The sequence below is a fragment of the Haematobia irritans genome, chromosome 2 (assembly GCF_050003625.1).
Source record: "Haematobia irritans isolate KBUSLIRL chromosome 2, ASM5000362v1, whole genome shotgun sequence".
In the NCBI taxonomy this organism is placed as follows: Eukaryota; Metazoa; Arthropoda; class Insecta; order Diptera; family Muscidae; genus Haematobia; species Haematobia irritans.
The window spans coordinates 4,730,433-4,856,397 of record NC_134398.1 but is presented as its reverse complement, the minus strand read 5'-3'; the positions used below and the strand labels follow the sequence as shown (position 1 = coordinate 4,856,397).

Here is a 125,965-nt window from a genome sequence, read left to right as displayed (position 1 = left end):
CGTGATGACAAAAAAAAAACTTAAAAAGCAAACGTTTCATTGGAATCATCGTTACAGTTGAACATTTCTAAAAAGTGTTTACTTCAAAGAGATGACACAATCGTGGCAAACTTTTTCATAAAAAATATATTAAATAAATTTATATATACCGTATTTTTATTAAATTTAATTATCCCAAAATTCATTTTGTCGAAAGTTACCACTTTAGTTAGAAAATTCTCCGGTGTGTTTTATCTCTTATTGACAATATACGTTGCATACTTTTAGGCGCAACATGTGTTAATTTGATCACTTGGCGAAGGGAAAAATGATCACATATATACATAGAATGGTAGCATAAAAATGCGATTTTTTAGTATATATCAAATACACTTTACTCCAAAGAAGTTAAATGTTTAAAAATATCAATCGCCAAAAAACCAAGTCTATGATATGTCCAAGAAAGTAGAATTGCCATTTTCGAATTTCGAAAATTTGAAAGTTGTGCTGGATTGTGCTAGGTTTGTGCCGATTTGTGCTGCAATTTGTTTTTTTAAATTTTATCAAATAGCCGAGATATTTCGAAAAAACTTTTTTCAACAAAATTTTTGCCAGAATCGCCATTTTCGAAATTCGACATTTTGACAGTTGTGCTGAGTTGTGCTAGCCGAGTACATTATTGTGCCGTTTAAATAAAAATTCTATCTCTTATAGTTTTCGAGAAATTCTAAAATTTCGAAAAATTTCCAGAATCGCCATTTTCGAATTTCGAAAATTTTAATATTGTATTAAACCGTTATCGACTTGTGCTAAGTTGTGCCGTTGAGATCACCTTTCTATCTCAAGCCGTTTCCGAGAAACAGCCAAATTAAATTTTTAAAAAAGTTCAAAAATATGTGTTTGAAAAACGCCAAAATTTAAATTATCGAATTTCAAAAAACTGAATGTTGTGCCAATTTGTGCTAGTTCAGTACTCATTTGTGCCGTTCGAATCAACTTTCTATCTCAAACCGTTTTGGAGATATTCGCAAAAACTTTTTTTAAAAAATGCCAATTTATGATTGAAAATAGTCAAAATTTAAAATTTTCGAATTTCAAAAAACTGAATGTTGTGCCAATTTGTGCTAGGTTAGTACTCATTTGTGCCGTTTGAATCAACTTTCTATCTCAAACCGTTTTGGAGATATTCGCAAAAACTTTTTTTAAGAAATGCCAATTTATGATTGAAAATAGTCAAAATTTAAAATTTTCGAATTTCAAAAAACTGAATGTTGTGCCAATTTGTGCTAGGTTAGTACTCATTTGTGCCGTTTGAATCAACTTTCTATCTCAAACCGTTTTGGAGATATTCGCAAAAACTTTTTTTAAAAAATGCCAATTTATGATTGAAAATAGTCAAAATTTAAAATTGTCGAAATTCAAAAAACTGAATGTTGTGCCAATTTGTGCTAGGTTAGTACTCATTTGTGCCGTTTGAATCAACTTTCTATCTCAAACCGTTTTGGAGATATTCGCAAAAACTTTTTTTAAAAAATGCCAATTTATGATTGAAAATAGTCAAAATTTAAAATTTTCGAATTTCAAAAAACTGAATGTTGTGCCAATTTGTGCTAGGTTAGTACTCATTTGTGCCGTTTGAATCAACTTTCTATCTCAAACCGTTTTGGAGATATTCGCAAAAACTTTTTTTAAAAAATGCCAATTTATGATTGAAAATAGTCAAAATTTAAAATTGTCGAAATTCAAAAAACTGAATGTTGTGCCAATTTGTGCTAGGTTAGTACTCATTTGTGCCGTTTGAATCAACTTTCTATCTCAAACCGTTTTGGAGATATTCGCAAAAACTTTTTTTAAAAAATGCCAATTTATGATTGAAAATAGTCAAAATTTAAAATTTTCGAATTTCAAAAAACTGAATGTTGTGCCAATTTGTGCTAGGTTAGTACTCATTTGTGCCGTTTGAATCAACTTTCTATCTCAAACCGTTTTGGAGATATTCGCAAAAACTTTTTTTAAAAAATGCCAATTTATGATTGAAAATAGTCAAAATTTAAAATTTTCGAATTTCAAAAAACTGAATGTTGTGCCAATTTGTGCTAGGTTAGTACTCATTTGTGCCGTTTGAATCAACTTTCTATCTCAAACCGTTTTGGAGATATTCGCAAAAACTTTTTTTAAAAAATGCCAATTTATGATTGAAAATAGTCAAAATTTAAAATTTTCGAATTTCAAAAAACTGATTGTTGTGCCAATTTGTGCTAGGTTAGTACTCATTTGTGCCGTTTGAATCAACTTTCTATCTCAAACCGTTTTGGAGATATTCGCAAAAACTTTTTTTAAAAAATGCCAATTTATGATTGAAAATAGTCAAAATTTAAAATTTTCGAAATTCAAAAAACTGAATGTTGTGCCAATTTGTGCTAGGTTAGTACTCATTTGTGCCGTTTGAATCAACTTTCTATCTCAAACCGTTTTGGAGATATTCGCAAAAACTTTTTTTAAAAAATGCCAATTTATGCCAAAATAGTCAAAATTTAAAATTTTCGAATTTCAAAAAACTGAACGTTGTGCCAATTTGTGCTAGGTTAGTACTCATTTGTGCCGTTTGAATCAACTTTCTATCTCAAACCGTTTTGGAGATATTCGCAAAAACTTTTTTTTAAAAAATGCCAATTTATGATTGAAAATAGTCAAAATTTAAAATTTTCGAATTTCAAAAAACTGAACGTTGTGCCAATTTGTGCTAGGTTAGTACTCATTTGTGCCGTATGAATCAACTTTCTATCTCAAACCGTTTTGGAGATATTCGCAAAAACTTTTTTTAAAAAATGCCAATTTATGCCAAAATAGTCAAAATTTAAAATTTTCGAATTTCAAAAAACTGATTGTTGTGCCAATTTGTGCTAGGTTAGTACTCATTTGTGCCGTTTGAATCAACTTTCTATCTCAAACCGTTTTGGAGATATTCGCAAAAACTTTTTTTAAAAAATGCCAATTTATGATTGAAAATAGTCAAAATTTAAAATTTTCGAATTTCAAAAAACTGATTGTTGTGCCAATTTGTGCTAGGTTAGTACTCATTTGTGCCGTTTGAATCAACTTTCTATCTCAAACCGTTTTGGAGATATTCGCAAAAACTTTTTTTAAAAAATGCCAATTTATGATTGAAAATAGTCAAAATTTAAAATTGTCGAAATTCAAAAAACTGAATGTTGTGCCAATTTGTGCTAGGTTAGTACTCATTTGTGCCGTTTGAATCAACTTTCTATCTCAAACCGTTTTGGAGATATTCGCAAAAACTTTTTTTAAAAAATGCCAATTTATGCCAAAATAGTCAAAATTTTCGAATTTCAAAAAACTGAACGTTGTGCCAATTTGTGCTAGGTTAGTACTCATTTGTGCCGTTTGAATCAACTTTCTATCTCAACCCGTTTTGGAGATATTCGCAAAAACTTTTTTTTAAAAAATGCCAATTTATGATTGAAAATAGTCAAAATTTAAAATTTTCGAATTTCAAAAAACTGAACGTTGTGCCAATTTGTGCTAGGTTAGTACTCATTTGTGCCGTTTGAATCAACTTTCTATCTCAAACCGTTTTGGAGATATTCGCAAAAACTTTTTTTAAAAAATGCCAATTTATGATTGAAAATAGTCAAAATTTAAAATTTTCGAATTTCAAAAAACTGAACGTTGTGCCAATTTGTGCTAGGTTAGTACTCATTTGTGCCGTTTGAATCAACTTTCTATCTCAAACCGTTTTGGAGATATTCGCAAAAACTTTTTTTAAAAAATGCCAATTTATGCCAAAATAGTCAAAATTTAAAATTTTCGAATTTCAAAAAACTGAACGTTGTGCCAATTTGTGCTAGGTTAGTACTCATTTGTGCCGTTTGAATCAACTTTCTATCTCAAACCGTTTTGGAGATATTCGCAAAAACTTTTTTTAAAAAATGCCAATTTATGATTGAAAATAGTCAAAATTTAAAATTTTCGAATTTCAAAAAACTGAATGTTGTGCCAATTTGTGCTAGGTTAGTACTCATTTGTGCCGTTTGAATCAACTTTCTATCTCAAACCGTTTTGGAGATATTCGCAAAAACTTTTTTTAAAAAATGCCAATTTATGATTGAAAATAGTCAAAATTTAAAATTTTCGAATTTCAAAAAAACTGAATGTTGTGCCAATGGAAAGGAAATGGCAAACATATTGTTTAAAATGGTCCTATAATAGTATTATCATATATCGTCTTCTATTTTTGTATGATCACAGGTTTCCATGACTTAATTCGTTGGTGATAACAGGCAATTTCAGACGTGGTCATATTCAGGCAAAATGTAGGTCGGGGTCCATATACAGGTAAATTTGGGAAATCCGTGCTCCGTACAACTGCAATACAGGTAACAATCCACCGATTCATTCATAAATTCTGAATAGACTTCCTTATCTGTGAATGAATAAGAGGTAACAAATCGAATTATAGGATTTCCCAATAATGTGAGAGTTGAAAACACATGTGATCTACCACGTATAGAGTGTACCTGTACTCATTTATTTGTAAGAATTTATCCTATTCAATGAAGCGTGGTTTACACTTTCCCAATCAATTAAAACCGTAACCTCAAACTGTAAACACCTACATAGTCATATCAAAAGTGCTTATATTCGAAGTTTCTGTGCCAATTTTTGTATCAATTTTTATAAAAGTGAAATCTAAAATGAGTTCGGGAAAGAGTTCGATCAATAGTGAATCCGTTGATAACAATAAAACTAACGTCGTTCCAGAAATTAGTAAAGTGAAGAAATCGTCTGCAAATCAAGTTCATAATAAAATCGAAAATTTAAGAGAACTTATTCGTGAACCCAGATTTTCCAACGTGATTGATTCAAAAGGAAATGTAGCCCCTCCATCCGCAAACGTGTATAAAAATTTAAGTGATTCGTTACAAAATTGTAATAAAATGAAACCGAAGTATATTTATACTCCTTTCAAAGCGAACCGTTATAGTTTGTATACGTATTTGGTATCGATCCTTAACATTGACTGTCCGTGCAACGAATCAAACGAGGTTAACAGTTCATCCGATACATCATCTAACATCGTTGAATTCAATATAGACATTACGGAGATTTGGTCTAGTTTAAAACCAGAAAGTAGTTTACATATTTTCAAAAATCGTGATCGTACCATAAAAACGTTGAAAAAAAATACATGGACGTATGTTCTTTACGAAGAGATTCATAATGTAACAAATATTCCATGCCCATTCATTTTTAAAAAATCTCAAGTGTCCGAATCGGGAATATATATATCGGTATCTGGTCAATGCCCTGAATGTCCCTGCAAATTTCTGGGCAGAATTCCTCAAGAGCCTAATGAAGGTGAAATTGTCAAAATGTATTGTAGTATTAGCGATTTTGACGGTAGTGTAAATCACGTAAAAAAGAGACCGCTTCGAGGCAATTTACGAAAAGCCATCGGTAATAATTTGGTAGAGAAAAATTTATTGCCGTGTCAATATAGAAGAAACGAAGCTCACCGGTTAATTGAAACGCTTGGAGATACCAGTCCGCCGAATTTGACTAAAGTTGAAAACCTAGGGAAAGCGAAACAGGAAGCTATGAATAGAATGTTAGGAATAACGGGTACAAATGCAATAGACGGAATTTACAATTTAAAATACACAACCAAATACTCTGCGTCAATTCACAATATCGGTCTTGATCCATTTTTTTGTTCACTATTGGTCGAGAGATCAAATGTACCTATTTTCGAAATTTAACGAATCTTTAATAGTGGACGCAACGGGCAGTGTAGTAAAATCAATTGTTTTACCAAACAAAGAAAAATCTTCGCACATATTTCTGTTCCAGGCGGTCATTCAAATTAACAACAAAACGGTACCGGTATGTCAAATGCTAACCACGGTTAAAACAACTGTTGCGATTATAAGTTGGTTCTTAGAATTTCTAAGAAAATGCCAAAATGAAACGAGAAACATAACGGTACCGAAAGAATTTATTTGCGACTTCGATAAAGCATTACTAGGTGCGGCATCGCGCGTCTTCTCGAATGCAAATAGTTTGCACCACTATCTAGATTGGTGCTTCGATATTATTTGCGGTAATAATAAAACATTTCCCCCTTGTATTTTACGTTTAGACGTGTGTCATTTTACGAACATAATTGCTCGGTGGAAGTGCTATTCCAAACACCAGACTGGAGTAAGAGCAATGTACATGCGTTCTTTATGTATTTTGAGGACCCAAAGTGATTTTTCAGAGATGCATAAAATGTTCATTTCAATTTTGAAATTGGCATTGCACAAAAGTGGCGAAAAAGGAAGTCCGGCATTTGAAGCCAAAGAGTACTTGAGGTCCAAAATAGAGGGAAGTCCAGAACTTAATTTTGATGACCAATTATATTCTTCTGAACTGGAGGACTCAGATTCAAGTATTCATATTCAAGTATTCAGACCTATGTGAATAACACATACAACGAAGTTGCTGAAAACGCCAAAAGGGAGTATATGGATATCGACGATGACCTTACTGGATATATGCTTCCCGACTTCGCTGTGAAGTTAAAAAAATTAATGATGTATTTTCCAATATTTACCGAAATTATGCGTGGTCTTCGTGGAGAAGGAAGAGTAAATGCAACGTCTGCACCCGTGGAATCCTATTTTAACGATCTGAAGCACAGGCAGTTTCGGGCGGTAGGTCTTCCGCTTCGTGTGGATAAATTCGCCGCAATACACATACGTGAAATTCAAAAAAACGATGTATGAGTCTACAACCGGGTGCTTCAAATTAAACAAAGATGGAGACGTCGATTATATAGCAAAATCTACCGACATCGAAGGGAAAATAATATTGGAGAATACATCAAAAACATGCCCATCACAACCTAAGCGAATTCAACAAAATGTAAATATTGAGAATGAACTTTCTTTGGAGTTAGATTGGCGGAAGAAAAACAACAAAAGAAATACAAATGAAGCAGAATTTGCAGTTTTGCCGGAAGATTCTCCTGATTCTGAGAGTGAAATAGAAGTAGTATCCGACTTCAAACGATTCCAATCAGAGAAATCCAAAAAGGTTAAAATAAAGCGGGTACGGTATGGTGAAAAATATCCAGAATTTGAACCATCTACGAAAGATAAAGGAACCTACCTCCATGTTATTCCAAACGGATCCCGTTGTCCAAATGTGAAGCTAAAGGGATGTTCTGTGTCTTTGTCTAACACATGTGCATTCGATAGCTTTTTTGAAATTGTGTGTATTGCACTGGCGAACGAGTCTTCGTATGCTGAACAATTACAAAACGTGGACATTCCTTTGTTTAGCTGTGCCAGGATGTTCTTGAAGGAAAGGCTTTGTGCAAAACTATTTCGTGAGCGAGCATCTATACTCCGATCAATGCGGACTGCTCAAAGAAGAATTTCGAAATTCACTAACAATTACAAATCAACGTGCACCATGGAAAACATTAGTTGCGAGTGTAACATCACCGATTTGCAAAGGAACTACTTTCCGGAACACCTAGCTATGTCGTCATGTATCAATGTCAAATATGCAACTCTTCGAAGACAGATGTGTTTGTAGATACTCGGATTCATCTCGACATCATAAAACAGAGAGGAATAAAACATCTTGCGGAGGCATTGGACTTCACAAATAGAGTCAAAAGATGTTGCAGCCAGGACATGCTATGCAACTGCTACTACAGTCCCCATCTTCTAGTTAGTGTCGATATTGGTTTGGATAACCGGCTAAAAGTTTGTGATATACCCACCGAAATACAAATTTGTGGGGGCCCTAAGTACAAGATTGCGGGATTCGTCGGCTACAGAGGCAATTACAGCACTACATCGATAGGACACTACACTGGCTATGTGCGAATAAATCACCACTGGTTGGAATACGATGACTTATCATCAGAAAAATCTCCAACTGGTGTTAATATTAACACACTAGTTGATCCTCAAATTATATTTTATACAAAGCTTGAAGACTTGTGATGTTGACCATCGTAATATAGAGGTTTAAGCTTATTATTAAAATAAATACATTCAAATTAATGAAAAGTCTTTTTATGGGACCCATTGGGATATCACTACATTCAAGCCTTATAAAACTTGGAAACTGAATACAAAGCCAAGTTGCTATTTTTTAGAAAAAATTTGCTAATATCTCCAAAACGATTTGAGATAGAAAGTTGATTCAAACGGCACAAATGAGTACTAACCTAGCACAAATTGGCACAACATTCAGTTTTTTGAAATTCGAAAATTTTAAATTTTGACTATTTAGGCATAAATTGGCATTTTTTAAAAAAAAGTTTTTGCGAATATCTCCAAAACGGTTTGAGATAGAAAGTTGATTCAAACGGCACAAATGAGTACTAACCTAGCACAAATTGGCACAACATTCAGTTTTTTGAATTTCGACAATTTTAAATTTTGACTATTTTCAATCATAAATTGGCATTTTTTAAAAAAAGTTTTTGCGAATATCTCCAAAACGGTTTGAGATAGAAAGTTGATTCAAACGGCACAAATGAGTACTAACCTAGCACAAATTGGCACAACAATCAGTTTTTTGAAATTCGAAAATTTTAAATTTTGACTATTTTCAATCATAAATTGGCATTTTTTAAAAAAAGTTTTTGCGAATATCTCCAAAACGGTTTGAGATAGAAAGTTGATTCAAACGGCACAAATGAGTACTAACCTAGCACAAATTGGCACAACATTCAGTTTTTTGAAATTCGAAAATTTTAAATTTTGACTATTTTGGCATAAATTGGCATTTTTTAAAAAAAGTTTTTGCGAATATCTCCAAAACGGTTTGAGATAGAAAGTTGATTCAAACGGCACAAATGAGTACTAACCTAGCACAAATTGGCACAACGTTCAGTTTTTTGAAATTCGAAAATTTTAAATTTTGACTATTTTCAATCATAAATTGGCATTTTTTAAAAAAAAGTTTTTGCGAATATCTCCAAAACGGTTTGAGATAGAAAGTTGATTCAAACGGCACAAATGAGTACTAACCTAGCACAAATTGGCACAACGTTCAGTTTTTTGAAATTCGAAAATTTTAAATTTTGACTATTTTGGCATAAATTGGCATTTTTTAAAAAAAGTTTTTGCGAATATCTCCAAAACGGTTTGAGATAGAAAGTTGATTCAAACGGCACAAATGAGTACTAACCTAGCACAAATTGGCACAACATTCAGTTTTTTGAATTTCGAAAATTTTAAATTTTGACTATTTTCAATCATAAATTGGCATTTTTTAAAAAAAGTTTTTGCGAATATCTCCAAAACGGTTTGAGATAGAAAGTTGATTCAAACGGCACAAATGAGTACTAACCTAGCACAAATTGGCACAACAATCAGTTTTTTGAAATTCGAAAATTTTAAATTTTGACTATTTTCAATCATAAATTGGCATTTTTTAAAAAAAGTTTTTGCGAATATCTCCAAAACGGTTTGAGATAGAAAGTTGATTCAAACGGCACAAATGAGTACTAACCTAGCACAAATTGGCACAACATTCAGTTTTTTGAAATTCGAAAATTTTAAATTTTGACTATTTTCAATCATAAATTGGCATTTTTTAAAAAAAGTTTTTGCGAATATCTCCAAAACGGTTTGAGATAGAAAGTTGATTCAAACGGCACAAATGAGTACTAACCTAGCACAAATTGGCACAACATTCAGTTTTTTGAAATTCGAAAATTTTAAATTTTGACTATTTTCAATCATAAATTGGCATTTTTTAAAAAAAGTTTTTGCGAATATCTCCAAAACGGTTTGAGATAGAAAGTTGATTCAAACGGCACAAATGAGTACTAACCTAGCACAAATTGGCACAACATTCAGTTTTTTGAAATTCGAAAATTTTAAATTTTGACTATTTTCAATCATAAATTGGCATTTTTTAAAAAAAGTTTTTGCGAATATCTCCAAAACGGTTTGAGATAGAAAGTTGATTCAAACGGCACAAATGAGTACTAACCTAGCACAAATTGGCACAACATTCAGTTTTTTGAAATTCGAAAATTTTAAATTTTGACTATTTTCAATCATAAATTGGCATTTTTTAAAAAAAGTTTTTGCGAATATCTCCAAAACGGTTTGAGATAGAAAGTTGATTCAAACGGCACAAATGAGTACTAACCTAGCACAAATTGGCACAACGTTCAGATTTTTGAAATTCGAAAATTTTAAATTTTGACTATTTTCAATCATAAATTGGCATTTTTTAAAAAAAAGTTTTTGCGAATATCTCCAAAACGGTTTGAGATAGAAAGTTGATTCAAACGGCACAAATGAGTACTAACCTAGCACAAATTGGCACAACGTTCAGTTTTTTGAAATTCGAAAATTTTAAATTTTGACTATTTTGGCATAAATTGGCATTTTTTAAAAAAAGTTTTTGCGAATATCTCCAAAACGGTTTGAGATAGAAAGTTGATTCAAACGGCACAAATGAGTACTAACCTAGCACAAATTGGCACAACGTTCAGTTTTTTGAAATTCGAAAATTTTAAATTTTGACTATTTTCAATCATAAATTGGCATTTTTTAAAAAAAGTTTTTGCGAATATCTCCAAAACGGTTTGAGATAGAAAGTTGATTCAAACGGCACAAATGAGTACTAACCTAGCACAAATTGGCACAACGTTCAGTTTTTTGAAATTCGAAAATTTTAAATTTTGACTATTTTCAATCATAAATTGGCATTTTTTAAAAAAAAGTTTTTGCGAATATCTCCAAAACGGTTTGAGATAGAAAGTTGATTCAAACGGCACAAATGAGTACTAACCTAGCACAAATTGGCACAACGTTCAGTTTTTTGAAATTCGAAAATTTTAAATTTTGACTATTTTGGCATAAATTGGCATTTTTTAAAAAAAGTTTTTGCGAATATCTCCAAAACGGTTTGAGATAGAAAGTTGATTCAAACGGCACAAATGAGTACTAACCTAGCACAAATTGGCACAACGTTCAGTTTTTTGAAATTCGAAAATTTTAAATTTTGACTATTTTGGCATAAATTGGCATTTTTTAAAAAAAGTTTTTGCGAATATCTCCAAAACGGTTTGAGATAGAAAGTTGATTCAAACGGCACAAATGAGTACTAACCTAGCACAAATTGGCACAACATTCAGTTTTTTGAATTTCGACAATTTTAAATTTTGACTATTTTCAATCATAAATTGGCATTTTTTAAAAAAAGTTTTTGCGAATATCTCCAAAACGGTTTGAGATAGAAAGTTGATTCGAACGGCACAAATGAGTACTGAACTAGCACAAATTGGCACAACATTCAGTTTTTTGAAATTCGATAATTTAAATTTTGGCGTTTTTCAAACACATATTTTTGAACTTTTTTAAAAATTTAATTTGGCTGTTTCTCGGAAACGGCTTGAGATAGAAAGGTGATCTCAACGGCACAACTTAGCACAAGTCGATAACGGTTTAATACAATATTAAAATTTTCGAAATTCGAAAATGGCGATTCTGGAAATTTTTCGAAATTTTAGAATTTCTCGAAAACTATAAGAGATAGAATTTTTATTTAAACGGCACAATAATGTACTCGGCTAGCACAACTCAGCACAACTGTCAAAATGTCGAATTTCGAAAATGGCGATTCTGGCAAAAATTTTGTTGAAAAAAGTTTTTTCGAAATATCTCGGCTATTTGATAAAATTTAAAAAAAAACAAATTGCAGCACAAATCGGCACAAACCTAGCACAATCCAGCACAACTTTCAAATTTTCGAAATTCGAAAATGGCAATTCTACTTTCTTGGACATGTCTATGATAATAGAAATCCCAGAATTAACACGCGTATGAATTTGTTGGGGTTAACATAAGGATACGACATCTTTTGGCAGTTTTCTTCTTAGTTGATATTTGCTAAAAATAGATCATAATTTGGGACAAGCTACCACTTTGCATTTTGGGACACATTATTTGTAGGTTTGTGTATTGGATAGTTAGACACAGTTAGCATTGCCAAAGGCCATAATTAATGTGTTTATAACATCCCATAGATGGCGCCTGTGAACATTTGATTATTTTCTATTATAAAGGACCTAATTTTATCAGCACGACGTATAACGCTGATTTGTCAAATCAGGGTTTCCAAACGCTTTTTGTAAAATCTACGAAAATGTTGTACAAATAATACAAATCATTCAAATCTGCTGAACATAAAATGAGCTGATACTTTTTCGGGTTCTCTTTTGCATTTTTTCTCACACTTTGAGAGATATATAGGCCAAATATTTTCGTAAGGCCATTTGATCACAATTCAAGAATCAAGTTTTCAGAACATGCTCCTATAACAGGTTGGCTGATAAGTCCCCGGTCTGACACATAGATGGCGTCGCTATATTAAATGCATGTTATTTTTATATACCATTATTATTATTATTATTTTTAGTACCAACCTTCAAATGATTCGTGTCAAAATTTGACGTCTGTAAGTCAATTAGTTTGTGAGATAGAGCGTCTTTTGTGCAGCAACTTTTGTTATTGTGAAAAAAATGGAAAAAAAGGAATTTCGTGTTTTGAAAAATACTGTTTTCTGAAGGGAAAAAATAGGGTGGAAGCAAAACCTTGGCTTGATAATGAGTTTCCGGACTCTACCCCAGGGAAATCAACAATAATTGATTGGTATGCTAAATTCAAGCGTGGTGAAATGAGCACGGAGAACGTTGAACGCAGTGGACGCCCGAAAGAGGTGGTTACCGACGAAAACATCAAAAAAATCCACAAAATGATTTTGAATGACCGTAAAATGATATCAAAGGAACGTGTTGGTTATATCATTCATCAATATTTGGATATGCGGAAGCTCTGTGCAAAATGGGTGCCGCGCGAGCTCACATTTGACCAAAAACAACAAGGTGTTGATGATTCTGAGCGGTGTTTGCAGCTGTTAACTCGTAATACACCCGAGTTTTTCCGTCGATATGTTACAATGGATGAAACATGGCTCCATCACTACACTCCTGAGTCCAACCGACAGTCGGCTGAGTGGACAGCGACCGGTAAACCGTCTCCGAAGCGTGGAAAGACTCAAAAGTCCGCTGGCAAAGTAATGGCCTCTGTTTTTGGGATGCGCATGGAATAATTTTTATCGATTATCTTGAGAAGGGAAAAACCATCAACAGTGACTATTATATGTCGTTATTGGAGCGTTTGAAGGTCGAAATCGCGAAGAAGAAAAAAGTGTTGTTCCACCAACACAACGCACCGTGCCACAAGTTATTGAGAACGATGGCAAAAATTCATTAATTGGGCTTCGAATTGCTTCCGAACCCACCGGAAGAGAATACCTCAAAAGGATGCTCACAGGGAAAAAATTTGGCTGCAATGAAGAGGTGATCGCCGAAACTGAGACCTATTTTGAGGCAAAACCGAAGGAGTACTACCAAAATGGTATCAAAAAATTGGAAGGTCGTTATAATCGTTGTATCGCTCTTGAAGGGAACTATGTTGAATAATAAAAACGATTTTTTTTTGTCAAAATGTGTTTTTCTTTGTTAGACCGGGGACTTATCAGCCAACCTGTTAGCTCTTGAAGTAATTGAGGTAGGTTTGCAAAATGACAATTTTTGTTAGGTTTATTTCGGTAGTGAAAGGGTTAATTTACTTTCTAAAATTTGAGTTGAGATGAGTGGACATATTCGGCGGCGGGAAACTATTATAGCAACGTCGAATTGAATTTTTGGCAGAAACTGGAACAATTATAGAAACTTTTAACCTTATTTTTTTTAATTAATTGCGGCTAGGATTGAGTCGATATTAGCAAACTAATTAAATTATAGTTAATTTATTTACTTAATTTTATTTCGGTCAATTTTATTGAATTCGTTTCGTTAGATTCGTTGTTGTATTTTTCTCACATACTTATAACAAACTAGTATGGCATTAATAATTAATAATCTTACATCAACTAGGATTTATTTTAAATAACAGTGAAAAGGACTTGAAGCACCACACACTAAGTAATAATCTCAAATTTATTAATATAATCTAAGAAAAAGTAATAATTGCCTCTGTTAGTTAGGGCTTATCAGTCAAATTGCTTTTAATAAATAAAGTTAAAATTTCGCATTATTATGTGGCTCACATGACTCTTTTATCAGGCAATTATTACATGAAAGGACGGAAAAATTTATCTATCAATTTCCACTTTTTGCTTCAAATGTGATGGCAAGTCATTGTAAACTAAGGCAGGAAGACGATCTGTAAATAGAAACCATAGATAAACATTTAAAAGTTTAAGAAAACAGATTCTAAACTTACTGTTACACTTATAGATAAGATCAGACCATATGATCATTTGCTGTGAAAAACAGAAGGCTCCCAAACGTCCACCCTTCAGAGTGGAATCATAAACATTTTGAGAGTCCAACACTAGTTTCTCACCCTCGAACATTCTAAGACGTATTAGACCAATGGCAGGACGATGAATCAGAGACCACCGATAAGATGTCTTCTCTTTCCAACCCATATTTTTGGGATCCTTCCACAGAAGACGGACTTGATCCTTGGTATCACCACTATGCCATAAACTATTACGCAGCATGGAACCGGGTCCTGTAATACTATCAACCAATTTGATTTGTATACCCGGTTCGCCAGAGGCTCGGAATGGTGTGGAATGCCAATAAGTTTGAGTATTCTTCTTCCACATGACGATGTAGAATTTACGATTACTTTGATAACTGAATATGAAGCCAACATAATCATCATCTGTATCATCGTTGACATAGAAAGTGCCTTCAAAGTCCACACCACCAAAAGCATCATGCCCTACAACCAATCCAGGATCACTGTTTAATGTTTGAATAATTTCAGAACCATTAGCATGGACTTCCCAATTGGGATCCAATTGGGCTTCTCCCTCAGGATCCAAAATCACCGAGCGAATAGCACGGAAATCAGTGGAATATATCATGGAGTTATTGGGACAATTATCTATAATATTTGGAGTTCCGTCATCATCTTCGTCATATTCGCACAAATCACCTTTTCCATTATCTAAAAAGAAGACCAAATATATTGGTATTCAATAATTCTTTCATAGATGACTACTTACTATTCAAATCTAATTGATTAGGATTCTTGGCTAACGGACAATTATCTCGATAATTTGGAATGCCATCTCCATCCATATCATCATCACAAGCATCACCCCTATGAAGGAAAAACATAAATCCTCGTTTTTTATTTAATCATATCCCCCCAAAAACTTACTTTCCATCACCGTCGGTATCCAATTGATCAGCATTACTGACCATAGGACAATTATCCTCTGAATCCTGTATACCATCATTGTCACCATCAATTTCGCTATCACATGCATCACCCAAAAGATCATTATCACGATCCTCTTGTGAAGGGTTCGATATCGAGGGACAGTTGTCACAAACATCGCCTATACCATCGCCATCAAAGTCCAATTGACTGAGATTGGGTACCAATATGCAATTGTCATAGGCATTGACCACTGTATCATTGTCGATGTCATCATCACAGTCATTACCCATGCCATCATTATCCGTATCCAATTGTTTGCGATTGGGTAAAAATGGACAGTTGTCACAGGCATCACCCACTCCATCATGATCCGAATCCAATTGATCGGAATTATAAACGAAGGGGCAATTATCTTTGTCATTGGTAATCAAATCACCATCGGCATCATCATCGCAACCATCTCCTATGCCATCATGATCGCTATCTTCTTGTCCGGAATTTGGTAAATGAGGACAGTTGTCTTGATTACAATGCGGTTCAGCACAGGGTAGTTGTTGATCGGGCCAACTATCGAGATCTTGATCACGGCCACATATGTATCCATTACCAGCCCAACCAACATTACACTTGCAACGATATTTGAAATTATCCGAAAGGATACACATGGCATTACTGTCGCAGATTGTTCCATCGGGGCACAGTCCAGCCACTGGGGTACAACTAGTACCATTCATTTTATAGCCTTCGCGGCAATGACATTGATAGGAACCCTATTTCGAAAGATAAAAGTAATTAAACTTCATATTGTATAATATCTCCCCTCCCGATTCACTTACAATGGTATTCACACATACTGCATTGGCCATACATCTAGCTATTCCCGTTTGGCATTCATCGATATCATTGCAGGTCTGGCGTTGATATGTATTGGTCCAGTATTCCCCATAGTAACCTGCAACAACCAGAGGAACTTTTATTATATGTATCTTTTTAAAATATTCCACATTTCATACCATAAGAATGCATTCCTTCATAGCCCAATGGACATGGCTCACAGCGGAAACCAGGACTTTGATTAACGCAAGTCGAAAGTATATCACAGGGTTTGTATTGTTCACACTCATCTATGTCAACACATAAAGTTCCATTTAATTGCTCTCCTCGACCACATGAAACACATCGGTAGTATGGTGAAATTAAAGATTCAGTGCATTTCGTTCCTGAAATAAAATCAAATAAATATCAGACAAGTAAATAAATATTCTGCCATTACTTTATAGAAAGTGATCAGACCACTTAGGCCATCCAACTTAATGAAAATTAAATTCCTTTGAAAATGTAGCCATTTATTTTTCAACAAAAAGAAGTAGTAGTAGAAGTTAGGGGAATACGATAGATGGGACGCAGTTCCTATCCCAATTTTACCATGGCGATTTTGGAGGTATGGGTCGTTTATCCTTCAATTCGGCATAGATCAGGCCCAATAATTCGGTATTGGTTTACTATTCTCCAGGCAGTCGGTGCGAATCCCATATAACCAGGGTCATCATCTATCTAGTTAATGGCATACTCTTCGCAGCTCGTACGTCGGGTTCTATACACCGTTTAGTCTCTCGTGTATATCAGTGGATCCATATTTCGTCGACTGTTACAAAACGACTCCCTTGACGTTCAATTTAACATCATCAAACTCCGCTCTGAAATGACTAATGTTGCTGTCGACTAGGAAGCTACCATGGTGCAATGGTTAGCATGTCCGCCTTGCATACACATGGTCGTGGGTTCGATTCCTGCTTCGACCGAAGACATAAAAGTTTTTCAGCGGTGGATTATCCCACCTCAGTAATGCTGCTGACATTTCTGAGTGTCTCAAAGCTTCTCTAAGTGGTTTCACTGCAATGTGGAACGCCGTTCGGCTATAACAAGGAGGTTCCTTGTCATTGATCTTAACATGGAATCTGGCAGCACTTAGTGATAAGAGAGAAGTTCACCACAGTGGTATCACAATGGACTGAATAGTCTAAGTGAGCCTGATACATCGGGCTGCCACCTAACCTAACCTTCTCGTCTCTTAGTATAGTTTATATAAGCTTCTTCACAAGTAATGTTCCTACAATGCTATAGAAAGGCAGTCCCTCATCATTGAGCCAAACATAGAATCGGGCAGCATGGATCTAATCAGGGGTTCTCACTATATTTTAAAACTGAGAAGCTATATGTTGTTACCAGTATAATGTCATGAAATTTTGTTGGTTCGGCTCTCAAATATTATAATATAACTGGTTGCTCAATCTATAAGAAAGCAATGCACTATCTTTGGGTTAGTAGCGCGATGTTGTTGATTTATATATGTGCCTTATTCGTCTTGGGGATTCGTATTTCATTTCAAACACAATGAGAATGAAGCCGACCCATTTTGGTCGGCGGCTGGTGAAACAAAATTGTTGCCTCTGGCGTCGACGGCTTAAAGGGTGATACGGTCAAAATTTGGTCAAGGAAAAACGCGTGTAAATCGGTGAAATCGTTTATTTAAAAAATCAAATTAAATTTCTTTTTCAAGTTCAATTAGTATAAAATTCAGGAAAAATATTCAGTTAGGCTTTCTCTTTTCCAAATCCGAATTGCCGGGCCTCACGCTTGACACCTGCCATCAGATTTTGTACAGCCACCTTGTCCACCTTCTTCGCCGCAGAAAGCCAATTTGCTTTGAACTGCTGCTCGTCCTTAGCAGTTTTTTTGGTCTTCTTTAGGTTCCGCTTGACAATAGCCCAGTATTTCTCAATTGGGCGGAGCTCCGGCGTCTTGGGAGGGTTCTTGTCCTTGGGAACCACCTGCACGTTGTTGGAGGCGTACCATTCCATGGCCTTTTTACCGTAATGGCAATATGCCAAATCCGGCCAAAACAGTACGGAACAACCGTGTTTCTTCAGGAAAGGCAGCAGACGTTTATTCAAACACTCTTTCACGTTAATTTCTTGGTTGACAGTCCCGGAAGCTATGAAAATGCTGCTTTTCAAGCCACAGGTACAAATGGCTTGCCAAACCAGATATTTCTTTGCGATCTTTGACAGTTTTATGTGCTTGAAAATATCTGCTACCTTTCCCCTTCTTTTTGCCGTATAAAACTCCTGTCCCGGAAGCTGCTTGTAGTCGGCTTTGACGTAGGTTTCGTCGTTCATTACCACGCAGTCAAACTTCGTCAGCATCGTCGTGTACAGCCTCCGGGATCGCGCTTTGGCCGTCGTATTTTGTTTTTCATCGCGATTTGGAGTCACTACCTTCTTGTAAGTCGATAGTCCGGCTCGTTTTTTGGCTCAATGCACGGTTGTAGACGATACACCCAGCTTATTTGCGGCATCTCGGAGAGAGTGGTTAGGGTTTCGCTTGAAACTACCGGCAACTCTGTCGTCTCAGCGGCTTCCCAAACACTTTAATTACATTTGTAACGGTTGATTTGGCAATTTTTAGCGATTTTGCCAGCTTTGCGTGCGAGTAGCTCGGATTTTCGCGATGCGCGAGCAAAATTTTGATACGCTGCTCTTCTTGCTTGGACGGCATTTTGACAACTGAAGAGTGAATTCCAAAATCAAAATAGGAGCAACATTCTACACACGCACAACTTCAAAATGAGGGGTGTTCAGGTTTTTTAAATGCAAAATTGAAAGAAATACGTCAAGTTTATATTGACCAAATTTTGACCGTATCACCCTTTATCTACTAAAACGATATAAATTTGTCTATTTGGCAGTGGACATTTATCCATTATAAAATCAATTTGAAATTGTCAGAATGGTAATGGATTACTCGTAGTTGTACAATCAATCTTACAATCAAATATATATGATGATTGATTGTTGGAGAAGAGTTTAAATTTTTTTAAACAATTATGAATAAATTTTTCTGATGTAAATCGATATGTTTGATTAATTGGATAAAATATTTGGCGAGAACTAAAATTGGCGGTTTCATTCTCTGAACACAACCATTAGAGAAGCTTTCCTAATATTTGTACCCAGTGCCACACTGTGGAACAGGCTATTAAAAGTTAGTGCATATGTTTGCAACACCCAGAAGGATACGAGATAGACATTTGGCAATATTGTTCAGGGCGGGTCCCTGAGTCGATACATATGTCCTTCTCGTCGTCTGTGACCACATTTTTGTGATCAAAGTCTAGGTCGCAGTTTTAGTCCAATTTGGCACAAGTTTCAGTTTTGGGTTCAAATAGAACCCTATTGATTTTGGGAGAAATCGGTTCAGATTGAGATATATATAGATGCCAGGGTTGTAGCCTAATTTGCTTGACATTTTCTACAAGAAGAACCCTTAGTACTATTGTCAAGTCTGCTAAATTTTATTGAAATCGGTTCAGATTTAGATATAGCTCCCATATATATCTTGCGCCCGATATGCGCTTATATGGCCATATTTCCCCTAATTAGCTTTTGTTTCAATGAATTAACTAAGAATTCAATTTCAATTCTCAACAAAAAACACAGACATTACCCCCAAAAGTAGAATTCGATACATTTTCCATAAGTTCTGAAATTGAAATACATTTTAATGTTTCAAACATATTGGAGCATGCGTGAATTTACGTTGGAGATGTAATGAAAATGCTCATCGTTATGTTTATTGGGTAGTAAAGAGTACAGAAATTTTGGCGCCTAAAAGTAGTCTACATTACAATAAATGTTAGCTAACCAGCGCCATCTATTGGTAAAATGTAAATAAAGAAAAAGTAACAAATCAAACCTTTATTCAAGTTATCAATGCAATGGGGTAATAGGGTCATATTTGAAAGTAAAAAAATATTTAAATTAATTACGAGACAGGGGTATATATACCGATCATTAATCATGGGGGAGTAAGACTTCGGTTATGGACTTGACAATATACATCAAATATATCCGATTTGATCTGTCAAATATTATACTAATGACTTAGGATGGTACCACTATACTCACCTCGATTTATGCTAAATTTGTTCTAAATATTAATAAAATGTATACGAAATAGAAGAATAACACATTATTTTCTAAACCCTTATTTATACAACGACAATATTGAAATTCCATAAATATTGAATAAAACAATATTTTATTTAAATTCCATTCGCATTATTTCCTCTAATGCGGAAAATGTATGAATGTGTTATAAATATGAACCTAATTGGAGTTTATTTCCATAATTAACACATCGACTATATCTAAACAACTTGTCGTGGCGTTGTAATGTTAATTTGTACACAAAGTCTTTGGTAACATTCAAAATGCGTGCTATCTACCAACGAGAGTTACAACATTGATATTTACTTAGTTTCATTTTACGCAGCTATTGTCATAGTAGACAAGTAAAAAGTGAACCACAATTATCTAAAGACCGGTCCATACTAGGGGTGATAAGCCACAAATTACCAAAACAAACTATTAGAAATATATTTAAAGAAGTTTTAAAGAGGGTAAGGCGCCAAGACAATAAAGGCAGAGATATAGCTAAGGGCTCCAACCATCCAGAAAAATATATTTTATACAATAATGATTCGGTGAACCCCCCAAAATAAAATATTGACTACATCCCTGACTAAATAGGCATACCTTAGCAATTTGTTTTTGTTTCGTTTTTTTCTGAACTAGTTATATTTACTTCATAATTTACACTATATCTGCTTGTAATTCAATGATTATTAGTCACATATTTACGATGTGTATTTATTTAATATTTTACAAAATTCCAAAAACATAATGCCATGAAGTATGGTACTAATTTGAAAAGCAGTTAACTTAATTGGACTCCTCTGTTTGTCTGTCTGGCCAGCTAGTCTTATGTCGCCGCCCCATTAGAAGGTCATGGAGATAGTTGGGTGGTGTAAACCGGTAACCTAATGACAATTTGATATCTTAATTCTAATGTGCCATAAGTCTTAAATTCGAGATTTTAATCAGGCAAATAAAGTTCACATTTTATTAGTGATAATAAGAGCTTTAGGCTACTGAATATTTGTTAATCTCTCCATATTTGTAAATAAATGAACTGTTGTAGCTTGCATGGTATTTTACGCTATAGCATTCGAGATATTGTTGTAGGGGTTCATTGCGTTATAGGTTAAATAGAGATATTTCTAGTATGTTACCCTTAACAATTATTTGTACTACCGAGGTAATTAAGGCGAAAAGTGCTAAACCTTCACAAAATATTGGGCTTTTTGAATAAACGACTTATTCTTTGGGAGAGGCCCTAAAGATACGAAACTTGAAAATCGACTTTTTGACTGTTCGTGATTTACTTGTTTTTACTAAATTTACTAAATTCAATTATTGGGATCCTAACTACGGTTGCCACAGTTGCTAGAATTCTGCCAAAAATGCTAGATTTTTTATTGTTTGGTAGATTGGTAGAATTCCTGATGATTTGGTAGATTTTGCAAAATATTCCTCTCCAATTAAGAGGTACTTCACAAATTTTTTATATTTTTATTTTCCCATAGAAATAAATTTTGACAAAATTTTCTATGAAATAAAACTTTGACAAAAATTTCTATATAATTTCGACAAATTTGCCATAAAAATAAAATAAAAGCTTGACAAAAATTTCCATAAACATAAAATTTTTACAAAATTTTCTATAGAAATAAAATGTTGACAAATTTTTCTATAGGAATAAAATTTCGACAAAATTTTCTATAGAAATAAAATTTTGACAAATTTTTCTATAGGAATAAAATTTTGACAAAATTTTCTATAGAAATAAAATTTCGACAAAATTTTCTATAGAAATGAAATTTTGACAAATTTTTCTATAGGAATATAATTTTGACAAAATTTTCTATGGAAATAAAATTTTGACAAAATTTTCTATAGAAGTAAACTTTTCACAAAATTTTCTATAGAAATAAAAGCTTGACAAAATTTTCCATAAACATAAAATTTTGTAAAAATATTCTATGGGAATAAAATTTCGACAAAATTTTTTATATAGAAATAAAATTCTGACAAAATTTTCTATAGAAATAAAATTTTGACAACATTTTCTACAGAAATAAAATTTTGACAAATTTTTCTATTGGAATAAAATTTTGGAATAAAATTTTGAAATTTTCTATTGGAACAAAATTTTCTATAGAAGTAAACTTTTCACAAAATTTTCTATAGAAATAAAAGCTTGACAAAATTTTCCATAAAAATAAAATTTTGTAAAAATATTCTATGGGAATAAAATTTCGACAAAATTTTCTATAGAAATAAAATTCTGACAAAATTTTCTATAGAAATAAAATTTTGACAACACTTTCTACAGAAATAAAATTTTGACAAATTTTTCTATTGGAATAAAATTTTGACAAAATTTTCTATGGAAATAAAATTTTGGCAAAATTTTCTACAGATATAAAATGTTGACAAAATTTTCTATGGAATTAAAATTTTGACAACATTTTCTACAGAAATAAAATTTTGACAAATTTTTCTATGGAAATAAAATTTTGGTAAAATTTTCTATGGAAATAAAAATTTGGCAAAATTTTCCATAAAAATAAAATTTTGACAAAATTTTCTACAAAAATAAAATTCCTACAAATGTTCCATAAAATAAAATTCTTACCAAATTTTCTATAGAAATAAAATTCTTACAAAACTTTCTATATAATTGCAACAAAATTTTCCATAAAAATAAAATTTTGACAAAATTTTCTATAGAAATAAAATTCTGATAAAATTTTCTTTAGATATAAAATTATGACAAAGTGTTCTATATAATTTCGACAAAATTTGCCATAAAAATAAAATTTTGACAAAATTTTCTATAGAAAAAAAAATGTTGACAAATTTTCTATGGGAATAAAATTTCGACAACATTTTCTATAGAAATAAAATTCTGACAAAATTTTCTAGAGAAATAAAATTTTGACAAAGGTTTCTAAAGAAAAAAGATGTTCACAAAATTTTCTATAAAAATAAAATATTGACAAAATTTTCTATATATATAAAAGCTTGACAAAATTTTGCATAAAAATAAAATTTTGTTTGTTATTGTTGGTTTCTTTCTTTAATCATTGTTGTTGTTTTTGATTTCAGCTTAAAACAATGCATTGACTAAACTACAAGTTTAGCTTAACCAACAGAGGAAAATAATGTTTGTCAAATTTATTTGGACAAAGCCCTATAGACTGCAAGATGGTTGGATGGACGCAACCAATTATCAGAATAAACCCAAAAGTGATCCACACTTGAACATTCGGAAAAAGGGTTTACACGATAGCCGGCTTATGTCGAAATAAATTCGTACAAACATATCTCTTTTCCTTTGCCACCGTCAAATCATCGATTTGAGTGCAGTTGGCTGGGTTTATTTTGAGCGTGCTTCCTCTTTTTTCATTCGATTTGTTTGTTATTGTTGGTTTCTTTCTTTAATCATTGTTAATTGGTTGATAGTTTTGCTGCAAGTAGAAGATGCTGATGTTCCTCAATTAATTAGTATTAGTGGTAATTACGAAACGTGCGTCCATCTAACCATCTTGCAGTCTATAGGGCTTTGCCCAAATAAATTTGACAAACATTCTTTTCCTCTGTTGGTTAAGGTACACTAGTAGTTTAGTCAATGCATGGTTTTAAGCTGAAATCAAAAAAAACAACAACAATGATAAAAGAAAAAAAACAACAAAACAAAACGAATGAAATAAAATTTCGACAAATTTTCTATATATATAAAATTTTGACAAATGTTTCTAAAGGAATAAAATTTTGACAAAATTTTCTACAGAAATAAAACGTTGACAAATTTTTATATAGGAATAAAATTTTGGCAAAATTTTCTATGGAAATAAAATTTTGACAAATTTTTATATAGGAATAAAATTTTCACAAATTTTTCTATAGGAATAAAATTTCGACAAAATTTTCTATAGAAATAAAATTCTGAAAAAATTTTCTATAGAAATAAATTTTTGGCAAATTTTTCTATACGAATAACATTTTGACAAAATTTTCTATAGAAATAAAAGCTTGACAAAATTTCCCATAAAAATATAATTTTGATAAAATGTTCTATAGAAATAAAATTCTTACAAAATTTTCTACAGAAATAAAACTTTGACAAAATCTTCTACAGAAATAAAATTCTTAAAAATTTTCTACAGAAATAAAATAAAATAAAAATAAATGTTTTTATATAGGAAAAAAATTTTGCAAATTTTTCTATGGAAATAAAATGTTGGCAAAATTTTCTATGGAAATTAATTTTTTGAAAAAATTTTCTATAGAAATAAAATTTTTACAAATTTTTCTATAGGAATAAAATTTCGACAAAATTTTCTATAGAAATAAAATTCTGACAAATGTTTCTATAGGAATAAAATTTTGACAAAATTTTCTATAGGACTAAAATTTCGACAAAATTTTCTATAGAAATAAAATTCTGACAAAATTTTCTATAGAAATAAAAATTTGACAAATGTTTCTATAGGAATAAAATTTTGACAAAATTATCTACAGAAATAAAATGTTGACAAATTTTTATATAGGAATAAAATTTTGCTAAAATTTTCTATGGAAATAAAATTTTGGCAAAATTTTCTATGGAAATAAAATTTTGGCAAAATTTTCTATGGAAATAAAATTTTGACAAAATTTTCTATAGAAATAAAATTTTGACAAATTTTTTCTATAGGAATACAATTTCGACAAAATTTTCTATAGAGATAAAATTCTGACAAAATTTCCTATAGAAATAAAATTTTGACAAATTTTTCTATAGGAATAAAATTTTGACAAAATTTTCTACAGAAATAAAATGTTGAAACATTTTTATGTAGAAATAAAATTTTGGCAAAATTTTCTATGGAAAAAAAATGTTGACAAATTTTTCTATAGGAATAAAATTTCGACAAAATTTTCTATAGAAATAAAATGTTGACAAAATTTTCTATAGTAATTACATTTCGCCAAAATTTTTTATAGAAATAAAATTTTGACAAAAGTTTCTAAAGGAATAAAATTTTGACAAAATTTTCTACGGAAATAAAATGTTGACACATTTTTATATAGGAATAAAATTTTGGCAAATTTTTTTTGGAAATAAAATTTTGGCAAAATTTTCTATGGAAATAAAATTGTGATAAAATTTTCTATAGAAATAAAATTTTCGCTAATTTTTCTATAGGAATAAAATTTGGACAAATTTTTCTATAGAAATAAAATTCTGACAAAATTTTCTATAGAAATAAATTTTTGACAAATTTTTCTGTAGGAATAAAATTTTGACAAAATTTTCTATAGAAATAAAAGCTTGACAACATTTTCTATAGAAATAAAATTTTGACAAAATATTCTATAGAAATCAATTTCTAACAAAATTTTCTATAGAAATAAAATTCTTACAAAATTTTCTACAGAAATAAAATTCTTACAAAATTTTCTATAGAAATAAAACTTTGACAAAATCTTCTACAGAAATAAAATTCTGACAAAATTTTCTATAGAAATAAAATTTTGATAAAATTTTCTATAGAAATAAAAGCTTGACAAAAGTTTCCATAAAAATAAAATTTTGACAAAATTTTCTATGGAAATAAAATTTCAACAAAATTTTCTATAGAAATAAAATTCTGACAAAATTTTTTAAAGAAATAAAATTCTGACAAAATTTTCCATAAAAATCAAATTTTGACAAATTTTTCTACAGGAATAAAATTTTGACAATATTTTCTATAGAAATAAAATGTTGACGAAATTTTCCATAAAAATAAAATTTTGACAAAATTTTCTATAGAAATAAAATGTTGACGAAATTTTCTATAGAAATAAAATTTTTCAAAACAAGACTTGTTATTTGGTAGTTTTTTGGTAATTTTTTTTTTTTTTTTAATTTGGTAGATTGTTTTTGACTCGAGTGGCAACCGTTATCCTAACGCAAATATAGAAAATTCGAATTTGGAAAACAAAATTAGATTTTCTGAATTTATTACAACTTACTTGATAATTTTCCCTTTACAAAATCCCCGCTGTGTGATAACTTTTATTATCCCAGCTATCAAAGAAGCTATACGTTTATAGAGACTACACTGAAAAAAAGCATGTCAGGTATTAATTCCGAGCCAACGAAGCGGAGAATTGAAGTAAGGATACATTTAGGACAATTGAAGTAAGGACCCTTTTAAAGTGAACAAAGGGTCAGCCGGATTATCGGTCTTGCTGACAAATCCATTCTCGGCGCAAGGGGAGAACCGGCGTTTTTAACACTTCAAAACTCGGGCTTCAGTTCTTTTAATTTTGTGTAAAATTCTGAGCTTAGTATCTAAGACGATTTGAATGTCTAAGGGCGATTACGATTTTCGTGTGGAAATATCGTACACATTTATTACATTTTAAAGGGTTCAATAAAATATTTAATTGAATCAATTAATATTTTAATTTACTTTGATATTCCATGAAAATAACAGTTTCAATTAAAATTTAATTTGATCAATTAAATATATTTTTTCTGTATTCTACATAAAATTATTAGAAATTTATTTTATTATTATTTCGGCTTGAGGTCCTTAAAAGGAAATAATAATAAAATAAATTAGAACAACAAAAAAAAAATCAACAAAAAATATGGACATTATTACAAATGTTTTGTTAGTTTACAAAATTACTATGTAACTACAAGTGTTAAATGTAAATATGAGTGAGTTAGTATTTTTAGATGAAATACTAAAACTAAATAAATATTATTAATGTTATTTACCAGAAAATGGAAAAAATATATATGTGAAACTTGAGACTACATAAAACACACAACACCAAAAAGATGATTTTCTAATATCGACTTGAGATGGAATGATGTGTAATTTGAAAAAAAAAGTAAAAAAAAAAATATTTACCATTATTCATTGGTGAAACAATGGAATTGGCCTTCCGAAATGAAAACACTAGACATATGTATATTTTTTGTTATTGTTTTTGTTTTTTTTTTACAAAATGGTAAACCAAAAATTTATTTCTTTTTACAATCAATTGGTTTCAAACTACTCTTACAAAAGATATACAACAAATATTTGTTGTGATTTTAGAATTTTGTGTAATACATTTGTTTTTGTTTGTTTTGAATTTCTATTTTAATTTACAATATATAATCTCCACTTTCTGGTGTGGCTTAATGTTAAAAAAAAAATGTTTTATTAAAATAAAAATAATAAAAGCATTATTTATTACAAGTTTATATTTTTAATTATTGTATGTGTTGCTTTTCTTGTTAAAAAAATCATATCTTGAGTTTTGGATAAAATAATACTTTGTTGTAAATTGATACGTAATTGCTTTAGTGCTAGATATTGCAGTTAAATCAGATGTGAATTATAGGTGATTTGATTTTGCGGGGAAAATTTACATTGTAAAATTAAACAAGTTAAGTAATCGAAAAAATTATAATATTTAAATTAGAAAAAAAAATTATATAAATTAAGCTTAAATGACTACATAGAGATATAGACACGGAGATAAAGACGGACAGAATATATTTAGTTTTTTAATTTTTTTTGCAACTGCTTTTATGAGTCTGGCAGGATTCATTGTAATGGAATAAATCGGACTTTTTGTTTATTTTGGTATGACATTGAAGCCTTATGATGTCACTACGGAATATTTACGTGAAGAGCTATACTGCCTTTGATAATGCTGAACATTATGGGTTGGCACTATAATGCTTCCTATAAATTTTTTATAAAAAATTCCATATATTAATAAAGTGGAGCTATATTGTTTTTGTTTTGTTTTTTGTTTACTTATGAAAATAGATTAAAGAAACTTTGCGATTCATTTTTATGTTGACCTCAATAAGCTATACAATAAATCATCCCTAAGGAAGGTCTTAATATAAATCTTCCAGAGGTTGAAAACAATTTGCAGTAACCTTTTTTCGACACTAATTGCTAGGTTGTGAAAATTAGCTTAATATTTGAAATACTCATTTTAAACTTCCCCAAACAAAGATTAAAGAAACCGCAATGAAAGTTGACCATGAGAAATTAATCACGGAAGCAGAAAATCTTTTGGTGTTTATTTTTTTTCAACATTGTGTCAGTTTATGGAAATTTTGAATATTATTTTCTTGAGAAATCCCAAAAAAAGGATTAAATTTAAGGCTTTTGAAAACACTATTATCCCCACTTATAACACGATACCTTTGGTGGTCTTTAGGACAAACTCGCTCATTTGGTCAGACATACCATACACACAAAAAAATATTGTTTGTCTTCAATCACGAAATTAATTGATCCAATAAATTTTTAATTGAAATGTCTTCAATCACAGAAATGATAGTATCAATTAATGAAATTTATTGAAAGTCAATAAAAAAAATAAATTGATCCAATTAAACAATTAATTGATACTATTACTTTTTGTGATTGATTTTTTTTTTTTTCAATTAAAAAATTGTTGAATCAAATAAATTTTTAATTGAATATTTTTAAAAACTCAATTATGACTTTAATTAGAAAACTTTTTTCTGTGTATGCATATGTAAAATACCTCGAAAGTTTTTATTTCAATTAAAAAACTTGTTGAATCACTTAAATTTTTAATTGATTTTTTTATACCGCCTAGCTAGTGTTTTCTCTTACTGTCAATTGAATTGTAATTCATTATTATGAAATTCTTTCCCTTCTATTTAATTCACTCTGCTTTTGTTGTTGGTGCAAATTTGGTATTGAGTGCAGTTACTAATGTAATGTTAAGAGCATATTCACATCCACAATCATGTACTCTCTCTCTCCCTGTAACATCTAACAGTTTGTTGGGATGCTTCCTTTGTGATATTCGAGAGTATTGAAAGATAGCAGCAACAACTACTACAAGCAGTGCTGCCGCTAGTGAAAAATTGAGTGAAGTAGATTTTGGAAAAAAGTGGAGTAGATTGAATAAAATTGAAGTAGCATACATTTTTGAAAACAAAACAATAGAATTCATTTTATTATACCCTCCACCATAGGATGGGGGTATATTAACTTTGTCATTCCGTTTGTAACACATCGAAATATTGCTCTAAGATCCCATAAAGTATATATATTCTGGGTCGTGATGAAATTCTGAGTCGATCTAAGCATGTCCGTCCGTCCGTCACGCTAACTTCCGAACGAAACAAGCTATCGACTTGAAACTTGGCACAAGTTGTTGTTATTCATGTAGGTCGGATGGTATTGCAAATGGGCTATATCGGTTCACTTTTACGTATAGCCCCCATATAAACGGACCCCCAGATTTGGCTTGCGGAGCCTCTAAGAGAAGCAAATTTCATCCGATCCGGCTGAAATTCGGTACATGGTGTTGGTATATGATCTCTAACAACCATGCAAAAATTGGTCCACATCGGTCCATTATTATATATAGCTCCCATATAAACCGACCCCCAGATTTGGCGTGCGGAGCTTCAAAAAGAAGCAAATTTCATCCGATCCGGTTGAAATTTGGTACATAGTGTTAGTATATGGTCCCTAATAACCATGCAAAAATTGGTCCACATCGGACCATAATTATATATAGCCCCCATATATACCGATCCCCAGATTTGGCTTGCGCAGCCTCAAAGAGAAGCAAATTTCATCCGATCCAGCTGGAATTTGGTACATACTGTTGGTATATGATCTCTAACAACCATGCTAAGATTGGTCCCCATCGGACCATAATTATATACAGCCCCCATATAAACCGATCCCCAGATTTGGCTTGCGCAGCCTCAAAGAGAAGCAAATTCCATCCGATCTGGCTGAAATTTGGTACATGATGTTGGTATATGGTCCCTAATAACCGTGTAAAAATTCTTCCACATCGGTCCATAATTATATATAGCCCCCATATAAACCGATCCCCAGATTTGTCGTGCGTAGCTTCAAAAAGAAGCAAATTTCATCCGATCCGGCTGAAATTTGGTACATAGTGTCGGTATAGGGTCTCTAACAACCATGCGAAAATTGGTCCACATCGGTCCATAATTATATACTGCCCCCATATAAACCGATCCCCAGATTTGGAGTGCGGAGCTTCAAAAAGAAGCGAATTCCATCCGATCCGGTTGAAATTTGGTACATAGTGTTAGTATATGGTCTCTAATAACCATATAAAAATTGGTCCACATCGGTCCATAATTATATATAGCCCCCATATAAACCGATCCCCAGATTTGGCGTGCGGAGCTTCAAAGAGAAGCAAATTTCCTCCGATCCGGCTGAAATTTGGTACATGGTGTTGGTATATGGTCTTTAACAACCATGCAAAAATTGGTCCACATCGGTCCATTATAATATATAGCTCCCATATAAACCGATCCCCAAATTTGGTTCTGGAACCTCTTGGAGGAGCAAATTTCATCCGATTAAGTTGAAATTTGGTACATTGTGCTAGTATATCCGTCTATAGTTATATGTATATAGCCCTCAGATGAACCGAAGACGATGTTAAGAAGTTTTATGATACCTTGCCATCGGAAAGTATTACCACAACCCAAGTTATTCGATTGTGGATGACAGTCTTTCGTAGAAGTTTCTACGCAATCCATGGTGGAGGGTACATAATTTTTTTTCTGTGTACGCATATATAAAATAGCTCAAAAGTCCTGCATGTTAATAATATAATTTCGAAATTTAAAAAACAAAACTGATTCCATATCCTTGTACTGCATATCCTGGAATATTTGTATTTCAATCTTCTACAACTTACCTGAAGGACAAGGACCATCTAAACAGGGACTACGTTGTTTCGTACACGTACGTCCATCACCTTCAAAACCAAGAGGACAAGGATCACATTGGGCTCCACTCACAGTATCGTGACATTGAACGCCGCTGTTGTAATAGAAAAAAAAAAAAACAGAATAGATAAAGACATTAACAATAGGTACCAAAAAATAAATAAATTATTGAAAATACTTCAATTGTGTGTAATATAAAGAAATAAGAACTACGTGCGTTGGATAATTTATAAAAAAATCCTACAAGATTCAAGACTATAAGTCGTATGGATGTGCCGAATAAGAAGTCTTAGACCTAATCCTATTCAATGAACCCTAAAACAGGAAGGAGTTAACGAACTGTTGAAATATTTGACTCAATAAATAAATGACGTTTGAGATTAATGAATGTTAAGCGTAAAACTTTCTGATACCGCCGCACAGTGTTTACACCCCACTATATATTACAGAAATTTGTGCAACAGCAGTAGCAAGGAGCTTCACAAAATAACGTCCCAATGAAATGTAGTCCCAAAACGAAAATGAAATAAGGCCTCAACTTTGGGGTTTCTCTTTTTCAATGAAATAAACACACATTTTAAGATATGAAATAAAGACCGAAAATATGAGAAAAGACCCCAAAAATAAAGCAGGCCAATTGTTCTTCTTATGCTCGAAATTATTTCGACATTCGGTGTTTTTGAACCTTTTAGCATTTTTGTAATAAAATAACAAACAAATTTTGGGATATTATTAATTTTTTCATTTTGCAGTGTTATTTTATTAAGAAATAAAATTTCAATCTTTAATATGAAACTAAGCCCCAAAAATTAAATAATATCCAAAAATTTTTTGTTTTTGCTTCTTATCTAAACATCTGGGGTCTTATTTCAATTCTTCTTTGGGGCGTTATTTCGTTGATCCGAGACTGGTGCTATGAATATGGGACCCAAGAAAATGAGCCTCAAAACCGAAATGAAATAGAAACCTAAACAATTAAATGGGATGTAAATTCATTATATTTTCGTAGCCTGTTAACATTATGTAAATAAACTCCAATATTTCAAATGTAAATAAACCCCAATTTCCGTTTTAGGATTGTGCTTCGATTTTATGTGGGGCCTTTTTTGCTCTGTGAGATTTGACCATGGTGATAACTGCAGACCATTTTTTGTTCCAAAAAGAATTTATTGCTAAAGATTTGTTTATTTTTTGGCTGGCAGGGATTCAGACTTTCTTCTATGGAGTATAAAATGGGCAATGCAATTCCATTTTATTAAGGCTAAGTGAATGCGACACACAATTTAAAAAAAAAAATAATATTATTTCGTATTCAGGAAGACATATTCAATTTTTGATTTTAAAACATGGGGATGTTCCCCATGTTCCGAAATTCGCAATCTCAAATCACAAAATATTTCTTAACCCTGGAACTTTTAAACTTAAATCTTCGTAATAAAGTTCTATTTAATTATAAATTAAAATTGTCGTGTACCCTCGGACCTCTTTTTTCATTACAAGAAAAATAAATTTTTCCGATTTGCGATTCCGAATTTCGGAACATGTGGGGGACAGTCATTTAAATCACATAATGAGCCCTAATTTTGCTTTGGGGTCATTTTCAATGCTTCAATTACATTTTATTGGGGCTCATATTCATTATGAAGCGTCACCCCAACTTTTTGGGACCCTGTTCAATTTGGGTTTAGGGGCTTATTTTCTTGGGCCCATTTTCAATCGAAACAAATTCAATTAAAATAAAAACAAAATTATTTCCTATAATTTCCAATTTCTCACACTGCGTTTTCGACATATTTCAATTACAAACCACTGTTTCTCCAACAAAACAAATGAACCCTTTCCAAATGCCAAACAATGGATTTTGTATGCATTTCGGCTTAACAGCGAGAGAGAGAGTCGAAAAAAAAAACATTGTTTACAATAACACATCACTGTCACCGAAGCTCTCTGTTGTTATTCTGTAATGTTTAACATGATCTCACACCAAACAACAATTACACGAAAATCTTATTAAGAGCCAAATTTCCTTCAAACCAATTCAGGCATTATTCATTTATGTCAGACGTACTAGAGAGGCTCTGTGTGGGCAGATGACAGCCCAGGCAATGCGGCCACACAAATTAAAAGGAAGAAGATAAATGCCTTTGGGCCAAATACAAAAACAACAACCAAGGAAAATAATCAAAAAGCCACAAATTCATAGTGATAGGATAGATAGGCACAATGAATGAAAGCATCTGGCAAAGATTAAAGGCATGAAAACCCGAAACATAAGAGTTTTGAATTTGTCTTATCGGATGAAGACAACTAAATTTGTCAATAATCTTAAATCAAATAGAAAATCTTTAAAAGAAAATCCCCCTCAGTGGAGTATTGGCATTCCCAAATATGAAGAGGAGGAATATTTCCCTTCCTTGAAATCTGTTTAGAGGAAGAAAAACCCCAAAAATATTACGCTTCAATGACCATGCGCCCATGACTACTATGGAATTAAAGCAGTTGTATACATTGCATCACAATGTGTACATACACTTCATGGTTTCCAGGTTTGATACCCTTTACATGTCGGCATTTATTTCGTGTGGTAGTCTTTATTGATGGTGTGTTTTGATGTGGTTATCACATCAAAAATCGTTAACAGTTTTTGCCTTCTTATGTTCTCAACCCAAACTTTCCCACACTTCATTCAAATCGCCACATGGACATCATGGACTCTGTGGCAAATGGCAGGCAACAAATAATCAGAAATACTCAAGATCTTAGGAAGAACTGATCAAAAATGATCTTAGCCTATTCTATCACTATTCACACTGCGACAATGGTTTCTTTTTAATAAAGCCAGAGGTGAGAAACGGGTTGATGACAATTTATTCAAAAGTTAATTTTGAGATTTATAAAATTTTGATTTATTTTTTATTTATTAATTTTATTTTAATATAAGGACAACAACTTCAAGAAAATTCTTTATCAAAATCTTATTTTGTGACGAAATTCAAATTTATTTCGGATGTAGATAATCTCACTTCCGATTTTTTTTTTTTTTGAAGGAAGAAAATTAAATTATAGCGAAGTTAATATACTTCATTCAAATTTCCTTAATGTAAAAATTAATTTTTAATTTAAAGAATTTGTCTCGAAATTAACTGAGATATTAAAGTTTTGCATAAAAGATAGAAAAACTATATAATTTATATAGGCTAATATTTATTTTAAGGATATGGCAGCTTGATTTAAGTTTTGTTTTAATTAGGAAAACTTTTTTTGCATTGAATTATCTCTTTGTGAATCACTTTTCTCATATGATTTAAAAAGAAAACAAAAAATCGCTAAATGCGATATTTATTCTCATATCAATTTTTTAGAACCTAAATTAAAGAAGTAGAGTCTTTGGCTCGAACGTAGGTAGCATTTTTGGCTCATATACCTGAAGTGAATGTCACAATATTGATAGTGGAATTCTTATAATCCTTGTTCCCGTAAAAATATGTTCACACACTGAAAAAAAAACAGTGAACCTACCAGGAAGAAAAATTTTTGTTAATTTTAGAAAATTAAATTATTTTCAGAAAATTTAAACTAAACAGTATTACAAACACTGACATCAAGCCGATATTACAAAAACGTGAATATTTTTTGACAAATTCAAGAAAATTTATTAGACGTAATTATTTTTTTTTCACTTCTTAAAGAAGATTTTGTAGTTTGAAGGAAAAAATTGGAGTTAAAAATTTTAAGAATGTTTTTCGAGATGGGCGCATTCACAAATTTAAAGAAATAATGAACTATTTTGTGAGATGTACGAATTTAGTAAATTTTTATGCTTCATTGTAGTTTTGTAGTTCATTTAACTAACGTAACCAAAAAATTACAAAAGAGGCCTTATATCCCCAAACCTTCCCAATTCCCACCTGATAATTTCGAGTATCCCTGCATACCATACACATGTAAACTGCAAAGGAAAGTAAAATATCCCCACATATGCTCGCAGAGATGCCTGTTTGCAGCGTTATTACATCGGTAACTTTTCTCGCTGATACAAAAAACTAAGAGCAGAAAAACACGCCAACAGCCTATAACCAAACCGCCAGCTTTCATACTACCTGGGTCGACCGTATACCAAAAGGTAACTGTCATGAACGAGTTCGCCTACGCATTTTATGAATACTTCAAAACAAACTCTTCACAGTTTCACTGCTATGTTGGGCGATGCAGTTGGAACTGTTGCAGATGTAGTTTAAAAGTGGTTCCCCTGTGCCGCCACCATCAAGCACACATCAGTGTAGTTTGACTGCTTGAATTTAAATTAATATCTTAGACGACTGCGCGTGCTTATAACGCTAAAATGCCTTGGGCGTATTCCGGCCACCATAACCATCCAAGCAACTAGCAGGCAGTCATATAGCCAGCCTAGCTGTCTCCTCCCTCTTGGTCCATCATATAGTCCTTGCAGCAGCTGCAGTATTGACATCAAAGACTGACTCTATCTAAGCATATTCAAAATGCTAAAGAATACGGGAGAGTAAAAAGTCAACTTAGGCTTATTGTTTTATTGGTACTAGAATCATCTCATACGAGGCTGAAAATTAATGGATGTCTGGGAAAAATGTACTCAAATATTTTCATAATTATATCCCAGAAGACTACGATATGATGTCTCAGTGTCACTCTGTTTCGTTTCATTTCATTTTCATTTATTATTCTCCAAAGTAATATACACAAAGCCAAACCTGGCCTAATTAACAATATATTACAGATTTATGCGGTAATAAACTAACTACAATAACAGGTTTATTAAGAAAAAATATTAAAAAAAAATCTAAAAGAATTGAATAACAATTAAGCTAATAAATAAATATATAATAAAAATATTAGAATTAACATAAAAAAAAAATATATATAAATTAATTTTTTTTTTTTTTAAATTACAAGACCTTGGCTCCCCAGCCTACAACAATAAAGAAATAAAAAAATATGTGAAATTATGGTCCATTATTGATGACTAGAAAAAGAAATGATTTTTATCATTGAATACATTCTTTTAAATGAAGAAAATGTCTTCGAGAAAATTCCTTAGTAGAATAAGAAAACTTTCTTAAATGAAGCGGAAGAAGATTCCAGATTCTAGCGACACGCACTGTAAAAGATCGATCACAAACAGCCGTATTAAAGCGAGGGAAAATTATCTGCGGATTTCTGATTGACCTTGAAAAAATAAAACGGCTTCGGAGCAGAGGTGGAGAACCCGTATTTACTAGCCTATAAAACAACATCAAAACCTTATGCTCAATATACATAGGAAAAGGCACCCCTAGAAACTCTAATACACTGCCCGAAGTGTGATCATTGCGCCTCAAAGAGAAAACAAACCGGACAATCATATTCACTATTCGTTGTAGCCTACTAAAACAAGCCAAATTCGCACCTGATACTACTTCAATACAGTAATTAACAGAAGACATTAGTAATGAAAAACCCAATCTCTTCCTAATATGAACTGGCATAAACAAATTTAGCGAGTAAAGCCTCCGAAGAGTGGACACAACTTTCGAAAAAATAGAGTCAACATGATGTTCAAAACTAAGTCTCCTATCCAACACTACACCAAAAACCATCTCAAAAACCTGGACAATTATTCTTTTTAAAAAATTTCTTACGATTTTTTTCTTCAAAGCAAAAATTTATAAAAATTTTAATTCTAATCGAAAAAAAATTTTCGAACTTAAAATTTTACATGTTTCTTTTAAAATATAAAACAAAAATTTCCTTAATTATCAAACCTACCTCCTTATACCATTGTCTAAATGGAGAAGAATTGTCTAAATGGATTCTGGTTTCATACGCATTTAATTTTTACTTAGGTTTTGTTCACACATTATTTAGCCAAGTTTGAAGTGTAAAACAAAAGAAAATCTACGTTCTAAACGTGGGTTGTTGCAGTTGACTCAAGGAATCATAACAAAAACAAAACATCTTCAGGCCTAAAGCGTAAAGAAGCCAATCTGGAGAGCTTCAACTGAGTCATACACACAAAACTGTCTGCCCGCCTAACTAAAGAGCCCCCTAAAAAGCCCAACCCAGAAAAATGGCAATGGCAAATTGGTATTATGAAATATGAATGCAAAAGGATAATAAAAACAAAAGCTACGATCCATACTATAGCCAGAGCTAAAAGTGGATTCACTTTTTTCCTCCTTAAGTTAGATATTTTTTGAATTTTTGTTTTCGAAGTCTGTTTGGCAAATTGTATGGCCCGATGCAAATGTCTGAACGCCATTTAAGTACCACAAACATTCATGAGAACCTAAAATATTGGCATTTGTCAAGGGTCCAAAAAGAAAATACCCACAAGGGGCATAAAATATGACCACTCAACCGGGGAATAAGTAAACAATTAATAGCATTTTCCCAAGGCAGAAAAAATCCTATTTGGTGGCCTTTGTTAGTTTCTTGTCCTTTGCTGTAACTCAGCAAAAGAGAGATAATTGAATTCCTAAGCGCTATGGGAATATTAACACCTTTGAAGGAAAGCCTAAGTTTATGCATCAAATAAGGTAATGAGTGACCAGTGATAAATTGGATACACCTTGAAAATTTTCTCTTACATGTTATGTTAAAGATCTCTTACTATTACTTTTGTGTAAAATATGCTCAATCACCAAATATCAACTAATATAGAGCACTGATAATTTCATAATTTTCAGCCCAATGTGGTTAGCACTTATGATTGTTGTTAGTGTTTTCTTTTCTGTTCTGCAAATCATTTTCTCTTTCTCTCTCTCTCTGTATTCTCAACACTATTGAGTTAATAGTTATTAAGAGAAGCAAGGCATGGCTTCTTTTAAGCATGTTCTTTTAAGTTAAGCGAAATGCATTTAAGCTTACTAACTAACTGTTAACAAGTGTTTTCTTTTCTTCAACAAAAAATGAAATGAGTGACAAATGATAAATTGCAGAGCGTGCACCTCGACAATTGTTCTCTCTTATGGGAAATTTTTCTGTTACATTGTTCTATGTTAAACGTCTCTTAATTTGGGGTTTCTTTAAAAGTGAACTCAAATACCAACTATAAACTAACACAGAGCACTGATAATTTCATAATTTTCAGTCCAATGTGGCTAGCTCTTGTGGTTGTAGTATGTTACTCTCCTGTTCTGTAAATCATTTTCATTCTCAGCATTCTTAACAATATTAAATTAATAGTTCTTAAGAGAATCCATGTCTTCATGTTATTTTAAGTTAAGCGAAATGCCTTTTTAGCTTGCTAACTGTGAACAAGTCTTTCCTTTTCTTCAAATATGAAAAATGAGTGACCAGTAACAAATTGCAAAGCATACTCCTCCAGAATTTTTCTCTCTCATGGGAATTTTTTCTCTTACTTTCTTCTTTGTTAAAGGCCTCTTTTTTGATTTTTCTTTAAAAGTGTATTAAAATACCAACTATAAACTCATAAAGAGCACTGATAATTTTACAATCATTAGTCCAATGTGGCAAGCTTTTGTGGTTGTTGTTGTAGGTTATGCAGCAAATGTGGTATACCCAGTTGTTTTTCGAAAGCCAAATTTTTTGTTTTTCTTCGACGAGGCTAAGATTTTACCACATTCATTTTACTAGTGTTAGCCATCCACGCAACTATGAGCGAAAAATTAGGAACCCATAATTTCGGATATATTTGAGAATTTATTGAAAACACATTAAGCACGGATTCATAAAATGTGCAGGTAATGTGGTACACCATAATGTAGATTTTTTTGTATAAAAAAAATAAATGCAATATGTGTATCGCAATTGCATACATTTTATGCTTATTTAGTACTCGTCAGTTATTTACATCCGAAAATTAATAAATTTAAAATATATCTTCACACAAAACGAAATGATTAAGAACCAACAAAAAAAAACTTCGAGCACTGGTAAATGTGAATTCTTTCAACTGGCACAAAGAAAGAGTTGCAAAAATCAAATTTATCTTTGATATCTTCATTTTCTGACAGCCACAATCTATTCAGCTTGGTTTAGTTCTTCGTATGTTGTTAGATAGAGAAAAAAGCTACTATACCACATTACCAGCCTATACCACATTTGCTGCACTTACCCTATGTGTGTTACTCACCTATTCTCTAAATCGTTTTCTCTCTCTGTATTTTTAACACTATTGAGTAAATAGTTCTTAACAGAAGCTATGTCTTCATGTTCTTTTAAGTTTGGCGAAATGCTTTTAAGCTTACTCACTGTTAACAAGTGTTTGCTTTGATATATCAATAAACTATTGTTGATCATTGTTTAACACCAACACTAGCATTTAAATACCATCATAGGACTTTTCTTAACAAAATAATAAGCATTAATGGTTCCCATCAATTAATTGCCATTACAATCCAATAACCCATGCATTGCCTTAGCAATGTCCACCCCCATAGAGGCTGTCATACTGTCATTGATGTCAAATTGTTCACATTGAATGGCTTACCGCCTACTGTTGATCACTGTTAAAAGTAAACAAATTTTTCTTTTTTGTTAAATGATAAATCACATATTTAAATGTATTTTTGCCTGTATAGATCAATAGACATTTATTACGTTGTGAAAATGTCTTGGGAAAATATGAGGCAGTTGGAGGAAATGTTGGTCATGTCGTGAAAATTACTTCATTTCATTGGATAATGTAGTCGGACAAATGTCGTATTAAGTAAAAAGGGTAAAAAAGTGTTAACCTAAATATAAAATATGATATATAAATACACATTTCCACGTATATTCTCATCTAAAGGTTTAACTGATATATTGAATCTTTATATTTAAGATAAAAACGCTTCAAATATAGGGTAATACTTATTTTGAGGATTTTGTATTTTTGGTTTAAAGTTTTTTTTTTTTTTTTTTATTTAGAAAACATTTTTTATTTTAAAGTATCTGTTATAATTTTGATTTGAAGCTGACATTTGTACGTGAATAGCTTTATTAATATATCGAAAAAAGAGAATAAAAATTCCATAAATGAAATCCTAATCCTAATTTTAATTTTATTGATCCTAGATTTAAAGCTATATATAATTCCCTAAAAAATTTCTTTATTTTAAAGAAAGCGCATCTTTGGCTCGGAATCAATATCCAAAATCCACAAGGGAAGGTCAAAATCTTTGGATCCAAGTAAACTTTCGCTTGAGTGTAAGGTTCGGCCTTGGGAGCCACCATGGTGCAATGGTTAGCATGCCCGCCTTGCATACACAAGGTCGTGGGTTCGATTCCTGCTTCGACCAAACACCAACAAGTTTTTCAGCGGTGGATTATCCCACCTCACACTGGAAAAAAAGCATGCCCGGTTCCAAAGATTTTGTCTTTACTTAAAAAAATTTGGTATTGATTCCGAGCCAAAGAAGTATTCTCCGCTTCTTTGGCTCGGAATCAATACCAAAGTAAGGATACTTTTAAGACACAATTCTCTTTTAAATTTGGGTTTTGTGTACTTGCTTCTAGGAAGCAAATTTTATTTTTTCGCTTTCTCATCTTTTTTTCTTAATATGCTATCAAAGTCCTTTAAAAACGAGTTAACGACAACTTTATTTTCCAAATTAAGACTCGACTTCCAGTAGAAATTATGCTATGTTTCAAGTAAAAAACGTCTTTAAAATAAAGTGTTGAAAAACATGTCCTATATTTGAACGATTTTTTGCTTTGTAGTCAAGATACAAAAAGACAACTAATTTAAAGACAATTTCATTAAATTTAAAGAATATTTCTGAATTGTTAAAGTCAAGTTGACCTTAGCCCAAAAATTTTTGTTTCATGTTATGATACCCATTTTTAATTCAAATCACTTAATTATAAGGACAATACGACTTCATTGAAAAGTTTATCGACTTTTGGACAAGGAAAAAAACTTTATTTTAGAGAAATGCGTCTTCTATGCTAAGCAAAATTTGCATTCGTATTTTAAAGACATGAAATCTTTGACCTCACGACAATATTTTTTTCAGTGCAGTAATGCTGGTGACATTTCTGAGGGTTTCAAAACTTCTCTAAGTGGTTTCACTACAATGTGAAACGCCGTTCTGACTCGGCTATAAAAAGGAGGTCCCTTGCACGCAGAGAAGGAATATGATCACCTCAAACATGTTTCAAGAGAAAATGTTATTTTTGTATGGTGACCATGTAACATGTTTGTCACTAAAATGTTATTTTCTCGTTAAATATAACCTGCTTGCCGAAATCAGATACATGATTTCCGAGAAAATAACATGGTTGCGAAAACCATGTTACATGGTCATCACCCAAAAATAACATTTTGCTCTTAAAACATGTTTGAGGTGATCATATTCCTTCTCTGGGTGTGTCATTGAGCTTAACATGGAATCGAGCAGCACTCAGTGATAAGAGTGAAGTTCACCAACGTGGTATCACAATGGACTGAATAGTCTAAGTGAGCCTGATACATCGGGCTGCCACCTAACCTAACCTAAGGTTCGGCCTTTTGCATTGTATTAAGGTAGTATCTATTAAATGGCAAGAGTTCCAATGTCCCTACATAAAAAAAAAAACTTTATTTACTTTCCCCGTAAACCTGCATTGATGGTCAATCATTTGCACAGTTGTGCGCATGCGTATCGATATCTTCACCCATCGGTTAGTTAGGTGTCTCTAAGGCAATGAATTAAATTACCAATCATGCATTAAACAACAAAAAAAAATTAATTTTGTAACGGCATCATCTACCCACAGAGGCAATACGGAAGATGGAATATTTCATTGTTTTTTGGTATCTTTCTCACAATGTAAACTAAATGGCTAAAGAAAGAAAGAAATAAGAACTCCCACACTTGTACCGCATTTGCATGGTCGTCTCCTCACATATCAACGTTGGGAGGGCGAAAACAGCTTTCATCCATTTTAGCATAAATTACAATTTGTCATACAACAGCAACAACAACAAAATAAAAACAATAAAAAAATGTAACCAAAAAGTCAAATGGAGATAAGACAAAGAAAGGCCTCTGTTGGATGAAAATATGTTTTTTTTTTTTTTTGTAAAAAACAGCAAATAGGGTGATGTACTGTGGATATAAATTGGAAAATTATAAGACAAAAGGTTAAGCTTATGAAATTGATTAGCTAAATATCTTCGATTAAAAGCACCCTATTTTTTTGTAATGTACCTAAACTTTTAATAGAAAAATTCGAAAATCGATTAAACATTTCCTTAGAAAAATATTAGCAAAATGTTATTGTTTTAAAAATGTTTATATTTTACAGAAATATATTTTTTTAATAATTTTGTAACATTTAATTTTGAAAACATTAAATTTTAGCTTAGAAATATCACCAAAATTTTTTCAATTAAAATTTTTATAGAGTTCTAAAATTTTTCAATTACAAACTTAATTGGTTCAACAAATTTTTTAATTGAAACAAAAGGCAATAACACTCAACAAATAGTATCAATTAAATCTTTAATTGGGTCAATTATTTTTTAATTGACATTTCAATTAATTTAGATCAAAATAATTTTTTCTATTTTTTTCTCCGTATTGTAATAATAACAAAAAAAAATCATTGGAATTACGAAAATGTTTCACTGCCAATTTCATTGGCTAATTTTTTTTTTCTTTTTTAATTTTTTAAAACCTAAACTTATTTGCTCCACTCCACTGTAAAATGACAATAACCCCCAAACCTGTGGGATTTCAATGATGATAAAAGAAATCGTAATTCAGCCCTATGGATTGCAATAAAAAATCCATGAATCTTTTATTGTAGAAAGAATGAAGACAAAAACCAAGCCTGCCAATGGGAATGAATGAATATATCGTATAGTATGGCATAAAGATAATGCAGCCACATAAACTTGGCCATAACAATAAGATGATGGAACATAAATGTCAAAAGATGGGTCACAAAAGATTCCCCTATTTCCATGTTGCGTTTTACCCTCTCCATCATTACCGATTATATTTTATGCCAAAAGCTAAAAGTGAAATAAGAAACCCTACAATGGCCTCAGGCCGCCCATGTCATTTTGAATGGAGAATATAAAGGAATGCGCGTGCGCAGGCGCATAAGCACTCACGCATAAGTTTAGTGGATCAAGTGCATTTCATTTTCTTTTGAAAATAAAGATTTAAATTAACACTATATCATTTCCATTTGTTCAATATGCCAGCAGTGCCGAAAAATGATTCCAAGGCATTTATGCGACGTGCACTGAAAAAAAAAACGAACTGAAGACAAAATTGGTGATAATTTTTAAACGATTTCAAAGCAAAACCAAAATTTTTAACAAAAGGGGATCTTGGAGATAAATATTGCCATGTTTATCCAAAAAAGTGGAATTTTCAAGACAAGTTTAAGTATTAAGTATATCCATCTAATTGCTCGTATTTTATAATCACAATAATGCTCGAAAAAGTAGATCCAGAACCCAGAGAAGGAATATGTTCACCTCAAACATATTTCAAAAGCAAAATGTTATTTTTGGACGGGGAACATGTAACATGTTTGTCACAAAAACGTTATTTTCTGCCTCCCGCAAAAGTGTTCCTTGTTCACCATTCAAAAATAACATTTTGCTCTTGGGGCATGTTTGAGGTGATCACATTCCTCCTCTGCGTGAGCATCCACTAGTTACACCAGGGTTGGGCAATGGACTTGTTCGCATATCTCTAAATTTTGGCTGGCCCTAGAGTGGCTAAGAGTTGGCATTAGATCCTATATCCCATGAAGAAATTTATAATTTAATGATGAAACGATAAGGATATGCAATTCCGATAGTGTGAGGATTTCAAATTTCCACAACATCAAAAAATCACTACACCCTCAAAAAAAATCGCTTCTTTAACATATGTTCCAAACATATTTTGCAGGAAGAACATATATTATTGGATACTTCCGGAACATTAATATGTTTGTTTTATGTGAACATATTATATGTTTGGAAGCATTTTGAGCCCAAAAATATTATATGCTTGGAAGAATTTTTCCCAAAGACGATTGTGCTCATTCCCTAACATTATCGTAATTTTCACTTCCACGAAATTTTTAGTTCTTGGCACCTTTTTCTGTAATACAAATAATGTTGAAGAAATTATTCACTTTTATAAATTTTTTAAATTTTACCTTTCGCCTGCACGGAGAATCGAACCGAGGACCATACTGTTTGTAAACCAACACACTATCCACTGGGCTACGTAGCTGTTATTGTCACCAGCAGATAATTATCGTTATAAGTTACATTTATATAGCATAGTTTGCAGCGCCCACGAGGCCATGCAAACATAACATTATTTAACAGAAACATACATTTGTTTGCCACGTGGAGCAGTGGTTAGCATGTCTGCCTTGCATGCAAAGGGTCGTGGGTTCAATCCCTGGTGCGACCGAACATTTTTTTTTTAATTTACACATTTATATTTATACTATATTAAATTTTTATTATGAAACTTCGAAATGTGGGTTATTAAAGATTTATAGTCAGTAACAGTGCTTGATATAAACGAAATTGGCTGATTTTTGGATAAAATATTATTTTTTATTGCAAAAATAACAATTTTGTAACAAAAAACTGTTTTTGGTACAAAACTTTAAAATTTGGAAGGAATTCAAAAACTCTAACAAAAGAAGAACGTGGAGTCGAGTATAAACATACATAAATAATTTTATAATATAAACATAAATTTATTTAGGCGTGAACAGTTTTTTACTAGCATTTAACACCATCGCTCTAAAATGCCTTTTATTTTTCTTTAATAATTCATTTTAAAGAAAATAAACTTTTTAAATTGTTTTAGCTGCAAAACTCGAACTTAATGCCCGCTTTTATATTTGAAGGTGTCCGTCAACTCCTCGTGGACTACTTATTAATAAAGATGAACTAAACTTTGTTTTTATACATTTTACTGCGTAATTTTTCACTATTTCCTCCTTATTTCATTTTACTGTCCCAACTCTAAAAAGAGTATAGTGCCCTTTTTGTTATTTTTATGAAGACCACTGATTTCTTTTAACGAACCAAGAAAAAAATTGTGCCCATAATGCCAAAATGATAAACAAAACACATGTCCACACATACATAAAATGCTGCTCTCAAGGCGAAAACGTATGCTGTTTGTTTTTCAAATGTCTATTCTCTTGGTTCCGAATGTCCATTCTCTTTATTCAAATTAAATAATATTTAGACTTAAGCATATCAAATTTTTGGCCTTATCATAAAACAGTTTTCCGAAACAACATGCAAGCGGTTTCACAGAAATTGTTCTCTTTTGATTCTTTCGGTGTGTTATGTTGATATCTTTCGTCAACTCTCCCGGTTTCCATCTCTATTTCTTTGTCTATACTCTCTCTCTCTCTCTGTCGCTTTGAATAAAATATCACAACATATGTATGTTTAGTCGAAATTTGTAAATTCATATATGTTTGCATTCACACATATGATTTTTATGAAACATTCATGCCCCAAACATAATATATTCTAACATATTAACATATATGTCCCAAACATTTAGTGTTAGTTTAGGAACATTACATGTTTGCACTTAAATAAATTGTGTTTAAAAATGGTGCCCGAAACACATTTTGTTTATATCGGAACATATGAAAAACATATTTTTCTAAGAGTGTACCTTTGTGAAGTTAATATATAATCTCGCTCGTGCATGTACGAAAGCTTCGTATTTCTGTACAAAATTTTATCGAAACAAAGATTCCATTGATTAAATACTGAATGCAAAATATTTCAATTTTCTGCACCCAGAGAAGGAATATGTTCACCTCAAACATATTTCAAGAGCAAAATGTTATTTTTGGATGGTGACCATTTAACATGTTTATCGCACCCATGTTATTTTCTCCGAAATTATGTATATGATTTCGGCAAGCATGTTATGTTTAGCGAGAAAACAACATTTTTGCGACAAACATGCTACATGGTCAACATCCAAAAATAACATTTTGCTCTTGAAACATGTTTGAGGTGATCATATTCTTTCTCTGCGTGTGTGTAGTGTAAAGGAATCGCCTTCAAATACTTGATTTGATATTTATTGTTATAAATAACCAATATTATATTCCCTTTTTTCTAAGTGTATAAAACATAGATGAGTCAATTGTTGAAGCCCACCTCCAGCCAAACAACCAACCTCTTCAAATATTTACGCATAATAAAATTGAATGAAATTGATACGATATGACTGAAGTCCCATGGATGGATGGATCGCTGCATGGATGGGTGACTAGCTGGTTGGTGGACACTGATGGTTGATGACCGAAGACAGTTGGATGCTTAACTGCATGGCTCCTACTCCATGTGGAGTAAGAGATTCTTTTGGGCCACTTTAAATAAGTGCTTGATGGCGTTGATAGTTGTAGGTGTTTAAGTTAGCACCACCAGCACCATCATCATTTCACGAAAGCTTCATCATCGAAGCAATCAACAAACAATTAGTCTGGATATCACATCACCCTTATAGAAGTTCACGTTTGACAAACGAATCATAGCAGCATAGCCCAGGCAGACAATGGGAACAGAATGTTTCACAAAATGCTCCAACAAGGTGCGCCTTGTTCCCACTTTTGTTTGTTTGTCTTGTCTTCTAGGTCGGACGGAGGCAATGGACACTATTGTCTGTGTCTGGAGTTCTCTTGGCATTAAATTGATTTGCATAAAATCTAAAAAAATATATCGTATATGAGGCATTGTTGGTTGCTCGTCTTTTGTTTTTTCTTCGTTTTTGGGCCAACTCAGGCGGTTGGTTGACTTCTAGGTCTCAAAGTTGTCATCATAATCGCTGGCAACCAAAAGTCTTATATTTGGTTTCCCTCCGCACCATGCAAATGATTGGAGGTCTCTTCGGGATTGCTTGGTTTGCTATGTTTTTATTGTATCACCACCAAAGTCGTTAATGTCATCTTTCATTATCGCATCAAAATGTTTAAAGACCTGACCGCTTGCTTGCCTATCCATTCCCCCCACCCCCTTTAATGTGCCCTATCTAAAAGAGCTGTTGTCAGTTTGTCAGTCATATGCTTACGCATTCCTATGAATGGGAACTAAACCAAAGAAGAATGCATCGGCACACCTTTTCGCTATGCCTCCTACTCTATGATGGAGCTGGATATGAAAGAATTATAATTTATAATCAAAACTAAAAGTTACCCCTAAGAACTTATGTTAATATCAACTGATGCCTCTGTGTCTAAGACACAGTGGGCGTATAAATTGGAAAATTAGGATTTTACTGTGATATGATTGTCGAATTGAAATCCAATGAAACTTCCAACGTTCCGGGAGAAAAAATGGAAACACCGAATATGGCGAATCATAAAAAGGACAATAAGGGAGACTATAGGGGCTCCGCAACAAATTATGATGGTACACGTGAGATAGTCATGACTGCCGAGTGTGTAATACTGAAGCCAGAAACTCGATCCTAGGAAAATGGGATCCAGAACAGATACCAGAGGTAAATAAGTGTTACTCTGAATGATCGAAGAAGATCGTAGATCAGAGGATGTGGATTGGGGCATACGTGACACCGAGATTCTATTCCGATTTCCAAGCCACAACACAGTCCTGCAGTTATAAGTGCGGATGATAACGGGAGCCACCGTGGTGCAACAGTTAGCATGCCCGCCTTGCATACACAAGGTCGTGGGTTCGATTCCTGCTTCGACCGACCACCAAAAAGTTTTTCAGCGGTGGATTATCCCACCTCAGTAATGCTGGTGACATTTCTGAGGGTTTCAAAGCTTCTCTAAGTGGTTTCACTGCAATGTGGAACGCCGTTCGGACTCGGCTATAAAAGGGAGGTCCCTTGTCATTGGTTTAACATGGAATCGGGCAGCACTCAGTGATAAGAGAGAAGTTCACCAATGTGGTATCACAATGGGCTGTATAGTCTAAGTGAGCCTGATACATCGGGCTGCCACCTAACCTAACCATAACGGAATGTGTGGAAGCCTTCCGAAAAACAACACGAAACCAGAGAATATATACAATAATGGATATTCCGGAATTGGAATGTAAAAGCACAATCAAAATAAGAGGAAACGTAAAGGTGAATGAACTGGCAATAAGATATGGCAAACAAAGGGAAGGAAGAGAAAGCAAATCCATAGGAGATTATATTGTTCTAATGTCCTACACTAAGCCTCATTAGCAATTCCCTAAAACTTACTCTTCAATAGGAAGTTAACGTTATTTCACGCACGAACATAGCTACGTCATTTCAGAATATAAATCTCTTCAGGAAGGATGAATCACGTGGAGAAAATAGGTTAACTCATTTTTGGATATCTGGTTGCAGAGGTGGAACAATATAATCTCTATAGCAGATTATATTGTTCTAATGACCTACACTAAGCCTCTTTAGCAATTCCCTTGTACTTACTCTTCTATAGGAAGTTAACGTTATTTCACGCACGTGGTTAGCTACGTCATTTCAGAATATAAATCTCTTCAGGAAGGATGATCACGTGGAGAAAATAGGCAAACTCATTTTTGGATATCTGCTTGCAGTGGTGGAACGATCCCTTACTCGACTCTTGAAAATCCAATCTATGGTCTCCGATTTGCAACTCATTTCAAAATTATCCGGCGAGAAAAAAATCGATTCTGAATTGATATGTGTATCCTATTTTGCTTAGAATTCTCAGAGAAGTTCACCAATGTGGTATCACAATGGACTGAATAGTCTCAGAGAAGTTCCCCAATGTGGTATCACAATGGACTGAATAGTTTAAGTGAGCCTGATACATCGGGCTGCCACCTAACCTAATCTACTTAGAATTCTCATGGAATGTAAAAGATGATCGAGCTATAAAAGTTGTACTCCATTGTTTTCCATGTGTATGGAGAGGAAACTTTGAAAACTTTGAAACATGTGTATGGAGAGGAAACTTTGAAAACTTTGAAAGGGCCATTACTCATTTTTTAGATCAACTGCACTGAACAGATTTATGTCAAATTTTCTGGGTTTACTTGATGTAGAGATATCATCGGAGGTATTATTTGTTCTTGCACGCAGAGAAGGAATATGATCACCTCAAACATGTTTCAAGAGCAAAATGTTATTTTTGTATGGTGACCACACGGATGCAAAAGACTGTTTTTCATATGTTTGGCTATAAACATTATATGTTTGGAACACACATTTTTAAACACAATATTTTTGAGTGCAAGCATATAATGTTCATAAACTAGCATAACATGTTTGGGACATATATGTTAATATGTTAGAACATATTATGTTTGGGGCATAAAATGTTTGTAAATATAATATGCTTGGATGCAAACATATATTAATTTAGAAATAGCCTATAAACATATATGTGTTTAGTAGCTTGGAGCGCTATTTAACAGGGAGCGATATTGAATTAAGTTGGTGGTTGTTGCTTGTTATTACAAAATTAACATTTTATTTTTCCTTGGTCAATTGATCAGCTACTTCTTTGATCCTTACAAACTGTGTGGTCCGCTGTTCGAATCCCCGTCCGGCAAAAGGTAAAATTAAAATAAAAAAAATCATACAATTGAATAATTTCTTCTACAATGTTTGTATTACAGAAAAAGGTGCTAAGAACTAAAAAATCTCGTGGAAGTGAGAAAGATGTGGGGGAATATACAATTAGGCAGAAACAAACTTTTGAGCATTCAGGTCGAAAACCTATGTTGTTAGCATCTATATTACCTGTTTATTTTCATAATTCATTATGATTGTAAATATATAAATAAATAAATAAAATTTTGAGCACAATATTGTTTGGGAGAATTTTTTTAAGCATATAATATTTTTGGGTGCAAAATGCTTCCAAACATATTATATGTTCACATAATAACATATTGTTTTTTGGAAGACAACATTATTGAATTTGGATGCAAAAATACAAAATGTTTGGAACTTAGACTACCCAAACATATATTGTTTAGACCAATATGCTTTCAAACATATTATATATTGGAAGAGATCAAACATATAAATGTTTGGGCAATACCCAAAAATATATATGCTTGAAGCAAAATATGTTTGGGAGTATATGTTACAGAAGCGATTTTTTGTGAGCGTGCATGTAACATGTTTGTCACTAAAATGTTATTCTCTCGGCAAATATAACCTGCTCGCCGAAATCAGATTTCAGAGAAAATATCATGGTTGCGAAAACTATATTACATGCTCACCACCCAAAAATAACATTTTGCTCTTAAAACATGTTTGAGGTGATCATATTCCTTCTCTGGGTGTGGATAGCCTCTGTGGTAATAGGAGACGAATAATGTGCGAAAAGATTAAGGTTTAAGCGTGGTGGAGCTCGACAAATAGTTCGGTTAGGTTAGGTTAGGTATAGTGGCTACCCATTATTTCAGGCGCAATTACACTATTCAATCCATTGTGATACCATAGTAGGGAAATGCTGTCTTATCACTGAATGCTGCCCAATTCCATATATACATCAATGCCAAGAGAACTCCTTTTATATCCGGGTCATTATGGGCATTATGCACAACAGCATTACTGAGAGGGTAAAACCACGGCTGAAAACATTTTGATGTTCAGTGGAAACTGGGACTCTTTATACGAACGGCGGGCATTGCACCAGGATTGATGCCTCAAAAAGTTGTACTGATTCTTTCTGGACAATATTAAACCACATACATCGTAGATGACATGGCAAAAACTGGGGGATCTTAACATGTTTCAAGGGCAAAATTTTATTTTTTGAAAGGTAACATGGTTGTCGCAACGAAAAAATAACATTCTGGTAAAATATATATCTGATTTCGGCAGGCATTTTATGTTTGCCGATAAAATAACATTTTGACGACAAAAATGTTTCATATTCACCATCCCTTGAAATATGTTTGAGGTGATCATATACCTTCACTGCGAGTGGTAAGTTTTACACTGATGGCAAAATAATGTCCGTAGCGAAAGGTGCCAAAGATGTCCGGCCAAAATAACAGGTTGGCCGGTCTGACACATAGATGGCGTCGCTAGTATTAAATGCATATATAGTATGCAACCTTCAAATGATATATAGTACCAACCTTCAAATGATTCGTGTCAAAATTCGACGTCTGTAAGTCAATTAATTTGTGAGATAGAGCGTCTTTTGTGAAGCAGCTTTTGTTATTGTGAAAAAAATGGAAAAAAAGGAATTTCGTGTTTTGATAAAATACTGTTTTCTGAAGGGAAAAAATACGGTGGAAGCAAAAACTTGGCTTGATAATGAGTTTCCGGGCTCTGCCCCAGGGAACTCAACAATAATTGATTGGTATACAAAATTCAAGAGTGGTGAAATGAGCACGGAGGACGGTGAACGCAGTGGACACCCGAAAGAGGTGGTTACCGACGAAAACATCAAAAAAATTCACAAAATGATTTTGAATGACCGTAAAATAAAGTTGATCGAGATAGCAGAGGCCTTAAAGATATCAAAGGAACGTGTTGGTCATATCATTCATCAATATTTGGATATGCGGAAGCTCTGTGCAAAATGGATGCCGCGCGAGCTCACATTTGACCAAAAACAACAACGTGTTGATGATTCTGAGCGGTGTTTGCAGCTGTTAACTCGTAATACACCCGAGTTTTTCCGTCGATATGTGACAATGGATGAAACATGGCTCCATCGCTACACTCCTGAGTCCAATTGGCAGTCGGCTGAGTGGACAGCGACCGGTGAACCGTCTCCGAAGCGTGGAAAGTCCGCTGGCAAAGTAAAGGCTTCTGTTTTTTTGGGATGCGCATGGAATAATTTTTATCGATTATCTTGAGAAGGGAAAAACCATCAACAGTGACTATTATATGGCGTTATTGGAGCGTTTGAAGGTCGAAATCGCCGCAAAACGGCCCCATACGAAGAAGAAAAAAGTGTTGTTCCACCAAGACAACGCACCGTGCCCCAAGTCATTGAGAACGATGGCAAAAATTCATGAATTTGGCTTCGAATTGTTTTCCCACCCACCGTATTCTCCAGATCTGGCCCCAAGCGACATTTTCTTGTTCTCAGACCTCAAAAGGATGCTCGCAGGGAAAAAATTTGGCTGCAATGAAGAGGTGATCGCCGAAACTGAGGCCTATTTTGAGGCAAAACCGAAGGAGTACTACCAAAAAGGTATCAAAAAATTGGAAGGTCGTTATAATCGTTGTATCGCTCGTGAAGGGAACTATGTTGAATAATAAAAACGAATTTTGACAAAAAAAAAATGTGTTTTTCTTTGTTAGACCGGGGACTTATCAGCCAACCTGTTAGTTCATATTTGGTGCAATAAAATTTATTATAAATATAAGAATATGACTAGAACTTCAAAAAAAATTCAATAATATTTCCAAGAAAATCCCCCACTGTATCACGGTGATCATTTTGAAATCACACACGCAGCATGGGAAAGGTTAGGACTCCCCAGGTTCCACAACATTACATTTCTGATGGTGCAATGAAATGTTTTACTGATGGTGCTTATCAAAAATTTAAATTGATTTAATATTTGTAAGGCCACATTTAGAGACATTTTATTAGGCCAAGAGCCATTAATTTATCGAACACTTAAGGAACACGAAAAAAATTAACAAGGGTCCACCATAAAACGAAACAAAGGCTACATACATATAAAAGACACTAAATGCCAGGAACAAACAGAACAAACAATCCCGAAATGAAAAGGCTTTGTGATATAGGAAAGAATGTCACCATCAGCCATCAAAGATCACCTGTTGATCCTTTCTTTATTGTTTTCACATACATACATTGTTTGAACTCTTCAGGAGATTATGGCCACCATTGTTGGTATTTCCATAATATTTTGACTTTTATGGAATTTATGGACCATTTAGATGATACAAACAATGTTTGGTCATTTACTCATGTTTTTGTTTGTTCTGACATCAACCCCCGCCCCTGCATCTTTACTATCATAATGGATACCACAAAAAATCGATCAAGCGAGACAAATGGATTGATCCACTCATTCCTTAGATCTAAGTCCTGGGCGGTTTACTTTGTATCTTTGTACACAATAAGGTTTAAGGTGATTTCCTTTTCATAACTCTAACCATATGCATGGGTTTTGTGATCTGTATTGTCGTCTATTCTGCATTAATTAAATAAACATTATAAAATATGTTATATGATATTTGTTTCAAGAGATTCCTAAATCAAACACTGAGATTTTAAATCGGTAAAGGCATAATAGATTATTTCAGAAAGTCTTATTCTAACATGAAGAGAAATAATTTAGAGCAAAAATACAAAAAAATTTGTTTCCTTAAAATTAATTATTTACAAAATTAACCTTGAAAATAGGGAATTTTTTCTTAGAGTGTACTATGAAATATCACTCTTTTAATAGAACTACAATAATTTTAGCCATTTACTATGTTTTTTTAATGAATCTCTTGATAAAGCTGCTCATTTCTCACTCTGTGACTCTTTGGCAGTCAATAATCATTTTTTTTCTTTTCGTAGCATAAATTGGTGATGATTCCACGAAATGCCATTAATGTGAATACGAGTTACAAGAAATAAATTCAATATTTACTTACATATAACAGGGACGATCGGCACAGGTGATTCCAGGTTTGCATATTTTTCCATCACCTACCATACCCAATGGACAGCGGGCACACCTTGGTCCTGATGCAGAATCGTAGCATTCAACGCCTGATGTGTCATGGTGAGCAGTAACAAACAACAAAGGAACATGGAAAACAAATAAAAATCACGACAAGAAATTAAATAAAGTCAAACCATTTAAATGTCATTCTGAGAGGTATTAAAAATCATTTTCATTATCGTTATGTTTATTCCCATCGTCGGTAAGGATGATAATTTTGCAATGGATACCCTCAGAAAAAAATATGTTTTTGTTTTGATAATAATTTGAGAAATTTAGTAGAGAACAGAGTCTTGAGTCTCGGTTTTAAGAGCTAACTGAAGTTTTGGGGATCAATTTTCATTTCAAAGCTTTTTCTTGGAGGCCAACCATGGTAGTGGTTTTCATGATACAACAAAGTATTTTCTTTAAAATCAAATATATCCGAGTCGACGGCAAACGATTCAAGTTCAATTCAATTCAAGTATCTTTAATAATTTTTATTTGCTATAAATGAAAAATATTTGGCGTCAAACAAACAATTTTCTTGTCTGAATAGTCCAAGTGAGCCTAAAACATAACGGACTGCCACAATACTTAAACTAAGCTAACAATCAGTACTCGCCGTGTGTTTACATATATATTTCAACGGGGTTTACTTTTTTCAACAAAAATATTCCAAATTGTTTTACAACATTTTCTATAAAATAAAATTTTGACAAAATTTTCCATAAAATAAAATTTTGACAACATTTTCCATAAAATAAAATTTTGACAAAATTTTCTATAGAAATAAAATGTTGACAAAATTTTTTATAAAATAAAATTTTGATAAAAAAATTCTATAGAAAACAAACTTTTGACAAATTTTTTTATAAAAAAATTATGACAAAATTTTCTATAAACTAAAATTTTGACAAATTTTGCTATAGAAAGAAAATTTTGACAAAATTTTCTATAGAAAAAAATTTTGAAAAAAAAATCCACAGAAAAGAAAATTCGATAAAATTTTCTATAGAAAAAAATTTTGACAAAATTTTCTATAGAAAAAAAATGACAAAATTTTCTATAGAAAAAAAAATTCGATAAAATTTTTGTAGAAAACAATATTTTGTCAAATTGTTCTATAAAATAAAATTTTGACAAAATTTTCTTTAGAAATTAAATTTTGACAAAATTTTATTTTATAGAAAATTTTGACAAAATTTCCTATAGAAAACAAAAATGTTGACAAAATATTTCATAGAAATAAAATTTTGACAAAATTTTCTATAGAAATAAAATTTTGGCAAAATTTTCTATAGAAATAAAATTTTGACAAAACTTCCTACAGAAATAAAATGTTGACAAAATTTTCTATAGAAAAAAATTTTGACAAAATTTACTATAAATAAAATTTTGAAAATTTTGCTTAGAAATAAAATTTTGACAAAATTTTCTATAGAAATAAAATTTGGAAAAAAAATCTATAAAATAAAATTTTGCAAAATTTTCTATAAAATAAAATTTTGCAAAATTTTCTATAAAATAAAATTTTGAAAATTTTGTTTAGAAATAAAATTTTGACAAAATTTTCTATAGAAATAAAATGTTGACAAAATTTTGTTTAGAAATAGAATTTGGACAAAATTTTCCATAAAAAAAAAATGTTGACAAAATTTTCTATAGAAAAAAAATTTTACAAAATTTTCTATAGAAATAAATGTTGATAAAACTTCTATAGAAATAAATTTTGACAAATTTTCTATAGAAATAAAATTTTGATAAAATGTTCTATAGAAATAAAATTTTGACAAAATTTTCTATAGAAATAAAATTTTGACAAATTTTTCCATAGAAAAAAATTAGAAAAAAAATCGATAAAATTTTCTATAGAAATAGAATTTTGGCAAAAGTTTCTATGGAAATAAAATTTTGACAAAATTTTCTATGGAAATAAAATTTTGACAAAATTTTCTATAGAAATAAAATTTTGACAAAATTTACCATAGAAAAAAAAATAGAAAAAAAAATCGATAAAATTTTCTATAGAAATAAAATTTTGACAAAATTTTCTATAGAAATAAAATTTTGACAAAATTTCCTATAGAAAAAAAATTCGTTAAAATTATCTATAGAAACAAAATTTTGTCAAAATTTTCTATAGAAATAAAATTTTGACAAAATTTTCTATCGAAATAAAATGTTGACAAAATGTTCTATAGAAATAAATTTTGACAAAATTTTCTATAGAAATAAAATGTTGACAAAATTTTCTATAGAAATAAATTTTGACAAAATTTTCTGTACAAATAAAATGTTGACAAAATTTTCTGTAAAAATAAAATGTTGACAAAATTTTCTATAGAAATAAAATTTTGACAAACTTTTCTATAAAATAAAATGTTGAAAAATTTTTCTATATAAAAATAAAATGTTGACAAAATTTTGTTTAGAAATAAAATTTTGTCAAAATTTTATTTTTATATAGAAAATTTTGTCATAAAATTTTGACAAAATCTCCTATAAAAATAAAATTTTGACAAAATTTCCTATAAAAATAAAATTTTGACAACACTTTCTATAAAATAAAAATGTTCAATAGAAAAAAATTGACAAAATTGTCTATAGGAAAAGAATTTGACAAAATTTCTCTAAAAAAATTGACAAAATTTTCTATAAAGTAAAATTTTTAGTAAATTTTCTAAATTGTGATAAATTAGGGGAAAAGTGAATCATATACTAATTGAACTATAACGAATAAGTCGAAAAATAGTGTAGCCACCTCAAAATAATCCCTCCCGGCAGTAATAAGATAATAGAGATACAAAAGTCTTATTTTGGCATTTTGTTTTTTTTTTTTTTTAATTGAGTCAAATCCACTAATCTTTTGACGTTGTTCAAAATTGACTTTTGATAGTTAATAGACCTTTAATGAATCAGTCCAAAAGTATTAATTGAGTTGAAGGGTGATGGGCATAAGCGTAGGAAGGCCTCTGGGGAGGGGGCTTAGATCCCCCCAGAAAAATTTTAGCCCCCCAGAATTTGGAAACCTATTTACGATTTTCCATTTTTATAAAAAAATAAACAAGCCCAGCCAAAAAAGCGTCGCCAAAAAAGTAATGAAAATGATCTTTTTGGATTCGGAAGTGGTGCAAAATTGGCGAAGAAGCGATGAATTTAACATGGGCTTGTCACAGGACGGAAGTCTTCCATTTCCTCAGCTGTTGTGCTGAAGTTGCATCACTTCTTTAGGTGTGATCCGAATTCAATGTTTTGAATGTAAATTAAAAAATTCTGCTATATTTTGTCAAATAATTTATAATTTTTAATGGATTCTAATGCTTGTCGGAAACGTTTGACCTCAAACATTTTCAAAAATTCACAAGTTTTTCAGATTTAGAATTTTTTTCGACAAAATTTAAATTATTTGTACCATTTTATGAATTCTTTCTTCGTTTTTTAAGGTATTTGAAACAAAAAAGTTAAAATTTCCCATTAAAAGTATGAAAAAACCAAGTTATGAAAAATTTAATTAAAAGAACTTCCTGAGTAGTTAAAATAAAGAACATCATTGGGAGTACATCTTCTGGAAGTGCTTTTAAAGTTGCGCCTTTGCAAGAACTTCCAAATTTTTTTGCTGGGATATGTGTGGAACTACTTTTAGTTGCTTTATTATAAATTAATTTTCGAGTTATTTTGATGTCTAATTTTTTTATTCATTTTTATGAAATAAAACATTAATTGAAATATAAATAAATGAAATATAAATTTTTAGCTAGGGGGGCTATAGCCCCCCCCCCCCCCTAGGAAAATTGTCTAGCTACGCTAATGGTGATGGGATTTTACTCTTTTTGAACTGAAAATTTACCAAAAACTCGAGAGTTTTCCAATTTTTAAAAAGTGGTAAAATTTCGCAGATGAAGACGAGATTTTTGAGCTGAGGGATTTGGTGGGGAATTTCCAGAAATTTGGGGATTTTTATGGAAATTTTTCGAAATCGAAATTCTTTTCTTCTAAATCCTTAAAGAAGTACAGCGAATCTTCAAAATAAAAAAAATCCTCCTTTTTATTTCACAAGCATTTATTTGAGGCCAAAGAGCTAATTTACAATTTACTTTGTCAGCCTAAGAATTTTCTTTCGATTGTGAAATTATTTCGTTAGGACTTGGCTCGAAGTGTTAGGAGCCACCGTGGTACAATGGTTAGCATGCCCGCCTTGCATACACAAGGTCGTGGGTTCGGTTCCTGCTTCGACCGAACACCAAAAGTTTTTCAGCGGTGGATTATCCTACCTCAGTAATGCTGGTGACATTTCTGAGGGTTACAAAGCTTCTCTAAGTGGTTTCACTGCAATGTGGAACGCCGGTCGGACTCGGCTATAAAAAGGAGGTCCCTTGTCATTGAGCTTAACATAGAATCGGGCAACACTCAGTGATAAGAGAGAAGTTCACCAATGTGGTATAACAATGGACTGAATAGTCTAAGTGAGCCTGATACATCGGGCTGCCACCTAACCTAACCTAACCTTGGCTCGAAGTGTTGCCCCCTCATAGACGTACGTCACACATTTGGAAAATATATAGAATAGAGTTCATATCGGGGCCAAAAGCACCGTATTAATGGATCACCCAATTTTTTTGTTCTGACTATTTTGAACTAAATTTTGATTCATAAATACCCATGGTGACCGAATTCCCATTTTTATTTCTCGAGCATTCAGAAGACGATTTGCATAAGATAAAAATTCGATAACTCTTTATGTCCATAATCAATTCTGACGAGGACTTGTAACTGATGATATTTTGAATTTCTCTCCTTTTTTTGTGTTTTTTGTGTTATGAAATCTTCACGCAAACAGACATAATAAAAATTGCATATTTTTTAAAATTTTTCAATTATTACGGATTATTTACAGCAGAGCCTATTCCTTTACTTTTTTCAAAAACCTTGTCAACAATTTATTGGCGATTTTTGAGGGGAATTTTAATTTAAATTGGGGATTTTTGGGTACGAAAACGTCCCAATTTTGGGACAAGAGTCAGGAAAATACTGACAACACTGACTGTGATGGAAATTGCTTACTGTCGTTGTTAGGGCAGACCGTTTGTTTATAATGCAACATTGCAGTAAGGGCACCTGTGCCTATCTTACTTAATCTGAAACACACAAATAGATTTCATTCACTGAACATTTTCTACAAAAAGGCTCGATAATGGATTAGAAATCCGCTGTGGATTTATCTCTCATTTTCTTAAAGTTAAGCATAAATTTATGTTTCTAATCCAATATAACTTAAGGTACTATGCGTAATCTAACGTAATCCCTAGAAAAGCGGCTGTTTTTATTCATAAAAAAACTAACACCTATGACATTTTTTACGTCAAATGGCTTATTCTATAATAATTGCTATTCTCCCTAAAATAACCCAAAATTTTCAATTTATTTTACTCCTCTCGCCATGTTTTATTGAGTCATTAATATTATTTTCCACTCCATTAAGGTCATACACATTTTCGTAGGGCCAACTTTTAGTATTTCCTCAATCGTCTTTTAGTTAATAATTAAAATCAATTTTTTTGGTAATCATAAAACGCAATCATTATCATTAATATCTGTCGATTATAGATTCAATATTAAAGCCATTTGAATAGATAAATTGTTTCAAATTCGTTTCTTTTCGTTTTTTTATAGTAGATTCGTGAGTATCTGAAATTTTCTTTATGGGCTTCCCAAAAACACCTCAACTTCTTTTGATCTCTCTCGCTCTCTCGAGGGGGATATGATTCACCTAAAAAACCTCGTTTTTTTATAACTGTTCTTAGAGTGGTTTATCTAATCCATGGAGATTTCTACGCTTGATAATCGATGATAATGAACTATTTGAAAATGCAGATCATAAATCTTCTTTTAATTATAGACTATGATCCCCACACGCGTTTAAACTCTGCATAAATCATCACCATATGCCATTGTTGTCCACAAAGGCAATAAAACCTCATATATTTTCCCCCTGCCTATTCCTCAATATTTTTTAGACGAGGAGGGGGAAAGCATCACATTCCCCAGGCATGCAAATGTATGCCATTGCCGACTAGCGTACCATCTAATAATAATATATCCAATTTTTTAAGTTACCAATAAAAATTTCTTTAGTTGCCACAAACAAGGCAAACGTCAAAGGTGGACAATAGTGAAATAAATTTGAAAAACCCCGAACAGAAACAAAAATTGAGGACAATATTAGGCAATGGACATTGTTGATTCACTGGACACCGTTGGGGAATGGAACACCCCCGCAAAAATGATTGGCTAGTTGTAGTTGGTTGCATGTTACATGTTTACATCATTGAAGCAATAAATTATGACAACAAGAAGCTTTCATAATTATAAGATTATTGCAAAATAAGTCAATTTTATAAAAAAATTAAATAAAAATATTATAACTTTTCGTGTTAGCCTAATATCGAAAAAATCGATTTACGCCTAAATGAATGATTTTTTTTTTATAATTATTATTCGAGCTCTACTCTATGCTTCATAAAGGGCTTAATTTCATAATTCTAATTTTGTTAAATTTTTTTACTCCATTTATACATCTCTACATTTTACAATTAATTTTGAATAAATTATTTCCACTTCCGTTTCTAATATCTCCCCTTTGAACTTAGTTCACTTTTGAGATTAATGCTTTTTGATGGTTGTTGAAAACATCTGTGATGTGGCATATGATTACTCACCTGGATAGCAAGGACTTGAGGTGCGGCATGTGGGGTCAATGTTGTTGTCACCTTTTGGCTCCTTGCAACCGGCACAATTCTCAAGGAGCATGCGCAAATAGGCAATTTCTTGGCGCTGGTGGGCGACATCTTCACGTAGTAGTTTTACCAAAGCCATTAAATCGCTCAGTGATTTTGCGAGGGCGTCTGTAACAAAAAACAAGAAAATAATAAATTATATAAGACATAATACAAATACATACATAGATGAGATGCGAATACAGATGTAGATATTGTTGGTATATGGGACATTCAATGACTAATCATGGAAAAATGTAATGGAAATATGGCTAAAAGTTCGACCTAGAGGCTTCATATGTTTATATTAATAACGTACATAAAAAAAGTTTTTTGGATCTAGAATCGATGTAAGAGAAGCAGAGGGACTTTGAAGAAATCACAACGAAACTGAGATTCTAGGACAGCCAAATACAAAACAAATATAGGCAACACTGGTTTAACAGCTGACGCTCGTTTAGTATATCGTTTCAAACATATTCAATGTGATCTATAATTTAACCATTAATAGACTTACAAACGAACAAGGCTTGCTTATGGAAATGAGTGTTCTGTCCTTGTGCCCTTTCCATATGCGGATTATTATAGCGGATTATGGAAATATTTGTTTTTTTATTATTATCTTCTAAAAACATGCATTTCGTCCCTGTAATGGATAAATTAAAGTTTCAAGAAATATCCAATATCTTAATGCATAAAAAGTACGTTTTAAAATCAAAGTTGGGTCAAATTGACAAGGGTTAAGAAAGTTTATCGCGCGCTTCTTCCATTTTACGGTCAGTTTAATCGAGATACTGGAGCCGAAGCCAAATTTACATTGTTGGACATTAAACCACCAAGACGCTTATGCGCCGTCCAGACTATAGGTTCTTCCGGACGGAATGTCTGGGTTTGTAAAGAATCTTATAGTGTGGCCAATCGCTATGAATTGTCGGCGATGGCTAAATAATCGATAAATTTGTTATCGATCCCATTAACAAGCTGCGGTACTTATAGTCCCAATATCTGGGATATGGTCGACACCAGCATTGTCGTCCGGATAAACTTACAGTCTTAACGGCGCATTACGTAGAATGCGAACTGAAAAAAATATCGCAGCCGTATCGGCCAGTATTAGGCACCGTCCAGACTCTAAATTTTTCCGGACGGAATGTCTGTGTTTGTAAAGAATCTTATAGTGTGGCCGAACGCTAAGAATTGTCGGAGATAAGTAAAATAGCGAACGATACATGTGTTATCGATCCCATTAGCAAGTAGATGTATCAATTATGTCTTCCAACATATCTTATAGTGTGCCCAATATCTGGGATATGGTCGACACAAGCACTGTCGTCCTGTTACTCAATTACGTGGAAAAATATGGCGAAAGGATTTAGGTGTAAAGGTTTTCTAACTACCGCTTGTGCAAGAATTGAATCCAAACGACCTACCGCAACGCAGAATTTTTGGTAAATGGGATCTTGGAAATTTGACCGAAGATCCTCTAAGAATTCTGCTTATTACCTCTCAATTGGTACGTAAATAAGCAAAATTACGAAGTTAAGCCAATGCGTCTCAGAAAAAGTCACAGTTCAGTGCAGATTATGGGTTAGTGGCATAATTGATCCGTACTTCTTCAAAGATGATGCGAATCGTAACGTAAATGTGAATAGTGAGCGCTACCGTGAGTTAACATCCAACTTTTTGCCCAAAACGAAGGAGCTTGACTTTCATGACATATGGTTTCAAAAAGACATTGCCACATGTCACACAGTATGCGTAACAATGGAGTTATTGAGAGGCAAATTTGATTGACGTTTATTTCACGTTCGGGACCGCTCAATTGACCATCTAAATCGTGCAATTTAACGCCTTTATAACATTTCTCATGGGGCTTTGTAAAAGTTTATGTCTATAAAGACAAGCCCGTTTCAATTGAGGCATTAGAAGACAAAATTGAAGCATTTATTGGTGAGGTACCGGCCGAAATGTTGCAAGGAATATGAAAAAATTTGGACTAAGTGGTTGAAACATTTAAGGCGCAGTCGCGATCAACATTTCCATGAAATAATCTTACAAACAATAAATTATATGAACCGTACTATCGACCATATCAAATAAAGAATGCAAGCATTTTTTTTAAATGTATGTTGTTTTTAAAACAAAAACCGTATAGCTCTAAAAAATCACCCTTGATGAGAACTGTATCGAAATGGTAAGTGTATAAAATTTGCTGACATCATCTATTTCAGAATGTGGAGCTACGAGTACATTGGTAGCATTAATTATTGGATTAATTCCAATCCAATTCCACTCATTCCAATTAGACTCATTTTGTTTTATACAATTTTTGAATCTGATGACTGAGTCCCTTATTCGATCTCTCTTAGAATATCCCATATTCATAATCGAAAAACTTCACTTTAAATTTCACGAAGATGTGATATTAAGACTTCTATTGATGAAAAAGTCCGAAATGTAATCTTTACAAACCACAAACTTATATGCTAAAAATCTCCATTGTGCAGTGATAAAAACTCTCGGTGACACATGACAAAGTAGTGGCAAGGCCCCTAAATGCAGTGGCGGCATCTTCTACATATGAAGTAGGTTGAATACGTCATGGATACTAAATAAATAGAAAACATTAATGTTACCGGTATAATAAATATATGTTGGTAGTGGTAGTCGTAACCAACGTCAGCCATAACCAAAACATTTACTACTACCTACTCTCCTAATGCTACTATTCATGTACACATATTTACTCCATTGTTTATTTCTCTATGATTATTTTGATATCCCAGAGAGACATCTGTTATTTTTTTTTTTGTCTTTTTATAGCAGGAAGCGAGGAGACAAGAGAGAGCATATTAACTCCTCATTTGTAACATACGATTGTATTAAGCAACGTTGATTTTGTAAACGAGAGATACAGAGTAACAACATATGAGAGTATCTTGTAAAACAATGTGACAAGATTAAGGCCATGTTTAATAAACAATGTCATAAATAATACAAACATAGGGTGAGTCGGCAGAGATTTTCTATAAATAAAGAAAGTTAGATCTTGAGTTTTGGGAGAGATATTTATTTCATCGCGTTGCCATTGGGTAAACAAAACTATTCACACCGAAACTATATCTTATATTATGGTAGAGGATAGCAAAGTGTATACCCTAAAGAACTATAGTGACAAAAATCTTTAAATATTGTGCAACCTAAATTTTAGGATGCGCAATTTACAAAATATTAAATTTACAAAATATTTAATATTATGAAATTTTAATTAAAAGAAAGTTTTTAATCTTTGCTTCCAACATTTTTTTATTGAATTTGTGACACAAATTTTGGAAATTTGCATCCCTCAGTTAAAGTCGTATGTCTTTCAACTAAGGCAAATTTTTGATATAAAGAAATTGTCCTTAAATTAACTGAAATATTATATCTTTAGATCTAAGATGAAAACGCTACAAATATAGGCTAAGACTTATTTTGAGGATTTAGCATCTTTGGTTTAAAGTTAAACATTTTGTACTTTGAAGTATCCGTTATTATCTGGAATTTTAAACTGGCATCTGTCCATCAATTTGTTGTTCGCATGATAAAAGTTACATTTGGTATACAATCTTGGTACAGCAAAATATTTGTTAAGAGGTAGTTTTGTAGCCCATACTGACAGAATCCATCATTTCAGCTAAGATTTAGATGTAACTCTCATTAATAGATATAGGTAAGAAAACATCCCAATATTAGGAGCAGTTTTATTAGTATCCCTCACAGTAGCTGACACAGCTCGATCCACTCTAATAAACATTCTTCAAACTAAAAACAAAACCCACATTATGGGATAAGTAGCGCTATCGCTCTGGCTATATTTTGGGTTGGTTTCCTATAAGGCTCGTTATTGCTGATTATTGCATTATACTGCTAGCTTCAATGGTAGTGACTATGACCATGGATGTAAATGTGGACGGAATGAAGCTACCAAGATGCTCTTGCTGTGAAGTTTGTTTTCGTTTTTTTGTTGCTGCTTGATTGCAAAGCTAATCTTTAAGTACTATTTAAGCTGATTCATTTCCATTTAAGCCATCTTGCAATACAAAAGCAAATTCATTTACGCACATTCATAAATGTATGTGGCCGCAAATGGATAACTTGGTTGGGTGCCATTGCCAGGCGTTGTTTTAATAAAAATCCAAAACGAAAAGCTTCATTTCAACAATCCTCACATTTTTTTGTGCACTTCTCCAACACTTTATGACCATAAATTTTTTATCCGCACATATGTCACCTAGGTTTCAATCTCTGCTTGATTAGGGTTTAACTTTTTTCTGGGGATTGCAACTAGAAATGGATACATTTCATTAATACACTGTGAAATGTATGAGATGAAAAATATGAATTTATATATATATATATATATATATATATATATATATATATATATATATATATATATATATATATATATATATATATATATATATATTAGACTTTGCAAACACGTTACTGGAGCCATTGTGGTGCAATGGTTATTATGCCTGCCATGCCTTTGCCATTCCGTTTGTAACACATCGAAATATTGATCTAAGACCCCATAAAGTATATATATTCTGGGTCGTGGTGAAATTCTGAGTCGATCTGAGCATGTCCGTCCGTCCGTCCGTCTGTTGAAATCACGCTAACTTCCGAACGAAACAAGCTATCGACTTGAAACTTGGCACAAGTAGTTGTTATTGATGTATGTCGGATGGTATTGCAAATGGGCCATATCGGTCCACTTTTACGTATAGCCCCCATATAAACGGACCCCCAAATTTGGCTTGCGAGGCCTCCAAGAGAAGCAAATTTCATCCGATCCGGCTGAAATTTGGTACATGTTGTTAGTATATGGTATCTAACAACCATGCAAAAATTGGTCCACATCGGTCCATAATTATATATAGCCCCCATATAAACCGATCCCCCGACTTGGCTTGCGGAGCCTCTAAGAGAAGCAAATTACATTCGATCCGGCTTAAATTTGGTACATGGTGTTAGTATATGGTCTCTAATAACCATGCAGAAATTGGTCCACATCGGTCCATAATTATATATAGCCCCCATATAAACCGATCCCCCGATTTGGCCTGCAGAGCCTCTAAGAGAAACAAATTTCATCCGATCCGGCTGAAATTTGGTACATGATGTTAGTATATGGTCTGTAATGACCATGCAAAAATTGGTCCATATCGGTTCATAATTATATATAGCCCCCATATCAACCGAACACCAGATTTGACCTCCGAAGCCTCTTGGAAGACGAAAATTCATCTGATTCAGTTGAAATTTGGTACGTGATGTTAATATATGGCCTCAAACACCCATGCAAAAATTGGTCGATATCGGTCCATAATTATATATAGGCCCCATATAAACCGATCCCCAGATTTGACCTCCGGAGCATCTTGGAAGAGCATTCTTCCCATTCGGTTGAAATTTGGTACGTTATGTTAGTATATGGTATCCAACAAACATGCAGGAATTGGTTCCTATCAGTCCATAAATATATATAGCTCCCATATAAACCTATCGCCAGATTTGACCTCCGGTGCGTTTTGGAGAAACAAAATTCATCCGATCTGGTTGAAATTTGGTACGTGGTGGTAGTATATGATATTTAACAACCATGCCAAAAGTGGTCCATATCAGTCCATAATCATTTATAGCCCCCATATAAACCGATCCCGAGATTTTGTTTTGGAGCCTCTTGGAGGAGCAAATTTCATACGAGTGAGTTGAAATTTGTGGATGACAGTCTTTCGTAGAAGTTTCTACGCAATCCATGGTGGAGGGTACATAAGATTCGGTCTGGCCGGACTTACTGCCGTATATACTTGTTTTTATTTTGATTAAAAATATAAATGAAACTATTAATTATTTAATTAATTAATAGTTTCGTTTATATTCAAACATTTATGTGTCATAAATATTCTCCCGTCGAATAAACTTTTATATGTTATATTATATTGGTTTTTCCCAGTGTACATACCTTCACAATCACCACTCATTATGGGAATGTCACCACGGCGATCAATGTCCAAGGGAATCTCTTGCTGACGATAGTGTTCAGCACTCATACCAGGTTCTTGATTATACCAATTGCGGACATCACGCTTCTTGTTCTTCTCTATATGGATATACAGAGTAAAGGGAAATAAAAAAAAGGTTAAACAACCAAAGATAAAAATAAAAATTTATCTCGAATAGAAAATATATTCATAATGCATTTATTTTAAAGAGTATATATAAAATTAAATTATTCCAAAAGATATTTATCGATAAATAGTAAAATTTAGAAGAGAGAGAAGATAGAGTCAATTTTTTTTTTAAATTTCTAGTTTCAAAATCAAATTTTAAATATTATAAAAAAAGTATTTTTTTTTTTGTGTTTTACTTAACTATACAAGTTTTCTTAATTTGATACCTACCTCTTTCCGAAATCTTGTTCTTCAACATGCGACGATTGCCTCTTCTGCTCAAACCCTTTTGACAATTGGCCCTTTGCAAGGCCCCATCTACATTGCCATCGAAATGTAAAGGATATTTACGCTCACGGAACTATAATGAAAAATAGAAAAAAAACATTCAAAATTTTCAAAAAATCAATTAATTGCATTACACAGCAAGCAAATGTGGAAGGCCATAAAAAAATATTTTTTCAGTGTAGAAATGTCCACCGCAAATTATAATTTTCTATTTCTTATCATTTATTTTAAATTAAAAACTTACCAATTTTACCACCGGATCATCCATTTGTGTATACAATTTCGTTAGATTCATTTCGATTTCATGCGAAGAAGTTTCCTTGCAATCCACCAGCAAAGAAATTCGATTCTTATGGAAATGTAGGGCCAATGATCTTATAGTACTGGTCTCATTTATTTGTGGTATATCGAAGTGTAAAGAATCAATTTCACCACCAGCACTTATGTCCAATGTTACCCGCTGTTGCTTACGATCAAGGAAAAAGGACATTTTATGTTTTAGCGTGGGGAAATCTATCATAAAAAGGGCTTCTATGGAGATGTGTAATTTACGTCGAGGCCTAAAGAAAAGAAATGAAAGAAATATTAACAAAATTTACAGATGAATTGATATGAATAAAATAGTTTTTTTTTACAAATATTAATTTATTCATGGTGAAAAATTCAAATTCAGACAAGACTCATTTTAATAGGTCAAAAAAATCTTTCTATTTCTAAAACTTAGAATATCAAAATTATCTATAACTCTTAAGTCATTTTGATAATAAAACATTTTAATAATTCATGAATTAAATTAACTTTAATTTAACATAATTTCCTTTGTATAAAGAGTACATTCCCCCATGTTCCGAATAATTTCTTAACCTAAATAAATTTACATAGAAAACGTCTGTTGTAAAAGTGATACTAAAATGAACTAATATTTATTGCAAAAATTTTATTTTGCTTTAGTTTATTTTTCAAATTTTGTAAGAAATTTTCCCCAGCCCAACGATATTTTCTTTATTCCAAGTATGTCTCAAAAATTTTATGAACTAAATGGCAGTAAAATTTCAAATACATACGAATTAGATCAATTCTAACTAAAATAGAAGAAGTTTTTCGTACACTTCTTAAAAATAGTAAGAAACAGCGTGGTTAAAATGGGAATGATCTGGCGCCAAGGGGTTTTTCTTTATTATACCCTCTACCATAGGATGGGGGATATATTAAATTTTTATACCCTCCACCATAGGATGGGGGTATATTAACTTTGTCATTCCGTTTGTAATACATCGAAATACTGCTCTAAGACCCCATAAAGGTCGTGGTGAAATTCTGAGTCGATCTGAGCATGTCCGTCCGTCCGTCTGTTGAAATCACGCTAACTTCCGAACGAAACAAGCTATCGACTTGAAACTTGGCACAAGTAGTTGTTGTTGATGTAGGTCGAATGGTATTGCAAATGGGCCATATCGGTCCATTTTTACGTATAGCCCCCATATAAACGGACCCCCAAATTTGGCTTGCAGACCCTCTAAGAGAAGCAAATTTCATCCGATCCGGCTGAAATTTGGTACATGGTGTTAGTATATAGTCTCTAACAACCATGCAAAAATTGGTCCACATCGGTTCATAATTATATATAGCGCCCATATAAACCGATCCCCCGATTTGGCTTTCGGAGCCTCTAAGAGAAGCAAATTCCATCCGATCCGGCTGAAATTTGGTACATGGTGTTAGTATATAGTATCTAACAACCATGCAAAAATTGGTCCACATCGGTCCATAATTATATATAGCCCCTATATAAACCGATCCCCCGATTTGGTTTGCGGAGCCTCTAAGAGAAGCAAATTTCATCCGATCCGGCTGAAATTTGGTACATTGTGTTAGTATATGGTCTTTAACAACCATGCAAAAATTGGTCCACATCGGTCCATAATTATATATAGCCCCCATATAAACCGATCCCCAGATTTGGCTTGCGGAGCCTCTAAGAGAAGAAAATTTCATCCGATCCGGCTGAAATTTGGTACATGGTGTTAGTATATGGTCTCTAACAACCTTGCAAAAATTGGTCTACATCGGTCCATAATTATATATAGCCCCCATATAAACCGATCCCCCAATTTGGCTTGCGGAGCCTCTAAGAGAAGCAAATTTCATCCGATCCGGCTGAAATTTGGTATATGGTGTTAATATATGGTCTCCAATGACCATGCAAAAATTGGTCCACATCGGTCCATTATTATATATAGCCCCCATATAAACCGATCACCAGATTTGACCTCCGGAGACCAAAATTCATCTGATTCAGTTGAAATTTGGTACGTGGTGTTAATATATGGTATCCACCAACCATGCAGGAATTGGTACATATCAGTCCATAATTATATATAGCCCCCATATAAACCGATCACCAGATTTGACCTCCGGAACCTCTTGGAAGACCAAAATTCATCTGATTCAGATGAAATTTGGTACGTGGTGTTAATATATGGTATCCACCAACCATGCAGGGATTGGTTCATATCAGTCCATAATTATATATAGCCCCCATATAAACCGATCCCCAGATTTGACCCCCGGTGCCTTTTGGAAGACCAAAATTCATCTGATCAGTTGAAATTTGGTACGTGGTGTCAATATATGGTATCCACCAACCATGCAGGAATTGGTTCATATCAGTCCATAATTATATATAGCCCCCATATAAACCGATCCCCAGATTTGACCCCCGGTGCCTTTTGGAAGACCAAAATTCATCTGATCAGTTGAAATTTGGTACGTGGTGTCAATATATGGTATCCACCAACCATGCAGGAATTGGTTCATATCAGTCCATAATTATATATAGCCCCCATATAAACCGATCCCCAGATTTGACCTCCGGTGTCTTTTGGAGAAGCAAAATATATCCGATCTGTCAGTTGAAATTTGCTACATTGTGCTAGTAAATATATGGCCGGTTGTTAACGGCAAATGCAAAAATTGCCCTCAGATAAATCGATCCCCAATCACAAAAAAATTGGTCTATATCAAGTTCATAATTCTATATAGCCCCCATATAAGCGACCCCCATATTTCAATTCTGGCTCTCTACGTACCGTGGAAAAGTCCATGTCGATTCGTAATAATTTGTAGACTTAGTTTCTACGTAATCCATGGTGGAGAGCATGGATTACGTAGAAACTAAGTCTACAAATTATTACGAATCGACATGGACTTTTCCACGGTACGTAGAGAGCCAGAATTGAAATATGGGGGTACATAAGATTCGGCCTGGCCGAACTTACGGCCGTATATACTTGTTCTTTATTTTTAATTCATTTTTGTTTTTCGAGAAAGATGCATTTCGTAAATGGTAGTTAAAAATGCAAAAATGTCGGAAAATTTTCATTAATTTAATGACTCTCAAAATTAATTTTTCCCATAATGTAGTTTACTTTTTTCTGTGTAAATAGGTAATATAGTTCTACACACAAAAATTTTTTTTCTGATTCAATCACGAAATTAATTGATACAATTAATTTTTAATTGAAATGTCTTCAATCACAGAAATGATAGTATCAATTAAAAAATTAATTGAAGGTCAATTAAAATGTTAATTGATCCAATTAAAAAATTAATTAATACTATTATTTTTGTGATTGATTTTTGTTTCAATTAAAAAATTTGTTGAATCAATTAAATTTTTAATTGAATAATTTTTAAAACTCAATTAAAATTTTAATTGGAAAAATGTTCTTGAATTTTTTTGTGTGTAGTTAATGGAGTCCAAGAGTATCTCTACTCTTTCCTTACAAGAAAACTAAATTCTTGCGATTACAGATTCCGAATATCGGTAAATGGAGGATTATCTTTGCGAAAAATTTTTCGTTTACCCACTTGTAAACATTAATTTCATTAATTTGTGAAACATTTTTGTAGGCTATATTTAACGATCAATTTTTAAAATTTTTGTACATTAAAATAAACCTTTTGGATTTATTCCATTAATACATTTTAAAATCAATTACATGAAGTGTTAAACAACCTACCACATTAAAAAATCCCAACCTAAATTACACCAAACCTGTTAATCTCCAAACTTAAATATAGTTATTATCCCTCCTAAAAAAAGGGTTAATTCATACTAACCTTATGTGACGCATGGATATCACACAATCACCCTTTTTGATATGTTGCTCCAGTTCCGATGAGGCCACTACAAAAAAAGGATAAACGAATCGAAAGGCACATGATTATTAGTTGCCATACGAAAACCAAAAAAAAAATGCAGAAAAAATAAAGGAAATAAATATTTAAATGGTATTGTTATCTGGAGTGTAATCAATTGTTCCACAACTTTAAGGAAATTTTCACACATGTTCTCAATGTAAGCGCAATGAAAGGACGGCCACAAAAAGACCGCCGGACCTATGTATACTCGTTCGAACATGGTTGTGAAGTCACATCTGTGATTTGAGTTCAACAACGGAATCAATATTTTCCTAAGGACTTATGTCGTGCTGGGTTTCTTCATTTATTAGCTTTTCGCTTGTTTTTGACTTACCTGGATCCAAAGATAGTGACGCCACTTGGGTAAGGCATAACAGCGCCGTTAACACGGTTAAACTTAACCAATTCATAATGATTGTGGTTTATTGCTGGTTATCTGTTGTCTCACTGTTAAAAGTGGCCTTTGTGGTTGTTTTTGTTGTCGTTCCGTTTATTGGAATTGATGTTGATGTTGTTCCAAAAGACACTTCAATTGGAGGGATTTTTGTTGTTGTTGTTGTTGTTGTTATTCAACAACGTAAAAAATATCGAAAAAACCACGCTAAATATTGTCTGTCAATAGCAAATAAATCGTAACTCCTTATATCGTCGTCGTCGTCGTTGTTGTCGTCTTAAGCTTTCTTGCTGGTCGGGGTTCATTCACCAATACCGCCATACATAATCTTGTCGAAAACTGCAAAAACAAAAATTTTATCTTTTTTTTTTTAATAAAAAAGAAAACAAAACGATTTTGTTTATTTTCACAATCATTTAAAAAAAAACATATAGTAAGTGTTGGAAAAATATAAATTCCAAAATTGAAAATGTCTTAACAGTTCATAACCCTACCCTCCTAATCTACGCATGCGCATATTCATTACTCTGATCTGAACTCAAGCAAATATTTGCTCTTGGCACATTGCATTGGAACACACTTAAATACTTGTAAACCATTTGATAAAATTGTGCCACAAATGTTGTGATAAATCACACTCTCGACCAAACAAACAAGTGTTGCTCTGTGGCCCCCATCCTATCGGTATTGGTAGTGCCCTGGAGAGATACAGAGACAATTGCGATTTGATAACCAATGATTGTGACGACAGACATACTTCTATGGATGGATAGACAGACGATTACACCGAGTAACGACTATGTCCAGAAACAACTTTGTTTAGTTTGTCTGTATGTCTGTCCCTCTGTCTAACTGGCTACTGGGTAATTCTGACAGTATCAAGCGAGTAGTTCGTTTACTCGCTTAGAGATTATGTCGATTCTCCTTAACAATGAACAATGTGGTATATGCCAAAATTAGCCTAGACCATATAAATCTAGAAAACATACTTGAGAACATGATAATCGCACATGGACAAAACAAAACAAAAAATCCAATAGGCATGTCACATGGCATAGAGGTGAAGCACAGTGGTTTAGGTTAAGGATAATGACACTGGACTAATGTGAGAGTTTCACATGACCTATCTAGATTTAGAATTTCTCCTAAAAGGGAACAAAAAGTATCAGAAAAGTGTCATATAATTTCCCAGAATCTCTTATTAGGAATTATAGTGCATCCATATATCAATTTTGTATGTAAAAATATCAAAAAAAATATTTTCAAATTAAATTTATAGTAATCGACATGAACAAAAAATGTTATTTTTAGTGTTCATAAACTAGCATTAAAATGTTAGAGAGAGACTCAGAGCGAGAGAGTTTAGAGAAAGAAATAAAAATAGAGACCGAAAATGTTTTCGGAAGACACCTACATAATACAGTGAGAGAATCAAATGAGAGAAAACGTTTGTTGCTCTACTTGAGAGACACACTGTGTTATGGATAAATATGCTTACATGGTAAAGGGTGATACGGTCAAAATTTGGTCAATATAAACTTGACGTATTTCTTTCAATTTTGCATTTAAAAACCTGAACACCCCTCATTTTGAAGGTGTTTGTGTGTAGAATGTTGCTTCTATTTTGATTTTGGATTTAACTCTTCAGTTGTCAAAATGCCGTCCAAGCAAGAAGAGCAGCGTATCAAAATTTTGCTCGCGCATCGCGAAAATCCGAGCTACTCGCACGCAAAGCTGGCAAAATCGCTAAAAGTTGCCAAATCAACCGTTAGGTTAGGTTAGGTTATGTGGCAGCCCGATGTATCAGGCTCACTTAGACTATTCAGTCCATTGTGATACCACAGTGGTGAACTTCTCTCTTATCACTGAGTGCTGCCCGATTCCATGTTAAGCTCAATGACAAGGGACCTCCTTTTTATAGCCGAGTCCGAACGGCGTTCCACATTCCAGTGAAACCACTTAGAGAAGCTTTGAAACCCTCAGAAATGTCACCAGCATTACTGAGGTGGGATAATCCACCGCTGAAAAATTTCTTGGTGTTCGGTCGTAGCAGGAATCGAACCCACGACCTTGTGTATGCAAGGCGGGCATGCTAACCATTGCACCACGGTGGCTCCCGTTAATCAACCGTTACAAATGTAATTAAAGTGTTTGGGGAACGTTTGTCGACAGCCAGGAAGTCTGGATCGGGGGGAAATCGAAAACCGGAAGCCGCTGAGACGACAAAGAGAGTTGCCGGTAGTTTCAAGCGAAACCCTAACCTCTCTCTCCGAGATGCCGCAAAAAAATGGGTGTATCGTCTACAACCGTGCATCGAGCCAAAAAACGAGCCGGACTATCGACTTACAAGAAGGTAGTGACTCCAATCGCGATGATAAACAAAATACGACGGCCAAAGCGCGATCCCGGAGGCTGTACACGACGATGCTGACGAAGTTTGACTGCGTGGTAATGGACGACGAAACCTACGTCAAAGCCGACTACAAGCAGCTTCCGGGACAGGAGTTGTATACGGCAAAAGGAAGGGGAAAGGTAGCAGATATTTTCAAGCACATAAAACTGTCAAAGTTCGCAAAGAAATATCTGGTTTGGCAAGCTATCTGTACCTGTGGCTTGAAAAGCAACATTTTCATAGCTTCCGGGACTGTCAACCAAGAAATTTACGTGAAAGAGTGTTTGAATAAACGTCTGCTGCCTTTCCTGAAGAAACACGGTTGTTCTGTACTGTTTTGGCCGGATTTGGCATCTTGCCATTACGGTAAAAAGGCCATGGAGTGGTACGCCGCCAACAACGTGCAGGTGGTTCCCAAGGACAAGAACCCTCCCAACACGCCAGAGCTCCGCCCAATTGAGAAATACTGGGCTATTGTCAAGCGGAACCTAAATAAGACCAAAAAAACTGCTAAGGACGAGCAGCAGTTCAAGGCAAACTGGCTTTCTGCGGCGAAGAAGGTGGACAAGGTGGCTGTACAAAATCTGATGGCAGGTGTCAAGCGTGAGGCCCGGCAATTCGGATTTGGAAAAGCGAAAGCCTAACTGAATTTTATACTAATTGAACTTGAAAAAGAAAATTAATTAGATTTTTTAAATAAACGATTTCACCGATTTACACGCATTTTCTCTTGACCAAATTTTGACCGTATCACCCTTTACATTAATGGGGCTCCCCCAAAACCATTTACACAAGTTTAGGTTTGGTTGTGGTTTTGTGTTGAGAGGCGCATTTTGTATGAATATAAAGTTTTTTATCATGGCCATCATTTTTTTCTCTTATTGCGACAACACAAATAGAGACGAGCGATGAGAAAAATTATATTTTGGATATAAAAGAATTCAAATAGCGAAATATATTTAACATTTTCAAAGTCATCAATTTAAAAACAAAAGAAAGTAAAAGAATAATGGATAAATAAATATATAATATAGAATAATGGATAAATATAATATATAAGAAAAATACGTTTCGTGGAAACAAAATTAGGAGTCCGTTGCGGTGATAACCTTCTATCATTGCTCCGAGCCAATGATATTTTTAATTGTATCGGAGCAGATGGGACAGCAATGTTGGAAGTGTACATGGTAAAAGAGTACCGAATCACGTTAGGATAGTCGACGTTCACCGGTGTTCTTTTGTGTTTCTACAATTTCTTGGTCTCTGATAAACGCCACACTGACCCAATTCAAGAGAACAGAGTGGATGGGACAGCATTTCGCAGTACGATTTGAACATGACCAGGAAATTATTATTGAGAATATGTTTTCTTTATTCACCGGGTCTTTCTTCAATACAGTATTGAATTTGGTACATTGAATTTGGTACTCCACTAATGTCTTTAGTATATCGCCATAAATGTAAGAGATAACTGCTATACAACACCAATAAATAATACAAAAAAAATGATACATTCGCCTGAGGTTTAGATCTTCTGTGAGTTCTGGCCTTTAACCGACGCCAGAGTTATGAATTTTTGAGACCAAACACATCAATCAAGGAATCTTCTACAATTTTCAGCAAATATTCATTGAAATATTCCACAAAATTGCATACCTCTGGAATATAATTGTATTTTATTTCATTAAAAATCTATTTGCTCTCATTATACCACTATTCGCATTTATAAAACCAGCATTGTCATAATGACCACCATAATATGTGTGATACAATGCTATTCGCTGACAATCTTTATCCAAAGTAGTCATCATAAGGCCAGTCTCCATTTGAGAGAATCTTCATAATCATCATCATGTTTGTTTGTTTACCATATTGGGAGTCCCAATAAACAACTGTTCTTCATGAAAAGCAAAAACTTGACAAAAAGTGAAGAACACTTTTTTCTTTTTTTGTTTTTTCAAAGTAAAACTTCAAGTTTAGCTTTAAGTTAAGACCGAGAGTCTATTGCCAATGACATTCCAGATTTTCCGTTCCACAACTTCTAAGCCTATAACTTACAGAAAAATGTCAAATTTATTGAGTTTCTAATTCCCAAAAGTAATCTCTTCAACTAATAGTTTGGGGAATGGATAAACACTGACACTTTTTGTCCATTCTTAGGCTACACCGTAGTTTGATACACAGACATCCCAACTATGGTTATCACTTGGTTGGCACTATGTAGTGTGGAATTTTTAAATTAATTCAATATTTGAAAAGGGTCAAATGATCTTTTCTTCCGTAAAACACCCAATCCTAAGCTGACAAGGTGTCAATTGATGTCGTTCAACTGTTCTCGGCCATCAATCCTATATTAAATTCTCCAGGTTCCAAGAAGAGTGGATTATAAACATCATTATACGGTGTGTGCCTGATTCTTCCTTGGCTCTATGGCTTAAAAGTTGGCATTTGTTCTGGTCACATACATTTTCGCTTCTAGCTTCAGAGATAAAATCTAATCTAATTAAGCTCCTCCGCTGAGTAGCATGGAGCCAAATGGCCTTAAAGCTAGTTTTTACGATTGTTTTTGATTGGTGTTTATGGCGTTGGTTTTCGTTACATCAGCTTGATCATCACTTGGTCTTTATTTATTCGTTTGCTGGAACGCATTCATAAATTGTGATTAACATTGAAAAGTGTCTTCCCAAAGCTTTTAAATTTCTTGGAAATCCAATATGTAACCAAAATGAAAAAAGAGAGGAAGTTTATTGAGGATTAAGAATCAATGATAAGAGTAGCTGGTGATATATAAATGGCTATGCTAACAAATCAATCATTATTCATATTTGAGATGAGATTAAGATAGGATCCTAGCGGCTTAGAACAAAGAAAAATATTTTGAAAATCGGACACCTTCCAAAAGTAGGCCCCCAGCAAAAAATATTTCAGCAGTAAGAGTTTAGTTGCGTTTTTTGGTATACAATAAAGTAGGCAGTGCATCCACACTGCATAAATCGGTGGCAATAACGTAAACGAGTAATCAAACTAGTTTATGATCATTCGTTTACGTTATTGCAACCAATTCATGCGGTATTGATGCATGAAAGGTAGTGCTGTTTTCCTTCACGCCAACAATGCTATACTCAAGATTTTATATCACTTCTGAGCAATATTTCTATTAAAATGAGTAATTATATCAGCGCTATGTAGAAGCTGCTCTAAATGGGGACATCGCCTACAAAAATCATCGCTGATTCGGTTGTTTTTTAAGCAGTTGGTCCTGCCTCTCTTCCTTACAAACCTGCTGAAATAGTTTTATCATTGTCGTGACTGATAATTTCGAATTTATATGCATACAAGAGAATTTTTACATTCGCAATATTAATAAAAGTCTCCGCATTCCAGTGGTTTATATAATATAATAATCCTCTCTCTTTCACTCTTTCTTTTTGTTTTGCGTCATAGTTTGTCATACCCTTCGGGAATTGCTGTTCTACTAAGTACGCCTTTAATTAAACTTTGTCCCACCACTTGCTTGTGTATTTAGAAATCATCTAAATCCCGCCGCAATTTGATTTTTATTTAGACACTACTAAAGTAGTGCACAGTTTACTTAACATCGACTGAAGCTTTGTATGTGCTCTATATTTTAGCAGCATCTCTAGTTTTGCTTTTAATAAACTACCAGTTACTGTTGGTTAACATTGAGAATATATAGCCAATTATGAGAAGAGACTATCTCAATGATCGGCTGCAGTCCAGTAGGCCCAAGAATAATCTCTGAATCTCTAAGAAATTTTCTAACCACATCCGAAAGACATATATATCTATATAAAAATCTAGCAGTCGAGTGCATGTGTGAAGTTTTTTGTGTCTTCGCTCTACTCTCAGTAAACGTCTCATCACATGTAAAATTACATAGAACAGTCATCAAGAGATTTTTACTGAGAGTAGTGCACTAAAAGTCCAATCATATGTAAACTAGCTTGCTAACATCAGTCATAATATCATAACAGTAGAGTTCAAGTTTGAAATTGTTTTGTCTCCTCACTCTACTCTCAGTAAAATTCTCATCACATGTAAACCTGCTTACATAGAGCAGTCATCATACTATAACTAACAGTAGAATGCATGTGTGAATTTGTTTTTGTCTCTTTACTCTACTCTCAGTAAAAGTCTCATCACATGTAAACATACTTACATAGAGCATATCATGGCTAATAGAATGTTAGGTTTTTAGCATGATCCTATTATAAAATACGATAGATGAGTATGTAAAGCACAGACTAGAAACACCATACCCAGGTTCGAGTCCGGTGGTGGCGTAAATCAAGTAATTAGCAATTAAAATTTACAATAATAATAGTACAATGACTAATTAATACGTAAATACGTATTATAGTTATCACCAGATACTGGATACATATATTTCCTGCAATATAAATGGGGGCAAAGGGGTTTCCTTATAGAAGATAGAAGACTCATCAATATTTGTTTTCGTTCAATGTCTCAATTTAGTCCTCATTTTATGGCAACAACAGCTACTCACATCATAGCCACAGTTATGAGAAGTGTTATTATATCTCTTGAAATTGCGATTAAAATCTTGATTTCTCAATTTATGTATATCACTTGAACACCAATTTCATGGGTAGATCTTATCAATCCATACCAAAAAGCAATTTGTGGTTTTCCAACAAAAAAATTATACATCTTATAACTTGTCATTTGCATTTGTGTGGGATAGAACGTAAGGTCTTCATTAACATTGTTCCAAGTATTCATTGCAAAGTAATTGAATACTTTGATCAATCGCTAGAAGTAACAAAAAAAATCGATCATAGTTAAAATTAAATCACATCCATACATTCAGATAGTGAGCATACAATGGTCAACTTGAGAAACCCGCTTTCAACAGCCGACAACCAATTAATAGTGACTGAAATTGACAGACAGGTCGACAAGTAGAAAAACATGGCACCACAAAACACCCACGTCTCTTTTTGAAAGATAAATACCGCCTTTGATTGAGATTTTCACTATAGCCATATATTCCTTTTAGTGCGCAATTGTGTTGGTCAAGAGACCAAGAGTTATGAGTTTGCTACGAAGTTAATGTCAACGTTTAAACGTTGCCTTTCATGTAAGAGTGGACTTTTCCATAATCGCAAGTTGCAAGCTTAGCTTAGCATAGATGTTGATCGGTCAATCGCTCTAGATCAAGAACAAATATGCTTATATGTTTTCTGGCGGCAATTAGAATAGATTTATTGAAGATCTTATGCACACGCTTAAGTCAATGGCCATTGATTTTTCTGGTTAGAGCCTCAGGCTGGAGCTAGCTACCACCCAATCCCCACAATAATCAATAGCAATTTACAAAGCAATTGATTTAGCCCCACAAATAAAAACAAAAAACAGATGAAGACCCATCACCAAATCATCAACATTGTATGAATCAATGAAGATGGTCCACTTCAGAAAAATCTGATGAAATTATAAATAACATGCTCAGCCCTAGTAAAAGATCAATGGTCCATTGAGGACTGACCAACCCAAAATGTACAAAACAAAACGAAGTAGGCAATTCAATACAACCATCATCCCAGATAAATGATCGATGGCCCCCCTTGTCTTCTTTTTGGGTTGAATATTTGGCTGTCCAATTGCTGCTGGTTGGTAAAGAAGTGTTTAGATTGGCGCTAGACATTTCCATGTCTCTTGTCTTTCATTCATCCAATATCTCCTGTGGACTTCTTGGGACCGTAAAACTCTTCAATCATTTTGTATTTAAATATTTTGTCAGTTTGGAGTGTTAAGTTAGTGTCTCGATATGAAGGAAAGTCCATCGCCTAAAAGCTGCCAAAAACACAACATTTAGCATCCAACTACAAAAAGACATATCAAGATCTATGGATGGCATGTATTGGCATTCAAATGGAAAATTGATCACCCATACAGTGAGAGAAAAATTAGGAATTGGAAAGAATGGCAAACAACAATGATATACGTAGGTGATTCCATAAATACTTATGGGACCACCTGTCTACATAGAAAGAAAATTTCATTAAAATTGAAGCCACAAATTTTGTACATTTACTGTTTTTATTAGAAAAATAAAAACATTCTTTAATACTATGAAAAATGTCGTTATTTAACAGAACATTCATTAATAATAACGCAAAGCTTCATTGTATTTATGAAAATGTTCATAGCCTCAATTCAAATTGTGAATTTCGAAGATTTTTCGACCAGGAGAGTGCAAATTAAAAATGCGGGATTTTTTTCAAATGTTTGAGAAATTATTCCGGGAAAAAATGTACCAGACTGATCAATCGGATCATTGTCCACCGCTAGTCACTAACTTTTCCCATTTTCTGAGAACATATGAACTGACTCACTCTGCGAATCGACCAATTTTTGTTTTCCTCATAAGAATGAAAATGCTAATCAGCCAGGAACAAGTGGAAATCCGAAGGACCAGTGCCTGGGCTGTACGGCTTCAATCAAATGACAGATACTGAAAATTAATGCTGTGGAAAGAAGTTATGACATGAATAAAATTTCAGTATTCTCTGAGGCCTACACGGATGAAAAAGACTGTTTTTCATATGTTTGTCTATAAACATTATATGTTTGGAACACAAAATTTTAAACACAATATTTTTGAGTGCAAGCATATACTGTTCATAAACTAGCATAACATGTTTGGGACATATATGTTAATATGTTAGAACATATTATGTTTGGGACATAAAATGTTTGTAAATATAATATGCTTGGATGCAAACATATATTAATTTAGAAATAGCCTATAAACATATATGTGTTTAGTAGCTTGGAGCGCTATTTAACAGGGAGCGATATTGAACTAAGTTGGTGGTTGTTGCTTGTTATTACAAAATTAACATTTTATTTTTCCTTGGGCAATTGATCAGCTACTTCTTTGATCCTTACAAACTGTGTGGTCCGCTGTTCGAATCCCCGTCCGGCAAAAGGTAAAATTAAAATAAGATAAAAATCATAAAAATTAAATAATTTCTTCTACAATGTTTGTATTACAGAAAAAGGTGCTAAGAACTAAAAAATCTCGTGGAAGTGAGAAAGATGTGGGGGAATATACAATTGGGCAGAAACAAAATTTTGAGCGAAAACCTATGTTGTTAGCACCTATATTACCTGTTTATTTTCATAATTCATTATGATTGTAAATATATAAATAAATAAATAAAATTTTGAGCACAATATTGTTTGGGAGAATTTTTTTAAGCATATAATATTTTTGGGTGCAAAATGCTTCCAAACATATTATATGGTCACATAATAACATTGTTTTTTGGAAGACAACATTATTGAATTTGGATGCAAAAATACAAAATGTTTGGAACTTAGACTACCCAAACATATATTGTTTAGACCAATATGCTTTCAAACATATTATATATTGGTAGAGATCAAACATATAAATGTTTGAGCAATACCCAAAAATGTATATGCTTGAAGCAAAATATGTTTGGGAGTATATGTTACAGAAGCGATTTTTTGTAAGGGCGTATAACCCGAACTACGCCATCTGTTGTCAATCCCGGATTACTAATTTGCGCACCCAAAATGTGAGCATGGCATTTACTGAAGAAGCTGTTGGATATCTAAAATAAAATTTTGAAAAAGTATCAAAAGGTCATTTGGTCAGCGTCAGAATTTAAATTCGTTTAACTCAGACGAGGTATAATGGCCACTTAGACCATTCAGTCCATTGTGATATCGCAAGTGGTGAACTTCTCTCTAAGTGAGTGCTGCGCTAATAGAAGAAATTATGTTCCAAAATCGTGAACGGACGGTACCAAAATGAAACGGAAACGTTCACGAAAAATTAAAGCACAATGTTCACGGGCGTTCAAGATTTCATGAACGGCTAAGGTGACTGTTAACGCGTACAGAGCAGACTACCCAGGTCACGGAGTCACGGTATTTTATTTTCATAAATTCGTAACCATTACGTTGTCAGATCTTGTACGATGGTTGTTGTTTTGACTAAGCATGGTGTCATTTTATCATTGTCAGATTGACACCGTGTGTTCTCCGTTTGACACAACATGTGTGTTGATTCACTTTCATGAACGCATCGTTTGGAAATGTGCACGCCGTTCATGATTGTTTCTACGGTTATGTCCAATTTTAAGCTTAACTCAATGACAAGGAACCTCACCACCAACTTTAGAAATCAAAGAATCTTACATGGTCCACTCCTAAAATCGTGGAGCATATACAAATCTATTGGAAAGTATTTTCTCTTTTATAAATTTAACAATTTAAAAATATTCTCTTCATAACTCCAATTTTGTTTTTAAATTTTTGTATAGTGTAGAATTTAGTTGAAATCTTCATATCATCATTGAAGGAGAAAAAGTTGTCGGTAAATGTTTTCATTTATTTGTCAGCTGAAGTGATTGAGTGGCTTGGCAAGGCAATCCCGACAAATCCCAGATATCCATACTATCCCAAAAGACAGAAGCTTTTTTTGGATATTACTGCACATGGTATCCCCAAGCAAACCAAACCACCACACAAATCCCATGGGCAAGACAAGAAACCACACATTTTAGGCCACATAAGAGATTGAGACTTACTCCAAGTTGGACTGAATGACTGACTAACTTCTGGAACTGTTGTTGAACATCGGAAATGTGTGAGCGTTGTGGTTGTCATTGTTCTATGGGTACAGCAGAGGCTCCTGCCTACAGCAAGAATTGATGTCACTGCTGGTAGTAGCTATGGGGATTTTAACGCCAATATAGAAAAGGCAAATCGACATTCATGATCGACTACAGCTTCAGTTGCAGCAACATTTGCTGTCTTCTCGAGAGTGCTCTCATACATACTTTAAATAGCAATATCAATGGCTCGGGGATACCCCCACCTTTTCTTCATACCACTGGGGCAGAAGAGGGAGGACAACCTAGGCGTACATAGCTACTCTTCTATGGTGGCTGTTTGTGTGTGTGTGTTTTTTTTTCATTTTTTTGCAAATGGAAAAAAGCTCTTTAAGCCATCATACTACGATATGATTTAGTTAACAAAAAGGTGTGTAGGAAGACGAGTTTTAGAGCTGATCTCAGCACAACTCAGAAGTGTAGTTTGCTTTGTTTTGCGCCACTTTAAATCGCCCAAACTCAAAACGGCAAGCAACGGCATAAGCAACAAAAAAAATCGCATTCATTTTCTAGATTTTGAAGGAAATTTTCATAGACATAAACGATCAGTTTGTTTTCAACGGACATGGAAGGCCAGCATTCGCATACACCCGTACTCTATGAAAGCCCAAGATAATTTTGTTTAAATGTTGGCTTAAACCACATAACTAATGGTGGGATATGTTTGCAATCAACAAACAGATGTGGGCTACAACGATCATTATTCACTCTATGCGACATATCCTAATTTATTAGGCGATTCTATTTAACGATTGGGTATCAAGTGAATTTGAATAATTTAGAAAATAAAAAGAAAATTTTACTCAATATCTCAGGGAAATACAAATAGACCAGACCTAGTAGAGTGATAGAGAGACTTCCTCAAGATGGGGTAAAATCTCCGGCACTCTTTAATTTCTATATTTCTGATATTCCAACAGATCCTGGCAGAGTTAAGATTGTGGACGACTTTACAATCATGACATCTATGCCCCTTATTGATGACATCTGTGATCGGTTAAATATCCACCAGTTATTTCTTTGTTTGATGTTTGAGGATATCCAACACCAAAGCCTCAGACACACTCTTCACAACATGGATAGCAGTGGTACGCAGGCATTTGTATATTAGATATTCTCGGGGTCACATACGACAGCCTTCTTTAGTCCTCTGCCCAAGCCATTGCAATTTGGGATAAGTTTCGTGGTCTGGAATAACATACAGACCTGTCAGAACGCTGTCCTTAGAACTGCGACAGAGTGTCTCCCTGGATCATGTTTATGAGAAACCAAGATCCTCCCAGTCCGTAGAGACAATTACATATTGTCAGAGCAGTATCTCCAGGGCTGTTATCGCTGTAACCATCCAAGCCAGTAACATATGAATAGACAACCACCAGGAATGTAAGGGTTGATCTTTACTATATATGTAGATCGCAAGATCCGGATCAGGTAGCATACCAGACATATCTGAACAGGATTCATGTGGATACCGTAGCTGAATCGGTGAGAAGCTCCAAGGTTCATGAATGTAAGGGTTGATCTTTACTATACAGATCGCAAGATCCAGTGTTACAAAGGAGAACCTCTAGATCAGGTAGCATACCAGACATATCTGAACAGGATTCATGTGGATACCGTAGCTGAATCGGTGAGAAGCTCCAAGGTTTATCCGGTTCTCGGAGTCCGACCATCGCCTATAGTGCCAAGAGGAAGGTAAGAGACATCCTACGTCAGACAAGGGTAGTTTTGACCCAACTGCGATCAAGCAAGTCCAGCTGTCTAATTCCTTTCTATCATGTGTCTCATCTGTAATCAGAGCCACATGACACGCGTCACCCTTTCACTTGCCTAGCCAAACCCACCCCACTCATCACCAGATCACTCTGCATGCATTCCATCTTAGGATAGGTTTGGTATAGTGGCAGCCCGTTAATTTAGGCGCACTGAGACTATAGAGTTGATTTTGATACCACAATTGGTGAACTTCTCTTTGCCCGATACTATGTTTATCTCAATGCAGAGGGACCTCACTTTTACAGTCGAGTCCGAATGGCGTTTCACATTACGGTGAAGCTTAGAAACACTCATAAATGTCACCAGCATTAGAGGGGATAATCCACTGCTGAAAAAAGTTTGCTAGTTGGCCGATACTGAGATGGAACCCATAACCCTTGGGTGCAAGGCGGACATGCTAATCATTGCACCACTGTGGCTTCCCCCACCATAGTCGCAGAGTTCCCCAATCCGGATTAAAGTTGATGTACCAAAAAGAGAAATACAAAACTGGATACACTATTTAAGCACAATCGAGGGTCTATGCGTGATAACCACCGGTTTATCCCGGAGATAGAGGGAATAACATAGTTGATATCCAAAGGCCAGACAATGACATTGAAATACCCCACTGGTTATTCGGCAAAGTACATCAGAGTTATAATAAGTTTTGACGAAAGAACGAGCCCAAAAAAATGTGATGGACTGGATTTGTTAAAAAAGCGGTAGAACTCTTGGCTTTTAGCTACGGCTGTAGCTCGCCGAAAATGGGGGAGTTCTTCCGCTTTAACCATACATTTAAAAATTTAAGTGCCAGGTGGAATTAATTTTTAATAAAAAAATGTTGAACAATGGACGGTTATCAAATTTGGATTTGATATATAAATTAAACGGACGGACGGACACTCTAGAGATGAAAGCTACAATTTTGTTGGAATTAGGTCGTATGTGAGATTTGACTTCGCAAACCAGGTGTGATCGGTTTACTGGACTGCAAGTGCCTGATCTTTTTAAACACTGTCCATTCCACAATACTGAAGTTTTCCTGGTGCATATAACTCCGAGGTACCTTGCTATATCACCTAGGAGTATATGAGCAATATAATTCCATAAGTTTCTAGAAAAATTTAAGCGAATTACGTCTTTGCTTATCTCAGGAGCATTTATTAAAACATTAGAGATATTCTTAATACCATGCTACAGATATTGTCTACGTATCTATTATCTAGAGTGTCTCAACGTTCGAATTAAGTTAGAGATGCCTTTAATGTAATGTTGCATTTATTGGTGCTAGATCTATTAACTAACCTATCACAATAGCGGAAATTAGGCTATACGAGCTACCAGTGTATCATTATGAGATTTATCTTCATCACACTAGTTTACATACTGACGACAAGAAATTTGAAACACTGTGTAATAGAGTTTCTGGTATAAAATTGAGTCGGCTTACTATCGGTACTGAATTTTAGCACATACCTACATTAACACTTTTTCTCTAGGTAGCTAGCTTCGAATATACCATAAATTTTTCTCTTCTTTCTATTCTCGTCAAAGGTTCCATTCATGTCATAGGTATCAAACCTTATAATCTAAAATGTGGTACTAAAATAAATGGTCCCATATTCTCTTCTGCTCCATAAATGTTTTCCCCCATTTTTATAGGGGATCCATATAAGTAAAATTACTATTTCACTCGAAGATATCTGTTGGTCTATCTGTTTCTGTAGCCACTATGGCTTAGTACAATAAGAAACATATGTCAGTACTGTTGTTCCAGGCTTGTTGTGGATTGATGCCGTAGCTATGAGTGTAGCTTAAACGAATGGGATTTCAGTTGGTGCCGTTCGTTGTTAATCAAATAACTTGACTCCAAATACAAGTTGTAAAGATTTTGGCGCCTACGCACAAATCGTTCACCATACATTTTGCTGGCAATGTTAAAAATTTCAACATTTCTCCATAGATGTCATCGCTGAGGGTGATGGCGGTGAGGTGCTGAGGCGAGGAATGTTATGGAATTTTCAAATTCTTTAGGAGATTTTCATTTAATCTGTGTGACTTTAGATGTTTTGTGAAATTTTTTCGATATCTTTGGACTTTGTTGTCTAGTATTACAGATATTTTTATTATTTATGGTTTATTATGTAAAATAAAATGTCAAAACTATAAAGAGTCCAAAGCGATACTTATGATGTTGGCCATCAATAATCATCATCAGCCTTACTAAAGAAAAAAAGGTTTGGCCCTATTGAAGAAAAACACAAACTCACTTTCAATTTGATGCGTTGACATCAATCGAACGTGCTTCAGGTGGCGCTTTCTGAGAAATTTGAGTGCTTTCTTTAATCTGCTCAACCGCCCAAGTACTTGAGAGATTGATATTTCATACAATAAACTTCCGGCATTTGAAAAATTGTCAAGATCAAAGGAAACAATTCGATCCTCTATCTAAATGAATGAAAATTTCATCATCTATCATAGTTTTTTATTTCTTTTAATTTCCTAGTTTTTTGTTACTTTGACAGAAGTCGATGCCATAGGCCATAATTTAGGTGGAGCCGTAATGTATTATCATAACATATGTATGTAATTATCATGATTATTGAGTATTACATGCTTAAAATTTATGCAAGAAGATACTTTTACAGAGTGAGAGCGTGAGAGAGAGAGCAAGATGAAAGAGGTGTGTTGGGTCTTAAACAAAATGTTATGTCAGAATTGAAGGTGTCTATATTGTTGTTATTGTTATGGTCTTAAGCCCACAAAAAACATTCTCTTGTGTTATTTTGACATGTCAATAATAAAGTTGTACAACAAATGTTGTTGCGGTACATTCTTGTATTGTTTATTTTTTAAATGATTCTTTCATCCCGTATGCAAAGGCCAATAAAGTATAACATTTTAGAGTATTTTCGAATATTGCTTCGCTCTCTATATGGGAAATTAACCTTTGACTAAAAGTTGTTTTTCATTTGGTCATAAAAATGTTGTCAATGTGAGTTAGAGAACTTATAACAGTGGCATTAGCAAAGGTATCCATTAAAAAAAACCTTAATTACTGAAAAATGTCATAGATTTCAATTACACTAGTCTGCAAATCAAATCTGCCAACCACTAGCTTAATCCAGTAGCAATAATCCAACAAAGAGATTCGGTTACCAATGACTTCTGGATTGGAGTGGATTGGGCATAATTCAGAGGGTGACATTTTTTTTTTAATTTTAGAAACAAAAGAGGAGTCGCATTCTTTTAGACTAAAATCGACTTTTCGATTAATCGATATAGCTGAATCTTAAAATTTGACTAAGTAACAAAGTATAAACGCTTTTGATTAGTCTTACATCGAATTTTCGTTCGATCGATTTTTGTGAATCTTCAAATTCGAATGTGAATCTTGCTTTTTTCTGTTTTTTTAATCGAGTCAAATTTACTTGTATTATTCCCAAACTCGGTAAATCTACTTTGAAAATCGATGTAATTGATAATTTTTTGTCAAAATTCGTTTTTATTATTCAACATAGTTCCCTTCAAGAGCGATACAACGATTATAACGACCTTCCAATTTTTTGATACCATTTTGGTAGTACTCCTTCGGCTTTGCCTCAAAATAGGCCTCAGTTTCGGCGATCACCTCTTCATTGCAGCCAAATTTTTTCCCTGCGAGCATCCTTTTGAGGTCTGAGAACAAGAAAAAGTCGCTGGGGGCCAGGTGTGGAAAATACTGTGGGTGGGGAAGCAATTCGAAGCCCAATTCATGAATTTTTGCCATCGTTCTCAATGACTTGTGGCACGTTGCGTTATCTTGGTGGAACAACACTTTTTTCTTCTTCATATGGGGCCATTTTGCCGCGATTTCGACCTTCAAACGCTCCAATAACGCCATATAATAGTCACTGTTGATGGTTTTTCCCTTCTCAAGATAATCGATAAAAATTATTCCATGCGCATCCCAAAAAACAGAGGCCATTACTTTGCCAGCGGAGTTTTGAGTCTTTTCACGCTTCGGAGACGGTTCACCGGTCGGTTATGGAGCCATGTTTCATCCATTGTCACATATCGACGGAAAAACTCGGGTGTATTACGAGTTAACAGCTGCAAACACCGCTCAGAATTATCAACACGTTGTTGTTTTTGGTCAAATGTGAGCTCGCGCGACACCCATTTTGCACAGAGCTTCCGCATATCCATTGATTGATGAATGATATGACCAACACGTTCCTTTGATATCTTTAAGGCCTCTGCTATCTCTATCAACTTCATTTTACGGTCGTTCAAAATCATTTTGTGGATTTTTTCGATGTTTTCGTCGGTAACCTCTTTCGGGCGTCCACTGGGTTCACCGTCCTCCGTGCTCATTTCACCACGCTTGAATTTTGCATACCACTCAATTATTGTTGATTTCCCTGGGGCAGAGTCCGGAAACTCATTATCAAGCCAAGTTTTTGCTTCCACAGTATTTTTTCCCTTCAGAAAACAGTATTTAACACGAAATTCCTTTTTTTCCATTTTTTTCACAATAACAAAAGTTGCTTCACAAAAGACGCTCTATCTCACAAACTAATTGACTTACAGACGTCAAATTTTGACATTTGAAGGTTGGTACTATATAAAAATAATATGCATTTAATACTAGCGAAGCCATCTATGTGTCAGACCGGGAACTTATCAGCCAACCTGTTAAATTTTACAAATGTGAAAAAGTGTAAAAAATCTACTTTTTAATTCTCATGCAAATCCAGTCCAGTGACTCGGCTATAAAAAAATAGGTCCTTTATCGAGCTAAACATAGAATCGACAGAACTCATTGATAAGAGAGCAGTGGGTCGAACATTGTAAGTTAGCCTGAAATAACGGTTTGCCACTATACCTAACCTAACGTATCCAGATAAATACGTTGGATGGTCTGCAGTTTGTTCCCCTTCTTTGGCATCCACTTAGCGTAAAAATTGGCCCATATTTCGCTTTAGTTCAACCATGTTTTACCGCTCTCCAGTTAGTCTATTTGTGAATCCCTGAAAACGATAATCACCTCTTCCCGGTTGATGGTATAGTCTTCGCCTTCTTGGAGAAATTTTGCTGGATATATTCCACTGTTCCCTCGTCTGCGGTATGTCTCAGGGGACTGCCAAGAAAGAAAAAAACACAAAGAACACACAAACACAACTCTAAAATGGTCTCACGGTTGCGCAATCAACACCCGCCGCATTGCTTTCTCATGCCTTTGTCACTATTCTAAATATAGTATTGGTCAGCAGTCATTGATAAGAGAGCAGTTCACCACCTGTGGTACCACAATGGGTCAAATAGTCTAAGTGAGTCCAAGAAAATGGCCAGCAGTTTGCTCTCTTTTTGTCATCAATTTAGTGTTAAATTGGACCCTATATCTCTATAGTACAACCATGTTTTACCACCCTTCATGTAACATATTATTTGTAGTGCACTCTATGTGAATGCTAAAAAACGGTAATCATCACCTTCCCTAGCCTTCTTGGCTATACCATCAACTGGGATACAGTCCACTGATCCCTCGTCTGCGCTATGTATCAGGGGACTGCCAAGAAAGAACACAACTCTGAAATGGTCTCATGGTTGCGGTTGTAGGCTAGATTGAGCAAAACCAGCACCCCTCGCGCCGCACCAATTTTAAACTCGTTAACAAATTTCCATCGAAGCTTAAAAGTCGTCGTGCGTTCGTGAACGAAGAAATCACTCATGTCCAGGTGCCAAACAATTATTGTGACTGAAGAACAACCTCGTTACTCAATCCACCCTAAGAAAAAAAAAGATGCCTCCCAAATTTTTGAAAATGTTGGAAATTTTTGATCGTAAAGAATCGACCAAAAAGGGTCACAAATAGTGTAACTTTTCTAAATTGTAAGTTAGTCCATATGGAGTACGAGTATATGCTAGGCAACAAAGGCAGATTAAATATCTATGGTATATAATTCAGTTCTTGACCGGTATATATTGGGTAATCTATAAATAATTACGAACTGATATGAACCAATTTTCGCGAGTTAATTGGAGAGCCAAAAGTGAAACAGGATAAGACGAAATTTACTCCTCCAAAAGGTCCCGAAAACCAAATCTGGGGATCGGTTTATATTGGGTCTATACACGAACGCAGAAGACTGTTTTTCATATGTTTGGGTGTAAAAATTATATGTTTGGAACCCAAATTTTTTAACACAATATTTTTAAGTGCAAGCATACAATGTTCATAAACTAGCATAACATGTTTGGGACATATATGTTAATATGTTAGAACATATTATGTTTGGGACATAAAATGTTTGTAAATATAATATGCTTGGATTCAAACATATATTAGTTTAGAAATAGCCTATAAACACACGGATGAAAAAGACTGTTTTTCATATGTTTGGCTATAAACATTATATGTTTGGAACACAAATTTTTAAACACAATATTTTTGAGTGCAAGCATATAATGTTCATAAATGTTCATAAACTAGCATAACATGTTTGGGACATATATGTTAATATGTTAGAATATATTATGTTTGGGACATAAAATGTTTGTAAATATAAAATGTTTGGATGCAAACATATATTAATTTAGAAATAGCCTATAAACATATATGTGTTTAGTAGCTTGGAGCGCTATTTAACAGGGAGCGATATTGAATTAAGTTGGTGGTTGTTGCTTGTTATTACAAAATTAACATTTTATTTTTCCTTGGGCAATTGATCAGCTACTTCTTTGATCCTTACAAACTGTGTGGTCCGCTGTTCGAATCCCCGTCCGGCAAAAGGTAAAATTAAAATAAAAAAAATCATACAATTGAATAATTTCTTCTACAATGTTTGTATTACAGAAAAAGGTGCTAAGAACTAAAAAATCTCGTGGAATTGAGAAAGATGTTGGGGAATATACAATTGGGCAGAAACAAAATTTTGAGCATTCAGGTCGAAAACCTATGTTGTTAGCACCTATATTACCTGTTTATTTTCATAATTCGTTATGATTGTAAATATATAAATAAATAAATAAAATTTTGAGCACAATATTGTTTGGGAGAATTTTTTTAAGCATATAATATTTTTGGGTGCAAAATGCTTCCAAACATATTATATACATAATAACATATTGTTTTTTGGAAGACAACATTATTGAATTTGGATGCAAAAATACAAAATGTTTGAAACTTAGACTACCCAAACATATATTGTTTAGACTAATATGCTTTCAAACATATTATATATTGGAAGAGATCAAACATATAAATGTTTGGGCAATACCCAAAAATGTATATGCTTGAAGCAAAATATGTTTGGGAGTATAAGTTACAGAAGCGATTTTTTGTGAGCGTGCATATATGTGTTTAGAAAGAGAGACCTAGAGAGTAACATAAGCTGCAAGTAAAATAATTGAAGTAACCAATTGTCGCCTTAAAAATATAGAAAATTTCATTAAAATTTTATTCTACCAGTGTATGCCTAACATAATATGTTTAAACAATACAAACTATATTTTGTTTGGACAAATCCTGAAAATATATATGCTTGAAGCAAAATGTGTTTGGGGTATATGTTACAGAAGCGATTTTTTTTGAGGGTGTATATAATTATGGACCGATATGGAAAATTTTTTGCATGGTTAGTGAAGGCCATATACTAATAGAAAGTACAAATTTTCAACCGAATCGGTTGAGATTTGATCCTCCAAGAGGCTCCCGTAGTCAAATCTGGGGATGGTTTTATATGGGGTCTACACGGATGAAAAAGACTGTTTTTCATATGTTTGGCTATAAACATTATATGCTTGGAACACAAATTTTTAAACACAATATTTTTGAGTGCAAGCATATAATGTTCATAAACTAGAATAACATGTTTGGGACATATATGTTAATATGTTAGAACATATAATGTTTGGGACATAAAATGTTTGTAAATATAATATGCTTGGATGCAAACATATATTAATTTAGAAATAGCCTATAAACATATATGTGTTTAGTAGCTTGGAGCGCTATTTAACAGGGAGCGATATTGAATTAAGTTGGTGGTTGTTGCTTGTTATTACAAAATTAACATTTTATTTTTCCTTGGGCAATTGATCAGCTACTTCTTTGATCCTTACAAACTGTGTGGTCCTCTGTTCGAATCCCCGTCCGGCAAAAAGTAAAATTAAAATAAAAAAAAATCATAAAATTGAATAATTTCTTCTACAATGTTTGTATTACAGAAAAAGGTGCTAAGAACTAAAAAATCTCGTGGAAGTGAGAAAGATGTGGGGGAATATACAATTAGGCAGAAACAAAATTTTGAGCATTCAGGTCGAAAACCTATGTTGTTAGCACCTATATTACCTGTTTATTTTCATAATTCATTATGATTGTAAATATATAAATAAATAAATAAAATTTTGAGCACAATATTGTTTGGGAGAATTTTTTTTAAGCATATAATATTTTTGGGTGCAAAATGCTTCCAAACATATTATATGTTCACATAATAACATATTGTTTTTTGGAAGACAACATTATTGAATTTGGATGCAAAAATACAAAATATTTGGAACTTAGACTACCCAAACATATATTGTTTAGACCAATATGCTTTCAAACATATTATATATTGGAAGAGATCAAACATATAAATGTTTGGGCAATACCCAAAAATATATATGCTTGAAGCAAAATATGTTTGGGAGTATATGTTACAGAAGCGATTTTTTGTGAGCGTGTATATATAATTAAGGACCGATAAGGACCAATTTTTGCATGGGTGTTAGAGGCCATATATTAACACCACGACAAGAGTAGTGGGAACTCAGGATTTCTAATGGCGACGAATAGAGAGCCGCTAATAGACATCATAACAGGACACAACACACTTCGAAAGCATATGGTAAGGATTGGCTTAATGCCCGATGATATTTGTAGATGGTGCCTTGACCCGGAGGCTACAGAAGACTCTTACCACTTTCTGTGCCAGTGTCCGGCATTATTTTTCAGAAGAAACAAGATACTGGGTTCCATTTTCTTTCAGGATATTACTGAGGTATGGGACTGTAATTTAAAGGATATACTCGCCTTTATCATGGCTTCAGGATGGAAGACCTAGAGAACCGTATTCTTTCAAGAACGCAAGGGAAATGTGACCAACCCTGGCAGAGGAAGACAGATTGCGAAGAGGAAAGGAACAACCATGAGGAATCACAATGGACCAACATGGTCTCAGTGGACCATGTCGAAGAGGAAAGAAACAACCATGAGGAATCAAAATGAACCAACATGGTCTCAGTGGACCCCATTTTTCCTTTCTACGGATTTGGTGTCATCCTCAATAATCGACGACACGTACCAAATTCAGATAAAAGATGCTTCTCTAAGAGGCTCCGCAAGCCAAATCTTGCGGATCGATTTATATGGGGGCTACACGTAAAAGTGGTCCGATATGACCCATTTGAATACCATCCGACCTACATCAATAACAACTACTTGTGCCAAGTTTCAAGTCGATAGCTTGTTTCGTTCGGAAGTTAGCGTGATTTCAACCGACGGACGGATGGACGGACAACTCAGAATGTCACCACGACCCAGAATATATATATATATATATATATATATATATATATATATATATATATATATATATATATATATATATATATATATATATATATATATATATATATATATATATATATATATATATATATATATATATATATATATATATATATATATATATATATATATATATATATATATATATATATATATATATATATATATATATATATATATATATATATATATATATATATATCGTACTGTATGGGGTCTTAGACCAATATTTCGATATATTACAAATGGAATGACAATATATATTACAATGGAATGACCCCCCCCCCCTTTGGTAGGGGTATAAAAGGGGTTATACTAATATTAGGTACAAAGTTTCTTCAGAAAAAAATAAATAAAATATCTTCATACTAATGAAACGTTGTCTTATATAGTGTATACTGGCCATTAGAAAATTTCTGTTAACCAATGTTACACTACATCCTCTCTTCGAAGCTGGCCATAAAAACCGTTTCTTTTTTCGAATTAATTTTAATACCAAATGCCCACACGATCTTCATTCAATATCATTAGGTTTTTATTCTGATGTTTATTGCCAACACAATAATTAAATAAAATCTTTTATAGATGGTTTTTTCTACTACTTTGTGGCAGCGCCTATGTTGATTTGTGGTTGTGGTGTCTTTTGCATGAAATTCCATTTAATTGTTAATGAGTTGCCGTTTTGCGGTTTTCTAATGAGAGAGAGACACTACACAACACATGGCCAGATAAGGCAGCTCTAAGCTATTTCCGTTCATTCAAAAATAAAACACAAATCAGACCCATATTCAAATCTTGGATTATTCTATTTTGCCAGTTAATCACATCATTTGGCTGTTATTAATGGATGCTGCTGCTAGTTCACCTCTTCCAGCAAAAGCAAAAAAGGCGGGCAGGGTAGTCAGTGAGGTCTTTAAGGAAAGTTATATAAACAAGAGGGCGTTATTATAATGGAATAAATCTATCTAGTTTTGTTGTTGTTTTTTTTTTTTTTTTTTTTTTTAATTCAGTGTTGGTTGATTGTTTATTTGCCTCAAGTTGCTGTGATTATTTTATTATAATTTCTAGCAAAAGGGGTGGGCTTGGAAATGTGAAACGTATATAGACGACGCCATCTATAGCTCAAAACTACCTACTTAACATTTTGGTCTCTAGATGAAAATCAAATGAAACCTATAATTAAGTCTTACTTATCAAAAGCATAACGCCTGATAAAATATGATATTACATTTATAACTCAATTCATTCAAGATGAGCCCCCCCCCTCCCTCCCTACATCCAAAAGAGGACAAAAGATCTCTACAAAGGTGATTTTCTGTGGTCGGCATAGATCGCTTATTCACTTTAGTGAACTAGTTTAATTTAATATAATACATTTGATATACAAAAAAACATAATTTTAATTCAAACTCCATAAAACAAATAAATTTTGGAAATTTCAAAGATAATATTTCATAAGGTCAAAGGAAAACTACTATTGTTCTCAAAATGCGGTAATAAATTTATACAATATTTTCTTTTAAAAAATATATTGACAGATCTTGAGAAGGTCTTTGTGTTTGTTTTTAATCAAAGTTTCGTTGCATTGGTAACTTTTAAAATTTCATTGATATTTTTTTAGATTTTCTCAGCCTATTTTGATAATAATAAGTCTTACAAGATGTCATCATTGTTTTAAAAATCTGAAGATTTATAGAGTGTGGAAAGATAATATTTTGATAGCTTTAATTAATTTTTTTCTTATTTTTTTTAATATGCAAATTTTGTGAATTTGTGGAATTTTTGAAAATATAAATTTGAATAAGAAAGTCTAGAGGTAAACAGATCCCAACCTACAATTCCCTTACAAGTAAATTTAAAAAATATTCCGAAATTTTGAATACTTTTTTATTAAGGATAAAAACTCTTAAGAAAAAGCAAAAAAAAATATTTTTTTTTAAATTTGTACCTCCAAATGCTTCTAAAGCCAAATCTGGGGATCGGTTTATATGGGGGGGCTATATATAATTATGGACCTATGTGGAGCAATTTTAACATGGTCATTAGAGCTCAATGTACTAAATGTCAACCGAATCGGATGATATTTGTTCCTCCAAGAGGCTACGTAGGCTAAATCTGGGGATCGGTTTATATGGGGACTATATATAATTGTAGACCAACGTGGTTGTTAGAGGCCATATACTAACACAACGTACAAAAATTAAACCGAATTTGCTCCTTCAAAAGGCTCCCGAAGTTAAATCTGGGGATCGGTTTATATGCGGGATATATGTAATTATGGGTCGATATGGACCAATTTTTACATGGTTGTTCATGGTATCAACACCACGTACACAATTTCAAGTGGATCGGATAAAATTTGCTCCGGAGGTCAAATCTGGGATCGGTTTATATGGGGGCTATATATAATTTTGGGCCTATATAGACCAATTTTTGCATTGGTGTTAGAGGCCATATTCTAACACCATGTACCAAATTTCAACCGTATCGGATGAAATTTGCTTCTCGAAGAGGCCCCGCTATGAAAATCTGGGGGTCGCGTTATATGGGGACTATACGTAAAAGTATCCCGACATGGGCCATTTTCAATAACAACCAATTGTGACAAGTTTCAAGTCTATAGCTTCTTTCGTTCGGAAGTTAGCGTGATTTAGACGGACGGACGACTCAAAATTTCACCACGACCCAGAATATATATACTTTATGGGGTCTTAGATGAATATTTCGATGTGTTACAAACGGAATGACAAAATTATAAACCCCCCCCTACGGTGGAGGGTATAAAAAAATCTACTTTGGGGAAAGTCTGAATGGCGTGGGTTGGTAAGATGAGTGTATGGAATTCGGGGGTCCTAAAACACGAATTAATTAGAACAACAGGGATCATGGAAGAGCAGAATGCGAGCTACCCGAAACCACTTTAGTGCCACTGTAGGGGACTCGTAACAGTACCGTGCGATAAGTTTATCGAAAAAAATATCTACTTCATAGTCTTCTTTTTAGACTACTCTTTGATGTTTACGATGGAGAAAATCAATTTGGCCAACATCAATGGTCTACACACAAAAAAAAAAAATTACAAAATTTTTTCCAATTAAAATTTTAATTGAATTTTAAAATTTTTTTCAATTAAAAATTTAATTGCTTCAACAAATTTTTTAATTGAAACAAAAATCAATAACAGAAATTAATAGTATCAATTAAATTTTTAATTGGATCAATTAATTTTTTAATTGAAGTTGGTGATTGATGCTATCATTTCTATGATTAAAGAAATTTCAATTAACAATTTATAGTAATCGTTTTTCGCCAACATGAAATTTTAATTAATCGATTTGAGTCGAATTAGAGGATTTTAGCCGATATAAAAAAAATCGACAAGCCGTTTTAGACCATCATCAAGTGTCGATTGGTCGCTTTGAGGCATTTAGAAATCCACACTGAAAAAAATATTGTAGTGAGGCCAAAAATTTCATGTCCTTAAACTACGAATCCGAATCCAAATTTAAAAGAGAATTGTCTCTTAAAAGTGTCCTTACTTGTATTCTTTGCTTCTTTGGCTCGGAATCAATACAAACATTTTTAAAGTAAAGACAAAATCATTGGAACCGGGCATGTTTTTTTTTCAGTGTAGAAATAAAATTGTGACAAAATTTTCTACAGAAATAAAACTAAAATTTTGACAAAATTTTCTATAGAAATAAAATTTTGACAAAATTTGTTAAAGAAATAAAATTTGGACAAAATTTTCTATAGAACTAAAGTTTTGCCATTTTCTATAGGAATAAAATTTTGATAAAATTTGGTATAGAAATAAAATTTTCTATAGAAATAAAGTTTTGACAAAATTTGTTAAAGAAATAAAATTTTGACAAAATATTTTAAAGAAAAAAATTTGGACAAAATTTGTTAAAGAAATATAATTTTGACAAACTTTTCAAAGAAATAAAATTTGGACAAAATTTTCTATAGAAATATAATTTTGGCAAACTTTTGTATAGAAATATATTTTTGACAAACTTTTCTATAGAAATAAAATTTTGACAACATTTTCTATAGAAATAAAATTTTGACAAAATTTTCTATAGAAATAAAATTTTGAAAAAATTTTCTATAGAAATAAAATTTTGACAAAATTTGTTAAAGAAAAAAATTTGGACAAAATTTTCTATAGAAATATAATTTTGACAAACTTTTCTAAGAAATAAAATTTGGACAACATTTTCTATAGACATAAAGGGCGTTTTCGTTTCGCAAAAAATATGTTGCCCTGGTGTTACACTACTTTTTCCCTCATTGTATTTTCGCTCAAATAATAGTGTAATTCCAAAGATATTGTTAATTCATAATATTGTGAGGAATACAGTATCCAAAATCTATGACAGTGTCCTTTATATTTGGCAATCAATTTCGAGAATGTTGCGCCTTTTTTCCCAATCGAAATCGCCAAAAGTTTTGACAAAATTGTCTATATGTTAGAACTAAAATTTTGACATTTTCTATAGAAATAAAATTTTGATAAAATTGTGTATAGAAATAAAATTTTTAAAAAATTTTCTATTGAAATAAAATGTTGACAAAATTTGTTAAAGAAATAAAATTTTGACCAAATATGTTAAAGAAAAAAAATTTGGACAACATTTTTTATAGAAATAAAATTTTGACAAACTTTTCTAAGAAATTAAATTTGGACAAAATTTTCTATAGAAATATAATTTTGACAAACTTTTCTATAGAAATAAAATTTTCGCAAAATTTTCTATAGAAATAAAATTTTGACAAAATTTTCTATAGAAATAAAATTTTGACAAAATTTTCTATAGAAATAAAATTTTGACAAAATTTTCTATAGAAATAAAATTTTGACAACATTTTCTATAGAAATAAAATTTGGATAAAATTTTTTATAGAAATAAAATTTTGACAAACTTTTCTAAGAAATTAAATTTGGACAAAATTTTCTATAGAAATATAATTTTGACAAACTTTTCTATAGAAATATAATTTTGACAAACTTTTCTATAGAAATAAAATTTTCGCAAAATTTTCTATAGAAATAAAATTTTGACAAAATTTCCTATAGAAATAAAATTTTGACAAAATTTTCTATAGAAATAAAATTTTGATAAAATCTGTTAAAGAAATAAAATTTTGACAAAATTTTCTATAGAAATAAAATTTTGACAAAATTTTCTATAGAAATAAAATTTTGATAAAATTTTCTATGGAAATAAAATTTTGACAAAATTTTCTATGGAAATAAAATTTTAACAAAATTGTCTATATGTTAGAACTAAAATTTTGACATTTGCTAAGGGAATAAAATTTTGACATTTTCTATAGGAATTTGACATTTTCTATAGAAATAAAATTTTGACAAAATTTGCTATAGAAATATAATTTTGAAATTTTCTATAAAAATATAATTTTGACAAAATTATCTATAGAAATAAAATTTTGACAAAATTTTCTACAGAAATAAAATTTGACAAAATTTTCTATAGAAATAAAATTTGACATTTTTAAAGATATAAAATTTGGACAAAATTTTCTATAGAAATAAAATTTGGACAAATTTTTCTATAGAAATATAATTTTGACAAAATTTTGTACAGAAATAAAATTTTGACAAAATTTTCTACAGGAATAAAATTTTGACAGAATTCTCTATAGAAATATTTGTTTTGAAGATTTGTGTTAAGATATTCTCCAAATTTTGGTAGTTTTTTTTGGCACGAGTGGTAACCGTGGTTACCACACATTGTTAAAGATCAAGCCTGGCCGGCTTCTAATTTCCTCCTCCAAAATGTAAAAATGATTAAAAAATGTTTTGGGTAAAAAGATTTCATGTCTTTAAAATACGAATGCAAATTTTGCTTAGCGTAGAAGACGCATTTCTCTAATATAAAGTTTTTTTTCCTTATCCAAAAGTCAATAAACTTTTCAATGAAGTCGTGTTGTCCTTATAATATAGAGACTTGATTTAAAAATGGGTATCATAACACGAAGTAAAATTTTTTTGGGCTAAGGTCAACTTGACTTTAATAATTCAGAAATATTCTTTAAAAATAATAAAATTCTCTTTAAATTTTTTGCCTACAAAGCAAAAAATCTTTCAAAAGTAGGACATGTTTTTCAACACTTTATTTTAAAGACGTTTTTTACTTGAAACATAGCATAATTTCTATTGGAAGTCGAGTCTGAATTTTGAAACTAAAGTTGTCGTTAACTTGTTTTTAAAGGACTTTGATAACATGTGAAGAAAAAAAAAAAGCTGATAAAGCGAAAAATTAAAATTTGCTTCCTAGAACCAAGTACACAAAACCCAAATTTAAAAGAGAATTGTGTCTTAAAAGTATCCTTACTTGAATTCTAAGCTTCTTTGGCTCGGAATCAATACCAAAATTGTTAAAGTAAAGACAAAATCTTTGGAACTGGGCATGCTTTTTTTTTCATTGAACATTGTTAACCTACGTCCCTACAAGACGCTAAATATTAGAATTCTACTCCCAAGATTTCATGAAATCCTAGGTTAGGTTAGGTGGCAGCCCGATGTATCAAGCTCACTTAGACTATTCAGTCCATTGTGATGAAATCCTAAGACAGCACTCAATAGTGAAGTTATTGTGTCCTTCGCCATCATATGACATGAAACTTTTCCTCTAAATAAAAAAATTCAAAAGTAGAAAAATTGATTTTTTTAATTTGAAAAGGATTTCTGATTTTTAGAGTTCAGAATACCCATTACATACTTCGCCTCCAATGAAACGTATTTTCTTTTCTTTATTGGAATTCTTCTTCTTGGAATTTTTAGTTACCTTATCGTTAAAAAAAAAAGATTGCGTGCAAGCATTGATACATACCTTTGCAATGACAAGTTTGAAGATTACTTAAGACATGGACTACTTTTTGTAGATGTCCTTCGATCGTTCGATCTCTTAATCTTGGGAAGAAAGAGTTTTTTTATGTAGGCTGTTTTAGTTTTTTACTCATGTGGTGCAACACTGTCTCGATTCTTTTTACACCTTCAATTTTGATATTTTAACACGCAATTTAACAACGGAACATTAAATGGCCAACGATAAAAAAAAAACTGTGGCAAGAAAGAGAACAAAAAACCGTTAATATTTCAAAAAAAAAATCACAATTCTTGTATTTTTACTACACTTAGTTATTATCGTTAAAACTTTGTAATGTTTTACGTGTTTTATGTGTGTGTTTTTCTTTTCTAGAAAATTTATTGTTTAAAATTTTAATAAATATCTACAATATGATGGGGTTTTAAAAGAGAGATTTTTTTAAATTTATTTTGCCTTTGGGGTTTAAAAGCTTATTTAATTTAGTATTATCCAAGGTTTGTTCTTTTTTCATTTTCAGTGAGATTTTCTTTTTTTGTTTTTTTTTGTAACACACTATCACTTTTTTTAAGGGGTTTCACACTTTAATTTAATGCTAGCCAATCACATATTTCAATATTTCGCAATGATGTCCACTTAATAAGATAAAGAATGGTTGGTCTTTAGTAAAAATGTCGTTATTTCGTTCATTCTTTGTTTATTGGATTTTTTTTTTTAAATTTTTCTTTATTTTTTCTTGTCTCTCATCAACATTACAAAAATCACACAAATCTCGCGACACCAATTCACACGACAGGCTGACAAGGCACAAACATTTCAAATGATTGAGCGAAACGAGCAACCGGCAGATCCATCCATTCAAAGCAAGCGTAAACGACCCAACAAATGGCCAACATATCAACCCGCCCTCTCTCTCTGTCTCATCCAATCATTTGTTGTAAATGCCTGGGGCTGGGGGTGGGGGGGACAACTAGGATGAAACGAAATTGTGATGATGATGATGCTGATGATCCTATTTAAAATGCCAAAAGTGATTTAGGATATCTTCTTTAAATGGAGAGACTAATAAAAATTAAAATAATATTCCATTAGCCAATGGATGCTGCCACAAGGTAGAAAACAAAATAACACCCAACACGCAAGCTCTATCTTGGCAGTTGGTTCTTCACTTGACACCTTTGATGAATTGGGGGGCCATTAAAAAGGCCAACATAAACATAAAGCACGTAACGGTGACAACGAAGTCATATAGACAAAGAGATACTCACGCACATGCACTCGCTCACTTGAGTACTTAACTGACAAATAGAGAGCTACACTAAAGAACTATCATTCGACATTGCACTTTTTATCGGCCATCAAGATGCGAATATAAAACAAAAAACAATAACATCCAAATTGGTAACACAAAGTGTCATTAAAACCCCCCAACAATAACAACAACAAGAATATAACACACAATTTCCACTTCGTATTAAACAACAGAATTGGGGACATTTTGGGTGGCCAGTTGATGGATCATTTTTTATGTTGCCAGCATTTTGTGATTGTAGCGATTAATAATAGTGTCAAAAATCATAACGAATACAAAGACACGCACTTTTTACATATGTAACAGCCGTCTAAGAATTATCCAATTATTAAGAAATATTACGGATTAGCGATGTTGATGATGACAATATGGTGATAAGCTTTGTGAAATGTTTCCTCGTATTTTTCTAAAAGCACCAATAAAACCTGGACTGCTTTGGTCAAGGTGCAAACGATGACTGAATGAGGCTAGTGGTTAAAATAATCAAAACAGAGCGCCAGCATAACTCAATGCTAAAGAACACAACACGGCCATCAACACTAACAACATTTTCTCTCTCAATCACTTGCCTAGTTCTCTCGGCCAAATAACACAACTGAATGGTGTATAGGCGTTTACATTGTATATTGGCAAGCGTATGGCTAAATGTAACTGAGACATTCCACCATAAATCGATAGGTTTAGGAGCAAGTTTTTTTAATATATTTGTTTAAAATATGTTACAACAAAAAGGGAATGATGCTTCATAACTTTTACAAATCGACTATAATAGCATTTGCATAAGGAACTTTTTAGGCTCTATAAAATTAAAATTCGAATAAAGATCTCATTCATCGAATTGTCACCATGTTTTTGAGATACAAAAATAAAAAAATGCCAGCTTAATCGATTTTATAACAGGTGCTTCAAAGAAAACAATGTCAATTAATAATAAGTATATACAGCAGTAAGTTCGGCCGGGCCGAATCTTAAATACCCACCATCATGAATCAAATATTAGGGCTTCCTTTGAAATTTCAGGGGGGTTTGAGTACAGATCAAGCAGAACAGTTCAACCAGTACACTTCCTGAAGATAAATTTAAAGATTTTACCTATGAAGACTATATCAAGTTCTCGATTTATAAGAACCATTTTTGTTTGAGTTTCAGAGAAATCATTAACATCTCTTGTAAGTGTGCAAGAAAATTATAAAATAACGTCTTGATTTGAAATCTTAAATCTGTAGATTTTCACCCGAAAAGTAAAATGTGGAAATTTTACATTGAGTTTCAAGCAATTTTCATGATCAGTGCGCCTTCTATGCCCTCAATAAGTGAAATCGGTCTATGTGGAGGCCTTATCGGTCCATTTGTTATGGCCTACATATAAAATATAAAAAATATATAAAAATAAAAAATAAAAACTTAATCCGATACACGTTTTTGTGAGTCTAAAATACAAGAATATTTACAATTTCAGGCAAATCGGATAAAAACTACGGCTTCTAGAAACCCAAGGAGTTAAATCGGGAGATCGTTCTTATGGGGGCTACACTAAAATATGGACCAATACTCACTGTTTTCAGCACACCGCTTTATGGCCCGAAAATATCTCTAGATTTCCAATTTCAGGCAAATTGGATAAAAACTACGGTTTCTATAAGACCAAGACCCCAAATCGGGAGGTCGGTTTATATGGGGACCATATCAAAACATGGACCGATGCTCACCATTTTTGGCACATCTCTTTATGGTTCTAAAATACCTCTAGATTTTGAATTTCAGGTAAATTGAATAAAAACTGCGGATTGTAGAAGCCCAAGAAGTAAAATCGGGAGATCGGTCTATATGGGGGCTATACCAAAACATGGACCGATACTCCCCATTTTTGGCACACCTCTTTATGGTCATAAAATACCTCTAGATTAAAATACCTCTAGATTTCAGGCAAATTGGATAAAAACTACGATTTCTATAAGCCCAAGACCCAAATCGGGAGGTCGCTTTATATGGGGACCATACCAAAACATGGACCGATACTCACTATTTTTGGCACACCTATTTATGGTTCGAAAATACCTCCAGATTTCCAATTTCAGGCACATTGGATAAAAACTACGGTTTCTATACACCCAAGAAGTAAAATCGGGAGATCGGTCTATATAATGGGTATACCAAAACATGGACCGATACTCACCATTTTTGGCACACCTCTTTATTGTCATAACATACCTCTAGATTTCAAGTTTCAGGCAAATTGGATAAAAACTACGATTTCTACAAGCCCAAGACCTCCCATATCGGGAGGTCGGTTTATATGTGGACTATATCAAAACCTGGACCGATATAGCCCATCTTCGAACTTGACCTGCCTGCAGACAAAAGACGAGTTTGTGCAAAAATTCAGCACGATTGAAGAATGTAGCGTGATTACAACAGACAGACAGCCAGACAGACAGACGGATATGGTTATATCGTCTTAGAATTTCTCCCTGATCAAGAATATATATACTTTATATAGTCGGAAATCGATATTTCGATGTGTTACAAACGGAATGACAAACTTATTATACCCCCGTCCATTCTATGGTGGTGGGTATAAAAATTAACTAATGTTACAAAATCCATTCACCGTCCAAAAATAACATTTTGCTCTTAAAACTGGTTTGGCGTGGTCATATTCCTTCTCTGGGTGTAGGTTAGGTTAGGTTTCAAAATGATATCTTCACTTCATTTCAAAAAAGTTTATATTTTTTACTTTAAAGAAAATTCAATCTTTACTTCAAAGATATACAGCTTCAAAGGAGGGATGCAAATTTCAAATATTCTTCTTCTAAATTTAATGAAAATAATTTTTAAAACAAAGACTATGAACTTTCTTTTAATTAAAATTTATTATAACGAGTATAAGATATGTTCTCAAAATCGACTAATAGACTTTTAATGTTGGTCGAAATCTTTTTTAAATCATTTGCAAATCGAAAATATAACTTTGAAATACAAAATCATGTTTTTTCTATGCGCATGCACTGAAAAAAATATTGTAGTGGGTACAAAGTTTTCTTCTTCTTATAATACCTTTGACGGATACGGTTAGCGCGGGGAATAAAGTAATAAAGCAACCCCATCTCTTATTGGTAAACCGCTGCTTTAAAAGCATCATTAAAAGTCATACAAGACATTTCGACCATGAAAAATATGTCGTTGACTGGACGATATGAACGACCTTGAGACCATTTCACATCAGTATTTCAGGATACTTAACTAAATCCGAGGGAATTTCAGCATATTTTCATGATAAAACATAGATTCAGCGGTAATCATCGGTAACCAAGAAACAGTTGAGAAGAAGTGATATCCACCGTTTTCTGAGATTCACTGTAGGTAATCCAAGGATAAGGTAAAACTATCACAGTAGTATGCCAATTGAATTGTAAAATAAACGGCCTATTTGACAAAGAAAAAAGTGCAATAATGTTTTTTGAAACCCTGTTATATCGCGGTTATGTTTGCCGAGAAAACAATATTTTTGCAACAAAAATGTTCCATCATTATGTTCTTGTAACATAATTGGGGTTATAATATTCCTTCTCTGCGTTTGTTCTTTTATCGTGACAGCAACGGAAGGCCATTTTGTTTACTCATTCATATTCAATTTCACTTTGGGCATCACTGGTATGGAATAACCCATAAGTATCAGCTCCTACAAGTGTTGGATTCCATGTTATTGTACTCGTAAGATGAAGAATATGAACAACAACAACACCAACATTACACAAACAAAATGAGATCAAAACAAACGGTTGGTGCTAGTATTGCACTCATTTCCAATGACTACAGTTGTCTGTCTATGAGCTCTTACAGCAACAGTGAGAGAAATTTCATTGTAAAAATGAGAGAGTTTTTTTCTATAGTTTGGCGACTTGTTGATCGTTTGTTATTGCATTTTCTCTGAGAAAACATTATCAAACGCCCACGTGCTATCAGCTTGTGGCTGGCAAAACCACTGGTTTGTCGTTGATTTGATTTTATGTTGTTGTTTACCGCACTTACTAAATGGAAAGGGGGAGGGGGACTAACACAGTGTTTCGTTTCAAACAATTGCAATTCGTTATTGTATCTCACAATATAAGAAATTGAGTGAATTAATAGATTGATAAATAACATGAATGACGAGTTACTTATTACTTATTATTATATTTTTTATTATATTTTTTGTGTAAATTAATTTACAAAACATATAAAAAGGATATTAGTATTGGTACTAGGGCCTTTGCCTATAATGTAATATTTTGCTCATTTAAAATAAGGAAATTAAAAAATATTATAATTCTAGCGTGAAAAGGCGGGGGTGTCGATTTTAGTTTTGCAAGGAATCAACGTAAACTTTGTAAGATTCAAATTGGTGCACGAGGGATTCACAAAGTTTTATCCCCATCTAATACCTAAAGAAGGGTTAAAAAATCACAGGCCTATACTTGCCGAATTTGTTCGGTCGATATACAATCCTTTTTCCAGTGCTCCATCGTACATCAAACAAAACACTGTGATTGATATTCCCATAAAAAACAAAAACCGTACCAAATCCCCAACCATGACAATAGCAACCAGTTTGTAATATTCACTACTTACTCTTCATTTGTTAGCCTCCCTTCCCACTTCGTTGTGGAGGCCATAAAATAATTGCAAATGCGAAAGAAATAAAAACTTCAAGAGGCCGCAAAAAAAAACTAGATCCTCTGACAGCCTGTCGTATGTCATTTTGGGCTACAAACGCAATGTCAACTAACTTCAACTTACCACGGAAGCCAACTGCAATAGTACCATGCCATCTACACTGCTGCACCCCAAACACCCTTGACTGTTTGTTGGGGCTTTAGATACATCCAAAGACTATACGAATGCCGGTGTTCGTGTTATGATTTTGGATTACTGCCGGTTTAAGCGACTAATCGAATTTGTTGCGCCAATCAGTAGCATTCAACGCATTCAGCTCACCATCGTAGATGATGATGGAGTTGCGTTGTTGACGGCATAGAAAATTTAAAGAAAGGCTATAACAACACGAAATTTATTAAAATTGCCTACATACCTTTAAGGCACAACGACCTACCGAGTGACAGTCGAAAGGTTTGAAAAACAAAATAGCTTCTAACATTTTTATATGACTACTGGAGAAGGTAGTAGGTGTTTCCGGTTTCGGATTATTAAAGATTATTTGCAACGACAAAAAATATCCTGACCGACTTTGAAACTTTCTGTTATGTTTTTTTTTTAAAGTGACAGTTCTCAGATTGAATTTAATTATTTGAAACAAAAAAAAAAACTCTGTTATAGCTCCCTGTTAGACAAGAGAGCATAATACAGTGAAACCGTCCACGGTCGGGAAAATTTTGTCCATATTTGGAAGGCGTCCACTTTTGGGAGGTTTATTTCAATGCAACAAGATATCAAACGTCTCACAAAAATTGTCCACTTTTCAAAGTGTCCAAGTTTCAGAGGTTTCACTGTATATACAGTGCCACGCATAAGTATTGGCACATGACTTCATTATACCCTAGACCACATAGTATCTTCAAAAAATTTACCTACCAGAAATATTGAGTTTGGGCCCCATAAAATATATACTGATCGACTCGGAATTACCTCCTGTGTCAGTTTAGCCATTGATGTCCGCCCATCTGTCCATATATTTGTTTTTCGCAGTATTCCGGTCGCTATTATTAACCGATTTTGATGAGATTTGGTACAATGTTGATGGAAGAATGGGGGAATATGTTATTGGTACAGATAACATAAAAAATTAGTCCATTCAATATCTAGACGGCTTGATGTTATTATCGAACAAAATGTAAAGCCTACAAAATACTAAATGTACCAAAGAAAATAATTTAGAACGGCACAAGTAGTTTTGTTAGTAATTTTGTTCATCAAAAAATTCACCTTTTTCAATTTTTTTTTTTTAATTTAAAGAACGAAAAAATTGCTAAAATTAGAAATGATCTAGATGCTTAATGCAGTTATAATCCAAATTAAAATATGTTGTAATTTAAAATACAGTAGAAGCTCGGTTTAACGAATATACCATTTAGCGAAAATCCAATTTAACGAACGTCTAAATTCTTAACATTGAGTATTCTAAATAACGAACGGTTGAACAAAATTTACATTCGATTTAACGAAAACGCTTTTAATTTTAACAAAATAAACAACAAAAAATCAGTAATATTTGACGATTGTGAGAATGACTTAACTTCTTCGGAAATGTCCTCAAAGTATAGCATTTCCAAGATGTTTAGATTCCATCAAATCGATCAAATGTTTGGAAAAATATATTTAATGGCCGGATAACTAGGTAAAGTTATGTTAGATAGATTGGTAGATCCGTTACGAGAAATGGATCTACCGATCTACCCCAGAACCGGTACATGACTACTCCCTGGTGTGAATGGACCAGTCCCAGTTCCGGTCTAAACGTATGCAAGGGCCGGTCACTTTAACACGGGTTTGTCATTGACGGTGTAAATTTACACTGCATGACACGGCTTGGACATATTCCAAAAGACATGACCTGGGAGAACTTAGTGCGACTAGACAGGTCCTCGTGACCCAGTCTGGGACAAACCCTTACGGACCGGTATTATTTTGTGCAGCCCAATTGCACCAGAAAGGAAAATCTTTTGGAATAAGTTGACCTATAGGTAAATGTCTAGATCCAATAAGATTTTAAAATCAAGAGAGTATAGAAATGAATAAATTTTATTATCGCCTGTTGGACGTGTGGTGAATTTTTATCTTATTAATGAGTGCTACCCGATTGTATATTTAGCTCAATGACAAGGAAACTCCTTCTTGTAGCTGAAGAGAAACTATGAAATAAACAGGAATGGCAGCATCATTACTGAGAGGGATAAACTACCGCTGATAAACTTTTTTGGTGCTCGGTCGAAACGGTAATCTAGCGTTGAGAGTACACTCAAAGAAGAGTTTTCTTTTGTGAGGAACGCAATTTTAGACAAGCGAAGTTTTCATTTGACAAAAAAATCCTTAAAAGCAAATTAAAACGTTTAGGGACAATCATTAAATCACTTATCATAAATTGGGGTTATTTGCTCTAGAAGAAATCACTTTACAAGAGAGGAGAATTTCGTTTGTCTAAAATTTCGTTCCGGAGGAAAGTATTTTTTCTTTGGGTGTAAATCTAGCCTGGCACATCTTGAAATCGGGGACTGGAAACAAATTAGGGAATTCGTCTAAGAACTTAGAGCACACATCAAGGTGAATATTGACATGGGTGTACATAGGTCCCAATGAGACAGCGAATCTTGGATCCCCTTTTCAATCTAAACTAACCTGGATATATTAAAGTCCATCAGTTTTTAAGGACTATTTAAAGTAGTATTTTTAAGTGCCTCTGTAGTTTACCAAATGCTTATGAATTTTTACTCATCTGGTATAAACACTACGATTTTCAAAAAAATTTAACTTTTAATATTCTCGTTCGTTTTAACGAATTTTTCTAAATAACGAATGGGCCTGACAATATATCGTTCGTTAAACCGAGCTTCGACTGTAGCTTCATATCACTTTTAACATGTGGTTATTAACAAAATTGCGTGGTGTGCCAATACTTATGTTTGTCTTACCACAACTTAACACAACTTTGATCTCACTCTCTTATTAATGTTATCATTCTCACTCTCTTTACATATACTACACTGTCTCTGTGGGAATTTATCTCGGTTTGTTATAGGTCTATCTGACAAGCTAATATGCATATTCTTGCAAGCAACAACAATATCTACTGGTGAGTTATCAAATTGAGAGTCAATGACAACACTATGAAATTTAGTTAGTCATTTAACATCCCTTAACGGAGGCGATCACAATGTTTCCTCACAAAATTTATCAAATGTCAATTTTTTTAGACACCCAGAAAACAGCGTGTTCCATTATATGTAAATCGTACATACTATTTATGTGCCATCTCTGTATAACGTAAAGGTGAGTATTAAGTTCGAGTTTAGCCGCTAAATAATAGTAATCCATTTTAATGAATAAAAACTATGTGAAAATTTGCTTTGGGCTATTCCCCATCAAGTTATAATGAAATCTGCAACAAATAGGTATAATTTTATGCCTTTTTTTACTGTTTTAGTTTTCACTTTAGTGAAAAAATTACAATTTTAGCGGCTAAACTCGAACTTAATACCCACCTTAAGACAGGAAATTAACTCTTATGTTTGTCACTGTAAATACACAGTGCATGCTTAACACTTAACATAACTTTGATCTCACTCTCTTATTAATGTTATCAATCTCATTACATACATTGTCCCTGTGGGTATTTACCTCAGTGTGTTATAGGGTTATCGGCTAATTCATTTGCATATTTTTGCAAGCAACAACAATATCTACAGGTGAGTTATGAAATTGAGACATTTAGTTAGTCATTTAACACCGCTTAACAGAGGCGATCACAATGTTTCCTCAAAAAATTATCAAATGTCAATTTTTTTAGAGAAACACTCTATTCCCAGAAAACAGCGTTCTCCATTAAATGTAAATCGTGCATATTATTTATGTGCCATCTCTGTATAACGTAAGACAGGAAATTAACTCTTATCCAAGTTTGTCCAACTTATCACCATAGTTCGACGTTCGATGTTACAATTAAACAAAACGGAAGCGATTGAAATTTTGATGAATCCGCTTGAATAATTTGAAGTGGTCCACCTCACTGAACTGGTGACGACAGCCGATAACATGTTGACACTGTTTTTAATCGATGGAGTTCAAATTAATTGGAATTTTACAACTTAACACTGGTTAGAGGTTTAATTGGATACAAAAAGTTAAGTGGTCACATTGAAATTTTGTAAGATTGGACAATCTTTAATAGGTGATATATTTCTACTGGGATAAGGGTAAGGTAGCTTTATTTGAAATGAAAGATTTGGATCCATGGTAGCAAAAACGAAGTCGTCCTTTCAGGGTCTTTAAATTGGCGCACCAGATTTTCATGATTTTGCTAAATCTAATAATCAATAAAAGTGATAAGAATAATATCAGCACAAAAGTTTATTATGTAAATACAACCCTTACCCTTACGACTATGGGTAGGTGAATACTTTATCCAGACCCAGCAAAACCTTTCATTAAACTGATTTTCACTAAAAATAAAGATAGCAATTGCTGTTGTGATGTGAATTTTGATTCAAAATTCCTTTGCATCAATACCATTTGGGTGTTCCCCAAGAAGAGGAGGTTTTATTATCTACTATCCAATAAAAACTATCACTTTACCATTGATTTAGATGACAACAAGTGGGCGAACCCACTGCTCTCTCTGCTGGTCATATTCAATTCAATAAAATTTAGTTATATTTTGTAATAATTTCTTTGGCCTTTTCTTTTTCTTGCATGGCTAATTAAATTAGAGCAGGTTTGTGGTCTTCCAAGCCCAAGCTTTCCACCCAAGAAAAAAAAAAGTGAAAATTATTCAAATGAACTCCCCCTCATCTTTTCCTATTCAATATTCATGATTTAAATGACAACATTTTTCATTTGGATTCTGGGTCTTGGCCAGGCCAAAAAGAGTTAAAGCCAATGATTTACCATAAAATAAATAACTTAATAATCTAATCCAAGGCGAGTCAGAGCCAATCAAATAAAATGAAATCATATCATATCAAAGGTGGAATGCCATCTCCCCTCCCTCTCCATTGTGATCAACAAATTAAATCACGATCTTTTATAAGTCACACATATCCCATGGATTGGAACGAAACAATAAAGGAACACAAAACCAAACCATGTCAACTTAAAGTCATCGTTTTGATGCCATGCCGTGGCTTCATGAGTTGCCGTCATCCTGAGCTGGAACCACGATGATGAATAATGACAACGTGTGATGAGTGAGCGTATAATGCAATGGGGTTCCACCATAGTGGGCGGCATTATCTTACATGATGCTCTGTATGTGACATGGGGGCTGAATTCAGCTGAATGCCTGGGGTAAGGGAAGTCCATATGAACTGGTGGTTTTTGTGACAAAGACATCAAACAGAAACTATTACCAATGTTCTTCCACACCGGCTAAGTATGATTGACACTCATTCAGGGTAACGCATGGTATTCACGAATCCAGAGTAGGATGCCTTTCTTAAAATTCGTTATTTTTCATCCCTAACATTGCATTAGCCATTGACATAAGAATATTATAGAGTTTAGCAAATCGCCGCTGAAATGAGTGATCTCTGCTCTCAGACCCTCATCACCCCAATAGACCATAATTTATCATAGTTTACGATAAAAAATTAAACAAAAAGATAAAATTTAATGCTTAGTTGTAGCCGGTGGACATGGGTCCATTGAGAATATTTTTATGTTAATTTTTCATTAACTCAATAGGCCATGGGCGAAGTTGACTTTCTTCCACAGAGAGAAAAAATTATGATTTTGAGAGCAAAATTTTACTCCGCACATGACGAATCTCTGAACATAAAATCTCATTGCTCCCCATAATTCTTATAGGTCATGAAAATTACCGTAACTCACGACAATTATTATGGCTCTATTATTTGTACTCGAGGCTTACGAGTGATTCGTTATTTACATTAGAAAGCAATATCATAAGTATAGGCAAAACTGAATAAAATGTATCGCATGCGTTATTAAATCCATGGTTGTAATTGAAATCATGTGTTTTATTAAACTCTTGAACTTCATTAAAATTGTGAGAGAGCTTAACATCGTGAGTATGTATCAAATCGTGAGCATGACTAATATTGAGAGCATCATTAAAATTGTGAGTATGACCACATATAGATGAGCCATGGGTGTCAAACTATGTTTGACAGTTCCGAAGATTAAGAATAAACGAGAAAAATAAGAGCACGCTTACATTTTCTTTCGTTTTCCTTTTTGTAGTTTGCCAATTTTACACAAAATTAGAACGTTTATGATGCACCAGAGGATTTATAAATAAATTAATATATTGAAAGTTCATATTTGAACAAAAAATTGTGACCAAAACCGCGAAAATACGAAATTTAATTTTGAGCAGCATTGCTCTTCACGAACAACACAAAAGAAAATGCACGAAAATTAATGTTTGGGACTGACTCTTTACGAAAAAAAACGAAATGTCAGAAAATTAATTTTTGGAACTGACACATTTTTTTAAGAGAATAGTGGATCATCTCTATGTATTATGTTATATTGTCTATGAGTATGACTATGCAGTTAATAGTGTTTTCTTTACCTGAGGAGAAATACCAACTATATAGCCTATTGACACTAGTAGAGAATATGTTCTCCCATCTACTACATGAGCTTTCATCTGAAGATTCTTAATTTTATTTTTCCGTGTACAAACGCAAAATGCTTCCTGCCTTCCAAAATAAATTAACATTGGTGGAAAAGCTGCAACTCAGCGATATATTTTCCCATGTTGTGTGCAAACGCTGTGCACTGAATTTCACAAATGTCAATGCTGTTGATGGTGTCGCTGTCATTGTCAGTATACTAGCCGTTGAATTTCTACTGTCTCTGATGTTGCTGCATACAGCATACTAGCCAGCACATTGAGTAGCTGTTGATTAGTTGCAAAACGTTTTGTGACACAATACGACATAATGATGAAAAATCTTCATCTTTGTGGAGAAAATCTCGATGACAAGATTGCGATGCTTAGAAATGATACCCCAGCAAGGTCTATAGATAATACGAATTGTGGTAGCACAACATGTCTCTGGGATTTTTCATGCGACACAATGCATATGTGCGTCTCCTAACGTTTATCGTGAAACTGAAAAACAATTCCAGCAGGTGTGATCATTGCACTAGCATTGTATGGCCAAAAGAATAAATTTAATGTCGACAAATATCTGGCAGTATTGGCGACTCTCCAACCTTCTGTTTTTTTTTTTTTTTGCCATAGAATTGGAAAAGTGACGTATTTTGGGATTTTATTGTTAATAGAATTTGTTGCGAGCACACATAAACACAATCATCTTGTTAATTCTGTATGTTGGCCCCTTAACCCATCCCCCATTCACATCGTTTTCGTAAACTTGATGACTTGATTGCTCATCCATTGGGTTGACTCATTGTGGGTGGTGTCTTATGGTCTCTCTATAGAACCAAACGATTAAATTTTGCCAAGCTTATTGTGAGATTATAGACACATAAATAAACGAATATCTTAGTGCCTTAAACATTTGGCGGCTGTCATTAGACATTTGACAGAAGTACGACGAAATATTATGCGAACAAATAAACATGAAATGACAACACTTTCCAGCTTTCTATTAAGTAACATAAACAATTGTTATGTGACAGTTGTTGACAACTGAGGTCAACAAGGAAATGCCCTCTATATGACAAGGGGCGCTATAAGTTTTCAAAAAAAAATAATTTAAAATATATTTGGGCCTATGCAAAAATCAAGATTTTCTATGAATCATAAATAGTATAAAATAATTGATTTAAGCTAAAGTAGAATTAGGCTGCACTTATCAATTAGAGGGATGTTCACCACCTTCGGTATCACAATGGAATTGGGAGTAAAATAGCGGACTACTACACATTGATATCTTTTTTTGTTTTTAATGTAATAATAAAAAATGCTTGCTGGGAGACTGACATTTTCAGAGGTCGCTTAGTACTACCTCCCCACCCACCAAGTTTCAAGCCCATATGTATATATTGCATGTAATCCTGTTTGACAGGAGTCTTTGTACCCCAAGATTAACACGTGGGATTCAGAGCTTCCAATTTACGGTCAAAGAAAAAAAAAATTAAAAAATTCGTTAAAATTAAGTCCACTATGAATAAATAGATTAGTTGAAGAGCTAAATCATTTGTTATTCATGTAAGAAATTGTCAACGCATTTTTTAAACCCTTGAACCTTGAAATACGCATCTATTGCTGTAATACTGACCACATCTGTTTGGCTGGGTATAAAGGCAGACATGCAATGCTATTACATGAAATTGATATGCCTTGCTTCCTGCTATGCAGACAAAATTCTTCAACATATCACTGTAAATTGAAAGTGACTTAATATGAATTAATAACATTTTTGAGTATTTAACGGTTTCGCTTGCTCACTTGATTTGCATGTATTTAACGGAGAGCAACTCAAAACGCCACCACATGATAGTAGTCTGACGGCTGTGATCAATGAAAATCGATTTGCACATTTTTAAAATCCCCCCAACACAAATACCATTCATTCATTAAATATGAGTGGCAGAGAGAGGAGTGTAAGAGTGGGGCAAAAATAAAACAACTTCGAAGTATTGGTTTAGCATATGCCAAGAATAGCCGGCGGCCCATCAAAATCTTTAAAATCATTGACACCATACAATAAACATTAATTAAATATCAATTTATCTTAATGGAAATCACGCATTCATAAATTATGCATATTTGCCAAAAACCAAAAAAAAAAAAAAACGAAATAAATTCGAACAAAAAAGCAGCAATAAAAACTGATATCTTTTGATTACAGAAGCTTAATATTCATTTGAAAATTATACAAATTTTGTTACCATATATACCTGCTATCAACAAATATACCTACCCATTAGAGAGAATGATTAGATGTGTAGCGGGCAGCTAGGCAAACCGCCATCACCATTACCATCATCATCTTTAGACGCAAACAAATTAAAAGGCGATTAAATCAAAACTACTTAATTAATTTCATTTCCATGATGCCCATTTGGTATGATATTGGGACCATACGGTTATTGTTATTGTTTTTATTTTAGTAATATAAATAAATATTTTTTATTGTTGTTGTAGTTGTAGTTTACTTAAATTCTCTAAAATTATATACCTGTATAAATTCGCCTATAACAAAATTCATCTATTACTAACACCACTTCTAACAGATAGTGAGACTCGTCTTTGTATGGTTGGGTTGTATGTATTTATGTGTGTTGTTTATATGTATGCCTTGGGCCTCTTTAGCGAACGGTCGAATGGCAAACGACACCAAAATTGAAAAAGGAAACACCAAAACAATGGAGAACAAAAACAAAAAACGATTTAACTAAATTATGTTGATTAAACATTATTTACATTCAGCATATAAATGAACCACATCGAAGCCTACATACATATATATATTAATACGAAGTATATTTCTATGTCGGATCTGTGATACGAAATTAAGTGTCGTTGCCAATTTGTTTTTTGATATATTTCATCGATTTTTGTTGTTTCCCTATTAAAGAGTCAATCGTTTCCCTCCGCTATATTATTGGTCTAAGAGTATGTGTAACAGTACAACATAAAGAGAGGGAGAGAGCAAATACATTACACTTAATTAACGGTAAGAGATGCGCCAATCATTTAGTCTTTCGTATGGGCCTTACACGATGTCGGACTTTTCAAAGAGCTAAGAGTTTCAGCTTCCTTCCTATTCTTATCTCCATCTCATCTCATCTCATCTCATCTCATCTATGATACTCTTCTGCCATCAATTGCCTCCGATTGCTGACTGCTGTTGTTTAATTATGACTTTTGCAGATTAGTGAGTTCAATCGAGTCAACACAACTGAAAAAAATGTAGGAATGAAAATAAAAACAAATAAACAAACAGATAAAATCATTAACAATAGTATTGTTATAGTAACCACCGCATGAATACGCATACATGTGTGAACAAAACTTAAAATACCCTCTTTGGTATATGGTGTAAAGTCACGATTATTATGTTTATTTTCTTTGTGGCGGTTTTTACAATGTAATTAAGAAACTACCTTTCGTTTTCAATTAAACTTCTTATGTTAAGGGTACAAAGGTTACTTTCCAAAGGGATTTTTAGATTATAGACGAACAATTCTCTACATTTGTGAGATTGACAATGTATGAGATACATCATTAAGTTTGCTTGGTGCCCTTAGTGTAACAGAACAATGAGGCACAGTATGTCCGGAATGTATATTACGTAAAGTAATAAGTAATAAATAAATTAATTCATAAAATCAATTCCCTCATCTTTCTTTGTCCAACAATTGTAATAACATGTAGATCATTTATTTAGAGGTAAAAACCAACCTGCATTGATATCTGGCAATCAGAAACAAGAACAAAATATTGTATTTTAATCGACTCGGGAAATAATCCTTGCTGGCATTACACCTTTTACTTTTTTAGAGGAGCATAATCTCTAAATGTCAACTTTAAAATTACTTTTACCATACAAATTCCTTAGATATATCATCAATTACTTTTTTGAATGTGGCTATTAAGATTTCCGATAATAATTCAATTGGATGAAACCACAGTGCATGTTGCACATTCCGAGAGAGAAACACTTCTATCTAGACACAAATAATTAAAAACAGTTTTTCTCATTTGATTAAAGCAATACCTGATAAGCATTATGATTTTATTGGCCTGCTATTCAAAAAGGTTAATTAACAGTTGTTAGTTGCTATTGCTGATACTACTATGTGATCATTACATGCTGTTACATGACCATTGGACGAGTTATTATTCATAAACATTTTGGGTGTGTGAGTGCACTTACTTTATGCATATAACTGGTGAATCAGTATCCACACCGGTTTTATCGACATCGGTATCTTTGATCTTGTGATTACCATTCATTGCGATTTCACTGTTTCTCGATAGTAAAGTGGTGTTTGTGGTAACACTGTTGTCGTTAATGTTGAGCAAATGTTTGGGTAATTGATTGGATGAATCTCCACGATTGTATAAAGAAGTATGGCGATTACTAGTAGTAGTCTGAAAAGAATATAAAAAAGAGAACATTTGATTAATTTCTAAGACATAACAAGAGGTAATCAAAGGAGAAACTAAGCATGATCTTAGGTTTTTCTTTTATTCTACTCGATTGAGAGTGTAAGGATTGAATAAGAGAAAATAAGGAGAGATTGGAGAAGAATTATGAAATTGAATTCCTATTAAAGAGAATCTAGTTAACAAGAGGCACCAGATGTTTCTGCCAACATTATACCCCATATTCCGATATTCGGAATCACAAGAATTTAGTTTTCTAACAAAGAACAAAAATTAGATAATATCGGAAAAGAAAAGAATATAAAAGAGAACATTGGATTCATTTCTAAGACATAACAAGAGGAAATAAAAAGAGAAACTAAGCATGCTCTTAGGTTTTTCTTTTATTCTAGTCGATTGAGAGTGTAAGGATTGAATAAGAGAAAATAAGGAGAGATTGGAGAGGAATGACGAAATTAAATTCCTATTAAAGAGAATCAAGTTAACAAGATGCATCAGACGTCTCTGCCAACATTATCAGCCATATTTCGATATTCGGAATCGCAAGAATTTAGTTTTCTTATAAAGAAAAAAATTAAATAATATCGGACATAAATTCAATTTTTTATTTGAACATCTCATCAAAGAAAACTACGTTGCCAAATTTAAATCAGCTAATTGATTGGTCATTATCTGATAACTTTACTTGCTAACAAAAAGTATCGCCAAACGAAAATTTTGCGATTCCGAATATTGGAACATGGTGGTATGGCATGAAATTTGGGTCGATATGTCTCCCAAATGTATTGCCGTTTACGACGAAAATATCAATAACATTTGTGTGTTTTATAATTTTCAAAAATAAAAGCTACAAAATAAATATAAAAATGGTAAAGGGAAATGAAAATGAAATGGTGTGTTGTATATGAAAGTCTTCTTAAGTATATTGCCTTTTTAAGTTTTTTTCTTGGGTAGAACTGCTTTGGGCGAAAATTTACAGAAAAATCTTTTTTCGTAGCCCTCTACACCTTGACATTTGTTCGCTCATTTTCATAATAAAAGGATGACTCTTGTTAACTAGATTCTCTTTGTGCCCACGGCAACCAATGTTGCCGATAATGGGAATTTCCCTCCAAATTGATGAATTTTTTCAGGCACTTGGAGAACCTTAGTAAAAATGTTCCCTGCTCACCGTCCAAAAATAATATTTTGCTCTTGAGACTTGTTTGAGGTGATCATATTCCTTCTCTGGGTGCATGTCCGATGATTTTCTCTGACGTGATATTCTGGAGAAGACCAGTACAACGTATTTATGCATAGTTTATGCAAATATTGTATCGGATACTAAAAGAGAACATGGCTTACCTCTTTAGATATGAAATGCTTCATTCTACGAAGCCCTTTTTTAATCACAATATATTTAAATTATCCCTGATCATTTCACACTTTTAAAGAAATGATAAATTAGAAAAAAACACCCAACTTCATTCATCTTCGTTTTTAATCTATCACTTACCGTTTCTTTTCCTACACGTCCCCGTATATTAAATACGCCATAAACTATGGGATTCATGCATGAATTCGTGCAGGCAAATATAAAGAGGCCTTTGGTGACAAGCGGATTGACCTTAGCCATGGTTGTTTTGTCAAACCAATAAAACATTGCTATGATGTAATAGGGAGTCCAACATATGAAGAACACAATTACAATAGTTATGGTCATCTTTAAAGTACGCTTTTTGGCACGACTCAGAACATCATCGTTTGAACGTCGAAACCGTTCTGAAAAAAAAAAAACAAAACAAAATAGCAGAGCATTAGTGCTTTTCCAAGTTTTCCACACAAGTCCACGTAGACATGATCACACACAACACGCAACAAAGCAGAAGCTGCAATAGCTTAAGAGAACGTAAATCACTTGTCACATAATTTGAAAAGGGAAACAACTCTGGGACACGCATATAGACATAGGCGTGGATGAAGGAGATAGCTATGAAACAGGGAAGACAAATCACTTTTGGTCACGATAAAATTGTGAGATTATACATTTATACGTTCACGTTCTAGAAATGTCAAACAAATGGAACGCTTTTATTTTCTTTAGTAGAATGTTAGATTTCCTTGGCTTGAGTTAAGTCGATCATCGGGATCGCCGTTTTTCATCACCGATTATGTAAGTCGACAGTTCGCAGTCAGAAGATATTCCAGTCAATTTCTCATATCCGAATGCTTTCGTTCGACTAGGATGCCCAAAACAGCTGAATGTATAAAGGAAAATCAGCTGTTTTTAACATTTCAGTCGAACGAAAGCGTTCGTTTCGCATATAAGAAATTGGCTAGAATATCTTCTGACTGCGAACTGTCGACTTACATAATCGGTAAGGGAAAACGGCGATCCCTATTAAAGGTTCCAATTAATGCACTTTGTTTGGGAAATTCCATAAAATATAGTAAAAAGTTAAGACACACTGCAAAAGTGTCTGAATTTGCAAATACCAAGAAATAATAAATTGTCTTATCAGTGTTGTTTTCCAACTAGGAACATTCACGTGCTCTGTGATCACCATGGTTATTTCTCTTTTAGTTGTATAATTTTTTGTTTTTTGGTACAGAGGCTGTAGGTGTCAACAACAGAGCCTGCGACCAACTTTAAAACTAAGTCATTTTTTTCAAATCTGAACGCCTGATTTATTTTGGCATTTAATGCTGACAAAGTGACACGTTCCTACAGATTGGTTTTGGAACCGCAAAGATCTTTCAAATTCAACCACCACAATTCCTACACACGCTGTTAAAGCGTGTTCAGTCCTAAGCGAATCGTCATCAGTTTTTCGAGCTGGAGAACTGTTAAAAGTCCTTTAACATACTGACTTTATGGATCTTGAATTTGGTTAAAAAGATCTAAGCGATGTAAATGGACAAAACAGTGTGGGCAGTTGCAAAGTATAGCTAAGATCATATTGGACAAATTAAATTTAAAGATTACTGCTCTACTTTGTAACATAAACCTAGGATATTTGATATACGTAATCCAATGGAAACTTACCAATTCCTTTAACAATCCTTTGATTTTTACGATAGATTTCAAAATATATGGATCCATAGCAAAATATAAATGTAATCAATGGAAACGCATACATGCCCAACATATTGCATAATTGATAAAGGTTATGGTGTAGGTTACTTTTAAAAGTATTAAACAATACGCACTGATGGTAGTCGCTAGCTTCGGGATGTCGTGCTAAATGAAAAAAGTATGCCTGAAAATAAAAGCGAAGAATCTCAATAGGTGAACTCTTTTGGGACAAAGAAGATGAACAACTGCATGACATGCAGCAATGACTAACTAACATACCTGTGGCAGACTAAACACCAATGAACTAAACCATGCAATGGCCAACATTGTGCGTCCACGTCTATTGGATATCTTAAAAGGCTTCAAGATGGCAAAATATCTAAACAAAAAAGTGACAGCGATTAATGCACCACCCCTCTCTTCCGTTTGCTGTCTCTATACCAAGTTACCCTTATCGAGTTTTGTACTTACCTGTCTATAGCGATACACATCAGCACAAAGCCTGATAGGTATAGACCAAACACTCTTAAAAAACTCATAAAGCGACACATGAAATCATTTGATCTCCATTGAACTGTGTATGCCCACACAATTTCCAAAGGCATAAGCAAGAATGTTACCAGTAAATCTGCTATAGCCAAATGCATTAGCATGATGTCAATCCTTGATGGGCAACGCAAACGTCTTTTAATCAGCAAATATAAAACGGTAGAATTCCCAATCGTTGATATTACGAAGAGAATACTGCAATAATGGTTGTTAACAGAGAAAATACTTGAAAGAACTGTTAAATTAGTTACATTTGTGTTAGTATGTGTGTATGTTGACATGAGTATGTTTATGGAAGTACATTGAGATGGATAATAAAACGTTAGTATATCATCATTTGTCTATTTTCGACTATTGCTAATTAAAATGTAAGAAGAAAGCAGTGATATCCAACATTTTTATACCCACCACCATAGAATGGTGATGGGGGTATAATAAGTTTGTCATTCCGTTTGTAACACATCGAAATATCGATTTCCGACTATATAAAGTATATATATTCTTGATCAGGGAGAAATTCTAAGACGATATAACGATGTCCGTCTGTCTGTCTGTCTGTCTGTTGTAATCACGCTACAGTCTTCAATAATGAAGCAATCGTGCTGAAATTTTGCACAAACTCGTCTTTTGTCTGCAGGCAGGTCAAGTTCGAAGATGGGCTATATCGGTCCAGGTTTTGATATAGTCCCCATATAAACCGACCTCCCGATTTGGGGTCTTGGGCTTAAAGAAATCGTAGTTTTTATCCAATTTGCCTGAAATTTGAAATCTAGAGGTATTTTATGACCATAAAGAGGTGTGCCAAAAATGGTGAGTATCGGTCCATGTTTTGGTATAGCCCCCATATAGACCGATCTCCCGATTTTACTTCTTGGGCTTATAGAAACCGCAGTTTTTATTCAATTTACTTGAAATTGGAAATCTAGAAGTATTGTAGGACCACAAATACGTGTGCCAAAAATTGTGAGTATCGGTCCATGTTTTGGTATGGTCCCCATATAAAACGACCTCCCGATTTGGGGTCTTGGGCTTATAGAAATCGTAGTTTTTATCCAATTTGCCTGAAATTTGAAATCTAGAGGTATTTTATGACCATAAAGAGGTGTGCCAAAAATGGGTAGTATCGGTCCATGTTTTGGTATAGCCCCTATATAGACCGATCTCCCGATTTTATTTCTTGGGCTTATAGAAACCACAGTTTTTATTCAATTTACCTGAAATTGGAAATCTGGAGGTATTGAAGGACCACAAATACGTGTGCCAAAAATCGTGAGTATCGGTCCATGTTTTGGTATGGCCCCATATAAAACGACCTCCCGATTTGGGGTCTTGGGCTTATAGAAATCGTCGTTTTTATCCAATTTGCCTGAAATTTGAAACCTAGAGGTATTTTATGACCATAAAGAAGTGTGCCAAAAATGGGGAGTATCGGTCCATGTTTTGGTATAGCCCCCATATAAAACGACCTCCCGATTTTGGGTCTTGGGCTTATAGAAACCGTAGTTTCTATCCAATTTGTCTGAAATTGAATACCTAGAGGTATTTTAGGACCATAAAGAGGTGTGCTGAAAATGGTGATTATCGGTCCATATTTTGGTATAGCCCCCATATAGACCGATTTCCCGATTTTACTTCTTGGGCTTCTAGAATCCGAAGTTTTTATCCTATTTGCCTGAAATTGGAAATCTAGAGGTATTTTCGGGTCATAAAGAGGTGTGCCGAAAACGGTGAGTATCGGTCCATATTTTAGTATATCCCCCATAAGAACGATCTCCCGATTTAACTCCTTGGGTTTCTAGAAACCGTAGTTTTTATCTGATTTGCCTGAATTTGTAAATATTCTGGTATTTTAGGCTCACAAAAACGTGTATCGGATTAAGTTTTTATCGGTCCATTTGATAATGCCTCCATATAGACCGACTTTACTTCTTGACGGTGTAGAAAACGCACTGATCATGAAAATTGGTTGAAACTCAATGTAAAATTTCCAGATTTTACTTCCACAGATTTAAGATTTCAAATTAAGACGTTATTTTATAATTTTCTTGCACACTTATAAGAGATGTTAATGATTCCTCTAAAACTCAAACAAAAATGGTTCTTATAAATCCAGAATCTGATATAGTCCTCATAGGTGAAATCTTTAAATTTATCTTCGGGAAGTGTCCTCAAGTCCTCAAGCCCTCCTGAAATTTCAAAGGAAACCCTAATATTTGGTTCATGGTGGTGGGTATTTAAGATTCGGCGCGGCCGAACTTAGTGCTGTATATACTTGTTGTAGAATGGATTTAGCATTTTTTGCGAAAATTTAAATAATTTGTACCATTTTATTAATTCTTAACATTTTGGAAACAAAACAAGTTAATATTACCCATTACAAAATATGGAAAACACGAGTTATAGGTTAGGTTAGGTGGCAGCCCGATATATCAGGCTCACTTAGACTATTCAGTCCATTGTGATACCACAGTGGTGAACTTCTCTCTTATCACTGATTGCTGACCGATTCTCAATTACAAGGGACATCCTTTTTATAGCCGATTCTGAACGGCGTTCCACATTCTAGTGAAACTACTTAGAGAAGCTTTAAAACACTTAGAAATGTCACCAACATTACTGAGATGGGATAATCCACCGCTGAAAAAATTTTTGGTATTCGGTCGAAGCAAGAATCGAACTCACGACCTTGTGTATACAAGGCGGGCATGCTAACAATAGCACTACGATTAGCACGCGAGTTATAAAAAATTGTATTCAAAGAAAAAATTATATTTAAAGAACTTCATGTATAGTTAAAATAAAGAATATTTTTGGGAGGACATTTTTGGAACTGCTTTAAAAGTTGTGCCTGTAGAACATCTTCCGAATTTTTTTGCTGCGAAGTGATTGACTGCCGACAGACGCTATGATTGTGTTTACACTCATAACGAAACCTTGGTTACACACAAAAAATTTTTTTCTGATTCAATCACGAAATTAATTGATCCAATTAATTTTTTAATTGAAATGTCTTCAATCACAGAAATGATAGTATCAATTAAAAAATTAATTGAAGGTCAATTAAAAAATTAATTGATCCAATTAAAAAATTAATTGATACTATTAATTTTTGTTTCAATTAAAAAATTTGTTGATTCAATTAAATTTTTAATTGAATATTTTTTTAAAATCCCAATTAAAATTTTAATTGGAAAAATGTTCGTGAAATTTTTTTCTGTGCACAATGTTGAGAGTTTGATTATCACTTACCTATATACCGTTATAGACAATCTATGTCCATCATTGAATATCATATCCTTTGAATAATGTGTTGTTCCATTCGATTTATTTAAATGGCTCCAATCTATATTCATACGATGATCATAGATCTTCTCACTTATCTCCTCTTCGAGTGACATTTTGTTCTACTTTGTTGTTGCTACACTTTATTTCGATTGATACTAAAGATAAATGTTACAGTTGTTGTTATTGATATGTGTCATAGGCTTTGGCGGCGTTGTCGTTGTTGGCTTTGTATTTTGATTGATTGGTTATTGTGATCGTATATAAGCAGCAATGGTAATGGCAGCAATTACAAATCTGTTACAACAACAACATTACACATCTCATTGATTACAGTAGCTGCTGTTATGAAGGAAATGTTCTCACTCACACATCTGCGGTTGCACTAAGAGTCAATGTGGATTTTTATGTAAACGCACCACTGATACTTGTCCAATACCCTCAAATAGTTGTCGCATTTATATTCGCGGCACACGGGCACTTTAATTTTCAGACTATTTAATTGACAGACGGATGTTATTAATTTTCGCGCTTAGAATTATCTCTGTTCTTAAACTGTTTGTACTGGATCGATTTTATTAATTATGGGCTCTCGTTGTGTGTGCATGTAGAATGGGAATTTGTTAATTAGTTATATTTTTTTTAGTTTCTTTTGTTTATAGCAAAATGTATAGTTTTAATTTAATTTAATGTATAGATGTTGTTGTTCTTGCTAATGAAAGTGGAGAGGATATACAGACGCACTTTATTGATCAGCATAATAATCTGGAATGGTTAATTCAATGTGTTCTTGATATTATTTTCCATTTTTTCTCTTCGTTGTTTAAAGAATTTCCTTTTCAATTGTTACACATTTCTCTATTTTTATTTAATTGCAATTTATATTAAGGAAACGTAAAAATAAATATTTTGATTAGAATTGTGTGTTGTTTTGTTTGAATACTACAAATAATATTTTTGATTTGAAATGCTTTGACATCACAAGTAAGTCTGACCAAGAAAAATAAACAAACCGAACAATTTACTTGGACTTGTAGAGATTTTTCAGTCCATAAATTGGACATTGGGTTGTAACGAAGGAAATAATGTAAAATAAGTTGGGAAATCAATAATGACTTTAGATTTTTACCTAAAGTTAATTACGGAGACAGGGTAAATTGCAGAAGGGATTATTCAAAAGGGATTACTTTTTAAATGTATGTTAATTCTAACGTACGTTTGCTCCATGTATATTTGAAACGAATGCGTATTAA

The 125,965-nt window shown here is 33.2% G+C and overlaps 2 protein-coding genes across 13 annotated transcripts in view; both read right to left on the bottom strand.

Annotated features, from left to right (window-relative positions):
• Positions 1-13,823: 13,823 nt before the first annotated feature.
• Tsp (Thrombospondin) lies at positions 13,824-102,544 on the bottom strand. Of its 5 annotated transcripts, none has more exons than XM_075293185.1 (16): positions 102,406-102,544; positions 100,758-100,987; positions 71,394-71,792; positions 70,979-71,045; positions 67,101-67,416; positions 66,800-66,929; positions 66,361-66,498; positions 60,291-60,476; positions 53,522-53,639; positions 30,965-31,089; positions 16,286-16,492; positions 16,109-16,224; positions 15,270-16,042; positions 15,112-15,209; positions 14,316-15,053; positions 13,824-14,255 (listed from the first exon to the last, which is right to left on the bottom strand). In XM_075293185.1, the coding sequence occupies exons 3-16, from the start codon at positions 71,467-71,469 to the stop codon at positions 14,185-14,187; spliced, it is 3,159 nt and encodes a 1,052-aa protein (XP_075149300.1). In that variant the 5' UTR covers positions 71,470-71,792; positions 100,758-100,987; positions 102,406-102,544; the 3' UTR covers positions 13,824-14,184. The 5 variants fall into 5 exon arrangements, with proteins under 5 accessions (XP_075149300.1, XP_075149301.1, XP_075149298.1 ...); XM_075293186.1 differs by having other exon boundaries at positions 71,394-71,813; positions 102,352-102,536; XM_075293183.1 differs by having other exon boundaries at positions 102,352-102,536.
• Positions 102,545-115,754: 13,210 nt separating this feature from the next.
• AkhR (Adipokinetic hormone receptor) overlaps positions 115,755-125,965 on the bottom strand; it is an 18,399-nt gene continuing 8,188 nt past the window's right edge. For 3 of the 8 annotated variants that reach the window (XM_075293175.1, XM_075293178.1, XM_075293179.1), the window contains exons 2-8: positions 124,680-125,477; positions 121,353-121,625; positions 121,161-121,260; positions 120,852-121,065; positions 119,322-119,587; positions 117,594-117,811; positions 115,755-116,615 (exon numbers count right to left, since the gene is read on the bottom strand). In XM_075293175.1, the coding sequence (XP_075149290.1) occupies positions 116,573-116,615; positions 117,594-117,811; positions 119,322-119,587; positions 120,852-121,065; positions 121,161-121,260; positions 121,353-121,625; positions 124,680-124,828 (1,263 nt within the window). In that variant the 5' untranslated portion in view covers positions 124,829-125,477 and the 3' untranslated portion in view covers positions 115,755-116,572. Of the gene's footprint in view, positions 116,616-117,593; positions 117,812-119,321; positions 119,588-120,851; positions 121,066-121,160; positions 121,261-121,352; positions 121,626-124,679; positions 125,478-125,841 lie in introns of all 8 variants that reach the window. The other 5 variants (XM_075293177.1, XM_075293180.1, XM_075293181.1 and 2 more) reach the window with 4 other exon arrangements.

Coding starts and splice junctions, on each gene's coding strand:
- Tsp (XM_075293185.1), bottom strand. CDS start 71,469: ATGAATTGGTTAAGTTTAACCGTGTTAACGGCGCTGTTATGCCTTACC. Junction 16,225..16,285: donor TGAAGGAATGCATTCTTATG/GTATGAAATGTG, acceptor TGGTTGTTGCAG/GTTACTATGGGGAATACTGG. Junction 15,054..15,111: donor TAATCAATTAGATTTGAATA/GTAAGTAGTCAT, acceptor TCTTCTTTTTAG/ATAATGGAAAAGGTGATTTG.